Genomic DNA, 144,179 nt, shown 5'->3' on the forward strand with positions numbered 1-144,179 from the left:
GCTGAGGAGAGCACGTTGCCTTCTCGAGTAAGTGTTTGGTGGGATAAAGCGGCCCTAAGCTGGGAAGTTGCACCTGCTGTTCATGGTGGAAAATGAAGCATCAGAGTTTAAAATAAAATAAAATAAAATAAAATGAGGCTATAACCCAAGCACAGTGGAAGAAAAGAACAATTACCTTCATAAACACAGGCTGAGCTGTATTCAAAGAGCATTTTTCTTTTCATGTGCTTCAGTTCACATACATTTGATAAAACAAAACTACATGCTCAATATCTCACTGGAGTCAAACAAGCTTGCTGTTCTTCCAAAAAAGAGTTTTGCTTTCACAGTTGCTTAACTGGTGTCTTACTAGCTTTAGTACTTTACACATTACATACCTTTTTCCAAAGTCTTTCCTAAGATCCACCTTCTCTATTTCCACAAGCCTCACATCCCTCAGCATGTTACACCATGATCAGTGTCACTAAACATCCAATGGCCTCTGCACTTCTTGGATGCTGCCCTGCTCAGGCAACAGGTTTATTTCGCTGAAATGTGGCAGCTCTTGGCAAAGATGCCTTTTAAAACATTTCCCCACATTAAGATAAATTCTGAGCTGGCATTAATTGTTGGAAGTCAGTTCAGTATAAAGAGTGCTCTGGTAATTCTTTTCTCCTCTTTCCGATATAGACTTGGTATTTTAGCTCTACCATTTATGGTAGAGATCTAATTGATCTTATCTCCCTTATCTAAGAGACCTTATCTCTCTTATCTGTCAGCTAAGAGACCTTCTCTCTCACACAGATCTATCAACAATGCTGTGATTTAACATTTGGAAAAGAAAAAGCACTTTAGAACCGTATGTACAATTGGTCATTAACGGACAGTTAATTGCTGCCTAAAAATCTTGCAAATTAAGCAACGTGCAATGCAATACAGTAACACATTTCCTTTAAAAACCTTCATGTTCTCCAAAAACAATTTCCTGTTCCTAGGATAAACAATATTACTACTAATTTTATTCACCAGGACTTACTTCAGCCTCAAAATACAACCCTTGTAAATGCAACTGGATGTTTTCAAGTGATGTCTAACTTTCTTGCTGGTTTTCTTCCTGAACGGGTTCATTCTCGTGACCAAAGCTTTAACGGGTGAATAGGTTTTCTTAGTTTCCTCTCCCCAAACCATTTAAATGTACTGTATAAAACCGAATTTTGGTCACACCAATATGTTCAGGGGCCTACAATTACTGCTGATCCATCTGTGATGAGCCTGTGAATTTGGTGCAACCAACCATTACAGCTGGAAAAGGACCGTGCCACCGCCCGGACCCGCTACTCACTTGTGCCCTGCTCTCTCCTAAGCCTGGATGACACTGCGTGACACAGGGAACACATCCCAGCTCCTTTTTCAGCTAATATTAGCCAAACTACAACTGGACTACCACTGTGCTAAGGATTTCCCTTCTCCCAGACCTTCTTCTGTACCTCTAAATCCTCGGAATTAAAAGTCCTTTCTTTCCGATACCTTAACTCCGTGCAAAACCTTCCACCTTCTGAGCCTGCCTTTGCTACAGCTCAGTACAAACACACCGCGTGCCCACTCAACTGTCACTTTGACTTCAGGTTTCTGTAAGAACAGCCCACCTGGTAATTGTAAAGTCTCTTAATTACGGTTTGAACACCATAATCGTCACTTTAGCCAGTTAGCACCGGGAAATTGTCCCTCATCCTTTCTTCAGATTGGCTCCTTCCACAAACATCTCCTACCTGTAGAGGTTACTCTGCTTCTCCGGTTTTCCTAGAAAGCTGGAGGTTTTTGATTTGTTTTGTAAATCACTTGAGCTGTATTATGGGAAGAGACATGCCTCAGAAATTCAGGCTCTCTGGTTTTGCTCTTTTTTTTTTTTTTTTTTTATGAAAGTTGCTGCCTTTGTTGAATGATGGAGCAGGTTTTGGCACACTTTTCATTTTGCAGCTCATGCTCAGCACTAAGTAACTGAGCTTAAATATTGTCTGATGGACTCAAGACATTCTTCTAAGGAACATATTCCAAGTTCTTTGTCAAGAAATAAGAATCATAGGAGACATGCTGAAAGCTTCTATTTTCAGAAGTGACCTGGAGGGCTGGAATGTTTAGGGTTCCTCTGGTGAAGAGACTGAGCTGTGTATAAGGAGTGTAATGTAGTCAGAGAGGGGCTAAAGTCTTTTACTGACCTAGCGGCCTGTGGAAAGGATGCAACCTTAGAAGCTCCCCTGAGACACCCCTTCCTGAGACACCTCTCCATGTGGACAGGTTCTCTCTCTTCACTTACCTTGCTTCTTTACACAGAAAGGGTAATGGATGGGAGCAGCGTGCAGCACGGAGCAGCGTGGTCCACCACAGAGAGCACACTTAAAACCTCTTTGCTTAAGACACAGGAAGGAATGAAGAAAAAGCATTTTGCCCATTTCTAACCCAAAATGAGAGTAGTTGATATTACGAGTCGTGCACAAGCAGTGCTGTTTGTAGCATCACAGGAAGAACCTGAAGATACAATGAAGCCCCGAACTCCTGACCAGAGCCTCGGCCTTGCTTCTGCACATTCTTGCCACTATCCCAATGGTAAACCAACGGAGAAGCCGCTATGTTCGCACACAAACTACTTTATGGTTATATAGCATTCAGTATTTGAGGGCAGGAACTGATATGACCTAACAAGAGAGCTTAATAGTTACTACCAAAGATAAGATTATCTTAGAGATAAAGAGATCTGCAAAACACTGTGTGATTATAAAGATGTATGAAGATCACAGACTGTGTTGAACTGAAAGACAGACCCAAAAAAACCGACAGCAGATGGAAATCAACCAGGTAAAAGATGCAGATGGACAGAGATTAGGACAGCAGGCTGAAAAGAAAGATAATGAGGGCACTGAAAGGCAATGCTAAATTTAGCAAGAGACCTAACTTTCAAACCCTGAACAGATGATCAAAGTTACTCTGCCCTCTGCAGATTTTCAGTCAAAGTACAGCAAGAAGACTTTCCATTCTCACAGACAATATAGTCTTAAAATATATCTCAAAACACGCTATAGGATACTGTGCCTAAGATCTTCCCACACAGAAACACACTGCTAACTCTTGATCTAAATGAGGGCTGACATTTCCAAGGTGCATTTTCAATGTAGAACGAACCTAGCTTAGAAGTATATCAGGAGCTTTCATTTCTTATCTCTCTTTTTTAAAAAAAGTTCAATTTATTGTGATTACAAATCCTGATATTGCAACTTGTGTGATCGCTACAAAAAACATTTTCCATTTTACGTTCCTCCTCACCACAAAATCCATGCCTGAGCTTCTCACACAAGCTGCCATACTGCTGTTCACACCGCTTCAGCGCATAAGGGATCCTAATCGCTGAGACCCGTTGCTCTGACCTCCAGCAGTTCCCGGCTGACTCATTCTGTTAAGAACCAACTGCAAAAGTAGCATCCATTTTTCAGCACCAAAAATTACAGAAAGAAAAAAAGAAAAAAAAATCAACTTCTATAGAAATCACCAGTATTCAGTTATATGTTACTATCACACAACAAATTGAAGTTTTAATAAAAAAGCAATTACCAAAAGACAAGATACTTTCTAAATATGTTGTGCGGAAAATGATTACAGAAATAAGCTTCTAATATTCTATATCGATAGAGATAACACACACATACAGACTAAGGGACAGAAAGACAATATACAGTACAAAAGTTTTATTGACATGAGTTTGGGATGACTGTTTTACGTACAAAGGTGAAGCGTTAGGAAACAGGTAATCCTTTCCTTTTCCAGGCTGAATTTGAGAAAAACACTACGTTGGAAAGTATAGGCATGACCATGTTACTGTTCATAGCTCTCAAAACCATCTCCTGGCAGTTTGATCTCAAGAAAACTCCGCTCTTTGCTCGGCCAGCCAGCTGAGGTGTCTGGGCAGGGAGCGTTTCCACGTTACTACAATTCACAAGCGTGTAACTGCCGCTACTGCAGAGACCGGGGACATAATCCCTCTGTAGAAACTCTCCCTCTATGTGTGAACGTGCTCTACCTCTGTAGTAGGGGGTGTGGGGGGGAATTATAAAGAATTTTAGCTGCAGCTCAAATATCATTTCACAGCAATTACATCTTAAATCCACAATAGAAATTGATAATTACATAGGAACTCACGTTATCGCTACTACATTATCTCTGATAATACTGTAGTTCAGCTTGTGCTCAAATTCCTTTTCAGTAAAATCTGTTTCTGTAAAACACTATTATTTCTCAGATCCTTTTAAAACACTAATGAAGTATATAAAAGTTTTTACAGTATACAAGAAAAACGAAGTTAATAAATGATCACATTTTCTTCAATTCTATCAAAGAATAAGAGTCTGAGAAAAATAACTTTTATTGCATTTTAATTTCTCAATCTCTTTCCTTTTTTAAAAGATAGAAGTTATAACGAAAATTCATGACATTTTAGATGAAGAGAAGCTTGAGAGAAACAAGATCAAAATTCAGCAGGCAGATGATGGGGAAATCAAAGTATTTAATATGGCTTGTAGCTGAAAGTAATTGATCTGCATTTCCAATCATTTTAGTTATTGCCACATTCCATTAATTTTTCGTTAAGTGAAGATAAAAACATGTCTTTAAAATGCACGAACAATAGCTTGAAGCCATTGCTGTACATATTGTGCAACTCATCTGAATGCAGTTTAACATGTGAACTTGATAGAATATATTTATGTACAGTATATACACAAACAGAATCCTGTGGTAACACCCCTGAATATTATCATTTAAACAAGTAATTTTCATAATAAAAGAAGAAAAAAAAAAAAAACCAAACCACCTACGAAGGTGGCAAAACTGCCCATTTCTGAAGTTTAAGTCAATATAATTTCCAGCTGATTTACATAGAAATAAACGTGGTCCTGTACAAACTTTACATTACAGGGAAACAGTTTATTTTCAAAAAATATTTACATATTTGAGTACTTGGTTCTTTGCAATAGAAATTATAAGATCATCAAAAATTTTATGGTAGGCAGGTTTATTTATTAGATTTTTCTATTTGTTCTTTTTTGTGCAAATTCCAAATCTCTCTTTTTGCCTTATTATCTGCCTCTATTTGCCTTGTATTACTGCTGCTGCTTTTTTTAGTATTCTGAGAAGGCTGGGTGACTTTACTTCTAGGAACTGGAAGAAAAGATTTAACTCTTGAAACACCCAACTCTGTCTTTGATTTACTGTTGCTGCTTTCCACAGTTCGACTGCTGCTGAGCGGACGCATTCCATCCTATGAATAAAAAAAAAAAGCATTTTCTGTATAAGTAATTGTTGCCATTTGACCTGGAAAACAACCAACCAACCCTACCAGCCTCATGGAAACTCTTGGTATTTACAATCTTTTGCCATTTAGTATGACAGCTTCTTACTACTTGGTGAACTATGGCTCTTTTTTTTGCTTCTTTGACTGAAAAGACATATCAACATCTTCGAATACTTAAATAAGACAATGGGGGTTTTCCACTGCCATTGAAAAAGCCTTAAATTTGATTCTTGCATGTCTCCATTTCAGAGAGAACATTTCATGTTCTTTCTTTCGTTACTGTGGAAAAATGACAGCTGTAGCCACAGCTCAAAGGGAAAAATGGAAATTTAGGTCTTGCAGGCACAAAATTCAGCTTTAAAGCTTGAATAAAGATACACACTTTTTTTGTACCATCAAGGCCATAAATAAGAACAAAATAATCACAACAAAAATAATACTTCAAGAACAGAAGTTGAAAGGCTAGTTACATTTTAATATAACAGAAGTTGAAATATTTAATATAACAGAATAAAAAGATTTAATATAACAGAAGTTGAAAGGCTAGTTACATAATCTTACAGATTGTTTTCTTATAAACCAGATTTTAGCCTCTCAAATTATTTATGCTAAGAAGCTACATTCTTAAAAACTGGACCGTATTCACCCCGCCCAAATTTAGACAGTGGAAGTGCCGAAGTGAGGTGTGTTGTCACTTTTTGTTCCTTTGTAGACGAGGAGAAAAATGTTAGCTAAGCCAGTTTATGACGGTCGCTAACACATCTCTTTCATGAGAGGTGCCTACCTTTCCTCTGACAGGAAAGGAGAATTAGGAACTTAACTGTTGGCATCAGCTGAATCCAGGTCACCCCTCTGGGCAGCAATATTAAAAAGTTCATTTTCACCAGCAGCTGCTGCTCTTCAAGTAAAGGTTGGTGGCATGCAAGTAAACTATTCATCACTGTCTGTTCCTTATTAATCCTTGATTTCATCAATTTGTTTGGATCCTGAATCAAAGATTTTGCGTGTCTTATCAGTTTTCTCTTTCTCGTTCACATACTTGAAAGCATTTTTTCTTCCAGCCAATTAAAAAAAAAATTAATTATGGGTATGTTGCCCTTGTAAGTAATTTGTCTCATTACTGTTGATAAGATCTCCTCTGCTCGTGCAGTATTGCTTTTGTTACCCACAGAATTCTATTTACTTTCAGAAAAGGATGCTTTTCTCATCTCGAACTCTTTTTCAGACACCAGTTCTTGCAGCTGCATAGGTTCATCATCATTAGAATTGCTTCTAAAAGTTTGACTTCTGCTTCCAACCTAAGACTGTGCTCTTCTAGATTTTTGATAGATTTGTTGTAGTAACGATTAAATCTAGAAACAAAGCTTGTCATTCTATTAGATCTCTTTCCCCTCTAGCAAAAGGTTGGGTTGTATTTCCTTCATTTTGGCCAACATTTCCTCACAAGGTATGGAAAATCAATTTTTTTAACCTGTATGAAATCTTTTGACCAAGTTCTTAAAAAACCTCAAAGGTAGCTAAGCTTGTTGTAATGGTTTCAGCTGGGATAGAGTTGATTTTCTTTTCAGTAGCTGGTGCAGGGCTGTGTTTCGGATTTGGTATGAGAATTATGTTGATAGCACACTGATGGTTTTAGCTGCTGCTAAGTAATGTTTATACATAGTCAAGGAGTTTTCAGTTTCCTAGGCTCTGCCAGCGAGAGGGCTGGAGGGGCATGGGAAACTGGGAGGGGACACAGCCAGGGCAGCTGACCCAAACTGGCCAAAGGGGTATTCAATACCATAGAATGTCACACCCAGTATATAAGCTGGGGGGTTGGCTGGGGCCTGTGAATTGCTGCTTCTTGCGCACTGGCCGGGCATCGGTAAGTGGGTTGTGAGCAGCTCTATCGTGCACCACTTGGGGTTTTTTGTTTTGGATTTTATTCCTCTCTCCCTTGCTCTCCTTTTCATTACACTTGTTATTATTATATTTGATTTTATTTCAATTATTAAATTGTTCTTATCTCAACCCTTGAGTTTTACCTTTTGCCCTGATTCTCCTCTCCATCCCACTGCTGTGGTGGGGGATAAGTGAGTGGCCGCGTGGTACTTAGCTGCTGGCTGCCGTTAAACCATGACACTCGTCTACCTCCAAAGTCAATGCAGCTATGCCTTAAATTGTTAGCAGGAATTTTAAAAGTAAAAAAATTAACTAGGAAAAATTTACATTAGAACAGGTAGGTCACCTGACTTACAAAATTATCCAGGCATCGCCACTATGTGGAGATTTGATTTGTAATGTCTGAAATTACGAATTTTAAATCTGAATAGCATGGCCAGCAGGACAGGGGCAGTGATTGTCCCCCTGCACTCAGCACTGGTGATGCCGCACCTCGGATACTGTGTTCAGCTCCGGGCCCCTCACTGCAAGAGGGAGCAGAGGGGCTGGAGCGTGTCCAGAGACGGGCAACGGGGCTGGGGAAGGGTCTGGAGCACAAGTCTTGTGAGGAGTGGCTGAGGGAACTGGGGCTGTTTAGTCTGGAGAGGAGGAGGCTCAGGGGGACCTTATCGCTCTCTACAACTACCTGACAGGAGGCTGCAGGCAGGTGGGGGTCGGTCTCTTCTCCCAAATTACAAGCGACAGGACAAGAGAAATGGCCTCAAGTTGCACCAGAGGAGGTTTAGACTGCATAGTAGGAAAAATTTCTTCACTGAAAGGGTGGTCAAGCATTGGAACGGGCTGCCCAGGGAGGTGGTGGAATCACCATCCCTGGAGGTATTTAAAAGCCAGACAGACGTGGTGCTTAGGGACGTGCGTTAGTGATGGACTTGGCAGCACTGGGTTAACGGTTGGACTTGATGATCTCAAAGGTCTTTTCCAACCTAAATGATCTGATGATTCTAAAATAATATGTTTAGAGAAATATCCAAAAGCAGTATACCCAAATGCGGATCTGGAATGTTAAAAAAATTGTTTCTTAGTGGACACTGTTCTCTGGATTTTAAATAAAGTTATGGAAAATATTCTAACATTTTGAATATTTGGATATGAAAAAATACGGTAAGCGTGGTAAGTGATTTCATTCAACTGTAGTTTTTTTAATGCTTAGGTGTGCAAAGTTAAGCTATTTTCAGGGCTACTTCATTGTAACTACAGAAAATAGACAGAGTGTCTCTAGGAAAAAAATGATCATGGTCAGGTAAAAGTGTCTGGACTGGACTTTAGAGGATCCCTGTTAAGGGAACACAGGAGCCCAGTGAGGGAACACAGACAGATTCTGTGCTGGCTAAGGTTAATTGAGCCATGTGCTCAGAAGCCCTCTTGATGTTCAAAACCACAAGGAGCAAGAAAGAAAAGGGAAAAAGAGAAAGCGCAATTTTAACTTTACTATCCAAAGAATGAAAACTAAGCAAGATACAACTCCATCTTCATATTTAATAGGGATGTTAGCACTCACAAACAATTATTTCAGTTTCTGAAAAGATGATGATAGTGGACCTATTATATCTTCCAGTAGTATTTAGCTTATCATCCCACTCTGAAACTGCTCTGAAATTAGTAAAGTTCGTTTACATTTAGACTATCTTTTCCCATAATCACCAAACTTCTAACACAGGGTTTCTTTTAATTTCTCATAAATAATCTGGCAATACTGAAAACCCTTTTAAAAAATCCATGCTATTTTTCACAAACTCTGATAATATCATGTCTTACAATTTCTACCACTGGAAAGCTTTGACACCAGAGCAGCTCAGTTCTACTTAAATAATAACACTTAGGAAAACAGTGGTTTGGAATTGTATATATTTGGGTAGTCACTACAAAAAAAAATAGTAGAAAAATAAACCATAAGCTGGGAATTATATATCAAGAATTTAAAAAACTTTTGTGCCTTTGCAAAGTTACTGAATAACATTAACTAGGGTGGGGGGTGGGGGCAGGGGAATGAACCCAGGGTTTTTATTTCATCTGATGCAAGTAACTTATAATGTCAAAGAAATGTCAACAGTACTTGGCTTAAGGAGATGGCTTTATGTAAACATGAAAACGGAAGCAAATACATCCATTGTTTAATAAATCTTAAGTTTCCATTAAAACACATGGAAGAAATTTGGCATGGTATGTCTAGCAAGTTTCCTAAGAATCATGACAGTTTATTCTTGTAATAAACAGGGCACTGGAACGCTAATTCTATGGATCCAATCAGGAATTCAGATTTTGGAGAAACTCAAGACATCTTCCCTATCCTACTACAAAACTCATTTCACCTACCTTTTGTGCTGTTGTTTTACTTGGGTTAGTACCACTTGCTGAAAATACAGGATTCTTCTGAGAGTTATTGAACATCAATAGCTCATCCTTAGAATCTGCTATCTAAAAAAGATAAGAAAATGGTGATTTTTTTTTTTTTTAGTTATTCACAGATTATGTTTCACTTTGCCAAATTTTGGGAGTCTTGATTTCATTTTCATATAGTTTCTGTGCAATGTAATGCATAAATATCCAAAGAACAATTAAAATACATTTCCTTTACTATAGAGTGCATTTGCGGGAGGTGGGTGATGAAGAGAGAGATATTTCACATGGACCATAACCAGAAGACGATTAACCATACATTTCCAGAGCAATACTATTCAGCGGAACTTCAGGGCAGTTTCTCGTTAAATTTTATTCAGCCCCAGAAACATCACAAAAAGGAATAATCCTTTTCTCTTCCTTCTGCCATGTTTCTCCCCTACTATTTTCCTCCAAACCTTGTGACCATGCAATAGCAGACAGAGTCTAATCAGCCCTGTGTCCTCGCTGAAAACTAGGTATTTTGTTCTGGGGCAAGCTGATCCAATTCCCTGCAACTGCAAAAGTACTCAATCCCAACCTAACAGAGGCACATATTCAAGTGAAAAGGCAAATTAGAGAGCAGAAGTACTTATTTTTATGGCAGCCTGAAATTACATCACACGGAGAAAACATGCAACAGCACCCTTACTTCTGTAAGGCTCAACTAGGCAGCTCGGGAATTAACAACAGAAATTCCAGCCATGGATGGTTCCACCCATGGTGAGGAAACTGAACAAAAGACAGTGACATCTATCTCCTTCCTTATCTAACCCATATTTCCTTGAATTGTCAACAACGAGCAATTACATTTTACATGTTATTAAACACAATTTTAAATTGGTTACCATTTCTTTAAGCACATCCCATTCTTTCAAAGATAGATATGGTAAATCTCTGCTAAGTGACTGGCGATTAGCTTGCCAGCTTGGCTCCTGTGACTCATGCAAGGACTGTAAATACTTTAAAAAAACAAACCAAAACAACCAACCCAAAACAAAAGACTCTAATAAAGGATTTCATTAAATAGGTTGAAAAATTTTCCTGCACACAGTATTTCTTTCTTTAATAAAAACTTTGTTGACTTCTAAGACTAAACAGAGTACTTAATAAAGGAAAACGAATGGACCTGCTGTTCAGGGAGATCCTAGAGGATGTAACACACTGCCTAACGGGATAATAGCTTAAGACTAACTCTGTCTGTTTCAAATGGTACAGAACAGCTGCTCCAGTGTGAACACAGCCTGTTGTCACAGCCATCCTACTTCAGCTGTGCTAGGAGGCAAGAAGGAAAAGAATAAATAGCTACAGCTACAGGGAGAGCCTGGATGCTTTTGGCGTAGAAGGACAAAAGAGAAAGATCCACAGCTCCACCCTCTGCAGCACAGAACTTAGCCCCAAACCTGTAAGCCTTGCAAGCATCCTTCACCCTCTGCTGCCGCTGTTAGAGAACTAGGCCAATCCATTCTTTCTTGCTCGGGGCAGCAAAACTGCATTTTGCCTACACAGCAGAGGAGCTTTGAGACAGTTCAGTAATGGCTGATGGGATTACGTTAAATAAACAAAATGTGCTATGCATATTAGGAAAAACTTCCCATGTCTAAAATTACAAAACAGTTTCCCAGTGGAAGCGATGACAGCATGAAAGATAACATGGGGAACAATAATGCAGAGGAGGTTATTGTTGCTAGCATTTACGAACTTATAAATTGCAGCCTCTCCAGCCTCCACTGCAAAAATCTCTACCAGATAAAATAGTGAAGGTGTAATTTAAAACCAGAACACTTACACTCCAATTATAACTTATTAGTTGACTTTGGCTTATTTCCAAACAATTTTATAATTTTCTTCAAGCAGTGCTTGTAAATTAAAAATTCATTTTAAACACATCACAAACAACTGCATATGGCAAAGTAGTAAATTATTTAAAAGCCTTGTGTTTACCTTGCTTATATCAGGCTCAGATTTGCTGGAACACATACTTTGAAGTTCCTGCACAAGATCTACCTCATCATCAGAACCAAGGGACAGCCTTTGCTCCAGATTTAACGTTCCCAACTGATCCTTCTCTGAAGATCTTGTTTAAAAAAACCCACAAACAAACAAAGAGAACAATTAAAATGAAGCTATGACACAGAATTTTAAAATATTATACACACCTGAAAAATAGTAGTTTTTTTCCAAGTGACCTTTACTACCATGAACAAAAAGAAAATAGCATCTAATTAAGTGGCAGCAATAGTTGTTACATCATAAGGTATCTTCTTTCTATTCAAATTATTCTCTCCATTCTGAAATTCTAACAAAGGATTCTTCTGCCTACTACCTTCAAAGATTCTCCTCTTTTTAAGATGGACCAAATGAAATTTATTCCACTCCTTTTTGGGGGGGATTTGACTCCTAACACTTACAAAAACCCTGGCATACCAAGAAGCATAAACATTCTGTGCTCTCTGTGCCTGTGAATGTGGCAGAACCAAGGTTTCAAATTGAAGTCAAGTCTCAAATGCAGTTCCCTCTGGCTAACTGTACACTTTCCTAGGGGAACTCTGTAGCGTTTAGACTAAAGCACATATACTACACGCTTTTGAATTGCCATTCAGTAAGCTAAAAGAGCCAAAAGAGTTTTGAAAATATAATGCCAGGTGAGAAAAGCATACGGTTGGCTTTTCGTGGCAGGGTAAATGTTACATAATAGTCTTAAGTAATAGACTGTTACATAAAAAGGCATGTAGTGCTGCAAGGTTTAAAATACAGAAATGGATTCTAAAATTACCTTGAAGTATATAAAATTTTCTCTCAGAACCGAGAATTAAAAAGGTTTCCTTTCTTTAGATGTAGAACCAAAACATTACCAAATAGAAACTCTTAATCTATTAATTATAATGTGCTGGTTTACAACACAATTTTATTATCTTTACTGTTTGCTAAGTATTACAAATACCAGAAATTAAAACTTACTTTGTGGTGAGAGAAGCTCTTTTCTTACAGTTTGGCTGCAACACAGTCCTAGATTTTATAACTGCACAAAAGACAGATGGACTTATTAGTGTGTTACCATGTGTGTTTGTTTCTTTATTCTAAAATCTGTGATAAACAAGGAAAATGTGTTTCTATGTACTGGTTAATCATATCAATAGACTCTGTCAAAGGTCAGAATGCATCCCTTGAAACCGTTCAGAACAGCAGTAGGAACTGCTAAAATGGCAAATGGGGCGTGACTTGCCCAAGCTTTTGTGGATATAGAACACGAGGTTTCTGTGCAAGGCACCTGAACCACCCTTACTGCTTCTCTCAAAGAGAAATCACTTGTCAACAGGAAAAGATTTAAGCTTTCTTCATTTAAGTAAAATCAAACAACTTACCCTTGGAATCGGGAACCGCATTGGATTCTGATAGTCAGAAATGGAAGCCTATTTAAATTCACCATCCCATTTTTTACTTACATTCACAAATATTAACTGGAGTCTAAGAATATTTTCAGGTGCAAGACACAGTATAAACCATCCTCCTTCAGGTTACATTCATTTGATTTCTTAAATCCTCTTAGTGGAATTAGGTAAATTCACAATTCAAACACAGAACTCACAAGCAAAATCAGGACATTAGAGCTGGAGTTCAGAAAAAGCAGATCTCTTTCTGAACAAGAGCTGAAGAAATGAATAGCTCAATTTAATGTTACAAAGTACCAGGCATCAAGTATTTCAGTCTTTTATATATGAGGTAATTGAGGCTAGAATCTTACTGTTTCCAAAGAGAGAGAGTGTGTGTGTGTGTGTGTGTAAGCCTCTTTCTCTCTGCATCCCTTCCTAACTCCTCTCTCTGAAGGAGTTACCTGCATTTTCTAAAAGCAAAATAATTTGATTTTGTCCTCTAGAAGTTTTCCTGTTCAATACTGTATTCAGTTATGGTATTCCCAAGTTTTCTTTCTAGACAGATGTGTAATTTTACAAGAATGAAATGTTGCTTCTGCACATACCCAGATGTTATCCCTGTGTAGTAAACAGCTTGTTAGACGGCTTGTGATCTTGAGGTAAAAAGACAATTCAGAAGTGTCAGCTACTAACACGATTTTCACATACACACACACAGACTGTGACATAAAGCCTTCTTTATCAAGCAGCCTGCTAAAAATGATGTGGAAACTTCATGAAAACCTTATAGTATCTGTGACTACACAGAGGTTTTTACATTTAGTTTTTGCAATTAGAATGAAAATCAAACAAAAATCTTCAATTTAAAACCAGAGACCTCTTGCTTCCGCTACAGGGCTTCTAGATTATTCTACTCAATTTATTTAACAAGACTGAACAAGGGATGCATGATCTTTTTATTATTATTTATTTATTATATTTTATTATTGTAGCGAAGCTACAAAGTATGTGTAAAAAAAAAAAGCAAAAAAAGAAATACTGTCAATCAGGTGCAGCTCTAAAGAGTACCAACCAAGTAATGAAGTCTTTCCCTCATCTGGTGCTGAGGCAGGGAATGATAAAGCATCATTCCATGCAATATGAGGTGGAACCACTGCTGAATCTTCCACCACCTGAACTAAAGCCTACCTCATTATCAGGACAACAGGAAAGGCATTAGAACAAACAAACAAAAAATCAATAATTAATCAGGATACCTCACAGTCACAACAAAATTATTTGAGGGGAAAAAAAGTAAACGATTTTTTACTGATGAACATAACCATGAGCGTCATTTCATTGAGAATGTTTAATTCATGACGTAGAAGAAAACTGAGATTCCTGTCGACACAGGTTAAACACCCACACCTTCTTTCAGAACTGAAAACGGAAAGCTTTACCTTCAGCGTTTGTCTCCTGCTTATTCCATGACTGGGGGGACAAATGGCCTGACTTTTTGCGAGGACTTGTGCTCACTTTTCTCCAAGAAGCGTTCTCACCTCTTTTCTTACTACAATTTTTGTAGCTCGAAACCACAGATAAAGGAAAGTTTCCTCCCTTAAAATCTGCTATGTAATTATCTAGCTCTGAAACAAAAGTAGAACAATGTTAAGAAGAATTGACTCTGGCAAATGATTCCTCTTTGACTACCTTATACAACTACTTAGTTTAGTGACTGTAAATGCTTTTAACCACACACCTCCCATCATAACTATAGTTACGTTTTGTGAAAGTTTTAAAAAAGGAATCCAAGAGTTAAAAGCCCCACTCTGGCAACGTACAACTACTTGCCTTTCAGACTGTTCAGTTACCTGGTCTGGGGAGAGGACAGCCATGCAAAACAGCTTTATTTAGCAAGATACTGAGAGCAGCTTTAACGACAGCCTGTTGGCCTTGGCTAGGATTTTTTTTGGCTATGGCTTGTCCTGGTACAGATGGTCTTTTCACAGAGGCTCTGGAGAGTATTGCTTCTTGAACTCTGGGAGCTATCACAGCATTCCATAACCTGGACATCCACCTGTAGGCACACAAAGAATCCCTTAACTTCAGAGACAATTATAAACAACCCAAGATTTTATAGTTCAGGTAACATATCCAGTTCTGCATTTTCAGGAAGCACATATATTTTGGACTTTGTATTGTACCCCATTTCAGAGAGGAACTGATTTTATTTAAGGTGGGGTATATTTGTTTGTTTTATATTAAATTATTTGACCTAACTTTCTTCAGGCTGCTTTGGCAAACTATTTACCATCTGATGGTTTCCTTCTTCAGGTAAGGACCATAAAACATCTTTTCCTTTTTAAGGCTAAAAGAAAGAATGTCCCAGAAAGATGCACCTTCATGTGTGTACAACAAAAGCCCCTTTAGAAGGTTCCATGCCTGTAGGTGTTCATTCATTGCCCACTGGCTGCCAGCATGGGAAAAAGGAGGTATTTAGTTATGATTGCACCCTTTCCAGTATTCTTCCACTTCCAAACTTGTCCAGTTCACAAGACCCTTCTATTCATACAGCTGCCTTGCTCTCACTCTCCTTTTGTCTATTTGATCTATGGTGAACTGCGTTTCCAGGATGCTGTGAATTTTCCAGATTGTCTGGTTTTGAGACTGGGTCTGATCATAAAAAATTGGTTCAAAGGGACGTGGCTTTTCTGGGACTTTTGCTTTTCTAAAGAGAGAAATATTACATTGTTTTTAGCCCAGAAGTGACAAATTTGTGTTAGGAAATAAATAAATGCTATTTCTTACAGCTTATAGTTCTCAAGGGATAAAAGCTAGGAGTTTCAGGCTTAGGGCTCAGCTCACATCTATAACAGACACTGAGACAATCTTTATTTAGATCAAATCCATCTCTTTTTTTTTTTTTTTCTTATACCCTCTTATAAGAGGAAGATGGTAAGACTGAGAGTCAAAGGGTTTATATTGAAGATCTATAAGAAATTATAGGTTATAATGCTGTGTTTCAGCTTCACAGAAATCCATTCAGAAAAACTGAGAGCTAAAATGTGTTTGACTTAAATGAACCATTTTGTTGGATATGTTGATACATAGAAATCATCCTATTACCCCAAAGATTATGACAACATTTTTGGCTTTATTTTTGTTTGTTTGTATTGTTGTTTGTTTGGGTTTTAAAGTTTGATTGTACAAATCGTTTGATAGATGTATTTTTGGTTAGTTATGAAGCACAAAATAGAATTTTTATGATATATAACCATGCTACAAAGTGCTGGTATAACCTTGAGAAAAGGTACATTAATTAGAAAAATAATTAGTAGAGTTGTTAAAATAAGATGTAAAATGCATATTGGTGATGTTCCTTCAAGCTTTCTTAGCATAATGTTGTAGATACCATTACATATAGATACAGTCTACTTCTGCTAGCTGAGTTAAGCTACCAAAATAAACAATTGCTTTCATTTTAGCAATAAAGAACTCTACCTCTCCATTTCTGCCTACGTAAGCTTTTGGCGTTTTGCAATACTGCTAGCATAAATGGTGCGAAATGAATGCTGAAGAAATAAAATTAATTGAGCCCATTCTAATCAAACAGTTAGCAACTGATGGGCTGTACAATGCCATCCTCTCTAAGTAAAAAATCCAACCTGGTGCTTAAATTCAGTCTTATGTTTGTGCTCATCCTGATCAAGTCCCCAGTTCCTTGATATAGCGGATACTCAGGAAAGGTACAGCACCTCCCTGCCCCTGAAAAGAGCTGGAAAGTGAAACTCTTTCTTGTTGGAACATCATCTTTAACGCATAGATCAAAATCAAGAAAAAAAACGTAACTAAAATTGTCCTAATTTATTCACCCTACTATCCAAAATGTGAAGCTACACGAAACACCACACAGCAGGAAACAATTGCCTGTCTCGCCTTCTCTCTCCCTCCCCAGCTGCCTGCTGCTGCCACTTGCCTCATGTTAACATCAACCCAGAACAAACCCAGTTCGTAGGTAGCTGCCTACTGTCTCAATGAATTGAACTGACTCAGTGAAGCTTTAATAAATGTAAAAAGCAGAACAGCACAGCGGAGAGGAGGGACAAGAAGACAGGAGCGGTTAATTAGATTGAAATAACAGCAACAGCTGCTAATTAAAACTATTTATTGCTAGTTATATGACCACACTGTTAGCCACCACGCTGCTAAACCAAAAGCGTGCAGTAAGTGCTCATTGGAGCTGTGCTTTTTAATCATTTATTAGTGGACAAAACCTACATTAAAATGAGGAGTCAGATGGCATATCGATACTATGAAAGACATTTTGGGGTTGAGCTCACAATAAGCATTGTGAATCCAGTCAAAGTTACACTTAGGAGAAATCCAAACTCAGAAACGCAAGGTATCTAAAGAACAGTTTTCTGTCCTCTAATACCATTGCAATAAATAAATGATTAAGACATTTCAGAAGACATGATTCAAGAGGGAGACAGGAGATAGATGCATGGTATAATTTATTACTTTTTTATTTCACAGCACCCATAAGATTTCAACTCAATGCTACATACACATTTAGAGTTTGATAATAACACTGGATACTAGATAATCTGTCCTTTTAGAAAAAAAAAAAAGAAAATGAACAAGTGAAATGTACCTAGATCTGCAGACAGAATGAAAGAAGAGAAAGGCAGTGAACATAGCAAGGAAAGGACCCTGGAAGATGGGTCAGCAGAAACCATTACGAGAAAAAAGTCAGAGGGAGCAGAAAATGGCAATTCAGGAGTGCTGTGAAACAAGGTGATAAAGGTAACGTTGCATCTCCAGAAATCAACATTATTATTTGCATTCTGAACATCCTTGAATCTTAATTAGGGGCTCATAACGTTTTCTACAGTAGCCAAGAAACATCTTGGCATGAAATTAATATATTTTAAAATCCTATAATTATTTCTTGTTTCACCTGCTAGCATTTGCAGAGAAGTTGGAATGTAAGCACACGTTCATGCAATTGTAGGCAAGAAAAGACAACATTTTCATCATTCTTTTATGTTACTGGACAAATGGTTATACATATACATATGGTTAGATGTATAGCTAAAGGTATATTTCTGCCCTATTTGCTAAGCTAATACATCTGTGAAATTATGTGTATGTTTAAAAATGATACCAGATATTAAATAGTGAGAAATCATTCTCCAAATTTCCCTTGTATACAACTTCAAAAGGAACCTTTACCAACTTTTCAAGCTCAGAATTCTTGAATCTTATTTTGATCTGTTCACTAATGAACAGCTTTCTTTACTGGGGTGTCTCAAAATGAAGAACAAAACCTTTAAAGGGTTGAGCATTATTATCCAGTACGAGTAATATTTTGCAACCTCTGTGTCAGAAAATAACTGCAAGATCAGAACAAGACTGACTTTCAGCCAGTGTTAGACACCCAGTTCCCACTTGTGTCCTTCAGAATTGCCCTTCTAGTACTTAAATATCAAACAAAAGTTTAAAACTTTCAACAACTTCCACTAAAATACTTTCAAAGTTGCTGGGTCAGTTGGGTTTTTGGAGAAACATAGCTACTATGTTTGCAATAGTTGGCACTGAACAGTGGCAAACAAGAAATGGAAATCTTACTTCACTGTCACCTGGCCATGCCCTGGCACCACAGGACAAGAGAAGAAATGTTTTGGCCCCATAAGTGCTTCAGGTGCTCCTAGACGTGATAAGCAAGAGTTCAGCTGGTGCCAAACAGCAAGAATCCAGTCTATGATCTTGCACACGGGATCACATGGAGGGGGCGCTTTGCCTCTGAACTGCAGAGAGAAAAGATGTTTGACATAAGACCTCTGCTGCACACACTTTCCTTGACACCCCAAGGCGGCTTTTTCCTGGCATTACAAAATCAGCAACAGTCAAAAACTGGTCAAACCTTTTTATGGAGTATATTGAAGTCTTGTTGTATTAAAACTTATTTCTTCACTATATTTTAAAAGATACCTCCGTACCAATAAATTGACGTGCCTGTACTTTCTTGTGGGAAACAGACACAAATTTGGCAGCAGTGCTTTTTCTATGATGTTTATGGTTAGGATTACAAGAGATACCTACCATATCCTACACAATATACATGATATAAGTAAGGCATATAAAGAACATACGATCACACTGAACAGGAACGTTCTCAGTGGATTTCTCTACTGATTTTAGATTTAGTAGCAAGGAAGGTAAGATGCCTTCCTCTAAGACTTACATTTTTTTAGTATGTCTTGTTGAAGGCAAATCATTTGGTGCCAGAAATATCTATTTAATCTGACTCCAGATTACAGCCTTCATCATCCTAATCCTAGGATTATCCTCTGGAGCCGTCTGAATTAGAGGAAGCATTAAAAGATGCACTAGGGATAGTGTTTGCCAGCACTGAAGACAGAGCTTCTTGACAGAATCTACAGGTGAACAGAAAGTTAATGTAGAAAAACATTTAAACTGTTCCCATATATCATAAGAGTCCAAAATATGGGGAAAAGAGCTTTTCATCTGAAAACATGAATATTAAGGCACAAACAAGGTATCAGAATACAGAGCAAGGATCTTTGAAATAGTCTGTTGTTCAAACAATAAATGTGCTTTTGCTTTCCGTTAAGATTGTTATAACAGATTAATCCTTTTGTTTTTAACTTTGGAATCCACTATTTTAAGCCCCATACCAATGGCATTTGAATTTGCACATGGCACATGTATGTATCAAAACAATAAGAAAGTACTAGCACACTGGGCATTTTTATTCATTATTTAGTTAGGGAAGGTACAGGAAGACACACGGCTTTTTTCCTCCAAAAAGCCACCATCTGCATATATGCTTTAGAGAAAATAATGAGATTACTACAGAAATTCTGTTCAAATTCAGTCAGAGGTAGGAACCTACTACATTGCTAAACTCTAACCTATGAGCCTAAGGATTGCTTTTAAGCTTAAACAAAATAACCTAAAAATGACATCTGTTACGCAACGCTGCAAGATCTGGTAGCCAAAGCAGTTTGGCAGAGTAAGCTTGATTCAGCTTTGTCTGCAAACAAGTCAGAATACCACTGCTTTGGCAACTGCCTGCATTGCTGTGTTTCCTGGCCTTGTGCTCAGTCGAAGACAGTCCTTCTCATTGATGTTGAATGATTTATGATCAAAGCGCTTCCGTCCTTTTATAAAGGGGCTTAGATCACTAGATATCCTCCAGTGCAGACTTGAGAATGCTGACTCGCTCCTCAAGAGGATGGAGGTGGATTCTGCTACATACTTCCATTGCACTGTCCTCTGGCCTATACTTCATTCCAGTGCCGTACCGTATCTGCAAGATAACAGCTTCAACCAGCCCACTTACTTGCCTACAGACAATTGCTACCCTCCCCATCCTTTGCCAGGATTTTGGAACCCATTCATACCTTCAACCAGACAATGACTCATAATGGTTCCGGCTTACTATGTCTGTAGGGACTCAAAAGATTTAAAGCGCATAGGGAAAAAAGGAAATGTTTCACATAGAAAAAAGTACTTATAAATAACTATGCACCTGAAAAAAGTAACAGAATCATTTAGGTGGGAAAAGACCTTCGAGATCATCAAGTCCAACTGTTAACCCAGCACTGCCAAGTCTACCAGTAAGTGATGTCCCTAAGCACCGCAACTACGCGTTTTTTAAACACCTCCAGGGATGATGATTCCACCACCTCCCTGGGCAGCCTGTTCCAATGCTTGACCACCATTTCGGTGAAGAAATTTTTCCTACTATGCAGCCTAAACCTCCTCTGGTGCAACTTAAGACTGTTTCCTCTTCTCCCATTACTTGTAGCCTGGGAGGAAAGCCCAACATCCACCTGCCTACAACCTCCCTTCAGGCAGCTGTAGAGAGCAATAAGTTCCCCCCTGAGCCTCCTCTTCTCCAGACTAACAGGGTGGTCAACCAGCACCCCCAGGCCCTTCCCCACCGGCCCTTTCCAGCCGCTCTGCCCCAGCCTGTAGCGCTGTGTGGGGTTGGTGTGACCCAAGTGCAGGAGCCGGTACTTTTACTTTTCTTCGTTGAACCTCCAACAATTGGCCTTGGCCCATCGATCCAGCCTGAGCAGATCCCTCTGCAGAGCCTTCCTGCCCTCAAGGAGATCAATGCTTCCCCCCCCCCCCCCCCATCTTGGCGTCACCTGCAAATTTACTGAGGGTGCACTCGATCTCCTTGTCCACAGCGTTGATAAAGACATTAAACAGACCTGGCCCCGGTACTGAGCCCTGGGGAACACCACTGTGACCAGCCACCAGCTGGAAGTAACTCCATTCACCACCACTCTTTGGGCTTGGCCACCCAGCCAGCTTTTTATCCAGTGTAGAGAAGTAATCTCTTTTAAGAGTTTCATTGATACATTTCACATGATTCTTTTTTTATATTCTGTATTTCTGTTCTTGCTATTAAAGAATACCTACAAATGTTTTTAAATTTCCTCATTATAGTAACTGAAGCGTTCAGTTACCACACATTTCCTCTTTAGGATCTCTTTGAATCAGTAAGCTTTTATAGATGAGAACTGTGGCACAGGGTACAGGAGATGACATCCCCAGGGATAACCAAGATACATACAGCTGAACACTCAGAAATGACAGTGGGTCTGTTGTTCCAGACCAGGACTCTTTACTACTGACAGTTTTTTGCTATTCCTAGAACAATCTCCCTTTTTAAGCCTGTTCAAAATTCTGCTGCCAAGATTATTTCCCTTTGCAGCTGTTTCGATCAAACTCCCCCTCCCAACATCTAACACTCCCTGACGTCTGCAATAGCTGCTATCACACTGGAGTGTTCTTCTTCCAAATAACTTTCAAAATTCCACAATTCTGCTTTTGCCCACATCTTTCATTTCATTTCCAATCCTCCATTTATTTATTCAAATTAAAACAGACTTCCCATCCTTACTCTCTTTTGGACTTTTTTTTTGCAGCTTCAGCAGGCATACTGGCTCAAAACAACTTCCCGACTGATATATTTTCACCCCTCTTTCCTCTTCAAGTTGAAAATCATGAAAACTCTTTTTGCTGCTTAAAACATAAGACATTACTCACGGGATATATAACTATTTCATTTCGGATATATAGAATAAATTCCTCAAGAAAGGGATTTTACGTTCGCTGAACAGATTTTTACTATCACACTCACACAGAAGATAAAATAAATTATTGAAGGACGTTTTCATACAGTGGATAAGCAGGTATCCACAGTATCATTATTTGCAGCCATCCTGTGTGTTTATGCTGACCAGCCACGGCTGCACACCTTCCTGTAAGAGGCCAAGCACAACATTTACAGATACGGAGCTCCCAGAAACGAAAGCTTTTTTCCTGAAACAACCTAGTTATCTGCTCAGCTTTTGACATTACCATCATATGTATTTGACAGATGTGGTGAAGAACAAAATCACTGAAGCCAATTCAAGTTCTTACCTTGTTTATAACTTTTCTTCTTAAAAACCTTTGAAGCAAGCCACGCATTGGTTCCCCATCCCACCTAAGTTGAACCCAACGGAAATGCTGCTGAACCAGCAGGTCAGAGCCATGAAGATGACACTTTGCAATTGTCCCCAGCAAAAAGCAGTTCTCATGAAAGTAAAAGGCACCAGAAACTCCATTTGCTAAAAATGAACCATAAAACTTTTTACTGAAATAACCAAAGCTCTGACACAATTTCATATAAAAGCAAGCAGTGACATAATTAGAAAGAAAAAAACACCATCAATTAGCCTCAAAACACACTGTACTTTGTTAAGAACAACTCTTCGTAATAAAATACAAAACAATTTTAATTGTAAATGTACAAACATTACATTATTCTACTGTTCCCTGTCTGCCATGCATTATAATACAACTGTACTGTAGTAAAAACATTTCTCCATCCCAAATTCTTTAAATACCTCTTTGAATAGTGCAAGGATTTTCCGAACTCCGATTCTCAAGAGGTGCCAGAAAATCTCCTAGTAATTCAGATAAAGAAGCTCTCTCCAGATTTTCTAAAATCACAATGGTTGTCTTGCTTACAGGAGGCTGTTTAACTGGGACCAGACAAGCTGAAAGATAAAAATCCCATTAACGTCTACTTATGAAAATTTACTTTTACTTATGTATACAGCTTGTACTGCTACTAATGCAATAAAGGGTTTTTTACAATTTTTTTTTAATTTTTCCTTTTAACTTGCTCACAGAAGCAGACAGACTGTATAGTATGGTCAAAACTGTAAGCATAAAAATCAAATGATGGGAAGAATATCATACTGTACAATAAGAAAAAAAAAAGCTATTATCAAAATAAATTCCTGAAACGGCTATAATAGTATCTTCGTATATAGGAAGGATTTCAGCACACTGAAAATAAATGCAACAGGAAAGATAGCAAAGACCTCTGAAAACATTTCTTTCATTTGCTGTAATACATTTTAAACTTCTAACATGTATTCTTTATACCATGTAGTGAAAAAAGGATTCAGAATATTTCATGTTTATAAAAAACTAATTATTTGTTTGCTACTATCCTCTCTTCAAAACTTCCTCCAACATCTTTAAGAATCACTCAAACAATCAGAGCTAGTTTGAGGCACAAACAGTAGCATCTGAACCTAACAGGCATTAAAATAATATATATCTTTATCTCCTATTTTCACATTTCATATCTTTTCCTTCATTTTTCCTGATTTTAACATCTTCTTGCCTAAAAAAGATACAGCCTTTGGAAGGGTTCCTCTAACACTAAATCCCAGATGAATGCTTCTGTAATACAAATATTCAACAAAACACTTGTCTTGAGTATATTGTGCCTTGCATTGTTTCAGAACTTTTTGAAGGTGGTGCTAAAGATGGTCATTAAGGAATATGAGGAGTGATAGAGCAAAACTTAGAGCAACTGACTGTAGGGGGTGATGGCTATTTATTTCCGATTTCCTGAATATTGCTGCCCTGTTCTACTAAGAGGATATAGCTGGACAGCAGGGAGGACAGGTACCTCCTCCGTGTCTGATGGAACCATTCAGAGAGAGGAGGAGAGTGCCCTCCTAAGAGAGGACACGTGGCAGAGCAATGGGGCAAGAAGCAGGCAGAAAAATGAGACGCAACCAGCAGCATGATGCTGAAATGCAAGCACAAACTGTTAAGAGCGTGTGGCTGACAGAGTAAAGCATCCAAAAGAAGCAGCTTTCCTAAGAGACAGTGGCTAGTAAACAAACCAGACTATGAATGACTCTCGCCTGCAGGTCAAACACCAAAGCCTAGCTGACTTGTGACTAAATGGTCTCTTCTTCTCCCCCAGCAGTGTGATGGCACTGAAAATGACATGTGGGAATAATCACTGACACCAGCTGTCCTCCGAACTGTGAGCAGGATTTCCTGGGAGAAGAAAAACCAACCTGACATAGACGAAAATACACCGGAAAGTATGCTAACAAACAGAACGGAGCACCCTTCTGCACACCACTGTACGAGCCTGTGGGGTGGCTCTGCTTTTGTTCATGAGCATGGATGTTGTCAGAGGGCACTGTGCAGTTTACTGCAATCAAGAAAGCCAATGAAAGCGACAGGACGAAAGCATACTTGAAGAGTAGGATCCACACTGCAAGCGCACAGCAGGTAGTAAGACTGAATGCTGTCTTCTAACTGAACTGTAGTTTTTCTATTAATAAGTTAGTAATTCTAGTTTGTTTGAATAAAACATTTGCTTAGGAGATTCAAATTCCTCTTGGTGTTTCTGATCTGACCATACTGAGAAGGAAAAAGGCAGGGGCTGATCCTCTCAAAGCTCTGTCTGTCTCAAAGTTTCATCATGGCAGCACATGAAAATGTATCCAGAGGCACTGCATTGGTAAAATTGAAACTGATGAAGTTTCAAACGCCTAAAGCCCAGCTTCTTTCAGTACGGAAAGTGAAATGTGAAAATCAAAGCTCCTGAAACACAAGGTTATTCCAAGCAGTAATGACATTTATCACATTTATTTTTAATGCGAATCACCATATTGAATGAGAGGTAAACTTAAAATCCTACAGCTGGAGAAGAGACCATGATAATAAAAGAGAAAAGCCCAACATTTTTGGATGCAAACAAGGTCTTGCTACCAAGGTTAGATTCAAGCTATATTGCCAGTTGTCATCAACAGAAAAACCCCAAAACCTAAACACTCATGAAACAGAAATGGAAAAAAAAAATAGAAGAAAGCTGCAAAGGGGTGAAAGCAGCTACCTGAGAACTGCCTGCAAAGGACAAAACTTGTATCTGAGCCAAAATTAATTTGAACAGTACCAAAAAGAAGGAAGCACCATATCACCCTTCAGGCTCTTATATTATTACTGTATGTGTAATAGTAATATGTGTAATAGTATATACTATTATTGCTATTTTATTTTATATATTGTATAGCAATATTATGTACTATATTATTACTCTATGTTTAACACTACGGCAAAATAAAAGAAATCAGAGTCTGAATGCGTGAATATGGGCAAAACACAGCCCAACCTGCCCAAGAAGAAGCCCTCCACAGAAAACACCACTTTTTCCTTCACTTTTAGCACTATTCTATTTGTTGCTTTTTATGACTGCCTTCACTTCTGACTGACTCATGTGGCCCCATTCTTCTGCTTTTGTACTTAATTTGCCCATTTTTACCATCATTCATCTTTGGCTACTTTGTCCTTTTTTCACTCTTACCAACTAGTCATCGTGAATTTGCACAATACAGCCTGCTGACCACTTTGAGAATACTTCATTGTGGAGCACCCAAGTAACAGGACTTTAAGCCACCTACAGTTATTCACCTCGATGAAAAATTTGTTCTGCACACACCGACACACACACGCACACATGCACACACACACATGCACTCGCGTGCCTGCCCAGGTGATAAAATATGGCTCAGACCCACACATAAGTATCTAGCAAACAAGCATATGTCAAAAGCAAGTGGTCTGACTTTTAAAGAACTCTTTTACTGCTCCTTTTATTCCCAGAAATGAAATAGTTATAGCTTCCCTTCTCCTGTATTTGTTAAAAACCCACAACCATTACAATAGCTACAATAAAGCAACAATAGACGTTCATTTCTGATGTGCTAGATCTGAAGCACAACAATCAACTTTTAAAGGCTCACAAACAAAGGGAAAAAGAAATGAGACAGAAAAAAATATTAAGAACTATTAATTTTACTTAAATGGCATGAACTTTTGATAGAGCTCCCTATTGGACTGTCACACACAGTTCTACCACAGTGTAGACTCTTACCATTATTTCCGAAGCACCTGGAAAACTATGTCTTCTGTCAAAACATGCCACCCACTATGCAAAATTTTTTAATGTATTTCTTTACTTTGTACCATTAAAACATTTCCTACAAATCATCAAAATCAGTCCTGCTGAAATAACCTTACCACTACTGATGAACAGTTCTGCAAGCTGCTCCTTGGAGAAATCAGCATCCACTTCAACTTTAATGATTTCACATGTGGATCCTGCAGCAACTTGCTTTTGCTGTGTTGAAAATTTATAGATTTGGTGAAATAGTGCAAACTCTAATTTCTGAACTAATTTACTTTATACGTTTGTGTTAATACCTTCATGCAGGCCGCTATCTGATATGCTATATAGTCTTGCAAACTTCCTTCTGGACCATGGAAAATGACATTACGGTACTGTTCAACCTACAGACAGACAATAAATGATTCTTGAAAGTTCAGACTTGTATTATTTTTTTTAACCTAGATGAGACAATCAGCACCTAACAGACAAAGTTATTTGTTTTGCACTACAGGAGCTGAATAATCCTTACTATAGCAGTTTCACAATAGGCGATATTTGCATACAGTATCTTGGAATTATGTTGATAAATTTATATCCTACCTTGTAAAACTACATGAAAAAATATTTTGTCATTATAACAATCACTAAAAAATGAAAAAGTAATGTAGGAAGGATGAGTTGAGGAGTCACAAATATTTTCTTGATTTTGAATTAAAACTGAAAAACCAGAATGATTTTAAAATCATCAGACTAGTTTAAATCACTGCTAAGGATGTAGTTTAAGGACTTTATTTCCAGTTGAAATGGGATCATGTTCTCAATACAGCAGAATAAAAATCATCTGTCTTAACTGTAAAATTACATTAGCACTAAAAAGTCAGTAAGAGAACACACTCATATCGTTGTGCACTATTGTTGAATACAGCAGAAACCTATGGCATGTAGCTGTTCTTATAACAACACAAAACATGTTATAAAAACATAAAACAAAACCACAACAGCAAGGACACAGCAGAAATTATGCAATTTTAAACTAATGCTGATTTGATTAGTAATGTTAAAACAAATTATGTATGAAAGTTAACTCATATTACCCAACTATCCTTACATTACGAGGTATTAAATAAATTGTAAGAGTTACAGCACAGATAGAGATATATAAGCTAATAATAAAAATCATACCTCAAATAATTCTGATTTACTTTCCCCTCAAAAAGTGGAATGAAATAACTTTAGAAAGAAATTTGGAAAGAACTAAGACATAACAGAGCTTTTAATATATTTTCTTAAGCAGTTCAGTTAATCAGGTGGCAGCTTTTTAAAGAAGGAAGTTAATGCCCTCATGTGACTTAAATTCTTGGGATACGATCTAGTGGGAACTTTATCTTTAAAATAACAGCTTTCATCCTGTTCCATTTTTTAGAAGTCTTGACATTCTTTCACAGCGTAGAAGATAATTTTTTTTAGTCAATGCTATTACAGAAGTATTTTCATCTATAAACAGCATGCAGAGAGAAAGTAGCTTAGTACCTACCAGGCGGAGGTAATTCTGAAGTGTCTGAAGATGTATCATAGATGCGTAAGTCACACTATTTAGGCAGCCTTCTTGAGGTCCTTTAAAAAAAGATACACAAATAACTTTTCTAAATCTCTCATGTTTATAAGCATGTATGATGGATACATATGCTTTTCATGCAATATCCTACAGCGATCTCCTAAAATTACAGGCTATGCCAATTAAAATGGTGAAGAAATGAAAGGCGTTTATCTACCAACACAGATTCACAGGTATCCATGACATAAGTAAAATGGATACTACTATTTAATTGGAAAAGGTAGTAGGGCTTTTATGTGCCAGCATATTTTCTAAATGTTGTAGACCCTTTCAAATCTAGTTAAAAAAAATAACTGGATATATTAATTTGATATGATCTGAGGATGAAGCAACACTGAAGAACAAAACCAGTAGCAAATGATTCTCAAATTATGTGTTATATATACATGGTGCGACTTAACATTCAAACCTAAAAAATATAAATTGAAAATTACCAAACAAAAACACTGTGATATGCTCAGCTCTGTTGTTCTTCAAAAAGTCCCATGGTGGCTGGGAAAAAATCTGACCTGTTGACCACGAAATGTTTCCTGTTAAGAAGAAAAAATGAGAGAGATGGTTCCTGTATATATATATTGTGTCCTATGCTCAAGCATATTCACTTGCTTACAAAGATTTTGTGCATATACTGACAAATTTGACAAACAGACCAGTCCCATGTACTAAATCGTACTATTATTTGATACATGACTGAGGATACTAATGCTTCCTGCCAACTGAGACACAGATTTAATAGCTAGCCTGTCTTTACATCTTTACATGTAAAATAAAGTAAAATAAGGTTACTTGCCCACTCTGATTTGAATAGGGCTTTTTTGGGGTGGTGGACAGGTGGAAGGGGATTTAAGATGAAGCACATGAATTTTCAGAATCCTATGCAACTGTTACTACCACCACTGCATTTTGGCCAATTTCTCATCATTTTTGATAAGTGAAGTTACATAAAACAGGAGCAGTTCTGTTCTACCTATGCTAATGATTTATGGTCTGGATTTACTGTACATTCTGGATGTCTGTAAAGACATAGTGTGGGCTTTAAATTGTTTTGTTTCACCTGTAATACAGATGTCTCCTCTGGAGTACTAAATTGAGTAAAAGACTAATTAACATAGGGCCTCATGGTCCCCAATATGATATTACAGTGCTTAATGAATTGTACCATACACATAGCTAAAAGTAAAGAATGCTTTCATGCCAGCGCTGTTCAGAGTTTCATAGCTAGTACTGGTCTTTCTTAGTCTAAGCTTTAAAAGATCCAGAAATCTAAAGATATTTTTAATCTCACTTACAAGATTTCAGCAATTCAAGAAAACCCCAAATTTTTGCTTTTCTTATTACACCAATATTGATACCTAGTTTGACAGATAATATACTGCTTGCACTGAGGCCAATGTTGGATTCTGCAGCACTATTAAATGACAGCTCTTCTAGGCTCCTCCATCCATCAGAAGCAATTGCTTGGAAGTGGTTTGTCACTGCCTGACTCACTGCTTTTGAAAAATCATCCCATGATGTTTGTTTGCGGATATTTAAAGCACATATTGTGTTTTCTGTATCAAATTCCTCTGTACCACAGTGGGCTGGTTCAATGCCACTGACTGAAATCCTTACAGGTACATTGAGAGCATCTGTTGAAAAACAGAAATAAAGAATGAGAAAATCTGTAAAACTCAATTAAAAAAAATCCATTTATTAAAGACCAATAACATTCAATATTGCAAAGGAAAGCTACAAAATAACTCCCACTACAGAAAAGCAAATGTTAAAAAGCAGCACAGACCACTAAAAAAATCAAAGCTGTGATGAAAAACAAATAACAACATTTCTTTTTTTACTTTACAAAAAAATTATTATTACGCTTAAATAACAGGAAACAAGAGAAAACTTACTTAATCTTTTATTTCCTCTTTACAGACTAATTTTTTATAAATTAAGACAGATGGTAGGTTGTGTCTTAATGATTTAGATTATTGTGGTTGTGCACATTTTTATTGTCAATGCAGAAAGGAATTTTCTGGCTTTTGTGCACAAATGGAAAACACAGTTAGCTGAATCAAATGTCTTTAAGTAAAAACCTAAGAGCCAAGACAGAAAAGTCACTTGGAAGTCTATCTTTGATTTGCTATAGAATAAACTGACAAAATATATAAAAAAGAAAGTAGGAAATTTCTATGCATATTCTAGAAACAAAATTAATTTAATGATTATATTTTAAATCTTGCTCTGAAAAATGGAATACAACTCAACAGAAGCAGCAGTCTAATATAAAACATTTAGATGACTCAAGGTGAAAATGAAACTGCCTTCTAACTAATGCCAAAACAATACTTTTTGGAAATTATCCCTGAAATTAAAAATAAGTGCACCACAAAAAAAAATAAAAATCAGATTATGAAATCTTGCAACATGATTTTAGTTTTGCTTTTGAGTTCAGAAGCTAAATCTTAAGCTGATAGAAACCAATGAATCTTTTCTAATGTCAGAAAAAAGGCTGTTTTAAATCCAGTAGCCTACCATAGGGAAAAGATTACTCAAAGGCATCCTTCAGATGTGGGATTGTGAGCAATGTATCAGAGGCTTGCCCTTCTGAAGGCTGGACCTCAGGGAAATGAGCAATGACTGTAAGAAATACAGAGTTCTCTACACGGAATCAGGCCCCTAGGACAGAGGTACAGCATATGCCTCAGTTTCAGCGCATGTGACCTCTACAGCACAGCTGGCAGTCATGGCTCAGATCTGCTGGAGGACATCCTCCTGTCCTACATGCATGGAACACCCTACAGCAGAAACCTTCCTGGACTGTGAGGAAGGTAGAGGATAGTACATACGCAGCTTACCCCAGCGCAGCCTTGCCTTGTTACGGTGTATACCCAGATCAAACTCTTGTTTCCAAGCTTCCACAGATCAGATATTGGCGGGGGTGAAGAATTAATTATGATGGCATTGATGTTATCTACAGGCTTAACAAATGAAACAGAAGAGAAAAGGAGTCCAAAGGCTCTGACCTGACCTGACAAAAGCAGCCGAATTCATGATAAGCCTGATCAGAGAAACAAGGTACAAAGACTGATGAAAATACTACAAGCATCAATTTAACAGGCTACAGATTCAGCCATCAGTAACTGGCTTCAGTCTGATAAAGAAGTAGACCCCAGAGGAATTTCTAATAGAAAGTGAGTTGTGTTCCTCTCTGCACCAACAGTAAAATGATAAGAACATAGATACCCTGCTAGCTGAAGAGGAAAATCAGAAGCAGCACACACAAAGCTTCCCTAATTTGTTGATAATCAATGACCTTGACTACCCGCAACACAAACACCAAAAAAAGTGAATAAATATGAAGCGTCCAAATCTACAAAGAAATACTTCTGAGTATGCAGAGAAACAGAAAGCACAGAACTTGCAAGTTCTAACTCAAGAAATACACAGTTCAGCCTGGTTTACTGATTTTTGAGAAAACTTAGAGAAGGAAGATGGCAGGTTCCAACAGAAGAACAACCTTCTAACAGAAGTTATAAATGTTGGAAAAAAGAAGTTCTTTCATGTTGTCTGTAAGACTTTTTTTGAAGAATAAAAAAAGCAATTCCCTCAACAAGAAACAAATTACAAATAAAACTATGCTCTAAAAAGAGATTCAGACAGGAATAGATGATTGCCTTGGCCTAAGGAAATTTGACAACTATCCACCATCAAGTGATTGTTCTGCAAGAATTTGAAGAAAAGATAAGAGGAGGATTATAGCTCTGGAAAAAGTAATTACTAATATTAAACTCAGAAATTTTAGGAGAATATAGATGTTTTCACATGTACAATATACACCATCTTTTCAAATGGTTTAAAAAGAAAGACCTAAGTCATTTAATAACCTCCAACAAAATTTTGTCATACACTCTTACAAAATCTGGAGAGTAGAAACTTGTTTGGCTTTTGTGGTGCCAAAAAAGTGACGACTGCCATTTTCATATTTCTCACTTTTGTCCCATAAGCTCTTTACTAAAAGCATTTTGATATAGTGCTGATAGCATTTACTTACTTAAGTTTTCTAGGAGATGTTTGCAATCATCAGTAGCAACATCATGCAATGTTCGATTACACTTATCTTTTCTCTCAGCCTCTAGTCCACCATGGCTACAAAGGATTTCTAGACAGTTCTGCAAAGTAAGAACTGCATTATTTACTTGTACATTTGCTGCATTAAAGTGTTCTATCAATATGCAGTTAGACTACTAAATGAAATTCTTACACATGTATTTCCAAAGATAGTCAGCTATGGAGTTTTCATATATAAGCATCCAAATGATGTTCCTCACAGAGTTGAAAACCAGAAGTAAAAATGTTTTATAGCACACTTGAAAGTCTCAAATCAAGATTCTGAAAAAGCAGAACATATGCTGCCAGGCTTCTACAGTCTTCAAGCCTCAAGTGCTGATCAGTTGAATTGAGAAATTCTTAACATCTGCCCACTAGTTTAGGTATTCATGTAAGGAAACATGCCCAGCTACGCATCCTGTTTTGAACATCTTGGCTTCAATGTTCAGTCAACACTAGAAAAGCAATTCTAAAACTTAACACAGACTCATTAATGAATCTATTCAGATGGCAATCCATAAAATCAATTTTAACTTTGCAATTCACCAAGTACAAGTTCCCATTGTGCCTGACATCTGAATGGGACACAGCAAAAGAAAAACACTAATTTCAAAATCACCTTGCAAGCCTCTTCTTTGGCAGGTAAATCTGAATTTGTGCAAGCATAGTAACAATGCATAGAAATAAAAATGCTTTTCTATTAAACTCAGAAGACAAACATTTTGTGGATGCCAACATGATGTCCTCTTAAAATTCAAAGACTTTAAAAAAGTCAACAAAAGCTCAAGAAAAGCAAAAAATCATTAAAATTCATTAAAAAGAAGCTACTAGCAGATACATTTGTATTGGTACAATCATACTGTAACATAAAAAAATCCAATTTTATAGATCCTTCCAAACTAGCAGGGGAAAAAAAAATGCCCTCACAAAATTACATTCAAACATTGATTGATCAGTGATCAGAAGACCGATGGAGCAACAATACAGGTGGCCTTCACGAAACCTTTGTCATCCTCAAACATGCCTTTCAAGGACAGATAGCCATATTAGAATTAGACACCACCAAAAATTACATTAGTTAATACTGTATTGAAAACCTCTGAGGTTTAGATAGTAGAGAAACGAAACCCTGAAAACACAGAGAAGCAGCTATTAAGTATTTGGACTCAGCACAGTGGCTTGTTGCAGGTTTGGCTACTGGTTTCAATTTTGTAGCTGTTCTAACAGAAAAACTTTTGTCAGTATATCTGATACTCTTTTAACGCCTTTCATAAACATATCAGTCATTCAAGCTGTATTTCCCTGCGAGATGAAATTTTACCAGATTGTGGCTCCAGCACTTGTAAGAAACTCTTAAAAATCAATTAGCTCACTAACTTTGCCAGAAGAAAATAGACCAGAAAAAAAAAAGGAGCATAGTTTCTTGCCAGGTTAGTAAGTTAACTCTTGTCTCTCAAATGGGTGCAATGAATGGCAAAGCCAGCAGAAGGCAAAGGACCGAACCGTGAGGCTGAAAGTGAGAAGAGGGAAGAAACAAGTAGAAGAGAACAAAGAAATGAGGCTTATTCCCTTAGCAAAATGGGAAGTTTTGTTGGTTCTGTTGCCTATGAAACAGCAGCCAAGATGCCACAGCTTAATTCATGTGTAAAGAATGGCACCTACCAATCTCAGAGAAGGGTGAAAGTGCCAGCACTGTTTATATGTGACTATTATATAGTGTCATGAATGACATGCAGTGCAGATAAAGGATTAGAGAATGAAGTATTAACAGTACTTGAAGATGGCTATTAAGCTTTCTTTAGCTTTTTCATATCTCAAACATCTCAAGTCAATAAATGCATCTTAATCAAATACAATTGTATAAAATCTCTGCAGCACTGAAACCAGGAATCTGACTGCCAGCTGTATATTGCCTTCATCACCTAAAAGAATAACTTCAACCCTCGACAGAGACATTATTGAACAGTTGACTTGGAATGTGCTCAGAGACTCAAAACTGAGCTATTCACGATAGGTATGTCTGAAGACTTCCAGCGTCAGAGCCTTCAGAGAGAACAACTAGCTGAAGCCCCTCTTAGTAAATAAAAGCTAGCTTCCAATGTCCTGAGGATTATATTATTGCAGAAAGAATCAACATACTGCATGCTATTTAGGTATTTGCAGACTATAACAAATACCTTAAACTCCATCTCAAATTAGATGAGTGGATACTGAAATAAGAGTCTATTCCTGCCTAACAGACATTGGTCATGGAATCCTGACTCTGTAATGCAAAATGCTGAGTGATCGGTGGCTAGTCTCTAAAAAACATAGTTTAATAAACTGAATCTTAAATTTGTGTATATTTTGAATTTATCATAGTAAATTTATCAGGAAAAAAAGCAAATATAATAATAGATATTGAATTAAGCATGCAATCACAAGCTGATTTTCATAGTCTTGGACTATATTTTCCTAGAATTCACTCTCTTCTGGGTTTAGTATCCCCTATTTTCTCCCCGGGTAAAAGTTTCACAGTTAAGATGTGACTGACAGCTGTCATTAAAAAAATAATAATCCTTTAAACAGTCAGTGTTAGAAGTTTAAAGCTCCTGATATCAAATACTTCAAGTAACATTCATTTTCCAGAAATCTTCATGTTTATTATCAGTAAGACCTGTCAGGTCATTCACCATGTCATCAGTTATCCCACCCCCCAAAAAACTTACTTGCTGCCTCTAAAAAGGCTGCCCAAAACAACAAATCGAACAATGTGTTATGGCACAAATCTAATCCTTAAATTTCTTTCTCTTCCCTCCTTCCCTCTGGAAAAATCGTTTATAGCTAAATCGTCTCTAACTGTAACAAGAAACTATATTCCACTAATAAGTACATGACACCCAATGAATTGGCATTTAGGATAGGATTCACCTTGCCTTAACTTTGAAAAACTGAATCTCAGGTAATCATGTTTTGTCTTTTTATTGTTATCCCAAAAGAAATAGACACCTAAATATGACACTTCACTCCATTTGACACCTAACTTCTAGGGTGAATCGTCCACTAGAAATACCTCTCTCTCTCTGTTAAATCAATTGTGACAATAAACTAGATAACAAACTTATATTTGACATCTAAGTTTTAGTTCTTCAAAGATAAGAAAGGATTATCTTGCCTAAATTCTATCAGGTTACTGTAACTTGTTCACACAGACTGACCTTAAAGCCTTTTGATGCTGCTATGTGGGCAGCAGTCCAACCCTCTTTGTCAGCATGGTTGATGAGATCTGCAGAAATAACAGGCTTTATGCTACTGCCATAGTTGTCTTCTCGCTTCTCCAAATCAAAGTAGTCTAAATTAGTCTCTGCATCAGTCAAAGGGTTCCCATTGTTTGGCTTTCCATAGTACATAAGGAGCTTGAGACTGTCAACATTACCAGAATCCACTGCTGCGTGAATTGGTGACCAGCCATCCTAAAAAAAAAAAAAATCAGAAAGCAAACTCCAACCAAATGCATAGAAAAATGTTTGCAGAACTTACATCAGCAATGAATCTGAATGGAAAGCTTTGCCTGGAAATTAAAAAGTTAAGCAAGAGTGATATAATAATCCTTTGGGAAAACAGAGTTGCTCATATGTGTCTGAGGTGGAAGAAAGAGAGGGAAGAAAATGTAACAGAAAGAAAATTTTACAGCTTGCTCCAAGGACAGTCCAACAGAGACTTCAATAATTTTTGGGAGAGTCTAAGTGATATAGAACTTACATGCTGTTAATAAACCGTTTTCTTATCATGCACCAAACTACCATGGATTCTATCAATAATTTGTTTCATGTTGCATTAATCGATTTAGCAGTCAGGTATTTTCATGGTTTTGACATCATAACTTTCTCTCATTTAAGTCAAATATATTTACGTTCCAAATCCAAAATAAATGAATCAAAAAATTTCACTATAAGAGAGGAGCAGAATGTACTGTGAAGCTAATAGTCATTGTGCTGTGTTTCTGGAAAGCCTACAACCAACAGTTATTGTCATATTTGCATCAAAGTCTTAAGAAAAACTTCAGGAAAGCACCTGAAAAAGGCAACGCCTAGATGTTCATTTTGAGGCAGTCCTCCTCCTTTTCTCCTGTAGATAATTTTTCTGCCCCATATTCTCCCATTTATGATATGCGAGACTTTAAAATACTGGCTGACAAATTTGGGGGTGGGGATCCACTCAAGGACAACAATAAAGCACCCTAACATTCCCTATCTCCACTTCTCCACCTTAAAAATAAGTCAAAACAGAAGAGTCCTGCTTTGCAAATCCAGTGCTGAAGAAAAGTCTGCAGCAAACTGCAGGTGGAATCTGAAATATTTAAAATTATATCAAAGTCACATAATTTCAGAGATTTTTAGACAATACACAGCTTTAAAAAAACCAGAAACTATAATGAAAAGAACAAAATATTATTTCAAATTACATGGTTTATTGCAGCTTTGAAGAAAACTTTAAATAAATGTTTAATGTAAATATCTCCTACCTGTTTGCAGTTATTCAGTACTACACAAGGCACTTTAACTTTACAAATTATTTTAACTTACACTGGTTTTGACTGTTCGATCTGCTCCACCTTCCAACAATAGCTTAATACAATTGCTATTTCCATTTTTACAGGCCAGGTACAAAGGTGTCTGTCCTCTTTCAGCAGCATGGTTAATATCAGCCTGATACATGATTAATAATTCTGCACACCTACAGCAAACAATAAGGTAGTAAAATCACCTTCTGTTAAACATCCAAAACCTCTTTATAACTTACACCATTTAAATGTATTTTTTTTTATAAAGTACTGATTTGATAGACACAGATCTACCTGTGATTTTATCCATGCCATAGTATAAGGTATAATTTCACACACAGGTATAACCACAGAAAATCAGGTTACTTTAAACCCATAAGACTTAAACTACCATAGCTGCATTTAAAAACTGTGAATGTAAAAAATTTAATTTCAGAAGGCTAATAAAAACCTGATGGCAGCTGCTTAAGAAAAACCTTCAGCTGAGAAAAAAAGGAACATTGATTTTCAATGACTGATCATTGATTTTTCTGATATTTAAAATAGTTTTAAAAAGAAAAGGGAAAAAAAAGGACGAAAGCTAGCTTTAGATATCAACAAAAGGGACACCGGTCTAGGGGAGTAACCTGGTGGGGACAGCAAACCAGCTATGCCACTACCTACCGCTCACATCCCTGAACGGAGGCTGCTCCAGAAGGATGGCTTGGGTTGTGCTGGTAACAGCTGCTGCATTAGGGAGGACAGAAGATGAGGCAGAGCGCTGCAGAGTGACTCACTAGAGACCGGCATTTATTGGATCCATTACATGGATCCAAGATCCTGTACTTCCTGCAGTAGATCCAGTTTTCTTTCCAGTTCTTGTGCCAGGGTTGGCCCCCTCTCCCTTCCCAAACCTGGCTTTTCAACGACTCTAAAGACTTTAGAAAAATCTTGATGCCAGTCTATTACCTCTGCAGTTCAAACAAGTGCTGCAAAGATAATTCCTTATCTCTCTGGCTCAATATTTATCAGCCCATAAAAATAGAAGGATATCAACAAGGAAGCCTCAAAGCAATTAATGTAATGCCAAATAACTACTGGTTAGGAGATCATACTATAACAAAGAGGATGACTAAATATTTAAAACAATGTAAAGGTATATGTAAGTATATAAGAAATCACAAATTAAAAAAATCACAAGTATTTTTTTTAAAAAAAAATATTCGGTAAGCTTTTTTTTTGTTAGACAATCAATGAAGTTCAAGATAAAATGCAGTTTTAGAAGACAGTAAAACAGATAACACTAATATGAATTACTCAGCTGTGCTTTCTGAAAATGATCAAATCAACAGAAAAAATACGAATAAAAGTAATGCTCTACCTTATCAAATGTCGAACATGTACCCTAACCATACAGTCACAAAAATCATCTTAAGATGGGCTCATAACAAGACAACTCCATAGAGCAAGTCAGACTGAGTTTTAAGTCCGCTATGTTAAAAATACCTGCTTTGTTGTTTTGCATTGTATTTAATGATCCCCGAAATACTATATTGACTTTCGACCTCAAGATCAGGTAAGGTCAACCCAGCCTGGCCTTTTTTGCTTTGAAAGTTTCTCCTAAGAGCATTTTCTGAATTGGTGGTATTACTGAAGAGTCTCAAAAAACTATACTTTTTTTTTTTTTTTCCTTCTGACTATGTAACTAGGGCTGGAACAACAGTATTGTCTCAGATCAGGAATAAAATTAATGAACACGTCACAGGGGACTGGCTAGCAAATCTAGTGCATACAAGTACTGGGTAATTGATAGTTTAGTGCTCATTAACGCCAGATTCTCAGTGCTGTAGTACAACACAGACTACGCCACACAATGCTTGAAAGGGGACAGACTGTACTACTGCCCAAATTCTGCCTATAAGAAATTTTCTGAGCCAGAACTTTGAAGTGATCAAGAAATCAAAGATCCTGAAGCATTCGTTGTATCCTACCTATTTTTTGTCGACCTCGCTATTATTCCATGCTCCCTTTTAAAATTCAGGTTTTGTTTAGTAGCTAAAAAAAGTGAAAGCATGAAAAGTGTTTAAGGATATCATACTACATAAGTAACTCTAAGGGAAAAAGAATATAAAGTCTGCAACATCATAACACAGCAGATGATATATAGCAAAGTACCGTGAGGGTAAGTCAGAGAAATAAACAGCTGCCTATTTAAACAAAGTCCAAGATACTTATGTTAGCAGAAGAATATGAAGAGTATGTTTTTGGTTTGCCTTGTCAAGTCACATGTACTTTTTACAGATTTTAGGTAAAACAGCAAAACATTTGACTTATATGTTTATTTTTGTGCTGAAAACACTTAGTGGGAATCTGCTACCTCTGGATTAAGACTTCCAGTAAAAGATGCCCGTTGGCTGATAAGCTTGAAGTCTTCCAAGAAGTGGCAAAAATTTTTGATGATCCTTATATACTCATGGAAGACCATGAGAAGGACAGGGATCCCGCTCTTCCTCATTGGGTCAGGGCCTATCACAGTATGATAACATTCAAAGACTGAGCCCTATATGTTACTGTATCAGAGTAAAAATACTAAAATGCAGCATTAAAAGAATAAAAAAATTAAAAGATAATCAAACCCAAAGATAACATAAAATAAAGGTAAAGTCTGTAGTACAGATTCCTAGTCATGCTGTTGAAGACTTTCTGCATTTGCAAAATCATTTTATCTAGGTAAGGATGCTCTGGAAGAGGTTATCTAATGGTTGTTGCCAACTTTCAGCTCTGTTTCCTATGGTTTTACGGTACACAGCAAAGCTGCAGAGCAGAAACACATCATCAGCCTTCAGCTCTTCTGACGAAAAGAGGAAAAGGGAGGAAAAAAATCAATCATCTAGGTGAACTGTTCTGTACTGGTTCTCAGAATAAAAAAGAATAAAGTATTTTCTAATCATGCTGTCAAAAACCACCAATCTTTATAATGTTAGAAGCTTCAAAAGTAAAAGGAAATTACTTTAACTACATTTTGAGAAAATGTTCTAGAAATATCCTTTGACTCATAATTTTCTGTTTTTCAAATCTACTTAAACCTTAAAAAATGTTTTGTTGTTTAAAGTATCCCATTCTATATCACTCAGGAGAATGTTCAGACAAATGTTCTTTTGTCACTGAACATGATAGTTTTCTATGCTTCAAAAAAATCAGTGCAAAAAAAATTTTTCCTCCTTCCTCTGTTAATCCTGTATCATGGTTGATAATATGAAGAAAATTAAGAAATTCAAAGGTATGATGCCCACATAGACCAGTATCATACTGTGATTACTAAGAATACATGTGTGTTCAGCAACCTGAAGAGCTGCAATGGGAAACAAAACAAATGAAAAAAATTAAAACCAGAATGGCATATGAATATGAGTTTTAGTAGCTGCTTTCAATAAATGACAGCTAAATGCATTTGGACCTAAGAATGCAAAAGTAATGTAATGAAAAAAGTATATAATATAATGTAAAGAGAATATAAAATTCTGTAATAGTTGACAGGCAAAATCTTAAGACTTCACTTACTTGACATGTCCCTGAGCAACTGCTGAACACAAGGGTGTAAAGCCATTTTTATCAGCAGCATCCACTTGCGCTTCTGCAGTCAGCAGCAATCTCACACAATCTATAAATTCAGCAAAAACATAGACTGATACAACAAAAACAAGTGCTTAAAACTACCAGAAGTTAAAAACTTCTCAAGGGGTAACAGCAGCCAGTCTTTTTCGCTATACACCATACACCTTGGGGAACCAAAGCAGAAGGTCCGGGAGTAGTTTGCAGGAGAGAGGTGAGAACAGACTCCCTGGGGCACCACCACTCCTGCAAAAAGGGCTTGGGTTGGGTTCTACCGGGATCCAAATATGTGCCCATCACTGGCAACTCCCACAGGGTTAGGTAACATACCTACGAAGTGGGGTATTCAAAGTATCCAGCAGCCTCTAAAGGCAGCACAGTCCCACTGGCAGTCATGTGACGCATCCCAAATACGATGGCCACAGGAGAGATGCTCACAAGCTACACGTAACTCAGGCAGCACACTGGCCAGTCTTCTTTTTAGGACACTTTGACTTAGGATTGCAATGACAAATAAGATAAGCTGACAAACTCAAACCTCCCCAAACCATTCCCATTCATATATTTCCAAAACGACACGCTAAAAATAGTACCAGTTTGATTCCATCATCCTACAGCTAAATTAAGATCATTAATTACACAGTAATTAGACTGCTTTTCATCCACAAATTGGAATATCGTTTGATGCAATTAAGTTTGAAGAAATACCTAATCTGCTTTATATTCTTGAAATTCAAACCAAAATAAAACAAGCCTTTTGTAGCTGAAACTACTGCTTTGAAAATAAGCTCAGCTGGGGCACCAGGTATAAACTCCCGAGTTGATTTCTGAGCACGCTTAACGCACTCTGTTCCAGCCCTGTGTAACGTCCTGGAGCCCAGCTTTGCTACTGAAGCTTATTTCTAGATATCAGAAACATTTATTTAGAATTACTGAGAAACCTGACTAACCTGAACCATTCCTGAATGTATTTACTCCTGTTACAATTCTTTCAAATATTAATACAGATGTTGTGGAGTTGATCAAATAAATGATTTAACATTAAGAAAGAAGATTTTAAAACACTATAAATTATTACAATGTAAATTAAGAGTCTTAAATTTTTAAGTAAGTAATCTGATCTGAAATGTCTTTTTTAAAAAAAATAATAAAAAATCGGTTGTCAGTATAAGCTACCAGAACTCCATCTGTAATAATTTTTTTAAAATCATAGAGAAGCTCTCAGTTAACTAACTAACCTAGTATTTCCACTTGTAAGATAATACCAATTAAAATCAAATTATATTTTCAATCACTTTGTAACAGAAAAAATACTCTGCTAACAGTGACATTTTTTTCCCTCTTTCCATTGTCAATCCCAGTCTTATATTAGACAATTAACTTGAAAGTACAGATTCCTGTTTGACAACCTGGAATACTTTTACAGTTTATGAAGGATGTTGAAAAAAAACTTCTTCTAGCAGTTTCAAGTATTTGACTAGAATACTCTTTGGTTTCTTTATAAAGCATATGTTAGCCATGCAAAAGCCATGAAGAACACACAGAACAAGACCACCTTTCTAGAAAGGTATGGTTAACTCATAATTATTGATTGGCAGATCATTCAGGTGGTAGCTTATCTATGTGGAAATACTGTTTCTGATGAAGATCACTGTAAAGAGCTGTTTATTCTCAGGGACAGGTGCAAGCATGAGGAAATACAGCTACTTTCACAAGGCGTACCACGTGAGCGAGTAAGCTCTACATGGCCTGTTCTGGTGGCGTACCAAGTAAAAAAAGCAATTATCTCCAAGAAGCCTGGGTCCTCTGGATGGACTTTTGAATGGGATTTGGAGAAGGGCAATTTGGGTCAGTCCAGACTCATTAACTCTGGTTCACTGCTGTCTGCCACAGAAGTGATCAGCAGTGGAGAGGACTGGGCGAAAGGGCAGGCACAAGACAGACATTGATGCTGTCACTCAGTTCAACGTTTTGGTCAAAGCAAAAGCAAAACATGGAAGCGTTATTAGCACAAACACCTGGAGACTTTACTGCTCTCGACCACAGCTGGGTAGTTAGTTCTTCCAGAGTGCTGGCAAACACCATGCAGATACATCCAGTGGCTCGGCAGAGCTGACTCCATGTAGCTGTATGTCTCTGCACCTCACTCCTTTCTACTTCCCACATCATTCCAGTTTTTCCTATCAATCAGGGCGCCACAGCCTCCAAATACTCAGGACAGAAGAGAATTGATTATACCATAAATGCATATGATTAGCACATAGCTGAGTCCAAAAGATATTACTATTCTCTTCACATCTCAGTTTCAGGAATTCTTATTATTTCACTCTGTCAGCCACCTCGTGTGTGGCAGAGAATGGTCAGGATCACCAACACAATACAGACAAGCAGATATATTAGCTACGTGAACTACTCTACATGTTACCAAGTGCATAACAGGCTGAAGCGGCTCCTGCTTTGTTAATGGATCAAATCAAGGCGGCCTGACAAAATGATCTGTTCAGCTATCCCAATCTAGTAGTTAGAACAGAAAATGAACAGCTTCCTCATGTCCATTCAAACACGACAAAAGTATTTAGCATATATTTTTAGGGTTGAAGTTCTCCGTTTCAGACATGCAGAACTGGGGATTGTGCGTGCAGGAAACAAAGCAGCTGCTATGAGCTTCACACGCTCGAAAAACCCTCAGCTGCAGCTCTCAAAAGGCAACTGTTGAGGAACAGGAAGGCTGCGTGTTTTGCAAATAGGACAGAATAGGAAAGAATATTTGAGTGCTCTCTTCTCTTGTGTAACTCAATTTTCTCTATAGACTGGGCTGAAAGCATGTAACAGCTGCTGCCACCAGGCTGGTTACAATGTGCTCTACCATTCTCTAGTTACCTATACATCTAAAATACTGTATTTCTTCACTGAAAATGTGTGGAGATCATTCATTTTCCACTCTTTCCAGACTCTCTGCAAAATGCTGTTTGTTTCTGAAGGGAGGTACTCATTATGCTGACTCTTAACGAGTCTAGATCTACTCTTTTCTTCTGGCCAACTGTTTCCCAGGAGAAATCAGAAAATCTGGTTAGTTGACTTAGAAGAAAAAAGGGTTCTTGAAATCTCCAAATCTATTTACTCACTAACTCCAGGTTGAAAGTATTCTCAATAAATTAAATCATGATGCAATCACCCACCAGGGTAGGCTTATGTGTTAAGTCTTAAGGTTGGACTTGATGATCTTAAGAGTCTTTTCCAACCTAAATGATTCTATGATTCCATGGGGAAAAAAGCCCACCCAGCTAAAAGACAGTAACTTACCATTGACAATCCTACTCAATGGAATGAAAAATTTGTACAATAAATTATTTTATCCTTCCTCAAATTACGTCATTTCTCTCCACCTGGTTAATTAAAAAAATTTTAAAATTCGTTTTTAATAGCTTAAGAGATTTATTCTTATACTTCCTCTCTTAAAGCTACATATTTTTACATAAATCTGTTTTTAAAAGTCTTCACTTTGAACAGCTGCATCTGTCCATGCACTTGGAAGCAAACTGCAGGTAACAAAGAAAGGATTACATATTAAATTTAAGCACAAAAACCTTTCTCCAAAAATATTATAAATCTACTACTCTCCTTTTTCATATAATGTACTAAAGAGACATCAATACTGCTGCTGTGTGATTCCCTTATTCAGAATTCATACAACCCATTTAGTCACTATAATGCAATGATTTGTACAACAAAGTGTTTTTCACATCCTGTCAACTCTTAAATAGAAGAGCAACACTAAAACTTTGTAATATATTTTTTGTTTTAAAAAGTAGAAGATACTAAACAATTACAGGATGCATATGCATGTACTTGGTTTTATTATTGTGTTTTCATATTTCTGTCAAGTTCTTCTTATTTGAAATTTTTGACAATAAAACAAGAAACCAAATTGCCTTTGCTGTCAGTAAGAGCTTCTCAGTAACTGTAACTGAAAATCATGGCAATTGCTTCGAAGCATTTTAGGAATACAAGATGAGTAAAGAATTGGGTCAGTTACAGTTTCCCACAAACACCAGCAATGATAAATGGATGTAAGCCTAAAAGAATCCACAGAACATACATCCAGTGAGGGGGAAGAAATAAATCCACACAATATAATAAACATCGATGTTTAATACTAAAGATAAAATTTGCAAGAAAAAAAAAAAGGAAGAAAATAAAGGACCTTTCCAATATTTAAGGGTCTTGGCAACAGCAACGAATCTGTCAGATGAAAAGCCCCAGATGTTCCTACAAAGTAAACCATAGCACCTAGGAAGCAAAGAGAAAATATACCATTCCGAACAGAGGGAAAATTCTTCCTATCCCTGTGGCTGGTAGCAAAATTAACCCTGAACATGTCAGAAAAATGTACAGTATCTGCCTAGCTATGGATTTTGGATTCTAACTTTACTTTGATTTCTGAAATACTTCAGAAAAAAAAAATTAGAGTAGTCTCTCTAAATAGTATTTTGAACACTGGATCGGGGTTTTACAATTATGTCACTGACATACACATAAATAAATAAAATCACAAAGTACTCCTGAAAGTACTAGCTTTGAAGGTACTATGTTCTATTGTAAAATAAAATCCTGACTTTATTAAAACTTAATGGAATTTTTGTCATTGGTATTTGTCATTTTCACCTTCAGTGTCCAAAACAGCATAATGATATTATTTGCAATATAAGAATTTAGGAGATTTTTACATAGGTAGAAAAAAACTATAGTAACGTGTACTGGAATTTAAAGAAAGCTGCTGTTCAAAAGCCTTATGTTAACAGCCTGAAAGTTATCGCTTGCAGTTTGTATCCATGAAATTTGTATCTGTTATTAACATATGTGCCTCATTTTGTAAAAAACATTCATAAAATACGAAGACTGACTGTTGAAAGTTTCAGAAATGCTAACTCCTTGAGACTGACCACTAAGGTAGTGTGGAAAAGGAAAAGAAGAATGTTAACTATCTCAAGTAGAGCCCACAGAAAAAACTAAGGCCATTTCATCTAGTTCAAAAAGAAAGACTATTCATTTTATGTCCAACTAACACACTACTCTGAAATGATCTTCCATAATTTTCACCACTGCTGCAGAAGATCAAAACCCTGGTGATGACCTATTCTTTCCTGCTTAGTTCCTGTAGAGAAAAGTTGTTTCTTTCAAGTTGCCTTTGCTATAAAAAAATCTTTAGTTTGTCACAGAGCATGGGGTGATGGGTGATGATATCTGCCGTTTTCTTATAGGAAAGGAGTGGAGAAGTAGAATGGGTGTTCCTGCAGAATGTTACCACAAGCAAGACTGCTTTCTGTGTTCCATAAGTCTGCCTCCAGAAGCACAGCTTATATATACAATATAGTATGACTTTTGTCATATAATCTGTATGTCAGTTTCAATTTCACATTTTTAAAAAACCATGCATTTGACCTAATATTAAAAACTTATGAAATAAGCTTTCGCAATTTCACATGAATATTGTAACAAAACTTAGTGTCACTTACCTGTATGTCCGTTCGTAGCAGCAGAATACAAGGCAGAATAGCCATCTTCACAAGAGTAATTAATGTCCAGTCCTTCTTCATTAAGCAGCATTGATAATAAAGTGACATTTCCCTGGGCAGCAGCTTGGTGAAGAAGGGTGGGCCTGCCACCCAGGGGGACAGGACCACCACTTGTTAACAAAGGGGTTAGGGAGGAAGACCAGCCTGTGAGTTAAAGCAACAGAAGTTAGATGGAAGACACATAAATAAAGCTCTGCATTTTCTGTGTTCTTTTAAAAATTAAAAAGGATCTTCAAAATGACAGGATTTGTGTAGTATAGCACACAAGGTTTGTGATGATGCTTTGTCTATACATTAGAAGGTGCTCTGAAGAATAAAAACTGCATATAGGGTAACAGTTGTTAATGCAAATGAACAGGATTGTGTTACAAAAGGTTAATGTGAAACTTGTTATGAACTGTAGTAGCAGCTGGTTGTCTCAAAATACTTTATATTACTAAAATTCAGAAACTACCAAAAAGTTTATACAAGTTTTAGTGTAATTTCTGATATGCCAGGAAAGCTTTTTTAAGTATGTACAGAAAGTTTCCAAGAGAAAACACTTTTCATATGAAATTTCATTCTCTTTTACAGCCTTGGTGCAAACTTTAGTATTTATATCTCACCTGCAGTTACACAGACAAACTGCAGAGCCCTTATTAACTTTAAGCATCTTCCAATAAGTTTGCAACAAAATGTAAAAATCATTTACACAAATACAGAAATAAATATATTTATCATTGAACTGTACCTTAAGGTAATGTTCCTTTTACTCAGCAATACTTAAACAATTTATTATAAAATAGTCCGATGTGAATCAATAAGGGGTTATATAAAATTTATGAGCGAAAGCTTTCAAGTCACCCTGTTAAAAAATAATATTCAATTCAAAGCTCTGAAAGCTTAGGAGTTATCTTGGTTAAACGTTCATTACTTATCAGCTTTATTAGGGAGTTTGTTAAGAATATGAAACTTGCTGCATAAGGCATAGAAAATTTTGTGCATTCTTCTTTGATTAAGGACTGCAAAAAAAAAAAAAGGAGAAAGATTTTTTTTCTTATTTTCACTATTACCAAATTCTACTTTATATATTTCTCTTGAATAAATTACTTTTTATTCTGTGGCCACATATAAGCTATTATATGAGGCTGAATTCTGACAATACAAAGCAAGTTTACACAGCTTTTACTGTGGTTCTGCAACACCCAAGACAGAAAAGGAGCTGCAGGGCATTACCTCCAGCTCCATCAAGCTGATAAACGTGCTATCCAACCTCCAGCATCTAGCACTAGAAAAAGCATGTAGTAGTAGCTCTACCATGCTGGGATGATCTGCTCTATTATTCTGGAAAACCAAAATTATAAAATGGAAGTTCCCAACAGAATTCTATAGGAAAGATAGAATTGGGAACCTTGCAAGATCCGGACAAATTTTAACTAAGGTCCAGACTTAGACAACAATCCATCATTTGAGCAGCCCCAATGAGGAACACGTAGTTTGATCAAATCAATAAAAATAAATGCTTGGAGTATTTTCATATTTGATTCTAAAGTAAGCTACATTTGTCTCAAATTAAGTTTACTAGTTTTTTATGTAAAGGAAATGTATTTGCAGTATTTTCATAACATTAGCTTATTATTCAACTAATTTATTTGATATTGACTACAAGAAGTCATCACTACAGCTATGAAGTTACCCTATAAATCCCACTTTAAACCAATGATAAACTGTAAAGTTAACTCCATCCATCTTTATGTAACTTCAGTTCTGAAGCTACCTCCTGACTATTAATACACTTACTAATATTTATTTCTCCAATATTTTTTATCAGAGGATTTTGAGTGTTTTCTGAAGTTTGTAAAAAAACCCAAGCAATATACAAAGTAAACTACATCCTTCAGGTGGTAAAAAAATATATTTCCACTTCCAATATTCGAGAACAGTTAACTTTTATGAAATCCCCAAAGGTCTGAAGATTATTTTTTGTTCTTCCTTTCCATTATAAAAATGTGTTTATTTTTCCAAACTTATGTTATTCTTTGAAACTAACTGTGCAGCAGCTGTTACTATATATAAAAATATAAATATACATGTTTTTAAAATAGTATTCCTGTATTTTTTACTGTCTTGCCATGGTAGTTAACTGATAGTGGACATTGCTTGCGTGGCACTCCAGATGCTAACACTCTTTGTTCAAGTTATATTGGAATTATCTGGGGGAATCTGTGGAGCCTGACACTAAGATTTAGATATGAAGTTCACTTTGCCACGCAGTTTTGTAATGTAAATAGTATTTCTGAGTTCTCTTCCTTATTGAAAATAGTTTAGGTTTTTTGGTATTTTTTTTTGGTTTTTTTAAAGCATCATTAACAGAAATGCCAAAATAAAAGGATTTTGTGTGTGTGTGCCATATGTGGTATCTTAAATTTCATTTCAGCTCCCTGAAATGAAGAATATGTTGTTGCAATTCAGCGATGAAATCCATTATCATGATGATGATGATGCTGTCCCATCCCTGGAAGTGTTCCAGGCCAGGCTGGATGGGGTTTTGAGCAGCCTGGTCTAGTGGAAGGTGTCCCTGCCTGTGGCAGGGAGGTTGGAACTACATGAAATTTAAGGTGCTTCCAACCCAAACCACTCTATGATTCTATGAGGTTATCATTGATGAAAACCTTCTACTGAAAAAGATACAAACTCCAGGTAGTAACATAAACATAACTTTAGCTTCTATTATCAATGTAAAACAATACAATAAAGCTGAATTAATCCAACTAAATACACCAACATTAGAAAATACCAATAAATAAGGTATGCCATTACAGATGCAAAAAGTTAGAAAATATGAATCATCTGTGAAAGCTTGTAGGGCATGCAGTGATGAAGGGCAGAGGGATAGACAAAAACAGCTTCTGGCATCAGCTTCAGAATGTGAGATGGTTAATTTCAGAGCCTAGATCAGTCCCATACACCCCCCACCCCCCCACCCCCCTGCTTTTATCTTTGAAGCCAATTGTATAGAGAATAAATCAATCATTATAGAAACGAGCAAAATAAAAAACATACTTCATTGAAGAGTGACACAGAAAGCGCAAAACCAAGAAGAAAGTGAAAGCAGAAATCCCAGGGGTATGAAAATCCAACTGCCTAGAATCGTTTCCATTTTGAAGTCTTACAGCCATTGAAATGTAGAAATCCAAACAGAGCAGAAGCATTTTGGCACTAGTTCAAAGGCTGAAGTTAAAGAAAACACTGTTGCAGATTTTTGAATCAGGGCATAAATGTTCATTGTAATTTCTCTATGTACATTCTGTTCAACATTAATCACAAAAGCTCATGTCTTTTTGTACCAGGGATGAAAAAAGCAACATGCAGTACAATGCCCGATCTCTAAAACAAGGTACTGTCACATTAATTTAGCAGAATGCGTAACTGAAAGAATTGCTGCTGTGATTTTAAGTTTGCTCTTAATAGTTGCTCTTTCCAGAACCAAGACACAACAGCTGCTATGTTCTTAAAGCTAGGAAAGTTTTAAAATTAATAGATAAAATACTTTAGTGATTAGGCTATTATCGAGTCTGACTCCACAGTAAGAAGAAAGAAACATGGATGTATTGACAAAAAAAAAAATATCTTTCAATGTGTTTTTTCATGTTAAATTTGTTTTGCACTGTTTAAAAAATGAACAAATTCTGATTGAAGCTCACTACTTCCTATACAATAAAATACGGATAAGATTTCACCATGCTCTGCTTTAACTGAAAGCAAAATTGAAATTCTAAACATTTTTCTGAAAAAAGTAAATAAGACAGATTAAAATATACCAGAATATTGATAAAATAACTGAACCTGTGCCTAGAGGGCATGAAAATGCAGATATGGTAAAGAGGTTTCAGTAGCATTTATAGCTTGTTAGATGTTGCTCACTTCAAGAAAAGTCATACTTAAAAAAGCAACTGAAAAAAAGAAAGTGAATAAGTGACATGAATTCAGGCATTACTGACCCCATTATCTTAATGAAAATGGTGTTATTAAATTTGGTTTATCTTTTCTAAGACATACATATTTATAAAATCTATTTTTTTCTCTCTTCTCAGCACAGAATTTTGAAGGAAATATCTTTCCATGCTTGCATAACATCTGTTGCTCAAAGTTTATTTAGTTCTGAAGTTCGCCAGAACACTTGGACAAAACAGATTAATATTCCTTAAAACCTAAATAAAATTGGATTGGAGAATATGTGCAATAAAATGTAAGCATTAGTTTGGGTAAAAGACAAAGAAGCTCCTGAATATTTACTTGAATATGGCAGATAAAAGATATTAAACTTCTTTGAGCCTGTTTGTGGTCAGTCAAGAAGGGATATTACAATAACATATCATAACAAGAAGGGATATTAAAATAATGTTATTAACAAAATAAAACAGCAGACCACTAACTAGAGTTTAAGCAATCTTTCCTTGCAGACTTCTGATTATGGGATACGTTTCCCATTTGTAATTGCAAAAATTCAGAAAAAGCACCACCACTTACAAAATACTAACAGAATCAAATGTTCAGAGCAAGGATTATAAGGGGATTAAATGAACCCAAATGTTTCCATCCCTCCCCAAAACAAGCAAATGGACTCTAAATGAAGAAAGGCAACCTGAACACATAAACCAGCACAATTAAAAAACCACCAAAACAGTTTTTGACAAAAAATTCCTGTCTTTGAGAATTACCTCTGAGAACTGTCACAAATTTCATAAGAAACACAAATTGACTATTTGGTGGAGGAGCCCTGTTTAAAAGGCTGTTCTCCAAAGGAAAAAAAAAAAACAAACAACAAAATTTGAAGCACAAACTAAAGCAATAACAATACATGGAGTTATGAAGTCAAGTGGTGGTAATTTCATTTTTAACATAGAAGATTTATTTTTTAAAATATTCAAAAACTATCTCAGATGAATACCAAACATCATCTACTTAATGTAATACTAACTGAAATAATACAGCCTGATTCATGCTAATAGTATTTGTGGAAGACAGCCTCTTGCCTACAAAAACTATTCACTTTGAAGCTGAATCTGTCAATAATTTGTTGTATGTAATAAAATCTTAAGATTTTTTTTTTTGATGAAATTTTAATTCCATTATGGAGCATAACAGCCGCTGAAGGTAAATGAGGTTTGGGGAATATCTGGAATACTGGCATACCAATGATTTATCTGACATGGCACTCAGACTCAGCAAGGAATAGAATTTAAGATGAAAATTCAGGACATCCATATGAAAAACAGCCAACTAATGGGCAGCCATCAAATCCCATGGCTGTTAACTCTGAGACACAGTAGACAAATGGAATATAAGATTTCTGAGCTCATATTTTCATGGCACAGTTCAGAAAGGAGAGAGGATTCTGACAGCATGGTACACAGCCAAGCACTAAAAACATGACTAGGTTACACCAGAAACATGAAGAAAGTCTTCAGTGAAGTGGAAAGGGAATAAAAATTCCTGAAGAATGTGAACTGTAAGTTTGCCACACGCTGCTTTTGGAACAGCTTCCCCAAGACTGGTGAGTGAGTTCAGCTGCCTTATCAGACAGCACTGCAGCTACCAACAGAAAGTCATTGGTTGTGTGATGGAAACAGACCAGCTGTGCACAGGTTTTATACCCTATAGATGATGATGATACAGGGACTAAAGTTATGAGGGACAGAAGTATCACAGCTGAACTGAGAATAACTGTTGAAAATTTGAGACCATTCATTCTTCAATGCTGATGAAGGTCCGAAGTGTTCCATAACTGTGTGTCTGTCTTCCTCACTGCAGTGCCAAGTCAGGCTAAAGGGCTTCTACTAATGTTCTGGTGATATTGATTGCAGGAGGGAAATCTGTTGACAGAAAGTTTTATCGGAGATCTACAATTAGCCGAAAGGTAGATCAGGGCTGCCTTTGTTCACTTAACTGCATCAAGAAGATACCCTTAAGTTGGCAGCACATTAATCACACAAAGTCCCCACTGCAATGCAAAATAAATAGCAGATAGCCCCATTGACTACAGACTTCGACCTATCAATATTTAAACTCTCCAACAGCAACCCTTTGCTGAGATCTGTTGAAGTAAACCTGTGAGATGCCATACACAAGTATTAACAAAGCCTACAACTAAAATCAGAAGAACTACAGAAAAACTGAAACGAAAATAAAAGATATTCTATAGATACGAAGTGATATATTTGAAACTGCACTGTTATCCAGGCAATTACATACCTTAACGTGCAACCATCTAATGCCAGAGGAGAATACAGTAGCCCCAGCCATGACCTATTTTCTAACAGATTCACGAAGCACTGAAATATATATTCCATGTAAGATACTACTGGCAGAGGTAGTTTTCAAAACATTATTTCAGACTGAGAAAGCATTTTGAAGTCCAAAAATAATAGCATTCACCAAAAAAATCCCCAAACCAAACTAAAAACCAAACAAAAGAAGGAGTTTCTTTAGTATACCATAATCTGCAGCCCACTTACTTTAAACATTACTCGTCTTTACCTTTAAGAAAAAAAAGCCTTCAATTTGGAGACCTCCTTCAGCAAGCAAACTAATTTATAATGTTACTAAATCAGCAAAAGAATTCCCATACCCCTGGAATGTGGAAAAATATAAATGAAATTTTCAGCTTTTAGAAAGTAAAAAAAAAAAAAAAAAAAAAAAAAAAAAAAAAAGAGAAAGGTATAAAAAGATAAAGCAAATGAGAAACATATAGGAAAACCAAAACATTTTAGAGGGAGACGGTTTGTAGCATATCAATCCCTTTACCTGATGCTGTTACCAGGAGGCTGTCTGAATCACATGGTCTACAGGATGAAGCACTAACAGGGTTTATGGAGGAGCTACAGGCAATGGTGGTGGGAATGACAAAGGAATTTTCTGAACATGCAGGTTGGTTCAGTCCAGGGAAGTGGGAAGGCCAGGCACCCACCTGAGATGAGGCTATGGCTGGTATGGCACAGCCTGCAGGTGCCACAGATAAATCTATAGCAGGTTTTGGTGGCAGCTGAGGTGAGGACTTAGAAATAAATTCCTCATTTATTACCCTGATTCCTTGTGGTGAACTTGAAAGAGGTGAGGTCACGGTTTTGCTGTCAGTTTTTGTACCTGTATTTGGGGATCGACTACTATCCATTAAAACTTTAAGCTGTGGGTGTGGTGGAGAAGGAGTTTGCGAAAGCCCTGGTTTTTTGGGAGGAATAGGTGGAGGATTTCCTCTGTCAATCCTTGATACGCTGGGAGTCTTTAAACTCATTCTACCAACGGGGGGGTAAGTGCCAACTTCCATTGAATGTGATGTCCCCGGCCGTGATGGAGCACCACTCTGAGGGCTTGTAAATCTTGAAAGGACTTGGGTAACAGTATTCCGAGCTACCTGTTTGGAAACTAGGTTATCACGGCTCGTAGGGGATACGTCCCTTGAGGGAGGGCTTTGGGTTGTGTTTCCATTTTGGTCTTGATCATTTGCATTCGCTTGAAATCTAAATCTAGCTGCTTGGATGCGTGGATTTAGGCCTAGATGCCCAGTAGTGTTGGCAGACGGTGAATGCAAACTGTGCATAGATGAAGTGAGTGAGGAATTCTGAGCTGCGGCAGTGGGTGCTGCAGGGGCGCAAAGGGAAGTACTGTTTGAAAAAGGGGGAGTGCTACTTGGTAAATCAGGTGATGAGCCTGTACTTGGTCCGTTTTCCTCAATTCTGTTTTGATTCTGTGTAAGAACAGGAGTCGTGGGAGGGACAAGTTCACTAGATGAAGATTGTCTATCAATGACAGGCTTCACAAATGCTGCGTTGGCACACACATTCATTTTTGTATTGCCAGACACTAGTGGGTTCACTGTAGACGGCTTTACAGGTACAGTCAAAGGCAACTTCTTAACATTTTCTGTGCTACTGTCCATCACCACAGTATCTGTTTGGCAGGCAACAGTTCTTGAACTTGGCTCTTCTGTTTCAACAGAAACAGAAACCAGACTCCTATCTTTATTCTTATCTTTATTTTTAAGAGAAAGATTAGCTTTACTTTCATTCTCTTTTTTTAATTGCTCAATCATTTTGACCATTTTATCTCTCTCTTCTCTGAGGTCACTGGTGTGTGCTTCCTCTCTATGAAGTTTGGCACGCAACTGCTCTCTCTCTGTGTCAAACTCAGACAGCTGCTTTTCCATTTGAGCTTCCATTTGTGTGCTCCTTTGTTTCTCAGCTGCAAGCGACTCCTCCAGCTCGGTAGCTTTTTTCTTTTCCTCTTCAAATTTTGACATCACTTCTTCCAGTTTCTGGGCTTCCTCTACAATTCGGCCAGACAACTGCTTACACTCTTTCACTAGCATCAATACTACATGCTTGTTCTTTCCTCGTTCTTCTTCAAGACGAGTGGATAGCTTTTTATGCTCCAGCTCAAGATTCTGTAACTGAGATTTTTCCATTTCCAACTGTAAGAAATCATAAAGAAAAATTCTCATTAACAAGATAAAGACTTTCAACATAACCTCATATTAACCTGACATCGATATTTTAACCTTTGAGAGTATGCCTGAAATAACCTGTCTGCCCCAGGGAAGTGATTTGTGATATCTAACACAAGTGCTATAATTTTACACAAGCAAAAGAAACAGATCAGCATCTCTAAAGAGCAATTCAGAGACCAACTAAGTCCAGCTATTTTCCTCTGTTAAAAACAGAGAGACTCTCCAAAGTTATTACATGCTTTTGATTCCTGAGTGAGGAGCTATCTGTTCTCCAGAAATTAGATATAAGACAGCACAGAAAGTCTTCTTCTCAGTAAAGGAACCAGACACAAGCAAGAGATGAGCTTTGCAAAAAACCTTTGAGCCCAGAAATGAAAGGTTTAGGTTTTAGGTCTTCATCAGATTAAAGAAGATTAGGGTTGAAATACACAGTCCATCATGCCCATAAGACATTCATTTCTGAGACTTTTTGGCACAGGCACAAATACCTTCCTGTACTTCTCAACAGCAGAAGGTCTCACTGACATAGTGATGTATAAACTATGTTATAAGCTAGAATCAAAAATCTACCTACTATGGGCAGCTAATGGATAAGAGTAATTTTTCCCCTCATTCATACAGTCATCACCTCTAATTCATCTTGTTTGCTGATTATGCTTTCATTCAAAGACCCTGTTCTAGAAAAGTGCTGGAAAAATAAGTTAATGCACCATTTTATAAAATGCCTACTAGTAATAATGTAACCTAAATTGCTTTGTATTTCCCAAGCAAACTTTTACACGGGTCAAACCACAACAAAAGAAAACCTGATTTCTTTCTTCCTGCTCCTCCCTTCACATACTGATGCAGTAGCTTCCTATATGGCTTAGCAATAGCCATGTTTAGGGCATTAGCAATAGCTATGGCATATCTCCTCTCAGTCAGTGCTTAAAATACTTTCTTGGTTGCTAGATGAAACCAGACAGACACACAGGCACAAAACCACCCAGGCACTACAATAAAATAGTTTTTCAGAAGCCTGTTGCTACAGCACGCTATTCCCTGCCCTCTCCAATAGCAGATGAAATTTCTTAGCTCTGGAAGCTTTTTCCACTGTACGTGTGTCTACAATTCATTTTTAACTAAACAGCAGTTAAACAACAGCTAATACAAATACCATTTTTAAGTAACAGTTTTGTTACTCTCCAGTTACACCAGAGAGTAGGGTTGACACTCATGCCACCAAGAGGTGAGCACAAGAGACAGAGAGTTTGCAGTTGTAATAGCAATAAATCCCACCTGCTATAGGTCATTGTCCTCAGGATAATTTTTTCGCACATAATAAGTAAAACCTCATATGCAAGAAAACACTTGAAAATTAAGGCAAGTGAAATGACATAGAGAGAACAAACAATATATCCTGCATGAATTTACACTTACAGATAAACACGAGTCTCAGTCTCCTGACATTTCTAACCATATTACCTGACTGTAAATTTCTCTCCCATTTTCTTCAGAAGAATGGGAAAAAGCATAAAGAGGTGATGGCAATATCGATGTGATTTATCTTATAGTAATAGTAAAATTTGTTCCTGAAATCATACCATTATCATAAGAAACAGTGAACTACGAGCAAGAGATCACTATGGGAAATTATACCTATATTATAAATGACACCTTAGCTTCAGATATCTCAAAAACTGTTTTGCAGTGGAGGGGCTCCACTGGGGTTTTAGAGCTTCATCCCAGGTTAACCAATACACTCTGTACAATGCATTTCACAAAACCAAGTTCACTCTTTCTTAAAAACAGTGTTACATATATAAAAAATAAGATATGGCATTATTAGCCATTGCTAAACAAACAGTATCAGTAACAACTCTTCAGTTACGTTAATGACAGTACAGCTGCAAACTAAACTAACAAGCTATGATGACGACACTGTATTAAGAACATTCATAGTTCTTCACTTGTAGAAAAACTGTTTTTTTTCCCAAGCATTTCATTGTTTTTTTTCAAAGCATCCAACAGCATTTGGATGCTTCACAAGTATTTCAAAGCAAGTGGAGCACCCAGCAGTAACAGCAAAGCATTCAACAGTTTCTTTTTTGTTAAAACAGATACAGAAATCATGAGAAATATATATGATTTCTAAAGCTTGACCCTGCAGTAAGATTATAGTGAAAATATTTTTTATCAAGATTTTCTACACTTTGTTATTCCTCCATTTTGCTTTCAGATGAGGGACTAGTTCTATAAATTAACTGTTGTGAAATTACATTACTTTCAAATAATCACAAGCAGATTGTAACATATAACTGGGATGAAATCAGCTTTGGAACTAGCTGTAATTATTTATGAGTTTATGAACTAACTATGACCTAATTTTTGCAGTGTACTAACTATATGCATATACTAAATCAGTAATGTAAACATGTGGAACTGTGTCCAAGAAGGATTTAAAAGGGGTGTAAAAAAAAGGATACTGAGAAAAATGCTAGTGTCCCACAAATAACTAACCAGCAAAGGCCCTTCAAAGGTGAGAGACTGAGTGCATGCCTTGTGAAAAAACGCTGAGGGAGTTTGGCTTGCTTCGTCTAGTGAAAAAGCCTGAGGATGATCTAATAGCAACATACCACTCCTTTTGAAGGGTCCTTACAGTGATGACAGAGTCAAGTTCTTGGTAGTGGCAGATGGGGCCCCGTAACAAGACGTTAACATGAAAAATTGTCCTTTAAGGGGCTTAGTATTGGAAAAAAGTTCTTCACAAGGATAGTAGTGCAGAAAGGCTGCAGTATTGCCATTCCTGGGGGTCTTCAGCATTCAGAAAGACAAAGTCACAGATAAACAGATGTATTGCTGGTGACAATTTGCTTTAAGCACAAAGTTAGATGAAATCACATCAACTGGCCTCTTTCAACCAACATGTTTGTCTGTCTTTGAATGTGCATCCCAATATTAACTTCTCTGCAAACTATTGACAAAAATCAGGAACTGTCATTTTGATTACCTGGTTTTGAGTTCCCAGGAAATTAATTCAAAATTAAGTTTGATAACAGCTCCAGAAAAAGCATTCAATGGAAGAGGATAGAGACTTAACACAAAGCAGATGACATCTGGGGATTAGGCTTTTGGTATATGGTAAACTTATGACTGACAGTCATTTTGTGCGTGCCCCTTTTTTTCTACATTCTGGGACATTGTTATGACTTGTCTTTTACGATCAAATAAAAATTTTATTCAACTAATGTTTTTAAGGTTACTACATTCACAGTTAACAAGTCCCCAGGAATAAAAGTTCGGTCTGAGCCTGTTTAATGTCCAGTAATTTCCAAAGACGACAAACACAGCTGTACACCTACTTCATTACTTAGTGTAAGAGCGAGACCGTGAGGCAATTCCAAACACAAAGATAGAGGCATCACACATTTAGAGAAGGAGGAATCACTCTTGGAGGGAGGAGGTGCAGCTGGCTCTGTATTTTGGTCACATTTGTCTAGGCTTAACTGTGTTTTTTTTTCTTACATTGGGTCACTTTACCTTGTCAAACATTTCTAGAAATCCCTCAAAATACCTTCACTACTCTTTTCCACACAGGGATATGAGACATGAAGAATAGACTGGAAAATGTGGAACTAAGGGAAGGTAAAACACTGGACAAATGGTTTGTGAATGAACTGAGATGGTTGAGAGATGTGTTATCTGTCACCACAAACCCAAGATGTTTAAAAGAGTTCCCTGTCCAAATAGCATTTGTCTTTAAAAGAGGAAGATGAAAGTTCTGCAGACAGTCGTGCACATGGCTGCTCAGCACCGTGTAGCTTGTTTTCAAATCCTGTGTTATTTAAATTTCCTATTTGTTACGAGGAGTAAAATGGTAGAATTATAATGATACATTTTCAAAGAACATTAGTTTCTTTCAAGTGTAACACTTTCAAGTTTAGCTTGAAAGTTATAGGTTTGAGTGTACTAGGGGTTTAGGTACTTCTCAAAGTAAGAATCAAACTGCAAAATAAATTAAGATCAAACTATTTAAAATAGTGATTAAAAAAAATTATCTCATGTATTCTTCTAGGAAACAAAAGACAAGCATACAGATACCGACTTCGGTAATAAACCTGGGCTAAAAAAAGGACAAAACAGAATTTACATATCAATACCCAGACTTTGAGACACGTTCTCAATATTGTAAGCTCATCTTACAGGCATGTATCTGTCCATATACTAAAAGCCAGAGATAGATGAAGAATTTAGGAGCAAGAGACTTGTTGCCATGCACTGAAACAAGAAACTAACCCAATTGTCCAGGCAGATGTGTCAGTGTCTCTCCCAATATCATTCTTCAGTCAGAATTAGGAAGCTTACTCGCTCACTTTTACGCTGAGACAATCCCTTCTCCAAAATCTCAATTTACTTACAAAGCATATAAAAAAGAAAACTAACATTTAAGAGCCGTCAAAAAGAAGTGCTAGGTGAGTAAAAGTAACAGTTCACTACACAGGCCATTGCACTGTTTCAAGACTCATGTATCATACATACAGTCTAGTATTATTCATGCTTTTTGTTTTTCTGAAGTTTTAACAGAGAAGGGATGCTTAAACTTAACTTAATACAGCTAAAATAACAAGAAAATGTTTGCTGAATTAATTTAAGCATGTATTTCCAGTATACTTCCAGTACTTTTGTGTGTATGTTATTTCCCAAAGAACAATTACTACCAAAATCAATTTTATGTCGCTTGTCTTAGCATTGTTGGGTTTTTTTTAAACATCAATATGAAACTGTCACCAAAAAGGTATTTCACAGCTACTGAAGACATTCTACCCATCTTATACCCAGTGAGGCCAATTCAATGCCTACTCTTTTATACTTATTCCAAAATGCCTGGTCTAGATTAGCCCATTAAGTTACTGTTCCCCTCTTCTCTCTCAGAAACCCCTCTCCAACATATGCATATTTAGCTATGCCTTAGGAATGTATGACTTACGTATTAGTGAAATACATGCAACCAACCATTCCCTTTCAAAATGACATTGTTTTATCTTCAATATGAGCCTTTTTTTTGCAACATACTTGTTCCAAAGTATATTTTTCTTTACAGCAATTTTCTAAATATATAAAAAAGTATTTTTTAGAGTTATAATTTATTTTTACTGATTTATGACACAGAGCCACCTAGTATAAAATGCAAATAAATTATTTATTTTATACTATTTAGGTTAGAACAAAAATAACAGTAGCTTCTCTAGGCTTCAATGGTGTTGGTTTAAAAATGTATTGTGATGATGCTTTCTCAGCTCATGCTGAGTTATCCACTTGTATACTGCATCGACTTGTACCAGTTATACTTCATTATTCCAGAAGTAGAGCTAAATTCACGGAACAAATGAGATGTGTGCACACAAAATATCACCAGAAAATCAGCACCTCACTATATATGACAATTAAGGATAAAATTTTAACACTTGCAATGATAACCAAGTTGGACAAAGATGCAAATTAAAAAAGGGGCACGAAAGAACAAGTCAGGACAGGGAAAAGGAAAAAAAGTTAGTAGCAGGATACCTTCTTTTGTCTGTTTTCAGCAGCAGCCAACTGAGCTGACATTCTTTCTTGCATTTTCCTGCAGTGAGCCATAACAGCTTCTAAAATGGACAGAGGGTTCATGCATATTGGCTTCTTTTCTTTATCACCAGCACCTGCCTCAAAGTCTCTCTGAAGAGCCAGAAATGGGTCACTCAGATTAAATCTTCCATATCGCTCCTGGATAAAAACCTCTTTGCGCCGGGCCTAACAAAAAACACAAACAGACAAAAATAAAACTAAATGCATGCTTTGGAGTTCATCCACACATAGAAGAGATCTAAACCACAGGGAAAGTTATGTTACTTATTTATGCTTTTTTAATATTTCCTTTAGGTATTCATTTACAAGCTCTAAAAGAAATAGATACGCTGCACACAGATTTCATTATAGTCAATACAACTCACTACATAAAAAACATGCCCCTTTCTCAATTCAACACAGAAATACCAATCTGGATCATTGTCAAAAGTATCGTGAAAATAACAACTTGTGAATTGGCTGATACACAGAGAGGAAAAGGAAGAAAAACATTCTAAAATAAAGTTTTCTATTTCTGTATATTAAAATGATGCTAGTAAAAGATATGAAAACATGCTTTGGGTGTTTACTGCAGTACCAAAATAAATATTTTTGAAATAAAAAAATCTGACAGTATGTTTATACATACAGAGATTTTGGTAAGTAATAGCAGACAAGCAGAGAGCAAAAATACCACCACGACTTATCTGAAATTAAGACATTTCCCATATCTCTGTTGAGGAAGAAATTAATGATCATGTTTCTCCATACCTTTATTTTAAAACATAATTATATTTCCAAACTACAGTACAACACATCATTGTCATAACAAAAAATAATTAAAGATCACAGGTAGTTTTGCTTGACAAATTTTTGGTTCTTCAGCCCAACAAGAAAACAAGATCAGTTTCAGAGAAGGTATTTTTATACATTTAATACACAGTGCACAGGACGGCCACAGATAAGTACTGACTTCTAACAATATTAATAGAAAATATTGTTCCAAAATCTCAGGCTTAAGACCCATCTAATTTGTGGGGGTAAAAGAAAACCAAACCAACCAACCAAAAAAAGCCCAAACCAAAACCAAAAAAACACCAGAAAGATCCAATTATTTCTAAAATTTTGTTGTGGTGGTTTTGTGCTTGCACATATAACAGAAAGCAGAATGTAGACAGCCAAACCATTATAGCACAGATTTTGGAAGAAAATTAAGATTTGTTTCTTTAAAAATTAAAAGAGTCACCAGAAGAGCTCTTTGAAGAAGTAAGTCTCAAAAAATCGGAAAAAAACCCAAACAAAACAGTGCATAGAAACACCATCAGAAAAAGGAATCTCTCAATAAATGGATACAACATTTATTTGTGATTAGGTTCAAATTCAGTTTTGAATAAGCAAAAAAGAGGATGAATAAGCCATTTCTGAGATACAAAACAGGAGATACAGGCCTAATGGTTACCAAATAGATTCATAAATCATTTGGAAAGCTTGAAGAAGCTAAAACTGAAACATACGTAAAGATCATAAACGGTAACACACATTTCAGGGCATGAAAAACCAAAACAGAACATAAGAACTATGTTAGAAAAACTGTCCAGAGACTAACTACAAATAACATAGCTTAGTGAATGCCCAACTTTTCCCTATATATTGTCTGCAAAATTGAAATGTTGTGGGAAATCAAAAGGTAAAAGAGCATTTGACTGCAACAGAAATGAGTCTGCCTACATATTCTGATGCTTGAAATACTTTTAGTCTATTTTTTAATTTGATAGTATAAATAGAGCTTGAAAATATTTATAAAAAACCCAGGCCTTTGGGGCATAACTTTAGAAAAAGCTCACAGAGTTCATTCAGACTGAAAGTATAGCTAGGCTTACAGAGTCAGGTAATAATTGGTTGAAGAGACAAAAATAAGCTGATAGAACCTTGGGTTTTTTATAAATTACCTTGCAAGTAACCCCTAATTAGTCTAATATTTTAATCCCTTAATTTTTAACTTAGATTTTTAAATTAAAATAAAATAAAATAGATGGTTTCAAAGGTAATATTACAAAGCCAGGTGGGGAGGGGCTATATTTGTAGCTCCTGGTTCCATAGACTGAAGTTACAGGACAGTATGCAGCTTAGGAATTCAACCTTCATGTAAAAGAAACAATCAAAACCAAAAACCTGACCCTAAATGGATTAGAGTGCTAAGCAGCCAAACAAGATGACAAACCCAAGCAGGTTAAGAATATTAATGGAGATGGAGGCACAATCTATATATAAATTATCAGCAGTGTAAAAGCCACTTAGTTTATATAAAGAAAGTGAGCCATGAAAGTAAAGGAAAAACCACTGATGTAGCAGCTCAGCTGTAAACAACAAAAAAAGACCACCAAAGCCCCCATCCTTCAATCCAGAGGCCAACAGCAAAAAAAGAAGCCAAGCAGATTAACTGATCTCACAGGCAAAGGCAACCACTCATGCTTTTAAGGAAACACAGTTAGACAACCAGTGAAATAATGTGTATTTTCCAATTTTTCTATGACCAGCACATGCTGTACGCATGCAATATGAATGTATTTGATATGTTCTCTAACATGCATAGCTATTAACAGAACAAGCAAGGAAAAGAAAGGTTCAGCGTCCACCTGCCAAAATAGTAACAGGATGGGGTGCCCAGATTCATTAAATAAGGAAAAGATGAAACTACATAGAAGAGTTGAGCTTCATCCCAATGAAAACCAAAACAATCTGCTGGCATTAAGAATTAAATGGCTACAGGAAAATCTGAAAGCTTAAGACTGTCAAAAAACCAATAGGTCTTGAACAGCACGTGGTTTGGGATGACAGACCCTGTAGGGCTGAAGGCATAACTATATACCCTCAAGCACAGGATAAAACAGACTGGCGACTCTCAAACCATTAACAGCCAAGTTGTGTCAGGATGCTTCCAACTCAAAAGGGAGCTAAATGCAAAATATTAAAACAATGTTTACATGTTTCTATACAAGAACTAAACATATAAAATAAAATTATGGGATGAAGATGCATGATTTCAAATGAAGATACCAGAATAAAAGATAAAGCAGAAGCTTGGTAGAAGGGAATCAAAGAGTAGTTTCTCAAAACTTAGGCACTAAGTGGCAGAAAGAAAAGCTAGGCTTGGGTTGTTTTTTTTTACACGATTCCTCCAGCCCCTAAATAATACTTATGTTCCTTTGCATGTCACTAAAGTACATCAGATGAGAGAAATAGAAATATTAGAATGAGAAAATTTTCTGTTATACCACCTTTCAGCACTGAATTTCCAGTCATAAGAGCTAGTAGCAATATCAAGATATCTGTTTTTTATGGCACTTATTATCTGGGGAATGTACAGTCTAATGTCATACGGGTAATTAATCCTCTAAAATAGGCTCTGCATAATCTGGTGGTTGTGCTAAAACAGCATTAGTACTGTCTCGTGTATTAACTTCAATTGCACAACTATATATACAGAAAATAACATTCAAAAAGTTCATCAGTGAATAATTCACTGAATGCATTTTCAAACAGAAAATTTTCAAAACCAAACAGAATATGCACCCATAGGGGTAAGCAGGACTGCTGCACTGTGAAAGGTGCTATATGAATTTATAAACGCCGAGCTATATTTTTCTGTACGTACCCACTTGCACAGCGACTAGCCTTTTAATGGAAAGACTGAGATTGAAAGTACTTAAAGGTATAAAAAATGGCCATGGAAAACTATTCTTTTTGCACCCTATGCCAGCTGTACACAAAATTATGACTTAAGCTAAATCCTCCAACAGGTAACTGCTAATGAAAAGTGATAGCAAACACACACAAAGGGAAAAGATCTAAAATTGAAGAAAAAAACCCCCTTTAAATAGTTAATTAACTAAATTCACTACTGCAATAGAGTAAAAACTTAAGCTTAATTACAACAGCTTTTTAATTAAGTCCAGAAGGAACACCACATTTATACAGAGCTTTTAAATCCTTACACAGGAACTGAAACATTAAACAAGTAGACCAAAATCAGGATGCAACTACTACTTAAAAAGAATGAAAACTCCAAGGTTTTTTATGGACAGGCTGGTCTATAGCATTATGTTGGATCAAGAGTGGACTATAAATTTATACTAAAAAAATACAATAGAACTGGAAAACATCTTCAGAGAGGAGTGAAAGAAGATCAAAAGGTACAACATGGCTTCTCTTCAAGGAAGAGCTAAGTAGAAAAAGGACTTTTCAGTGTGAAACAGACAACCAGGGAGAAACTGAACGCTGGACAGGACAGGTAGCAATTGTCCCATGATCTAATTGAGGGAAACTGCAGTTGGACACACATTCTTCTCACTGAGAGCAGATAAGAACTGGAACGTGTTGCGCTGGGAAAACATACAACCTCTGTCACTAGGAGATTTCCAAAACTAAACTGGATAAGGCCACAAGCAACCCAATCCATGTTTGACATTAGTCCTGCGTTATGCAGAAGATGGAACCGAACAATCTCTAAAGGTGCCTGCAAGCTAAATTACTCTATGATTAGTGATTTCTTCTAGGACGGTTAACTTTTGTCGTGTAGATGCTAACCATCTTCTCAAGTAACAAATGACAGAAAGGTAGTCTCAGAGGAAGGAAAAACAACCAAATACTTAATGGTGGAACAAGTCTTATGTCTTGCTTTGGATCATGAAAACAGACTTAAGACTTAGAAGACAGAACTTTTAGTCTGTGATATATATTCAAAAATAAAAAATCAGTACTGAACAATCCCAGGGCTTACACAGCTGTGTGACACAAGGTGAAGTTTTACTCTCAATTTTTCTCTCCTACGTCTGCGGCCAACAAGAATCTGGAGGATCAGGCTGTAAGATAACCTGCTTCTTACTCTCTCAGGGAGCCTGTCTCGTACCACATACAGCAAGACACCTCATTCACCCCTACACCAACTTTTTTCACACAAAGTCATACAAGTCATGTCTATGCATCTATCCAGCTCCCTCCTGGACACTTCCATCTCTCAAGCTGACCCTTTACAATCCCTGACCCCATTCATTTACAGGCAGATGAGGACTGGCAGAGGCACGTGCTGGGAGAGGAACAAAACGAGTGGAGGCATGTGGATGATGGGTTGTGCAAAAAGCTGCAAATCCAGTATAAGAACTGGCCTGCAGTCACTTGCTTCTGACGTTCCACTTCAGAAGGAACAAAAAAAAAAATATTTTCAGTGACCAAACGGAGGATTATGAAGTCTAATTAGATTCTTCCCCCTTGTTATTGAAACAAGAATGCAAGGGGGTAAGGAGGCCTTCACATAGTATCCAGCTGTCGACTTAAAGCTAAAAGCATTAAAAAAGCAAGGAAAACCAAATACGGCCAATAGATAGTAAATAAATATAAAATAATAGTAAATAATAAGATCAATAATGAAACCTGAAAAATCACATAAAGGAAACTATAAAAGTAATATTCAGTAATAATCTACATTGATCTTAGTTGCACACATTTGCTGATATGAGTTTTCAGCTTGCATAACCAGTAACAGAATATATAAGCAACAGTATTTTGAAGGTTAACACTGCATTTTTCCCCCAACATATCTCAAGAGTTTCCTCTTCGTTTACCTGCCAAGTTAAGAGTTCAGCAAGTCCAAGTCTTCAATGAAGCAAGTGATGATAAACATCAAAAATAGGACTGCATGTCCTACACTGCTGTGAAACAATAGAACTGAATTAAAGCTGCCCCAGAACCCTTAAACAAAATTTCCTTCCTTTCAGGAACGTTTGTTCCTCTGATTAATTTCCCTTTCCACATATACTGAAATCGTTTCAACAGATGTTGATAGGTTCATATTAATATTTTCTTTTGACATATGTATTAGGCACTGGTAAAACATTTTCTAAAACTAACCAGCACAGAAGAGGAGGCAGTAAAAGCTTATGTGTTATGTTAAAGACAGGGGTGAGCCCTTGACTGTAAATAAAATTGGAAGGGTAATAGATTATTGAAAAGAGGAAGGTGGCTGAAAGAGAACATGTTTATAAATCTTATTTAGTGGAATTATAGTCTCTTGAAATGATTTGCTGGAGCTATTCACTTCAGCAAAAGAGAATTATTAATGAATCTATATATCTCATTGATATAGTATATATATACACTATACATATATACAATATAGGATTATATATATAATTTTTATATATTATGTATTGTATGTATAACCCCCTCATCCAGATCGCTGATAGAAAGTTATATACACGCTATATATGCACACACACACATAAATATATATATATATGTATCATTATTGGCAATCTGGACGAGGGGACTGAGCACACCCTCAGTAAGTTTGCAGATGACACCAAGCTAGCGGGGAGTGTTGATCTCCTTGAGGGCAGGAAGGCTCTGCAGAGGGATCTGCTCAGGCTGGACCGATGGGCCAAGGCCAATTGTCGGAGGTTCAACAAGGCTCAGTGCCGGGTCCTGCCCTTGGGTCACACCAGCCCCACACAACAATACAAGACCTGGGGGTGCTGGTTGACAGCCGGCTGAACATGAGCCAGCAGGGTGCCCAGGTGGCCAGGAAGGCCAGAAGGCAAAGAGCATCCTGGCTTGTATCAGAAACAGTGTGGCCAGCAGGACAAGGGAGGTGATCATTCCCCTGTACTGGGCACTGGTGATGCCGCACCTCAAACCCTGTGTTCAGCTCTGGGCCCCTCACTGCAAGAGGGAGCAGAGGGGCTGCAGCGTGTCCAGAGACGGGCAACGGGGCTGGGGAAGGGTCTGGAGCACAAGTGTTATGGGGAGCAGCTGAGGGAACTGGGGGTGTTTAGTCTGGAGAGGACGAGGCTCAGGGGGGACCTTATCGCTCTCTACAACTACCTGACAGGAGGCTGTAGGCAGGTGGGGGTCGGTCTCTTCTCCTAAATTACAAGCGACAGGACAAGAGAAATGGCCTCAAGTTGCACCAGAGGAGGTTTAGACTGCATAGTAGGAAAAATTTCTTCACTGAAAGGGTGGTCAAGCATTGGAACGGGCTGCCCAGGGAGGTGGTGGAATCACCATCCATGAAGGTATTTAAAAATTTGTAGATGTGGTACTCAGGGACATGGGTTAGTGATGGACTTGGCAGTCCTGGGTTAACGGTTGGACTTGATGATCTCAAAGATCTTTTCCAACCTAAATGATTCTATGATTCTATATACTCATAATAAAAGCAGTACTTTCAGAGAGATACCTGCAAAATACAGGGGTGGGGGATATGATGTGTTACTATGATTAATTAAGAATCATATGATCAGTGACTTTAAGAGTTATTAAGAATGCGTCTTTAAAGAATGCTAGCAATTCCGTTTCACAATACTGTTTGGAGTCTTTGGTGGCAGGTTTTTTTTTAAAGCAGATGTAAATGAATGTTTTCAAAGTATCATATCGGATGTTATTTCCATATAAAACTTTACAGAACAAACTAAACATGGAAATGTAAACATCAATCACAGATGAAGAAATTGTATCCTGCAGCATGATTTCTGTCAATACACATGATACTCAATGTCTTTCTTAATTACAGTCTAAATACCTTTCTTCAGCACTGTGACAGTGCATACCTATGCAAAGTCTACAAGTGATTTAGATTTTAATGAACTCAATATTATATGAAAAACATTTGGCCAATGTATTTGAACTGTCATTTCCATGTTAAGTGTCATGTATCATAAGACAAAAATTTGTACATACACTTTAAGGATGAAAAGAATGGAAATTCTCTGAAGAAAACTGATGATCTTAACAGGCTGCTAGTTCAAAACCAGTAAAAACAGTAGAAAGAATTGAGAAATGGTAGGATGCAATCAGCAAAGGAAACAAAACCAACATACAGGTTATATAGGTCTCTCGGAGCATAATTAATTGTTTAATACTATAAAAAAATGTTCTTTACATATGACTGATCAGGATCATGAAAGAATTCAAGTCTTTTGGTAGAGCTACTAAGAAAATAAAACATACCTGTTGAGTAATTTTTAATGTAAGGCACACATACTCAGAAAAAACATTCAAAACTATCTTGGAGCAGTCTCTCGTAACAGTCATAAGCTATATAAATAAACTCATTACAGTTGAAGTAGGCTGCATGAAAGTGGAGATAAAATCAGTTTTTCTAGAAAAGTTATCCCAAGTGTGAATCATTAAAATAAGAGTAACAACAAAACACTGCATTATTCTTTTATACACAACAACCCACAGAACTTTTCCAAAACTTTCTAATTCACAAAGTACCCCTTCCTCTCAGAATCACATAGCTTTAAATCCCAGCTTTTTAAAAAAACACTTTTTAAGGTAAAAAGAAAGCTCTGAAATAAGACGGTATGTTGTTTTAAAAGGCTATCCTCACTAACCTCCACTTAAGAAGATATACAAAACCATCAATATAAGGCACAAAAGGTCAGATCTTACCTAGCGTTGATAAAAACAACAAACCAGATTATTTCATGCCAAGCAGCCAAATATTAAAGTGGTTTGCGAAAAGCTGTTCAGTTTCCTCTTCTCTGCACTAAAAAGCAGACTTAACGAAAGCACAACATGCCTAATGACTAATTGAAATCTCTCTGTGTATAGGAGGACAAACATTTAATTAATTAACACTTAAACAGTCCTGACTTACAATATAACAGAAAGCACTGAAGAAGAATTATACAACCAAGGTAATGATCAACCCCAAACTTCCTTAGGGGTCTGACTCCAAGAGAATATCACCCAATAGTACCTGTTTACTGCTACCCTAACATTGCTAAGGAGCACAACCTCCCTCCCTTTCTCCCTGCTACCTCACAAAAACCTCCATGAAAGAGAGATACAGACAGGACAGACATACACATGCTTCCAACTCTTCATTACAAATTTTTGCCCTTAGAGTGATGAAAATCCACTATTTTGAGGATGCAGATTTAAAAATGAAAAGGCCATATAACAAAGCTAAGATCAGTTACTAACAGAGCAGTACCAACAAGAAAAAACAATACAGTCAATATAAAATATTCTTCACTTGTTACAGATGCAAGAGTTGAAACTCAGGCCTTGCACTAAGTTTCTAAATGATGGAGAAAAAGCTCAAGCCAAGTTTTTAACTAACGAGAACCATCCAGATGTTCTATATAAAAATGACATTAGACCTATTTTATGACAGCCTTCTTGTCTGATGCCTAAATATTTGAAAATTATAGGACAGTATTTTGTAAGAAAGTATCACTATTCGATGCTCTGATTATCTAACCACCCAGACATTTATCTCTGAAAATAACACAGATTTTCATCCTGATAGTGAATCCCAAATGATAGAAGAGACTTGAGCTTTCTGGATACTTTAAGTATCCATTTGTCATCTAAAGTTTTTTGCACATTCAGATCTATAGTTCAAATTCATGCAAATCAATTCATAATTCTTTGCATGGAAATGTCAGCCATTCTTCTGAAATATTGAAGGAAATATGACTTCACCTCTGATCAAAAAAGAGCACTTTAACCTCCATGCTTAGCAGTTTAAAAGTTTCTTCACCTCAGTAAGAAAGAAAACATAATGAAGGCATAACAGAAAAACTTCAACTAAATCAATTGGTGCTTCTTTTTTAATTTACAGCATTTGGATTTTTGTGTTTTCAAGCTCTCAAAATCTCAGCTAAAATATTGTCCCATATTACTGTATGGCAATTACATGGTAACCAAACTTTAATTAGCTTAATGCAATTGTATGCAAATTATGAGTGGCAATCATCAGCTATAGTCAACATCAGTTCACAAAGGGAAAGTCCTGTTTAACTAACTTGATATTCTTCTGTGACCCACCTAGTGGAAGTAAAGGCAGTGGAGGTAGTTTTTCTGGATTCCAGAAAGGCTTTTGACACTGTCCTTCATAGCATCCTTCCGGACAAGTTGTCCGGCTTTGAGATGAGTGGGTTCATAGCTCCCTGGGTGAAAGACTGGCTGAAGGGCAGAGCTCAAAGCATTGCACTGAATGGAGCCACACCTGGCTGGAGACCGGCCTCCAGCGGTGTTCCTCGGGCTCCAAGTCTAGGGCCAGTTCTGTTCAATCTACCAATGATCTGGATGCATGGGGTGAATGCACCGTCAAGCAAGGTTGGTGCCGATACCAAACTAGGAGATGCTGTTGACTCTCTCGTGGGACAGGAGGCCTTGCAGAATGATCTAGATAGATTGGAGCATTAAGCAATGATTAACAGGATGAAATTTAACAAGTAAAAATGCTGGATTCTGCTCCTAGGACGGAGTAACACCAGGCAAAAATACAAACAGGGTCAGGAGCAGCTGGAGAAGAGCCCCGCAGAAGGGAAACTGGGGGTGCTGGTGGGGAGCAGGCTCAGCACGAGTCAGCTGTGTGCCCTGGAGCCAAGAGACAACCCGCACCCTGGGGTGCCCCAAGCACGGCGTAACCAGCCGCTCGCAAGAGGCGATTATCCCCTGCATTCAGCACCGGTGCGGCCTCACCGGGAGCACTGTGTGCGCTGCTGGGCCCCACAGCTCAAGGACGTGAAGGTCCTTGAATGGGTCCAGAGGAGGCCAGCACAGCTGGTGAAAGGGCTGGGAGGAATGTCCTGTGAGGAGCAGCTAAGGACGTTGGGCCTGTCTAGTTTGGGGGAAAGGAGGCGGAGGGGTGACCTCATTGCTCCTTGCAGCTTCCCGAGGAGGGGGAGTGGAGAGGGAGATGCTGAGCTCTTCTCCCTGTATCCAGCGATAGGGCGTGTGGAAATGGCTCAAAGCTGCACCAGGGTAGGCTCAGGCTGGACACGAGGAAGCATTTCTTTAGCGAGGGGGTGGTCAGTCAAGCACTGGAACAGGATTCCCAGAGAGACAATTGATGTCCCAAGCTTGTCAGTGATTAAGAGGCATTTGGACAATGTCCTTAATAACATGCTCTAACTTGGCCAGCCCTGAATGGATCAGTGAGAGTTGGACTAGATGATCATTGTAGGTCCCTTCCAACTGAAATAGTCATTCTATTAACAATATAGATTAAATTGAGGTATAGTAAGTGAATTCAGTATTTTCTAATTATTTCTGGTATTCACGGAAGATAAATTGTGAGAGTGATATGTATTACCTACAAGAACAATTTTATTCTTGCTACTACAACTACTGAAGAAGCTGAACGAACAAATGGATTTAACTAAATAAATTTGATTTCTAGAATGGAACATTTTAAAGTAAACAGAATAGTGATCTGCATTGTATATCTTGGCTTTTATGCCCTTTAATACAACTGTAAAGCAATTTTCCAGCTAGTACTCTCTTTATAGATACCATTACTTAAAAGTTACCAGTTTTAAAATTCCCATCTAACAGCTTATATTTCCACAATATCTAGCTAAAATTTTATTCTGCTATTTCAGAGAGAACTCACTATAATCACTGTTGCTCTATATTCTCAAACTTTCTATTTATTTGTACAAATGGAATGCTGGCGTTTATAAGAGACCTAGTGCTAAGTACTTTTAGTACACTGCCAGACATTCCAAGACACATGCCTCTCTCTGGAAGAACTGCAGGTGGAAAGACCTATCCATCAGTCAGAACAGCATCAAAACTGAGCGGGAGAGAGAAAAGCACAGGAACACATACATCCAAGCATAACAAAAGTAATTGCTGCTATGTGAGTATTTTCACAAGTGTTGAATTTCTAAAGGACCCCAATCAAATCTCTTATCTTATTAATAATTAGTTCTTATAAATTACTATCATAATTTATTTGGAAGAACAGAGAATAAACCTTTCACAGTTTTTCTTCAGCAAGATGAAGACACACAAACAAAAGGAAGAAGCGTTGTTACTGGTTGCATTTTAATGTTACCATCAACAAAATTAACTGTACCACTTATTGGCATAGAGAAAATATCCTGTGTATGTTCCCCTAACTAAAAATGGAAAATTTCAGTTAACATAATAATACAGATAGGATGACCCAGTTGCATTTCTCATTGTCAGCAACATGAGTAATGATGGCAAACAGATAAAGCATTTTAAATAAGTCACTCTAACAATGAAGTCACAGCTGTATTATTCATAAAGATCACAGAAACCGAGAAACAGTTACATCAACGTGATGTTGGAATTTTTTATTGTTTTTACAAATAGCGTGTGCATCTCTACTCACTAGTTTATGTTGGATTATGCAGAAAGATCAAACAAGGGTAGGAGGAATCAAGTGGAAAAGGCAATTATCCAAATAATAAACCAGCAGAATATTTTCAGCTAGATCAGTAATTACATGCCTCGCAACAATAAAGATATTCAGATCTTATGTGAAAAACAAAGAGAGACTATTATCAGTTTAACAGTCACTGCTCTAAACGACAGAGTGAAAAGGATGTTTGCAATGCAAGGCCATAGAGTTTTCATAATAGAAAACTAGTCTCCTAGTTTCATACTTACAGTCCCCAATTTTATGAGAGCTTGGAATAAGGTTATTTACCTGCATAGTGAAGCTTAAGCTTAGTAAAACATCACATATACAGGAGTGTTTTAATACAGTTTACCAAAAATTTTGCTTTGCTCAGTGTTTATTATCTCCCTTTGGCACATAGCAAATAACTACCACAAGAAGTGATGTAATGCAACTGAAAACTTGTTTTGTCAGTGGCTTCTAGAAGAGGCCTTTATGTGTCAAATAACAGGATCCCTCAGATCAACAAAGTTAATCAGTTCAGTGACTGCCGCTGCTACATCTCCAGCATCTATTGGAAAAGGTGAGACTCTGTTCCATTCATAATAAAGTGCAAGAAATAAAAGATGCTACTTGAAGGAAAGTCTAAATACAGTTCATGTGATACCTTCCATCATGCAAAGAAAAGTATTTTTTGTTAGTTATCCACACTTACAGAACTATTACTACAAAAACCACTGAACATAAGGAAAGTAAATACTTTCACAGATACCTGAAATGATCCTTTATATAAGATGCTATATAGAAAGCCAATCCACCAATACTATAAAGAGTATTTCCAAATTTTTGCAACATGGATGCTGGTAATATTAAGGATAAAGGTATAAGGCTGTCCTTCAATTAACACTGAACTTCAGGAAATGTTGTGAAGTCTATGCTGTCTTCAGCAGCCTTGGTCATTTTGTTGTCATACAACAAAAGCTATTTTCTTACATTCTAACCAGTCATGCAATTCTCAAAAACTGAGGTCCACACAGGTATTTCAGGTATTTACTGGAACAGTGTTAGGTTCTTGAATTGTTTGGCAATAAAGCAGTGTATCAAAACATGTCAAGTAATTTAATAAAAACTAAATTTAGCTGACATAATATAAACTAACAAAACAAAATTACAATACATTAAAATACATAAACCATGGGGGGGGGGGCGATCAAAATTTGAACATTCTTTAAGGTCATGTCTAACAACACTTTTTCAATTAGGTGAACAAAAAGCATGTTGCATTACTTTACAAAATTAAATGAAATGCAGATAAAGAAATCAGTCCAAACTATGCACTGAAAAATCATTTACTCTAACCTGTCTGAGGTTTCTTCATATTTCATAGTTTCCTTGTAATTGATTTAAAATGGTTTGTGATAGTGAAATAATACTCTGTCAGCCATATTCACAAAATTACAATAAACTAATGTTAAGAAAGTAAAAGCTTTAATCATAACCAGAATCATTGGACAGGTAAAAACAAACTATTGGTAAGAGCAAAGAAAATGCATATGCACTATAATTGAAGTCAATAAATCAAAAGTAGCAATCAGATGAGCAAGGACATAAACTGCAGATCATTACCTCCCAAAAATTTAGTAAAAGTTAATTTTTTGCAAAGAAATTGCAACATGCAAAAATGACAATGCAAACAAAGCATTGTCTGACTTCTATTTCATGGTTCACTTCTGCCACCAAGGCCAACAACTGCCATCATACTGTCTACAACAATAACCTTCTGTTACTACAGTTTAACATCTTCTGCTCCTCCTTCTACCTAATCACCATTTCCAAAGCCACCTGCTACAAAATAGGCTGTCTTACTGGCTGCCAAAAACCTCTAAAGCTGCCTTCTGTGTGCTCTTAGCTCCATTCTTTGGCACGAGCGTGCCATGGGATTCATACATATAGGAGAAGTTCAGATTTGCATTTTAAATTCACAACAGCTAAACAGAATGACTACAGGTAAGGGTCTTCATAGTTTATAGGTGGTGTAGCTTCCTTTGACAGATTACTCTTAATATACATGTAATTTTTTTACCTATCAGTCAATGTGGTAACTAAACTATATGGATGTGTTCCCTTTTTCCTGATGGCTACCAGGTTTCTTCCCCTCTAACTCCAAAGTTCATCCTAGAAGTACTGTCTTATAGTACAAGCTGACTTTGTTACTAAAACAAGTTTGTAGAGCAACAAACTCTGCAATCTTCTTGACTTTGTGTAGTAGTTCAGGATAAAAAATTTATCCATATACAACTGATAATTGTTGTGTGGGTAATATTTTGTTCTAATGTATTACTTACAGAGTACACGCAAAACAAAGTATCATCCCATCAAAAGATGCAGAAGACAATAAATAACACTAAAAGGACACTAAAATTCAAACTATCTAAATGAAATTTTCATAACTAAAATTTCAACCTATGGTAGGCAAAAGTGTGCCTTGGCCAGGTGAAGGAATCTCCTTTGCTAGACAGAACTCACTGGGAAGCAGACAAGTCAAATTAGGCCAGTATAGCTTGCAAGTATCTGCAGCTCTCCTTCCAAATATTTTATTTAATATTTACCCCCTTCCCCACCCCACCCCAGGGAACAGCTAATTCATTACTGAAAATGCAGAACCAGGCCTGAAGGGCTCCACATTTTGCAGAGTTATTCCAGTATCGCTCTCTGTTACCCACCAAAAACCTAACATTGTTACATAGTATGCTGTTATGACAAACTATGATACACTCAGGGTTTTTTTAATATTGCTTGATCTTCACACACATTTCAAAAATTGCAAAATTAGTACAGAAATATATATACATGACTTATCAAAATAGTTCATGTTTTCAATGAGATCAAAATAAAACTATACTGTTCACTGCTTAATCATTGTTGGCTGAAATGGAAAGTTAAGTTTACTAATAATAGCCTTCCACAATGCACAGCTCAGGGCTTGAAATCAAACTAGCTTGAGCAGAAAATGCATTCTGCCCTTTGGGGAGAAAGAGTCATTTTACAATGACCCATCTGGCAATTTCACAAGCAAGGTCCATCTCTCTTCAATTCAAGAATGACTGCAACTGTAGAAAGCACTGGGGAATTTCTGGTTTTAAAAAGTGAACATGGGGATATAAAGTTAATTTTTAAGAAAATCTAGACCAAAACAACTCAGATTTCCTACTGTATTTACACAAACAACCCTGGAAAATGGCATTTATAGGTATACATGATTATGTCAACATTAGCAGGTAGTGTAGCACAACAGAAACAAGTATGTAGAGCAACAAACTTTGTAGTCTTGTCGACTTTGTGTAGTAGCTGAGGATAAAAACTTGTATATATCCATATACAACTGACAATTCTGGTGTTGGTAATGATTCTGTTTTAACGTGTAACTTATCGATACTGGGGATGTGCCTATAGTCCTACCATTTTGAAGGAGATGTTAGGACTAGCTCTGCTCTCCGTTCAGTTTACACTGCCTGACAGTAGTCTGTGAGGCAAATCAAAGTGAGGTGGAGACCATGGGGAGAATTTCTTCAGAACTGCGCTCTTGGTCTGAATGCTAAGGTAGTTCACCCAAGCAGTTCATTCACACACACATATACTTCCAGAAAAAACGGAGTTGTGAAGTAATGTTGGATTGTACCACTATAACCTTGGAAATTGAGTGTCTTTTCATTGCAGCTAGTTATTTAAGAAATTTCTGAAACCACCCCATCATTTCAAAACAAATGATCCACCTAAAAAGTATTAAAACTTTTTTTTTTTTTTAAACTTGCTTTAAAATACTGAATTGCTCATGGAATTGAATACTGATAACCTAGTAGTTCTAAAATGATTAATGAGAGTTGGAACCGGAAAACTGGTATTCAACATACTATGCATTATCAAATTTAAAGACATGTTGCAGATTCTACACAGTAATTACTATACTTTCTAAAGGCTGTTTAACCTTATTTTTAAATCTTGTCTTTTTAAACTGGAAGCTTTATAAGGTAAAGCTAATAGAATGGGTTATGTTATGAAACTTAAATGTATCTATGAGGTATTATTACACGATACATTAATTTCTGTCTTTTGATCTACTTATTTCATTACATTAATATCCACACTTCATCACAAAACTCAACCGCGGCTCTTCAAGAACTCACATGACTTGCTAGGGGCAGTCAGAAATCACCTTATATGGCTTTGCTACTCAGACATAATATAAAAAGTGTGAGTCATTTCCAGCTGTATTGATTAGCCTGCAGGCCTGTCAAAATGCTTACATTCAGGGAGATATACTGTACTCACAATGCAGACAGAACTAACTCCCACAGCAGAGATTATTTTTTTTTTCCTCCCTCATATTTTTGTAAACTTACATAGTCTAACTTAAATTCTCTGAGCAGTACAATAACAGTCTGATTTTCCCTAACTCTGTGTTCTAGAGTTCATATACATTGCTCAATAAATGACACCACAAATCCCTGCCCTTCTTCAACTAAGGCCCTAACAACAGTATGACTTTTCTTACCCAGCTGCCTTGTTTTATGACTACCGATTTCTGAAATGCTTAGCATTTCTTTCAGATTTTGTGGAAACTGGCTAAAAGATTCAACAGACATTAGTACAAACACATACAGAGAAGATCAAGTTTCCTGCCGGAGGAAGCTGCAGCCACATTTTAATACAGTAGGGCTTTACAACACCGAAGAAACACCTACAACCAAATTCACCTTGCCATTCTCATACCATCCTCCTGACTCCGCCATCACAACACAGAACCTATTGATGTGGAGCTCACTTAAGCTCGGAGAAAAGACATTGCTCCACAGCAATGTCATTGATAGCGTAGTCAATTTCAACCAAACAAAAATGTATCTGTTGTTGGTACTGACAATTCTTTTAGCCATTTTTGTTTATTTCATTGGAGATTTTTCCCAACAATCCAAAGATGTTGTTCTAAATCTATAGTGTGGTATATTAATGAATCTAGTATGGTAAGAATTTGCATTTTTTGTTCACATTAATTAATGCACACCAAAGAAGCAAGTATAATATTAATTTTAATTTTACCATTGACCACCTAATGAAATTTACATAGGTAATTACAATTATTTTTAAAATAAACAAAAATCCCAACTAAATTGGTCTTTAAAATTTTAGATGAAAAATAACCTACTAATGATTTAAATTTATGAAAGAGTCACGGCTAAAAGCAGCGTTTAGTGTTTGTAATTCCATGCTTGACAACTAACGCTAGCACTTCAATTCATCACATGAGGGTCAACGCACTTTAAAAAAATCCTCTAGAAAGTAGGCAGATATAGCAACCACTTTACAGCTAGGAGAGAAAAAAAACAACAAAAAACCAAAAACGCCACAATGAAATAAATGCTGTATTGAAATCACAGTTGTGGGAGGCCAGACCTGTGCTTTGATTATGTGGACACATTACCTCCACATTAGGCATATATTATCCCCTTATTATAGGCAGACAGTTCATTTGGATAATTGAGACAGATGGAAGCAGCAGCTATAGTTAAGTCTCCCTCCTTTTTTAACTATATGCATTCCCAAAAGCAATTAGACAGCATGTTATTTCTCATTAACGAAATAACTTTAATGATTTAATGTTAATCTGAATTTCATTTTAATTGCAGTGCGACCCTAATTATGGAGCTACTAAAATAAAGACGTTCCAGACTGAAAAAGAACCATCTCAATTCATTTGGTGTAGTAGTTCTACAAAATCAGAGTGCTAATAAGAAAGGATTTACACAAAGATCATCTCTGAGGTGAATCCTGGTGCTGTTCTCCAGCAAATTAACTGTTCACTTTGAGAATAGATCTGGAAATCTGACCCTCAGCATGACAAAGTTCTGCTCTTCCAAGACTGTTGATCCTCATAGGGCTGAACTTGTCCAGCAATTTAAATTGCTGTGGTTGATAATTACTGTAACTTTTTCAAATCTGAATTTCTCCAACTTCCAAATTCCAGACATCCAATATTCCCGCAAAAAAAGAAATAGTCTTCAGACAGAGATTTGTTAGCAAAATACTGAGAGTTCAGTATTGTACAAATCAGAGTATACTATAAAAAATTTATACATGCTAAGGGCAAAAAAAACCCTCAGCTTTCTCTGTTTATATCAAAGCACCAAACTACTTTTACAGCAATAGTAGGAGACATCGATCCAGTTAGATAAAGTTTCAATTGCTGAAGCAGGAAACAACAGTCCTTTTTTAGAAATAGGGATGCTGCGCATCCTTGTGTATCTGCACTTGTGCATATTATAAAGGAACAACAATGTACTGTAAAAACGTGGAAGTACACAGATGTCATCTGCATACTTCTTACAAACACATTTTGGATTTGAGTTTCGTTTTTATTGCAAAAGCAGAATTCAAGGTATAAAAACGTTATATAAATACAATGGAAACTCTACAATACATTATGCACAAAGATGCAATAAAAAGAATTGTTATATGTGACACCTTGGGTTTGGTTCTCTCCGATTTGTTATGTGGCAAAAATTCAAGTGCCTTAGTGAAAATCTATTACACCAACACCATTAATTTACTAACTAAACTTATCTTCTCCCCTAGTCCCACTCCCTGGGATGACTAGTTAATTTCACAAGATTTCTTGCTATAATCCCAAACTACTGGCCTGGCTTTTCTCAATTCTTTTTTTTTAAAAAAACAAAACAAAAAACCACCACAGAATAGACAGAATAAATACTCTGCACTAGAACAACACCCAGTGAACAGACTTAAAATTCCCTAGCTCAATCTTTTCCAAGCAGAGTAACAAACTCTTTCTTCTTTTTGAAACTAAGCTTTACGTAAGCAGAAAAAGTTACACAGCATCTTAAAAGTGTTAAATGAGGAGTTAGTAGCCATCTTCTCTGATGGCTGCTAGCACTAAGAGAAATTAAACCCGAAGTCATAAATTACAAATTCATTTTATGATACAATGAATACATTGTAAATAAACAGCCAGAAGACAAGCACCTGAGACAATACAATTCTGAAATCCAAGGGCATTGTCTCCCTGTCAGAAAAACAGTATTGCAGCAGTACTAACTGATATAGGGTATAATTTTTGAGTTTCATTTCTTTCACCGACACTTCAAACTGTGCATAATTTTATAGCTATTTTTTAAATGAGAACAAAAAAAACACCACACCCCAGGAGTCACAAAACCACAACACAGTCAGAAGATCATTATTTTAAGTTTCTATGAGATATTAAGCAGTAATTTGTGTAGGACTGAGGCTCAAACCACAAAAACAAAGATGTCATAAGTGTTTTCTGCTTAATCCATCAGAACCCACACAGGTAAATCAAACTTTTACGATATTATCACGAAGCATTAAAATGTAATCCTGAAAAGCAAATTTCTAAAATAAACAAAAAGATTTATTTTAAAGCATGATTTAAAAAGTGATTTAACTGCGAAGTCCATCATACATATACATGATAAACATGGCATAGGAAAAAAAAAAAAAAAAAACAAACCAAAACCAGTAAGGCAGAAGTTCCAATTCCGTATCTTATTCAAAAATACTGTTCCTGCTCCCTAGTTCTTGCCACTGAATTCTCTGTCAGAATTTTCTCTTCCATTCCACCAGGGAATACTGTGGATAAGGTGTGGATTGTGATGGTATGACATGTGTACCAACAGAAAAAAAGATTTGGCATTATGAGATATCACGGTCCTATAAGAGTCAGCCTGAAAAGAAATCCTACCTAATTATGTTGAAGGTAGGTGTGATTTCTTTACATCACTGGCTTTACAGACAGGGAAAAACCAGTTCTGTCTCAGATCTTCAGTAAAGCACATGATGTGGCTTCACACAAAATTCATGAAGTGGGAAACAAGAGGAGTGCGTAAGAATTTACACAATGGGAAAAGGACAAACTAACAGATGCATCAAAAAGGTCTTGTTAAAACAAGAAACTTCATGCTACATGCAGATTGAGTAGTGCCATGTGAGTCAGTCTTCAATTATATTCAGCATTATCAGTTCTTTTGTGATCAGTCAAGACTGATTCACGCCAGAACTTCCCAGAAGTATTTCCAATAGATACATAAGTACTGTTTACTGTACAAATTTTACAAATGCTCAGTAAAACCCTGCAAAAAGAGTACAGATAAGGGCACATACATTTATTATAGGTGTAGTTTAACTTCAATGATTATAGAGAAAAATCTGAGATGACAGCTGCAAGAATGAACAGTCACTTTCTAAGACAAGATTAAAAGATCTAGTTCTATAGTCTTACAAAAAGACCAAGAACATGTAAGACGGCTTAACAAATGTATATACCACAGTGACTGAAAACTGACAGAAAGATCACTTGAGAGGAAAAGACAACACACATATTATCTAGTATAGGGCTGGAAATTATCAGGCTTTGATCAGTCAGAGAAATTAGGTTTTGAAACAGCTCTGCAGTACTAGTAGGATTAAAAGAAACAAACAAACAAACCTGCCCAAACACACACAAATTTTCCTAATTTTGAAACAGCTTGATCAGCTTTTGAAACAGTAACATAAGAAGTCTTTTCCCTTATACGAAAGCCATTTCCTTCTTGCTTTAAGGATACATGAAGTATATATGCCAATTTGTTGAAACAAATCTAAATATCAAATTTTCAATGGAATTCTCTTGTTAATATTTGGCTATCTAGGAGCTTATTTTGCATGTTGCTTGGAGACTCTAGCTGTTAATACTGCTGACTTGTGGCTTCCCAAGTAAGAAGCCAGATTATCCGAAAGTATATTCCAAGGTATCAGGCTACAGTTCTTCAGTAAGTATAACTTCCAAGTTGTCCAGTACTAGCATAGCTAACCAGGCAAACTGCCTGGAAGATTTGAGTTACATATGGATTTTGTTTAGAGGCTTTTACTACAAAATACAGGAACTGGAAATTGAGATGCAGGAGAAGAAAAAAACAAAAAACCAAACCAAACACAATTTTCAACTTTGATATACCTTATGTGAAATTGAGTTCTTTTTATATTGATCTATACTAGTCATCAAAAACCACTGGGTACACACTACCCATTTCAGCAGGTGCATGGGAATCTGACACAGACCTTTTCTCTCCTGGGACTGCACTATCCTGAATGTTTAAGTGTACTATTATTAAATTTGTACTGTATTTATTTTTTTTTAATTTTGGTCAATTTCAATACATCCATCATTTGGTATGTAGTGTAGTAGCTTGTTCATGAATAGGCATTAGAGAAAATTGTCAGAGTATTCTATTTGCATTCCTCCAGAGTTAGAAGAGTCAAAAAAAAGAGATTCTGGATCTGGTGTGCACATTGTTTCCCTTTTTACAAAACCTTAACTGGCAGTCAGGGGAAATAAAAAGGCATAGTCCAAGCAAATGAGATGTGAAATTATAAAACAGCTAGATGAAAAGGCAGTACATTTCAACACATGCATATACCTGAAGGCCAACCACCAAATATCTTCAAAGTGCAGTAATCCCCCAGAAACGCATTGCTTCCAGTGTCTTATTGTCATTACAAAATGAACATAGGATTTTAAAAAGAGGTTTATACCTGTAAAGTCTTTTAGTTATTAATGCAGGTACATCAATGACAACTACTTTAAAGCTCCATTGGCACCAAGTGATCTGAAGACATCACAAAACAAATCAAAATTGAATAAAAAAACGCATTTACAATTGTTACTGTGACATTACAAGTGGAAAATGTTCCCACACTACTTGATAATCATTACACATACTACTAAAAACTAGTATTAGATATACTTTATTTTACTGAGGTTTTGCTTTAAGAGACCTTAAAGGGCATGATTTCCCTCTATTCAACTGTGAAGCTATAAATATTTTCAAACCATGTAAGGTTTCCCCCCCCCCCCCAAACCTGTAGTCTGTTTGGCATCTCTGTTAAATTTTATTCTGTTCCAGATCAATTTTTAAGTCATAAAAATTTATCATTTTTTATTAAAATACAGTTTTGTTTGTACATTTCCAGTCAACTAAGCTGCCTTTCAGACTACAACCTTCAGAAAACCAACCTTCAAATGTGCCTAGCACAGCAAAAATCTAATCAAGTACTTGTCAGTGCTGTTCAGAGTGCATACTCAATATTTCACCGTTTAAATAAATAAAAAAAGGGAAAACAAAAACCACCACAAAAACTTTTTCCTAAGTGCATATGACCATCCAATTTTGTCCTTCATTCCATCTCACAGAAAATTAATGCACTGAATAGACTAGACGCACAAATACATAGACCATTGGAACAAATGGTGAATGGACTGAATTTTCCTTTGAAGTTACTCCTCCCTTTCACAAATAGCAGGCTCTACAATATGAAAGAATTTAAAGAGGAAGTAATTTTACAGTTTTCGCACTTATTTCTCTGAAATTTTGCTGGGTTTTTATACCAAAATTACATAGAATTACTGAATAGCAACAATTAAACAAGAACATATTTTATGATTTTGAGATTTAGTCAACCTAAAACTTTAAAAGTCACAATTTACTCTTCCACTAATAATATTCTACACACAGCATAAAGGAAGTGGTAAAAGAGAATTAAAAAAAACAAAGCAAACCACAACAACCCAGGAACTCACCCGCAAGGCTTCAATTACAAGGTCTCGTGCTTCTAGTTCTCCTTCCATTATACTCAAAAGCATTCGCAGTTCTGGCTTGCTCAAATTATCCACATCAAACTCTCTCTTCTGTAAGAAACAAAACACTGATGAACACACTGACTGACTGCACCAGTTACTATAAATCTGAAACATAAACATATCAGCATCCTAATTGTGGGTTCCTCAAACATCTATAACTGTCAAAAGTTGAGGTGGCTTTATTTGTAGCATATAAAGTCAAAATTAATAGCAAATACTCTGATTCTTTTTATTTATAGTGAAGGAATTAAAAGCCCTCTAGTATGAGCATGACACTGTTCCAAATCCTACAATGTTACAAGGAATTAATTCGGCAAAGTCTTGTAAACGGTAAGGGTGAAATGGTAAAGAAAATAACTTGGTGACTAACAGCAGCCTCAAGAGACCAAAACAATTCAGCAGACCTGAAATAGCACATCAGTGATGCAGGCAAGAGAAGATGAAAGAACCTAAACCATAGCATACCTAATCCAGTGTAACCTGTGCCTCACTTGCAAACAACTACCAAAGTCATCCCAGTATACCAAGCTGAATGTGAATTTCTGAAGCACAACTCATGAAAAGACATAAAATCTTATCTGTATGCTTTATTTGCCGTCCCATTTGTTTGGCCGAAGGGTACGGTTCAGGTTAAGAGGCACTGACAAACAACAGTTCATAGCAACAATATCTTCTCATGCCACGCTTACCAAGGTCAGTGTAAGTCTGACTTACACGCCTAGAAAGACAGGAGAACAAGTTTATACTGACAAATAAGATCACTGCACATATGCATAAACATGGTTTGCTGTGAATATCAGTATGGCTTCTGTAAAACCAAATCCTCTCCACAAACTGCCACGGTTCTGTAACAACGCCAATAGACACATGGGTAAAGAGGATCCACTAGACACTAATATACTTAGATTTTCCAGAAGTTTTGGACAAGGTTCTGTATCAAGCATTATTACAGAAACTCCTATCCAACAGTATTGGATGACACTTCATGGATAGGAAGCAAACACTGTGGGTAACAATTGCTTTTCAAGATGGAGACAGGTAAGCAGTGGGACAATTCTGGGACCGGCTTTATTCAACTTCTTCAACAATAACCTGGAAAAAGGACACAGAAGTGGCAGGAACATCTACCTCATGTGGGTGTTGGTACATAATTCCTCACTGACAAGGTTCATTTCCTCATTTTGCCACTATATAAAACCCTGGTAAACCCGCATCTCAAGTACTGCATTAAGTCCTCATCTAAAAGTATAGAATTGGCCAAATAAAAGGATGAACAGAGGAGTAACTACTATTTAAGGAAAGACTACAAGGCTGGAAGTCTTGATTTTGGAGGTGGGGCAGCAGGAATGTTATTAATATTTACAAAATCACAAAGGTAGTAGATAAGATTAATATGATTCTCTTGTTCACCAATATCCACAATGGTAACACAAGTAGACAGTGAAACTAGAAGGGGATAATTTTAACGGAGAGAAAAATATGTATCTTCTATGTGCAAGATTCAGCTGACCAGCTTGATTTCCAATACGCTTAAGAGAAATACTAGAGTCCTTGCTATGATGTAGATGTGTCCATCCTAGTAAAGCCCTGAGATGCAGACACTCATCTATCTTCAGTATGAAGTAATCAGTTGCCAAATTATCTGAACTGTGTATCTGGATATACTGTCTGTTTTCCCTGAAGGTTGTAAAAATCTAAGAGTTCAGCTACCCAGGAGCTTAACTTCCATCACAGGAAAATCCAAGAAAAAATAAAGCAAGTACCACTTTTGTTTTCTCAAGGCAAGAAGAGGGCAAAACAGTTGTTCTTCCCTCAGGCTAGAAGACCATAGATCAAAACTACCCAAAAGCTGTAACTGTATTATATTTACTCTGTGTTCCATTTCTTCTTCGCAATTAAAACACACAAGGGTGCACAAATGGCTAGTGAGAACTGTATGCCAGAACTGTAGCTATTTGCAGTCAACGTGCATTGGATTGAGTTTCTTCGTTAATGTGTACAATATGGATCAACAAGAGGAGCAATAATTTCTACTAAGTCTAACTGTTCCACGGACAGGGCTATCCACTCTAACTAGTATTTCTAGACTGAACAACAGTTATCCTCTATTTTTGCTGCCTGTGTCAGCTGTTTCTGTAGTCCAAAAGATACTTCTTACCCTCCATGCCAATGGATCAAGAAAAGCAAGATTCTCTGAAGGCTTTTTCCCAAATTATGCTGCAGCAGCCTCTCACAGCACTCTTCACAATTCTAAACAGTGCTCACCAGTCTACAGACACATATAAAGTTACTAAATGTATACAGTTCCTCATGTAAATTAATATCTGTAGAATAATTTTACCTTATAGGTTGCAGCAGATTTCACTCTCGGCACTTCTAACTACTAAATTCAATTCAGATAGCAGGATCCACTTACCCACCCTCGCTCTTCTATGAATCACTTTATACTACTTAATAGCTCAAGGACAGCAATGGATATATTCCTGTAACTTCCTTTGTAACAGAGAAAAACTGTCTCCATTTTTCAGATGTAAAACTGATGCAGAGGTATTTTTTTTCCAAACAACACAGAAAGCAAGTATTCAGTAACAGTCTTTTAAGTCTCTATTCGGTGGTTTGACCATTATATATATATATATAACCATAACATTATCTTCCCTTTCTAAAATATTTTTACATCTGACAGAAAAGGCACCCAAGGTTCCTGATAGAGGGACAAAGTTAAGAGTGGCAGTGTACTTCTGTGGATGCAAGAAATGTGATCCTACTCTTTTCTCCAAGTCAGTAAATTCAGCTTATCAGGAGGTATAACAAAGGGCAGCTCTCTGTCAAAAGACTGACTGAACATGACAGGTGAAACTTTACATTTCCGCAGTCTTCCACAAGTCATAAATGAAAACATTCTTTTACATTCTTTACAAACCAGAGGCATTCTTCAACATATGTGATGCAGTGATGAGCTTTTCTAACTAAGCATCTGATCAAGCAATTAAAGTTAATTTTGCTCAAGTACACACCCTGAACTAGAACATATGAAGACAGCAACAAAAATTACTCAAAAGTGTGCTCTGTTAATTTATAGATATAAATACACAAAAATGTTAATAGAAAGACATACCAACAAGATATGTAACTTAGTTGTTGCATTTTTAATTTTAAAAGCTTAAAATAAGAACTAGCAAAACCACTTCATATATGAACAGTTCTGGCATATCAGACTAAAAAGCCACTGAGCTGAGCATCCTGTCTCCAAAAGCAGCAATAATGGGTGCCTCAAAACCAGTACCAGAGCAAGATAAGCACATAATGATACTTCCCAGAAATACTCCCCCAGCTTCCAGCAATTTTCAGCTTATGCACCTTCTGAGCCAGAAATCGTGATCTGGCACGTAGTAGCCTTTGGCTAATGTACCTGTTGTGAATTTGCCCCATTGCTTTTTGAATCTCTATGTAATTTTAGCATCCACAACATTCTACAGCACAACTACATAGTCTATGAAGAACCACCACCTTTGCAGTCAGTCTGCCATCAGCCACTTTTGCTTGATGCCTTCTAATTTATTAAGCACAGAAGACATGATCTATTATTACCCACACTCTCCATGCTACACAATTTCAGACAAGTCCTCACATACATAGAAAGAACAAACTGATGTCCAAAATCAACCAGAAAAGACACACAAACAGAAAAAGGTAAATAAAGAATTTAAGAGCTTTCCAGGATGGAAGAAAAGGTCAACATTTTTAAGGGTTTTTTTCACCAATAATTTTATGCCTACTGAGGTTTTCTTATCACAACTTTCTCCGATAAACTCCGAAACTGGAATGACCATATTTTTCCAGTACTTTAAGGACATCTTAGAATTCTTCATTATGGATAAGCAACCTTGAATCCCTGCACACAGGGTAGTTGAAAAAGCTACCACACCTTCTCTGCATGCACATCTCTTAATCAGCACTTACGGAGCTGCAACGTAGCTTAGCCTAACTGGACCAAAATACATAGTTAAAAGTTTCAATATATTCTCAAAAAAAGTCGTAAAAATATTTTTAAGATTTCAGTAAATAAAGCACATGGTAATATAAAACTATCCTTCCTCTTAAACACTCCCTGCCATCTCCTGGTGATCAAAATGTCAGTCATGGCAGGCAAACAGTGCTCCATCTGAACAAGTCAGAGAAAACTGTTGTTTAGATCTAGAAAAGTAATCCTCCTAACATCTTGCAGGGGAGCTCTAAGTCTTCGATCTCCAGAAAATAAAGACTGCATTAGTAGCTCATGGCTTATATGTCATCTGGGGTTTAGCTACAATACCTGTGGTAAAGTGCCAAGCTGTAACAATTTAACCAACAATTTAACAACTATGTAACCAAGCCATCCATTATATTGGTTTTATAACAGAGACACAGGAATATGATGCCCCAGGGTGACATCTGGCATACACAACCAAAACACAAGAGAATTTTTTTCTCTACCTCTTTTGGATTTTAAAATGTCTGGTTTATTTGATTTATAAGAATAAAGTGCCTGAAAAAGACTACTGCTTCAGTCCTCTGTGTCTCTAAAACTCCACGTTATTTTTCAGATCGGTTTTGTAAGCAGTGTGTGTTGCCTGGCAGCAAGTGCACTGACAATAGAGCAAACAGCTAATTAGCCAAAACTCATTCAACTACCTGCGTATGCATCACAAAAAGATAACCTGCATTGCTAAAGGTTAGAGGAAGCTCTGTGGTGAACCAAAGAGAAGACAAAAGCTTGTTTTCTGAACAAGGGAAGAACAACTTAGGACAGCAGTCATCAAACTGGACAGGCGTTCTCCCACCTCCATTGTCTCTGGAAAAGATGGAAAGAGGATGAAACTGGAAGGTCACCAAGAGGCATATGAACAGAAGGAGTTCTTTCCCACATCCATAGCTATTTAAAGCAGAGATGGTAAAAGTCTTTAGAGTTAGATTTATCCCATCACCCCAACCACCACAAAAATTGTTGCAGGGGATTGGCAGTGCCAATAGTTTGGTTTTGCTGACCTAGCCTAGTTGATAGTACTGGCAACTTCAGGAGCTAAAAGTGCTAAAAGCAGCTGTTACAAACTCTGCTGCCTTCAGCAGAAGCCTGAATAGGTAAAGCATAAAAGCTACAGCTTTGTACTTCCCCTAAGCAGAACAGAAGCAAAAAACGAGTTAGCTGTGGATTAATCACAAATGATCATGGGAAACAAGCCCCTTGCTGCTCAGAAAACAGCTACATGGCCTTTTTAAAGGTGGAACTGGGTAATAACCCAGCACTTGGGAAAGAAACCTGTGGAGCATAACTGAGGGCTGAAGTGGAAAGACAAGGAGGGAGACGTACAAAAATGTTGGGCAGGAAAACACATAGGGAAAAGCTGTCAAAAAAAAAAAAAAGAATCCTTTCAGAAGACAATGGAAATGTACATGTCTACATTTGTTACATATTTTGTATTGAAATCTAGCAAATACACACAAGAATCCTATTGAGGATTCACAAAGAAGACTTCCAAGATGAGGTTCTAAAAATTTTTTTTATTTTTTACTTATTAGGCTATACAAAGAAATCTTTTAATATCATGATGGCCTCACATCTGTCAGACCCATGAAACAACTGCACCAGGGAAACACAACCCTGATTCATACATTTTACAACATCATTATGTCCCTCCAGGTACAACTCATCTAACCAAGTAGAAAGATCTGTTTTGACTGTATTTAGTTGCTTACATAGAAGTATCTAGTGCGAATTGAAACGTCTGGGGGATCAGAGGCATCTTTTGGGGAAAGGTAGATATGATACACGACTTAGATGAATCATCCATGCTATCTGGACTGGTAACAGAAGGCCAGCTGGAATAACCCAGAGTATCACATACGGACCACTAAAGGAAGCCCTCAAGATTAAGACACCTATAGGTAGGTGTGAGCTAGGTATGCTAGGTACCCTTTATTTTCAACAAAGAACTGATTAGCCTAGGTGAAACAGCCAAGAAAACTAAGATTCAGCTAATCAGCCACCAGAACTATTTGATTGTGGCTCCACTGACTGTAATAGAATATTAAACACTGTGCATACCTGTAGATACCCAAATGTGTCTCGAACCCCATCCATACCTCCAAGAGTCAGTGGCCTAAGTCATTTCACTCAGAAACAGAAAAGCCCACAAACCTGTTTCTAAAACAGGTTATTCCTTCTAACTACTTACTTCAACTATAAAAGGAAGTTCCAAGACCTAGTTCAACATAAACATGGGTATGCAGTCAAATCCTAACCCTTTTCTAATAAAGAAAGTTCTGCAAACGGACAGAGTAATACAAGCAGTGGTTACTTCACCATACAGTATTCATGAATACTTTAGGGAACATGAAAATTTATTGCTTTGGCTGTGGAAGGCTTGTTCTTTACTCTAAAACCAGGGTAAGAGTCTGTGACTTCATGCTTCTCCAGAAATTATCTGATGCAAAAATACATGTCTGTCTCCCAACCCATCCAAGATGAAATTAAGAAGTAAGATGTGACCTATAGGAATGTTTTTAGCAACAGAAACAAATATGAAGGCAGAAAAGTATCATTCAAGGAAAATCAATGCTGTGGAACTTGCTCCTCAACTAAGACGAAGTATCTTGCTGAAGAGAGTACCATCCAGGACTTACATAACATTCCACACAATCATATCTGAGGGATCATGAGGAGACTGTACACACATTTAATTATGCCTATCCATTAGCTCAATTACTCTTACTAGATTGTTCACATGAAGTTACCTACTTATTCTGCCCTCTTTCCCAAGCACAGCTCCCTTGCTTTCTGGATTTTTCAAAGGTTTTCTTTAAAAGGTATAGGGGAGGTTTTGTTTAGTTGCTGTGGCGTTGGTTTTTTTTTTGCTTGAGCTAACTGCAAAAACTTTTAACAGCTTCAACATTAACCATAAATATACTTCAAAATTGGGAAATGTATTTTGGAAACAAGAAAACCAGCCCCCAACCCCTCCAAAATTAGCAAGACACTGACCTTTACACATACCCAGATATTGTCATAGCTGTTAAAACATGTTTGCAATCTATTAACAGCCACAAAGGTACTTAGTCATTTTTTATTTCAGTGCAAGTTAGGTAACTAAGTCTTATTTTTATGGATCTAGGCCCACAACCCTTCAATGTTTAAACTCTTAATTAAATTTAACAGGTAATTTCTATTCAGAAAGTTACTTTCAGATAAGTCACTTCTAAGGCAAATAGTATAGGATTAGAACCAGATACAGGCAGGCATTGCTGAAGCTATCTTTAGAAGTTTTCCAGAAGCTATCTTTTAAGTCTTCCAGAATTTTACACCTTACCCTGTGCTACAATAGAACCAAAAATCAATGCCCAGGAGACAGTACCTCTTCCCTAAGCCTACCCCACACCCTCCCATCTACATATTTAAGGATTACACAGGTATTGTAAAACAACTGATCCTTTTCTTGGGTAGGAATGGGTGCAGAAGCAGACCTCAAACTGTTGTCTTCCTAACTACTTTCCCTCCCATCCCAATTTCCATCTCTATTCCTGTCTTTGTATATCACCTCTGAGGCCAAAGCAATGCCTAAACAGATGAAGTCAAAGTGGTTGGAAAAACAACAGGACAGGACGTACTGCATCCTACAGATTTGCACCTCCATGCCACTTTCACACATCCAGCTTATAGCCTTGCCCCTCTGCACTTCACCCTCAATGACAGCGTGACAAGTCCACACTTGGAAGAAAAAGGAACATTTAAAAAGCAAAATACATTCTGTAGCCACCTTTTCTCACCCACCAGCGCCTTCATGGAGTAGAAGGCACAGAAAAGGCAATGCTGTAGTTTGAGCAGGAGGAAAAGAAGCAGCAAGGTTTGAAGCACATCACTGCAAGATGGATCAAGACCACTCTCACCACAGAGGTGCAGCAGGACTAAAACAGACAAAACTGTCCTGTCTCTCCATCTCACCTCCATGTTGGAACACCACAACAGCATCACGTATCTGACTAGATGAAAACAATTCCTCTGAACAATCACACTCCATGGAGAACTCGTATTCAGATGAGGACAGTGCTTGTTAATCTAAGTCCTTTTGCAAGTGGCCATTCCCAGGATGTAATCCCTAATAAGATATATAGTCTTTGCTTTTCAAGGGTTATGGTCTCATTTTCTGCTACTTGCAATATTTTTCAGATAAGAATAACTCCAACTGATCTAAATCAGCCTCTGTAATTGATCTGATCAAAACATTATTTAGCATTTCACTATATTGACCAGAATGGCAGTCCTACTACAAGCATTCTTGCAGATCAATAGATAGCGAGTATACCAAGCTGAGCATAAAATCGTACACAATGTCACCACAAAGTGTCATGGAATTTCTCTCCATTTATCAATTTTTTTTCAATATTGACTTTTTCCTGTAGTGTAACTTTTTTGTACTGTTACGTGACCCACAGCAACACAGACTGATCCTTTTGGTTACGCACACATAATTCTCAATGAAATTTTGACCAATGAACACAGCAGCAAAATCTCTTCTCACTTCAGAGGAGTCAAGGTTCCACTTCCCATTTTACCAACATCTTCTACATTTACAGCTTTACAGACAGCGGAAGGTACTGTCTTTCAGAGAAAAATAACGTTTATGCTTTTGATCACTGGTCAAGCAAAATCAAACCGAGAAAATGTACTGAGTAATTTTAACAGACTTCGTGTTTGATATAACAGGCTTTTCATAGGCTTTGTTAAAGCTACACTGAAGCTGTACTGTGTGACAAGCCAGCCCTCTATGCACAGCAGGCTGATGTTCAGTGTTTCAACAAAAAGACTGTTAAATTGGATTATTTCTTGCTATTATATAACCATTATTGGTAGACATTATGCAGATGGAAGTCATTCAAAGATGTTTTAAAATACACACATATGTTTTCTCTCAATTCTAGTCCAAATTGCACCAATACAATTTCACTGGCTTCAGTGCAATCAAGCTGTGCAGGTATGAAAAAGGACCAGAACCACTCCCCTGCCATTCTTCCTTGTCATCCTTACCATGATAAAAATACCAACATTTTGTGGGAAAGAAGTGGTGGGCTTACCAAATGCTGTGCTTCGTCCAAGAAAAATCAGAATGACAAGATTATCAGCTTTGCTTCTTACTGTAACATACTATAAAGCAGTCTAGGCTTTTTTTCAGTCAAATTCCCTGGTAAATGTAAAAAACAGGAGGGAGGGGGGCACTTTTAATCCTTTTCTATAGTGCTTCTAAAAGCAGCAAAAACCAGTCCTTTTTTTCCAGTGATTTTACTGAAAGGTACCAAGATGCAATAACAGCATTTAGTATCAAGAAACCCTACTGTGCTGTCTTGTGTATTATATCCCCTGCTTACACCACAAAATCTATACATTAACATATTACTATTACAAATACTGTTCCTACAGTTTTTTACTGCAACATTTGTGCAATAAGAATTCTGAGACCTGAATAAAAAACACCCTCAAACCAAAAATCACAAACTAAAACTGTACTGAAAACAGTACTTAATTATAAGTTGACATTTAGCATGACTTACAAGTTAGTCACCTGGACATTTACTGTCATCCTAAAAGTAAGCAAGGCAATCCAATTCATAATTATGTATCTTGACTTTGAAGACAGAAAACAAGCTATTCACACTAACCCTTCAAAAGGAATACTGGAGTATTATATAAACATTTTTTTAAATCTTTTCATTGCACAGAGGAGTTCCTTTTGCTTTCCTCTACAAGAGATAAAATGAAATCAACAATACCGTGTTTGCATTGGCAAAGCAAAACAAGATGAAAAGGAGTAATAAATATTTAATGACTGAAGGCAAATTAAAAGCAATAATTTAAAAAACATTTTGTTATTGCTTCAGTATGGCTATTATTTTTGTAAGGGAGCAACACACAGGTTACTTCCTAGCATCTCTTCAGCTTTAAAAAAATGTTTTAAAAGCAGTGTGCAGTATAACGCTATTACTCCTGCCTTCCACAATGAGAACATCAAATTGCACGAGTGGCTTACATTGCACTACCTAGCAGGACAATACTGGAGTGCTCCTTGATTGCGAGCTACTCGTTTGAGTTTTTAAAACTCAAACTCAAGAGAATAATTACATGACTGTACTAAATAATTTAGTGGTTGGTTTGTTGTTTTTTTTTTTTTTAACTCAAAACTAGGGCTTTAAAGTATTTAATAGTCTGCTTTTGTGAACTCTTACCTTAACATTCATTTATGTCATGGTTATGTCATTGTTTTAAAAGACAGTGACGTTATAAAAATTCACTGTGTAAGGTTTACTTTTTATAAGTAAAACTCAATTTCCACAACACTGCAGTAGTTAATACACGCAAGGATGATTAAGTGCACAGTTGGAACAGGATTTCAGATAAGAATTAGTGCCTGTTTGAAAGAAAACAAAATAATAATAAAAAATGCCGGCAATAATTACACAGAAACTAGTGACCCTATCGCTAGTGATAGGTGATCCCCTCCAGAGACGACCCCAAGCAAAAGGGGCGGCACAGGGGTTTTACTGCCTCAACCTGGGCATGTCACGACGAGGCCGAGCACTTGCAGCCCGGTTTCGGACCCGGCCACCCCGCTCCGCTGCCGGCCAGGCCGCCGCCACGGGCAGCGGAGCCTCGGTGGGCGCCCAGGCAGGTTTGAGCACGCCGGGTCTGGGACGCGCCGCGGGAGGGAGCGCAGCCCGCTGAGCGGGGTCTGCCGCTGCGGGTGAGGAGCCGGGGAAGCAGCACAGGCGCAGACCGCCCGAGAGGCGAGCCCCTGCTCCCCTGCCAGGGCGTCGGGCCGGCGAGCCCGAGCAGCCCCCCGCTCGCCAAGGGGAGCGCAGCCTCCATCCGACACCGTTTTAACCGACCGGCAGCACACCGCCGCCCCAGGCGCCTCACCCACCCGCGGATAAGGCACGCCGGGAGCGGGGGGGATCTGCCCGGCTTCTGGGATATTTTAAGCGGGGAGACGGATCCTGCACCCGGGGCGCAGGCCCGGGGAGCGGAGACTGCTCCACACACCGGCGCTCGGGGCGGGGACGGGGGGGGAAAGGACGCTGCCCCGGCGCCGCAAACGCCGCACGGGGGGATGGAAGGAGAGAGCAAGCTCCTCGCCGCCCGGCAAAGGGTTAAAGACCCACATTTCTCCCCCTCCCCGATCTGACAGGTCCCACCGCCCCGGCCGCTGTCACCACCTCAGCCCGCCTGGAGACGGGGCGCAGCCGCCCTGGCTGTGGCAAGCGGCTGGGAAAGGCGGGTGGGTGAGCGGGTGGGTGCCCGAGGCGAGACCGGGGAGCGCACCCCCCCGCACCGTGCACCCTCACGGGTGCCGCACGCCGACCCCACGCCGGGGCAGCGGGAAGGAACAATGCGGGAGAGAGCCCGCCGCCCCTGCAGAGGGGGAGAAGGAAGCCGGCAGGGAGGGAGACCCCGCGCCCTTCTCTCTGCTCCCCCGGGGCGGGACGGGGCTCGGCTGCGGGAACCGCCGCAGCCGAGCCCCGTCCCGCCCCGGGGGAGAAGGAGGGCGGAGGGACAGAGCGGGGGAGGCAGGTCTCCAAGCGCCGCTTCGTCCCATCCCCACAGGGAGCCCTCCTGGCCCCGGCTGGTCCGAACCCCCCTCTCCCGCCAAGCCGGTTACCGCTGCCGTGGCCGCCGAGTCCTCCCGTCTGCCAGAGCCCGGCTCGCCGCTCGCGCCCTCCGTCGCCATCTTCCCACTGTAACGGCTCCGGCGCGGAGAGCGGCGCGGAGCCGAGTGGCGGCAGCCGCCGCCGCCAGGCGCTTAACCCCCTCCCCGCCGGCAGCGAGCCCACCGGGAGCGGGGGCGCTTAACCCCTCCGGCGCCGCGCAGGCGGGGCTGCCGAAGCCGAGCCGCCCCCTTAGCCGGCCGAGGCGAGCGACTCCCGCCGGCGGGCACTCGGGTTTCCCCACCCACCCCCTCCACCGGCCGCCATAAGGCGGCCCGGAGCCATGCGGAGGAGGGGGAGCGGGACCCCGCCGCGGGCTACCGGCGCGCCATGGTGGCTGAGGGGAGTGCCTCCGCCACCGCACTGCCCGGGCCCCACGCAGGCACGGCTCTCCTCCCTTCCCTCACCCGTGGCTTGGGAGCTAGGAGAACGAAAGGAAAGGTTGTGGATGGGGCTAAAAAAAAAAAAAAAAAAAAAAAATTTTTACGGTGGGTTTGTCTCACCTGATCGATGAGATCCTTAAACCCGCTGAAGCCTTTAAGGGAAGGGCATCGCTTTGCCTCTTTCTCTCTGGGGGTGCTGGCAGGAGTCACCTCTCCCTCCCTGTCCTCCGTGGAGGGGCTGGGGGAGGACATTTCTGCCGCACAAGGGTGGCTTCAGAGCCGTCTGTGGGCGGACGGGCACATAGGCCCGGTGCTTCTATGCGCCTCAGCCCCAGGCCTGGAGCCCCCACCCTGGCCTGGGGCTGCCCGTTGCAGTAACAGGCTGGTACCAAAGCTAAAGCCTGTTCCGACTCTTCTGGAGTTCCGACTCTTCGGGCGGCTGAGCTGAACTTGCTACCAGACAGGCTAAATGTTCCCCCCAGGAGCACCCTTCCCATCTGTGCTGCCTGTCTGCCTCCAGGGGTTGTTTCTCAAGGTCTTGCCCCACTGCTTTCCCCTGCGATGGGAACCTACCCGGTGAGGTATAGACCAAAACGAAATCCAAATGTACCCTCCTCTGGAACCAACTCAGATCCATTATAAGCTGAATTTGCAACCTGTTTACTCAGTAGCCGCATACAACTTCCACCAACAGCAGGCTCCTCTGTGCCTTGCCAGTCTCCTTTCATAAATATGCTTCAGGTCTAAGTTCATGCTGAACTCCCTTGGCACCGCAACCAGACAGAAATGGGCCAATGCCTTCCCTTGATCAAAGACAGCAAATGTTCTTTTAAGCATGCAGTACCTAAGGATGTAAGTAAAAACATGCATGAACTTTCCCCTTTACATTACTGGAAGGGAAACTGATGAGTGATTAGTAGAATCAACTCCCAGCCGTAACGTAAATGTACACTGAACAGAGTGAGCAGAAGGCAGTGTATAGGATCCATTATAGGGCACGTAAAATCCAGTCAAACATGCCTTCTCTGTTCAGGGTTTGTTTTTCTTTTTCCTTAAAAATCATCTAGCTGTCCTCCTACTCAAGCTTTACACTTTTTGTAACTGTAGTGAGTGCTTGCATCCTTTTCACCACTGAAACTGAGAAACTCCATTGATGACACAGAGCCTAAAACAACTTGCTTTTCTTGGCTCCCAGAACTCTAACACCATTTAATTGGTGTTAGGATACATCATTGCTTGCTTACTTTATTGAAAGCAAAGTACCACACATTACTCATAATTAAGTTATATACATTTTGAAGAGCATGTGGTGTTTTGCCATTGAGAAACTTAATAAGAAGTCATTTGTTTCCTATGGACTTTGTCATACTTACTCCTCTCCAAAATGGTTTTAAGCATTGAAGCTTTAAAACTAGTTTGAGAATATCTTTTACTGATTTCTGCCTACCATTATAATTTCCAGTATTTCACTCTTGTGTTAGAATCATCTGCTGGCCATCACAGTTACTTATGTGTCTTTCTAACCACGTTGGTACAAACATGCATGCAACATGCTGTGTAAATACTATCTTTTTTAACTATCCACTTCTCAGCAATGATGTAGCAAAGATGACACCATTATTTATCTCTTGCTCTGCTCAGGTCATAAGCTCTGGTTTAGCTGATATTTTATCAATTACCAAATGTACATTTATCAAAATAACAATGAATATTAGGTTAGCCATAACTTTCTGTCTCAGACTGGAGAACTGATCTCTCTTTCCTCATCCAAAGATAAATTTAAAATGATTTCTGAGAGAGATGGGGGTGTTCAGATCTCAGCCAGCAAAAAATTAATGGGATAGATGGACCAGCAACATTTCAGTTAAAAGCCCACCTCCAGACAACTAATATCCAGCACATCATCCAACTGCTGGAATCACTTTGAGGTTGTTGGAAGCTGTTGTGGTCAAAAGACGGCAAGTATGCTTTTAAAGGAGGAATGATTTGTATTTCTTCTTTATGCCATGAAATGAATTGTCACATTTTGAAAAAATTACTGATTTTTGAGTTGTATGAGCCTATACTACATGTTTGTGTGTCTTCTCTCTTTCCCCTAATGACAGCAACGGGGATTCCTGTTGATGTGAGAGTGCTAAAATCCATATTAGATATCACCATTCACTACTGGGAGTAGATTCTCATGCTGCATAGCCATTGTTGCTGCATCTTCAGTGATATGCTGGTAGGGCCTAAATATCTTTGAGGTTTTGCTGCATGAAGAACATTTTTGGACTTTGGATCATCTTAGAAGTAGGAAGTGTTTTTTTCCCTGATTCTTAGTACTGCATCACTGAACAATGTCTTACTTATTCTCTAGTTGCTCTGTTTATGCTGCTGACATCCTCCTTCAGAACTGGCTTTAAAACCTCAGTAATATAGCAACTATGCACATCATAAGTTGTGCATAAGAGAGGGACAGCATGGCTTCGTGATTGTTCCCATAGTTCACTGTCATTGCCTGTATCATACAGGGTAAAACACCTCTTTAACACATGGCTAAGCCAGAGCCCCTCCAGGAGAAGAAACTGCCTGTGCTTTTACAAATAATTTTATCACTACAGTGAGGCAAAAAAGTTGCTTTTCACAAAGAAAGTTGCTCACTGTTTTACTACTAGCACATAGCTGGCAAGCTGAATGCAATTAACTCTTTTTCTGCTGTTCCAGTTTTATTTGGCTTGAGTGACATAAAGGCAATGCCAAGCCTAGAGCAGGCCTTACAACCGAGCTTTAAATATATTTCTTTCCTATGACTAGAGCTGGCGTGCAGCGGTGGAATGTCCACACCTTACAGGATACAGCTGCTGGACTGAACGGTGCTCCCTCCATTAGCACACAACTGATGTGGTGGAGTAGAAAATGCATGCCTTGGCTTTACGTTGGCAGGGAAGCAAACTGCTATGTATCTAAATCATAAAGTGTGTTGAGGCATTATCGCCTTGCTACCAACCATTTAAATGAACAAAAAATGTAAAATGGTGTTTTATTCACTCTTTTCCAAAAAATAAGCCTGTGTCTGAATTTAAACCAAGCAGGAGACACTGAAGTCCCAAGCTAATTTTTTACAGAATATTGGATATCTAAGAAGAAGTAATGTATCATTGTATCATCGCAATATTTTCAAAGGTCACCTCAGTGCTAACTTAAGACACTTCTGCCATCACCCTCATCTAGAACTCATCAAGCCAAGCCAAACAACATAATTCAAATACTGCACTGATTACCTCTTCAGGAAACTTTCGTCTTGGAGACCTGTAAGCAATTCAGCAATTCAAAGCACTGATAACTGAACCATTACCTTGGGTTTTTGTGAAGAAGGGCTTACTTTCTCTGGAAGATGGTGTACCACTGTCTGGGTGAAATTCAATAGAAAAAGAATCAGTATTCTAGAAGGCCTGTTGGCTCCTTCAGAGGATGTTAAAGCAACAACAAAAAGAAAGGTGAAAAGGAGATAAAAATCAAAGCTTGGTGAACAAAATGTAATCTCCAGTAGGCATCAACAAAAGAGATGCTTTAATTGACTATGTATGGACAAAGAACATATCTAATAAATAAAGTATTGGAATTGTTGTTTTATAAGCATAAATTCAACAGTGCTGCATATTTGTATAAGCTAGTGACGTGATACACATGACTGGAATGTTGAAAACTGGCTACGATCTGCTTAGAAAGGCACAAGTGGACAAAAGGAAGGGGAAACTATCAAAATAGAATGTTTTGTCTGTTAGCATTACTGATGTCTCAGGAAAGGTTACTTGAATGTTTATGAACTGTGGTTTAGTGTTTAAAACATAAAATGAAGTGTTAGTGCCTACTGCAAACCTTACATCATACTAAAGAGCAAAATGGCAAGATACTTAACTATCTTTTGCACAGAAAGAGAAAACTGGTATCACTGAGGCCTCACCTTGAATGACATCATTCTGCCAGTACTGTGACATCTTGGAAATGTCTAAAAATTACAGGTGACAATTCAGAAGGTTAACCTTGAGCAGGAGGATTCTAAATGAGACCTCATTTTAACACATGAGGAGGAAAAGATAAACTGGAATCTAAAGTCTGTGCATTTGCTGTGCCTAAATTTTAGAAATTTGAGCACAGAATGGAATCCAGGAACTAAAAATGGGTACAACCCATGAATTTGAAAAATTTATTTTAAAGAAGTCTTGCAGTTTATGTTGTGCATAAAGAAAAGATCACACACTGATCTCCCCAGCATTGAAATCCATAAGCTGCTACTAGACTATCAATGTATTTCAAGCCTATGCTGTCATACCTGAAAAAGTTGAATATTTGTTTTGCATGTGTTTCCCTATGAGGAAGAGAATGATAAGTCATTTACTGTCAAGGCAAAAAAGACTGTACTGCTTTTCAAATACTGGAAAGGTACAGTGAAAATTATTAGACTGAAAATCTATGAAAATATTCAGAAAAACTTCTAGCCTTATCTTATTTCTTTCTTTCATTCATCTTCTCATAGGTACCAGTAAGGAATGTGAAGTAGATCCACAAGAGACTGCTAACTAAAGCAGTAAAGATGCAGGAATCAAGAAGTCTCAGAAACAGTTTCCCTGAGCAGGCATGATGACTAATGTAATTTTACAGGCATCAGCACTTCCAAGCAAAAAAACACGTTTTTTTCTGGACATAGGAGAAATGCCTGCTGCTGTGATCATATCGGCTGTAGTGGCAAGAGGCAGGGGATTTCATGCTGCAACTGCCAGACGTGGAAGAGTTTGTTCCTTCACTGGCAGGAGTTATGCAGTGATCTGCAGTGCTGGGAAGTGCACTACCTCATTTTGGAATTTAACTCTTAGCCCGCAAATCACCACACTGTGAAATTAATTTTTTTCAGTGATTGTTAAATCACTTTATTGCAGAATCTGGTGGGTTTGGTTTTTTTTTGTTTGGGTTTTGTTTTTTTGTTTTTTTTTTTTTTGGTTGGTGTTTGGTTTTGTTTTGGGGGTGGGTGTTGTTTGTTTGTTTGTTTTTTGAGAAAGAATCCATTGATTGTTAACCTCGCTGTTTTGGCGTTTCCCCCTTTTGATTATACAAAAGGTTAATTTTGAAATTTTCTTATACTGCTGACATCCTAGGAACAATATTGGATCGCTAAATGCCCCTCTGTAGGGATGAAGCTGTACCACTGCCAATATGGACCGCTGTATCTTAGAAGAAACTTGTCTGGAATCGAAATGACAGTGCACAGAGTGGCGGCTGTCCTCTCTGCCAAAGCTCAACTATTGCTCTGAGAGCTGACTGTGCAAGTGCAGCACTGTATGTGGGCATTCAGCACATGAAACAGCTTTGAGTGGACCTTTACTGTGTAATTGTAGAAATAAAATCTCAAGGGAGGTTAATCAATTCATTGCCAAGAAGGATCAGTCTCTGTAAGGCGTAACTACCTTAGCACTTGAACTTCTATATGGGGACCAGGTAATGAAATGTTGTTTGTATTGAAATGCTGCACTAGGGAGAAATTCCCTTGCTAATGAAACAAAACTGCTTCAATAGGTTGTTAGCTACACCACTGACGCTGTAGAACCATAGCCCAAGAGAATCAGCTCCTGCGCTGCTGACACAGAACAGAAAGCATTGTGCTGAGAAGTTAACTCCCTCCTGGAAAACAAGCATTTGCTAGAGTAAATGAACTAATTTGCTTGCCTGTAGGAGAACGATGCACTTACTGATGCAATTCAGCTTTTGCAATGGAACTTTATTTATACTCTCAAAGTTGAAAAATAATTCTGTGAAATGACAACAGTGACAATGTGTGTTCCTTAAACTGAACTAACGTGATCATGTTGCCAAACTCATAGTGACCTAAACTAAAGACAGGCAACTCACATGTAAACCTGTGGTTCAAGTTTATGACCATCAAGTGCTGATGAATGTTTTAATCAGAAAAAAAATAATCAGTAGGAGACTTTCATTGTGAAATCACAACTAAAAAAGTCAAAATTATAATTCATGTGGGATTCAGTATGTGTGCAAAATTCACTTATTTACATGTAAATGAGGCAGACAGAGGAAAAGCAATGCGCAGGAGAGAGATAACCCTGTCTAGTCTTTCCTGTCATGCACAAACATCTTCCAGTGTACAGCTGCACTGAAATCTTTAAGCCAGGGATTAACGATTCTGCTTTTACTGTACCATTTAAATTCTGGATCAAGACTGAGATGGTTTACACTGTCACTTAGATTGTATGGGATTTTGGTACTCAAGGTGTCATTTGCCTACCTCACTGTGAATTAAATGGAAATGAAATTAAAAAAACTAGCTCTGTTGCAAAAATGAAAAGAGTGTTTAGGTTCCCGAGTTTCATCAGCTCTCAGTGGATGCTGGGAACTCTCCTGCCTTCTGTGCCTTGACAATTTTCTTTGAGATTTCAAGTCTGGGCAGGAATAAACACCCAAAGCTCTACAGAAGGTGTGTTGCAAAAAGAAATCTGTATGAATATAATGACTTTATAAAACATCTCAAAAAACTGAATAATCTAGCAAGACAAAGGCAGAAAAAAAGGAATGTCAGTGGATTTGGAATGAGGAATATTTACATAATAGTTTATCTTTGTTATTTTAAAACAACTCCAAAATACGATTCATAGAAACACAGGACTGGATTATGAATCAGTCAGTTTAACCTCTTCCAGATCCTAGCATACATATTACATTGTCCTGTCAATAAAATTATTACTTTAAAATCAGAATGTTTGCTGTATCTTTTCTATTCAAATAGTGCTGAATGTGTTAGCTTAAAACTATATAAATTCTGCATTATTTATAACAAAATTAAATACGTCCCGATACTGGTGACTTTTCCTTAAGGGCTATCAAATAAGATAGTAGCTACTAATTAAGCACCACGATATCATTCTGAGTCTGAAGATATTTCAGCAGTTATTTCAATGTAAAAACAAAGATAAAGGAAAGCTGAGTGACTTCCTAGGGACCGCAGAACAGTTCAGAAACCGTACCTGAGAAAGGAAACCCTGGAATACAGGTTTCCAGACTCTTGCTCTTATTGAAGTGACCATCTGAGAAAATATATATTTAATGAGAAGAGATTTAGATGTCCCTGTGCCAAGATAAAGAGCTTGCACTGGAAATGAACTGGTACTTAAAAAAATGGCACTATGAAAAAGGAATGCTTTCACAGCTGGGAAAGACTGCATTTCGGTAAAGGTTGTTCTACTCTCCACTGTATATACCACTGAAAGGCAACAGTATTTCTATAAAAATGCTTCACAGCCCAAGTCCTTTTTTAAATTTAACGTATGAATTCTCTAAGAACCCAGTTTCCTTTGGAAACAAGGCTGTGTCGCTGGAGGGTAACAAGAGGATAGTGGTTGTGTTTCTGATTGTAAAAGGTATCCCAAAATATAAAAAAAATCAGCATGTGCAGCATTTGGCTTCTGTTTAGCCTTTGAAAAGCCTCTTCAGACATGCAACCTCATAAAGGAGATTTGTTTCACAGAGATCATTCTAGAAAAAATGAGAACAGAGCACGAGCCTAGAACAAAGCAGCTTCTCACCCATAATGGTACAAAAGGATTGCACTCCTGCCTTTATTTGAGGCCCCTTAGGAAGCCTACGGGATGCTGGTTGCTAGGCAACACTCAAAGCAATGGTGTTTATAGCATTAGGTATTAATTATTGTCATGGGCCTTTTCCATGGAAGATCCTGGAAATACGCAATTAGACACATCGCAGGATAAGTCATTTCGCATTCTGATGGACAAGCATTATTAATCTGCAGAAAATTCAGAATCTGACAAATTGTTCAAAGGTGACTTGACTGTGCCAATCCTAATAGTTTCTTTTTGTCATGCTGGTTTTTTGTAACTGCAGCAAGGGGATTTGAACAACAATATAGTTACAGTAAGCTGTTTAAAGGTTCTGAACTTGAGTGTAATATTGCTTCATTTGTTTCCCCGATCAAAGTGCCTAGCCCTAAACTGATCTTTACCAGCACTTTGTTTTGAGTAGTTCAGGTCAGTAGTTGAGAAAAAAAGAAAAAGAAAAAAAAAAAAGACACCTTAGAATATGAATAGGAAAGCTATAAAATACTTAATGGCAGCTGCATGTTGCAACACCGAATCAACAAATTAAATCTTGTGAAAAGAGGCAACATTTAGTCTGGTAGTGTCATCCTTGAGATAAGTTTCTTCATATAATTCATGACACTGGCTTGTATTTATGAGAAAGTAGTGCTGCTCTTCCCTTTCTGGCATTGCCTACCTTACTAATCATCACTAGCATAATGGGACATATACATGGTACATCCCACTTTTCAGGAGATGGTTATGCATTGAATGAGGCAGGTTATACCCTCTGAAATGAATTGGGGCAGTCAAGAAGAGACTCCAGTTAGTGCAAAGAAGAATGGAATTCACACTAAAGCAAGTTATTACCAAAGGTGAAAACAGAACCAGCAGTGTATTGGAAACTCCTGCGAAGTGACAGTGATAAAATGTAACCAACACCAAAGCAAATAAATTACTGTCTCAGCACATGAACTGAGTAAGAAGAAAATTAGAGAAATAAATTATTAGACTTTTATCAATTACTGCAAGAGAAAAAGTACTGACTGTTTCCCGGTTGAAGAAAGAAGTTGACACTGTGGGTGGGAGAGGTTCAAGGAGACACCACTAAGAGGTTATGTGGCTGAAAATCTTTGCACATGCAAGGATGCCTTCTCCCACATCTTGAGTACACTAATATTTGTGCAGAGGGAGAGTGAAATGCAGCAAAGGGGAACAGGAAGCACTTTGATATGTCCACCTGTACATGAGGCACATGATAGCGGGTAAAGCTCCCGTTCTGTTTCCTGAGTCACATCTTTAGATGGATATGTGGCAGAAAACTGTCATGAATATTGACGTCCCATCAGGTGACTCGGCATGCTTCAGAAATTGGAACACTAAGTCAGACTGGTACTGCGCTGCTTCAAATGCCCATAGAGCATGCTAGTGAGCAAAATTATCAGGCAGGCAACAAAAAATGACAGAACCAGAAAAATTCTAAACCTATCCTATTCCAGTAGGCAGTGACGAGTCTGGGCATTCAGTTTTGATCAAATGGGGGCAGAAGGCATGGAAATCTCACAGCTGTCTCCATAGCAGTTCTCAACTCCAAAACATGACTTCCCAGTTGAGGCTGTCGCCTGTTTTTATTGTCATGGCTTCCAACTGGAAGAATATGAGGAGCAGTCATTTCATTCACCATTTTGTTGGACACACAAACAAGACAAAATTACTATCCTTTGGCCATTCATACCGATAAATATTCTTCCATGAAAGCTAGGAGAACATTATTTTGAATATTTTTTTCAAGCGTAGCATCTTACCAATGGTATTGTATACTTTCTAATGAAGTGGAATGTTAGGGAAATCAGTTATTTAAAAAAAAATGAAAAGTTTGTTCCACAAAGACATGCTACAGGCAAAGAAATGTAGAAATTAAATTAGCCGTCTTGGAAAAGAAAACTAACATACTGTAATTTTATAAATAATGTGAATGCATATGTTGTTAATATCATATTGCTCAAACATTTGTCATACGGAATATTTTTCTATCAGCTAGCAGAGATTTTCCTTTGGTAGCACTTCCAAAGCAGGTGGATTTGCTCAGCCTAGTTCTGCGTGATGCCAGGATGTACTGCGTGATGGCAACCGCAAATTTCAATCTGGCTTAGGATATGTGTCCGTACTAGAGCCTGACCAATACAATTTGTTTACGTGACCGAACTCACACAACAACCTACAAATAAGTGTGACTCACATCCTGCCTTATTTGTAACACTGATTTTTGACTACCTGCTTAGAATCTTATGAATCTTCATTAAAACCTCCTCTTTTCCTGATATTTGTTTGATCAACGTGTTTTGTCTTTTCTGTCACTTGTCTGATTTGAAAGCATTAGATGAAAATGGAAATTAACTCTGTATTGATAGTCTTTATTTTTCTTACTTTTTGGGGAGTAGCTATATTACTTTGAATTATTCTGCAGCATTTCTGTAGTCATTTGACACAGTGAACCATGGGCCTCAAGTTATTTATTTACTTTTGTATATCTTAGAATCATGGAATCATAGAATCATGTAGGTTGGAAAAGACCTTTAAGATCATCAAGTCCAGCCACTAACCCAGGACTGCCAACCTCTTCTCTACTTCCTTCATTTTTCTCATTAGAAATAGCTTAGATTTGGTTTATGATTCTTTGATCAGAAGTTTTCCTCAGTCATCTGTTGTATTTAGTTACAGCCTCTAACTAAAACTTCAATCTCATTTCCATTTCAGTGGAATCTGTGAGTCTGTTATGTGTCTGTCTGTGAGATTGTTATGCTTAATCCAGTTGTCTCCAGCAATGTTTTCTCTCTGGCGCAGATCCACAAAGCAACCTGGGTCTCATTGACCAGCAAGCTAGTAGCTAGCTTTGGAGGTGCCTGAATCCAACAGCAAAATCACCTTGGGTTAGGAATTTACACTTCTGAAACTGGTTATTTTTGCAGAAAAGGCAGCAGTAGCAGGGCTTTTTAAGATTCTGAAGTCTCAGTCCCACTTTGTGGATATGGAGTTTAGAGAGTCTGAACATGAGCTGTTTGTTTTAGTTATAGAACAATTTCACCTTCTTTTGTATCCTGGAACTTTGTCAGAGTTAACATAATAAAATGCCCTATTTATTGGAGACCAGATTCTTGGCTGTTCTATGAAAAGAACAGTCAAAAGAACAAAACAATACCAATGCACATCAGCTGCAGACCTGAGCCCAGCCTGCAATTTTCTTAGGCCCAGTGCAGTATTTTTCAGTGACCTATTAAAAAAAAAAAAAAAAAAAAAAAAAAAAGCATATAAAAAATTTCAATTCAGTGTTCCAGTGCTGCAAAATAAGAACTTAAACACTTGTCCCACCTAGTTCACTTTTTCTTACAGCTTTGCTGAAGGTTATACCATTACTTGACAAAAAGAACTGTTCTTGCACAGTTTAGCCAGCAAGATTACAACAGCAATGAAAACACTTGTTCCAAGAGCTGAAACACAAATGCAAACGATAACTGGTCTCTACCCTGAAATTCTTAAAGTAAACCTTTTTCGTCTCATCAGAGATGTTGCTTTGGGAAGAGGCTTTGTAAAGTCCTTAATTCTGTTTCTAATGTATGTGTCTTTAATAAACCAGATATCAACATTTGTGGCAGGGCTAGAGATGGTCGCAGGTTCAAAGTCAAACAACCTTCTCTAGGGTTTCAAGTTGATTTCACAGGCTCATATTAACTGAAGTGATATAAACATAACATTCAGTAGCTGTACCTCCATTCCTATCCCTGCAAACTCATTCTCAGCCCTTTTTTTTCACCAGGCGTGTTACTGAAGACTAGAGCACAGTGATCATTAAGGAACACACTTTCATTCTTATCTACCCATCCTTGCTACAAAACTTCACATTTTCTAGATGTCTCCCATTGAAATAGAAACATTTTTTTACTTGCTTTAATTTCCTTTGTAAAAGTTTACCTCAATGTAATGTAGAATTCCAATACTTTTATTGAAAACACGATCTTAAATCAGAGAAAGTCAAGCATACTAAAATTAACTGTCTGAACAACATCCCTGTTTTCATAGTCTGTCATAGCTAAACTACATCAGTACATTTTGTATTACTTGTGCTGGAAGAAGAATAAATAATTTCTAGGGAAGGTTTTGTCTTTATCTACTAGCTGTCCCATTCAGTGAGAAATTCTTCCTGAATTCCCTTGTTTGAAAACAGAGGCCTCCATCATACACACTCATAATCCAAAAGAACAGAAAATCATTATAGTGGCTACTGAAGGTGAAAAAGACGGATCGGTGTAGACAATTATGAAGTGTTTTCAGTACATAGAATTAGAAAAGCTCATTTATCTGATTTACAGGTGCCTTCTTAAAAGGTAGACCAGAACACGAGATCTGCCCTGTGCTATACACATGTTATGGTAAATAATAGCTAGAACTTCAACTAAGCAGAAACAACAATAATGGATTTTCTGAAGACTTTCTTAGCCACCTTTTTTATTGTTGTTGTTCTTGCTAAAGCCCCTGGTGTAGGTTTTAGGACTCAATACTTCTCCTTCTGTAAAACTAACGTATTCCGACATTTTAACTTCTATATCTTTTAGGTTTTTGTTTCTGAGTGCTGTACTGACATACTCTGGGTTTTTCCTACCTATTTTCCTAATTAGTGTTTACTTATGCTCTGTTTTCCTAACATAATGGCACATTAATAGGCAGAAACATAGTACAGTTTGTCAGACTGTTCTCAATATTCTGGCAATTTTAGAAACTTGTTGGTCTCATTGGCTGCATTTAAATATAATGACCTAGATGATGCAGGAATGAAAGAAACGCAGTTGAAAATAATGCGCTCATTGACGTAAGTAAACCATGACTGATAGGAAATGAGCCTACACTAGTGGTGCCAAGATCACTATAGAAACAGAATGATCTTGTGGCAAAATTCAAAATGCTAATCAACTGAAGAGTGGCACAAAGTGTGTGAGTGCAACAGAGGAGAAGGAAAGCAGCTACCAATGCCCCTTCTGATAAGACAGTAAGGAATCCCACCACTGAAAATGCCATACCAATGTTTGTGGTTCCCATTGTTCCACATGGGTGGAACCAAAGAAGATAAACCTTTTCATGTTGGATTTATAGTCACTCACCGTTCTATATTTGTTCCAACTCTACTGCCACAAAGCAGGTTGGAAACCTCATGTGATCTGGAGAATTTTGGGTAGTTCCTCTGCGTACATCTGTGTTAAACCATTGGTCCCACTTTATGGAACTTATCCTCCTATGATTCCCTGTCACATGAAGTAATGGGAAAAATCCTGTATCCTGCATGGAGGTGAAAAGATGCAGTCTGAACTTCTGTGATGATCCATTCAAATAGGATACCCTCGAGTAAAAGGAATGGTCATTACTCGAGGAAGATTTTTCAAATCTGAACAGACCAATGGATTTTTCCCAAGAGCTTTGATCATATACTCTGGCCAATTAAAAAATCACCTGACATAGAGGTTTAGCAAATGTACAAGGTACTTTTTCAACAGATTGCTTCAGAGGAAGCTTATCAGGATGACATAGAGGGAAGTGGATGTAATGGCTAGAGGTGAAGCCATCTATTAGAAACAGAAATGGAATCTGATAGAAGCTTAGAGAGTGCTTACCCTGAGGAAGAAACTGAGGAACAGAAATACATGCTAGTATTTTATTGTTTTAAGTGCCAAGTAAATGTTAATTGTAAACTGGTGTCCCAGTGAGAAGACACTTTTAGAAGGGGAAAGCAACTGGTGATAACCACGAATAGCTTTGGAGCCCTAGGGCTTGTGGACCAAAATTACTTTATAAGAAGCTTTAGCAAGCACAAAGGAATTGTTTTAGAGAGGCTAAGGAAACACTGTGCTAGACCATACTTGCTCAGAGATGACCTAGATATTTTCCACTTAAATTTCCATTGTAAGCACCTTGATTTCTTAAGTAATGGCATACTGGAAAATTAGGAATTAATGCTAGAAAACCATCATTCATTTCCAATGAAATAAAATCTATTGATATGTTGAGAAACTCTAATATTCACCATCTTCTAACAGTAACCTCCATTAACTGGTAAAATTGCATATTCAAATACAAAGCAAGACCCTCCTTCAGCAAAGACCCCTTCTTGGTTCGACACAGCGGAGACGGTGCAGGGACCATCATCAGTCGTTATGCCAACGGCCTTGTAAGCACAGAGAGTGGTGTATAAGGTAGAAGCATACTTCTGCTTTCATCTTATTCTTCCCTTCTCTCCTATGCTCATCTGGGTTCCAGATTTAGGGAGAGTTAGGCCTTTTCAAAAGGAGAGCACACTGATGTACCTGGAGCATTCATTTGTGGCTAAAGCTTTCTAGGTGGTCATCAGTGGTTTGCAGAGGTTCACCGAGGTTTGAGCAAATAATTGGAGATTCAGCTGCTCTGCTCTTCCTTCACCATGCAATAAAGGTGGATCTCAGCCAAGTTCTAGCCAAATGTGATGTGGGTACTGGTAGAGAAAAAAGAATCCCTTTATATCATCTAATTTGGTGTAACAACAGTATGACAAAATTGCTAAGGCACTACGTAGAATATTGTCATTTTAGAGATAAAGTGTGATTATTTCATTATAGCCTGAGTTCTCGTTCAGTGGAGACAGAGTAATCTTTTAACATAGGTAGTCTGTACAATTAGCTTTCTTTTTATTCCTTGTGTAGAAAAGTCATACCTATATATCTGCCTGATGGCCATTACCAAGGAATAAGAAGTCAGCAATGGCCACTTGTCTGATCAGCTGCTATGTTGCTTTATTGATCTATGTACTTTTCAAGTGAATTGTTGGTGAATAAAGAGTGCCTGTTGAAAGGCAGATAACAGAAATGCTTCTCAGCACTAAGATATCATGTATGCACAGCGCCAAGAGCAAAATATTTCAACGTGGAAAAAACCATAATGACAAGAAGTAATATGACTTGACTTCAAATTACACAGCATGAAGCCCATCACTTGAATTGCGTCAGGAAAGATGCTGGCTGCCCACATCATCCTGTGATACTATTAAATCTAATAAGAGTAATTGCAAGTCTAGGAATGCTTCCAAGTAAATTTGCTTAACGATCTTAAACTCTAAGGAAGAGATGTCCACCTATTGCTTAATTATTAAATGTACTAAAGGGCATGTGCATAATGCAGCAGCTTATCTGCTCATCAGTACAACTCAGCAGGAATATATCTCTCTCTAATTGTTCTGTGCTGCTTTTCCTTTTGGCTGACAAATCCAACCAAGTGCTGTTACAGTCTGCTAGAGCAGTGGACCTGCTTGGAGAGGCAATCACCATCTCATCCTGTAATTCAGCTACCCAGACAGATTACCTTCAGTGGCAAAACAAAATAAAAAAACCAAAAAAAGCACCTTAACTGCACGGGGCTAGAATTACTCCAGTCCTGCGGCTTCACTGATGGCGGAGGTGAACTGGTATACAACCTCACTGCACTGGGAGCTGCATGCAAAAGTGCTCATTTTGACTTAGATGTTCTGTAATCATACTTGCAAGCATGACACTGCTTTCAGATTTTTGTATATTCACGTATCCGTATTTATGTATGTACCCACACCTAAATGTGCAAGTAATGTGGGCACACATAAAAAATCTGAAAATTCAAAAAGCTTGCTTTTGATGGCAGGGCTGGGAAGACAGTTTCTGCAGATTTTTCTGTACATATCATAATAAGTGATGATAATAAGATAAGTGATCCATAGATATGTTTGTGCATTTTGTATGTTTGTAAGCACACGCTATATATTAAAGATCAAGCATTCATAAACTGTTGTAAGCTTGGATCTGAATCCCTTTAACCCCTCTGGATGTTTAGGTGGTGAAGCAGATCCTGTGTGAATACCCACATCATGGGGCTATTCCAGCATGAAGGTGTAGGTTTTGACTTGTTTCCTCTGATGTTTTTGAAAAAATTCAGTTTTGGTCAGATAAGGTGTGGGGGGAAGGCTGAGGATCCTGCAAGACTGGAAAATAATTTTCTATTCTGCTGTTCCATGTTCTCAGTTCAAATCCATGGAAATTAAGAAGCAATGTAGTTACAGAAATTAAGATAGCAGAGAATCAAGCCATGAAATTGAAATGGAAAAGCAATGAGCCAGGTAAAATTCAGTCACACAACATAAAAAGTACACAATCTAGTCCCATATTGACTCATCTGGACACGGAAAATAAAAAGTGATTGTTTTATTTGAGGTTTCTGGAAAGCCTTGGAATCAGAATGGTTGGGGCTGCTCCTGAAGTTGTTAGTGGGCTTTCTTGGTCCTGCCTGCTTCCCAGGAGGACGGCCCATACTGCAAATTCAATTCCTTGAGTTTTGTCGGGATCTGGTGAGGTAACTATGCCAAAGCAGTTAATCCACAGCCAGCGGAGTTGGCGAAGCTGGGTTTCTTACGGGTCTGTGTAGTATATCCTTTAAAATACCCTTAGCACAGTACACTCAGCTCACCCTTATGTTGCTTCGCCTTGCTACCATGCTACCTCTTGTCCTCCTCGCTTCCCCTGCAGTACGTGCAGCCTCCTCCCAAAGCCCCATGCCCTCTCTTCACACCACGGTAGTCCTCCAGCCTGCTGGTGTTAATCTACCTCTCCCCTCAGCAACACTTTTTATGAATCCAAGCTATTTTTTTGGCTTAGCTGTATAACCTGGTGAAACGTGTTTGCTAACTGGCCAGTCAGGGCACGCCTGCTGATTGACCAGCTAGATGCTGCTAAAGAGATCACAGTGAATTCGTTCTGCTGTTGCTTCAGAGGAAGCACCAGTAGGGTCTCTTTTCTTTAATCAGCATCTAGATTTCAGTGTAGATGTTTGTTGTATTTGAGAACTCTAACCGTCTGCTATACAGGGCTGGAATTGGTCAAGGAGTACCAAAAATAATGAGGATGGAGCGGGGTGGGGGGTGGGGGTGGGGAGGAGGGGGGAGAGCTGCCTGCCAGCCAGCTCAAAGAAGAAACAGAGGTTGTAATTTTGTGAACGTCATGTCCTTGGAAAGATAGGCTAGAAAATAAAGTGGAGATGCCTTAAAACAAACAAAACTGAGTCTACTGTATGTTCAGAGTTGCTTAGGAATGATTCTTTGGCTTCGTTCCAGGAGCCCTGCAGTAGAAAACACAAATCTAGGGAGCCAATAGCTTATTCCCAAATGAAGGAGAGGGCTGAGAGCAGACCCCCTCTATTCTTTTATATTTATGGAAGGACAGTGAAGTGGTAGCCTGCTGCCAAGAGTGCTATTCACCAGCGTGCGATATTATTTGAAGCGTCTCATTAAAGCAACTGATGTTTTCTGTAAGTTTGAAAAAGGAAAGCCTAACTGCTGCAGGAGCCCAAAAGCCAGAGGCTGTGCCTTCGGTGGTAGCTCTGGGCAAACTGTGCAGGGTAACCTGCTCCTTCCAGGAGCAGCTCTCGGAGGCAGCATGGATCTGACACCTCTTGCTCTCCTTTTCCCCCTTGAATATGGGAATATTGTGAACATCTGTACCTAGTAGCTGCTCTGGTCTCTCCCATGTGGGGCAGGAATGAGGTAAGGAGATCTTCCTCTTGCCCAGCAGCTGGAGCCCAAGCTGAGAAATGCTTCTAAGGTTGGAAAGAAGTCTTTTCCCATTGGTGTGGACAAGAGCTAGGACAAGTTTGGTCAAAACAGTATATAACACATGGTAATGAAGATGTTCTACAATGTCTCATATTACATTCATGTTTTCATCTGAAACTAAAGAATTTAATTTTCCAGTATGTGACCCCCAAGAATCATCTCACTATTTTTACTGCTGAATAGCTGCATCTCCTTTTTCATTGTTTTGCTTTCACTTTTTTGTGTATTTTGCTTCCCGCTGTCTATTCATGATCCGAGCAGAATGCTGCCGTGTGGATTTAAGCTATGATCCTCTCTGTTCCTTGTTCTTATATATTCTCCTAGAGCTGAGACACTATATTTTAGAATTTAGACATTTAGAAACTAGAGTTTGCCTTTGACTGCGACTGCATAGCATAAACCTGGCATTCCAGACAATGATTGCTTTCAGTTTTGCTGTGACCAAAGAAATTTTTTGCACTTACTGTGAACCTCATATGTGTTAAGGAAATTCTTTAGTACTCCTTTTTTAAATGTCTTCTGTGGTAAGTGGAAATAGTCAATCAGTCAGCAAAATATTATTCTAAGATTTACTGCAATATACAAAAAGAAGAAAACATTTCAAAAATAAAAACCATCTCTTGACCTGCAGAGAAACAGATGGGCATGAATTACACAACTAGCTAGAATGAAAAATAGACCCAAAGTGAATTAAATGCTGGTGGGATGAAAATTAAGCATTTTTTTTCTGCTGAAGTGAGAAAACAGTCCTACTTATAATGGAAAATTATTCACTCTGTACTGTAGTGTAAGACAAAACCTATCACACAGGAAGAAGATATTACTAGGCTGTAGAAATACATGAGACTGGATTGTCTCACTGAAGGGAGAACTACAAATATCGTTTAAAATGCAGCAGTTCTGGACAAAAAAAAATGCTTTCAGTACTCACATATTTAAAACTTTTGCTGAACGTGTAGAACAAACAAAACAAATGCTTTTTACATGTGCTCATGTTGCAAATCTTTTTTTGAATTGTAAACTTGCTGTGAGATTTCATCACATTTTTGTTGCTGTTATCATTAATTACAGTTGTGTTTCCACAAGCATCGAATGTTCCTATAGAATCTATCACTTCATCTTCGGCTTTCAAAGGATAAGTGCTGTAATAAAACTGAAATTGCGAATATCAGTTAATTCCCACAGTAATTATTCAAGTATTATTTATATCACTGTAACCCAGAGAGATCTCAGCTGAGACTGAGGGCCTTTGTGCTAGATATTATCTAAGAGTAAGTTTAATATTCTTAACCACATTAATCTAGCTCAATTGAGAATGGCCACTTTATAAGCATCCGCTGTGCTGCAATGATCAGACTTTTGTGAGAGCAGTTTATAGAGAATGATCTAATTGTTCTACACGCTTGGGGCAGCTGAGCTGCTCTAAGTTCCCAGTGAACTGCAGGAAAAGATACTTGGTCTTTCTGGGTGTCTGGTGTAGCATTGACCATGAAGGTGTGGGAAAAGCACTAACCACAGGACAGGACTGCTTGCACGCCACAGTATGATCATGTAAACCTCTGACAATTTGTTAGCTGTAGTTTTCTACCCATTGGTGCGCATGCTTGATTTTTAGAAATCTATGGTACTGCTGTTTGGGCTGTCACATGCTTATGTTGCTTGACTTGGGGATGACACAGGATATTACTGACATCAATTTTACAGAAAAGCCAAAATTAGCAAGAGTCTTTGTCCAAAGGGATTACAGTCTAAATAAAGAAAAAATAGACAGATGTACTAAGAGAAACAGAATATCTTCTTTGTTTACTAGATGAGGAACATGAAGATTAAGAATTAAAATATCTCTCTGTGCAGGTCAGTGGGAATTTTGCCAGTGACAGCAACAGGATTAGGCCTTTACCCACAAGGATGATACTGCAGTGGTACAGGCAGTATATAGAGAGACAGGAAGTGAACGCAATTTTTTTTTAATTCTCAACCAGAAAAGGGACCGTAGAAACACTTGTCTTGATTGAAGTTTGCTCGGCATGTGACCTCTGTACTCTACTGTACACCACCAATATAATTACATTTAAACAGTAGTGTGGCCAACTGCCACCATTTCCATCCTAATACTGACATCTGGAACTTGGACCACACCAGAAAGTGCCTTAGAGAATGTGTGTATGCTTCAGGAGGACCGGTCTACCATTTTAATAATCACTCCAGCAAGCCCATCAGGGTGCCAGTTGCCATGCATTTTTTACCATCTGGTTCTAATCAATCTTCTTGTGGCACCATGCCTACCATACACAGGTCCCCTGCTGTAAAATGACATGTTACTGCACAGTGGCTACCCATTATTTCAGTCGCTGTGTCCTCACAATGTCATACAGTGCCTGGGGGGTGTCTCGTAAATGTATGTGCTGCAGCGAGGATTGTGGTGTGGAAGAAATATTTCTAATGTCCTTCACTTCATTACAGATAACTGCAGTGGTTTTAGACATATTGCCCACATTTTAACAATATTTGAGCGTTACAGGGGACATTTCTTAGCAGAAGAATGACCACCACCCTGCTGCAGAGTTAAGTACATGGAATGAAGAGCAGCAGGATGCAGTACTGATCAAGGGAGGGATGATGCCAATGGAGTTACACGATTCACTTTTCCTGTACAGACCTTTTGTTTTAAAAGACCGTGTTGCTAATGCAAAAAGTTGAAGGAAAAGAAGTTCCCCATAAAGATGCGTAGTACACACTGTGTTTGTCCACGAATGCTACAAAGCTAAGCATGACAGAGGTTAGGATTTCACTTTGGAGCCCCTTAGTTAAGATTCTGATAAAATATGCAACAACTAATCTCGGCTGAATGTCACATATTGTGGACTGAGAAATTAATAGAGAAAAATCTCAAAACTGTAGATTACTGACCTACACATTAGACAAAAGACTAAATGTAATGCATGCTTTGTGAGAAGGGGCATGCATAAATAGGAAAACAAGGTAATCTGAAGAGAACAAACTTTTTTGCTAGTGGAGTTGTACATCTAATGAATCCCTGAATGGTGAATCTCACAAATATTTGAAGTTTTCAGCATAGTGATTTCAATCTTTGATTTCCACAGAGGCAGTTTATGGTCCCTTATACACAACATTTAAAATGTGTACAAAAAATCACGGTCTGAATATTACCAGTAAAAATTTTTATGCCACAAGACGAAAGATACCCTCCAAGACCACAATATTTAAAGTCTTCTTGTAAAGGACCCACTCTGACCTCAGATGTTATGGCATAAAATGTCTGCTGAAATAACTGGGATTACAACAGTAGAAAACAGAGGTAAGTGACATCATGTGTAAAGCAATACTAGAGGTTTGGTTCATGCAAGTGAGTTTCAGATGCACTAAATGTTCATAGGTTTTCCTCTCTCCCCAGATAAAATTATTTTAATAAGATAAATTAACTGAGCACTGATTATACATAGGTCTTGAAGGTCCACGCACAAAGCTGTTTATTCAATTCAGAGAGGGGCAGGACATTTTGGTACTCTGGACAGGTTTCTTTATTCCCCCCAGTGCTCTGTTCTCTGGAGCTCTCTCCCACCTGGTCTCACTGCCCTCTGTGCTCCTCTCAGCTGCCAGATGCTTCTTCCAGAGTCTGCCCTGGACCTGCGGAGCACCCTGAGGTGGTGGCCCTCACATCTGTCACCATCTGGTGCCTCTCTTCCCACTGTGGTCATGACTCTGTAGCATATATCGCATGTGCTTTTAGCTGACAATTCATGTGGAGATGGGTGTTCTGGACAAAAAATATCCTCTCTCCAAATCATGTTTGTCTTAACCTTTTACAGCCCTTCACTTTATCAAGGTAGCTTCACAGTGAGAATCAGTTTTAATCCTGAGTAAATACATAGGAAATATTTTACAAAATCAGTTCTTGCATGTGCCCCTACAGAGGAGATGATTTCACAGCAATTATGCCTGTGTCTGAGATTAGCACCAGACTTCGAGTGCCATTAAGGCATCGGTACGAGATATATTTTCTATTTTATTATCAGCAAAGTGGTCAGCTGCAAGGGGGGTATTACCCTTCATCTTCTGGCTTACCTTTCCAGTAAGGACAGAACCTTGCTCAGAAGAAGGAGGAGCCTCTTGTTTCAGTATCTTCTGCATTTACAATAGTTACAATAATAATTTACAAAGTCTGCAAAAATCTTTAAATTGTGCTCCAAATGTAGTGCTGTCTTCAGATGCAAATCAGGGACTTCTGGGGTAAGTATCGAATGCCAGGAACAACTACCCTCGTCCTGGAGCATTTAGGTCATTTGCACTACGTCATTCTGTTGCTGTTACTACACTGGGTGGCACTTTGTTCTGGAAAAAACCCTCCTTTGATTTATACAGGGCTTCTTGCAGAATAAAGTGCCTAGAAATATATGGTTGTCTGAATAAATTTCTTAAGATTATGAAAGTCGTTTGCAGATGTCAAACACCATGTAAATATTGCGACAAAAAATATGAATCCTCAGAAAGATTTTGCATGTATGGAGGTAGGCAGTGACAGTTCATGGTGGGAAGAGTAAAATCCTTCCCATTTAGAAAGCAGAGCCATTGGGAACATCTGAGCAGGGCATCTGTGCAGTCACTGAATACGCTGTTCTATAATCCTCTGAAAGTGAAACTCCAGGGAAACTTAAGTGCACAGCACCCACTTCGCAGGCTTCCTAGGCGCTGTCACATTATATAACAAACCACTTTGGTTCCTCTGGGTTCTTGTCTTACTGCAACCTTTCTCTGGGCCATACAGTTGCATCTGAAGTATTGTAGAAAGAGCAGAACTCAGGTAGGCATCATCTCCAACCCATGGAACCGAGGAGGAGGGCAAGTGTTGTTATGGAGGTACCTCTCAGAGTCTAGTCTATTAACGAAAGCCTGAAATTCAAATTTCCTGTTAACATTCCAGCAGAATCTGAATATGAAAGATAGCTATATATCAGCTGAGAAAATGCTATTTCCATCCTTATTGCTTCCTAATGTTAAACTCATGTAGCCAGGTTAATTTAAATAAATCTGCTACCAGCAGTTCAGTTACTCTTGTTAAAAATGTAGTTACATTTGCTGTTCACACTATATATGCATACACAAACGTATTTCTCACATTTTATGTGTTCAGCTCATCCATATACTTTGCTTTTCACTATATAATTAGGTCACAAAATATTCCAAACGTGTGAGTTTGTAAATGTAAGCATAAAGAAAAAGTACACGCACGCCTATTACATTTCCAGTTTGCAGAGAAAGTTGAATTTCAAAGCACCAACGAGGAGAAAAACTCTTACATCCGCTGACAGTCACAGGAGTTGTGCAGACAAATGAAGGCTAAATTTCAAGTTAAACGCTTTCCCTTCCCTCCTAAGTTGTCCTAGGTAAAGATCTAGTTGCAATGTTATCCGTGTTGCAGTCACAGATAACCCCCAGTGCTCAAAGTTCTCATTCTGGCTTCACATCTGAGAACGCTGAGCTCTCAGAACTGAGCTGCGGTGATTTCAGAACAGACTTTGTCACCCACAGTCACGTGGGATGGCATCAAAGAGCTGCACGTGTGAAGCCCTTGAGAATCCAAACGGCGCCGTTCTTGGTGGGCATCCTCAGAGAACTGTCAAAGAGGCAACTCTTCAACAGCTGGACCTCCTTTCTGCCACCAGTGCCGGTGCAGAAGTGGCTCTGGTCGGTGTTCACCAGTAACATTTTCAAAGGAAAGAAACTCAAGATTCCCAGTCTGCTTTCTCTTATTTAGGGAGGTAAAAAAAACCAGAAAAAAACCCAGACACCAACAAATCTAGGAAATAGAAACAACAGCCGTTCTTTAAATCAGACTACAATTTATATTAATTAGGAATTTTGTTCGGAAACAGCACTAATTAAGTACATATATTCTGAGTTCTTATTTCCTTTTCTGAGCCCAGAGCAGACAACCCCAAATATATTCTCTGCTGACAATTACAAGTGCATAAAAAGGCTTCCACTGTACCCTCTTCTGTCTTATAGAACCTAGTGCAGAAATATGGAATTAATTAAAAAGCACAAAGTACAGTAAGATGCCATCCTCTCCCATTTGTCCTCAGCAGTCAGCAGGTGGTGTGTTGTGTACTCAGCACTGTGGCACGGAGGCAGACAAACCCAAAACTCGTCCCCAGACTGTAGGGTGCCGCAGCACCATTTCTCAGGGGCACCTGTGCAAATCAAGACTTACACAAGGAAGACCCCTGACTTATGGGTGCCTGAGTCCAGAGCAAGTCTAGGAGTTACAGTCCTTTAAAGGAGTTTCCAATCAATTTCTATTAAGATAAGATTTACAAATGTTTGTAGGGTTTGGGACCCCTTCCTTGCTGGCAGTGCCCAGAACAGCTTGTGGTCTGTGTTCTGTGGCAGGGCAGGAACGCCTGCATCGCCCCGCATACACCCAGCCCATGGCAGCTGCATCCCTGCTGTGCAGATTCATCACTTGCCTTTTCTTGGCACTGGTTTGTGGTGAATGATGTTCATATTCTATTCAGGTTCTCATAACTTGTCCATCACATCGCTTTCTGTAAGCCCATTACAGCAAAGCTTATTTTACAGTCTGTGTCAGATGCTGGGTTTTTTGCATATGTTATGGAAATGTATTTTTTGGTTTGCTCAGTATGTGTGTGAATGATCCCATGCGCAATAAAAGGTTCCTGTTGCATGCTCTACTTGTAACCACATTAAAGAGCCACATGTGTCTGCAGCAGTCTGGATGTGTGTTGTGGTTGTTCTCTCTTCTGAGGTTTTTGTGGTTTGGGTTTCAGTGAATTGCTCAAGGTTTTGCTCTGAGGTTTTTATTTTGTTGCCCATTTTGCGTATGAAGGAATTTTTAATTCTTGACACCTTTCGTCAATACGAAAGTCTTATTGTGGAATAAAATTTTACTGTACTGACCAGAATTTCCTTGCTGAATGCAAGAAGATGGGTTAGATGGTTTCCTGAGACCCTTGCAGCTTTTCATTTCTGTAGCTCTGTGCTTTTACTGTTGTTGGGGTGTGGGAGCCATACGGGAGGTGTTGATCTGTGCTGAATGCTCACGTGTGAATTATAGTTTGTATTTTGCCATCTGGTTTCCTGATAATTAGTCCATCTTTTTATCAAATGAATGGCACATGTCTTCCTTTCCTCAATACATATGCAAAACTATATATTTTGGAAAGGATTGTTTTCAACTTCAAAAAACAGCCAGAAAGCAGTGTCTTTCTGCAGTCACGTGTATGTCCTCAGACAAACTTCACCCACGTTTGCACCTAGATTAGCCCCTGAATCATTCTGTGGTATTATGCACTCCAAGTATTGAATTACTTATTACGTGATGTTTTGAATTCGCTACATACTTATATAAGCAGAGGTCTGGATGATATTGTTCTATATAGCTGCAATATGTAGCTATATTTTCCTATATTCAATAAAAAAAAGAAACCCTGAGTTTGATGGCATGTTTATTCTGCTATATCCTCATCACTGCTCCAAGCATATTTCTGTAAGATCCATTCCTGATGGGACTCCATGGGTGAGGGCCCTCAGGAGAAGCAGGCTGAGCAGCAGGATAGCTTAAAGTGGACCAGGGGAGCATGAAGTACCTGTTGGTACTACTTCTAGAGAAATCTGTGGTTCATTATGGCATGTGAAATCAGGAAATCAAGAATTCAGTGAAAATCTACCCATAGCCCCTGGGAAGAAACATGTTCTCTGAAACCTTTTTCTTCTCATTTATCAGGAAACCCTTGGAAAAGGTTGTCCAGAAGGAGATGGAAGGCATTTTATCACTCAGTGGCTTGCTTCTTCCCTGTTTTGGGATGTTGGCTATCCAAGTTGGTCCTTAAGAGCTATAATTCATGAGTCACTAGCTATGTATTAATGCACAGGGAAAATCTATTTTATTGATATATATTTGGGGGAAGATATTTTCAATTCATAAAATTGAAGAAGCTGTCTATTTTTTTGAGAAGTTAAAAGTATTTTTTTTTTGTTTCCAAGAATGCAATATATTAAAAATTATAGGTGTGTTAGCTTGTTAATTACGGCAAATTATTTTTTCCTATCTAGAAAGAATTTTTACCACAAAATATATTCACTTCTGCAACTTTCAACAGGTTGGCAACTGCCAAACTGCCTAAAAAGACAACCTAAGGGACCACTTCAGCTCAGTCATTGTGATTTTTATAGTGTGAAAATCATCTGCTAGAAAGTGGTTTGAGGCAGCAATATCTGCCATCGAAAGGAAATGAATAAAAACATACCATAAAGTCAACATTTCTCACATATCTCATGCACTGAATGAGACTTTTAGCTATAACTGGTCTAAGCTGTATTCATGTTAACAGTATTAAATATGTATAAAGAAAATTACCATTTTCCTGAAATATCTAGTCCTATCCAGTGGAAATAAACACGTATTAATTTTTTAGCAAGTCTGACTGTACAACCCCTTTCCTTTGGAATACCTTTGCTTTTCTGCTGCCATTCGCATCGCCATATTTTGAAACCTAAAAGAGTATTTATACAGGAAGGCTCCATTTTCATTGGCTTTAAATTATCATGATCGTGTGGATCAGGGTGAACCTTTCTCTTTGTAATATGTTCATACTAAAGTAGTTCTTCTTTTTGTCATTGATATCACTGACAACAAATGATGACCAGAAAAGGAAATGACCTTTCTGAAAGGATTTCCTTCCACACAGCACGAAACAGGGGTGTGTGAAGATAACGGAACCCTTTGCCTTGAGTAAATACTGCAAGGTCAGTCTTCGGCTCATTTCAGGCTGTTGCCTATTACGCTGATTAAACTACGTCTCTATTTCTTCATGCTGCTCTGGCCTATTGTATCCCCTTATCTCCCATTGCCATGCAGATGGTGAGGTTTTGGGGTAGGCCATGCTTTTTGTTCTAGGTGCATGCAGCACACGCCAATAGGGGCCCTCACCTCTGGTTGGATTTGTAGGCACTCCTGCACACAAACAATATCCTTGAAAGAAATTTTAACTCCAATAAGAATAATGGTTATTTTCTTCCCAAGTTAGAAGAAATAAAACCAACTGGTTCTTTCTTTTTTTCTGCCTGCAAATTCATGCACAAATACACTAGTCTAGATGAGGGTAATGTCTTCATCTTCCATAGGTTCTATATTTGATTAACCTGTGTAATCAGATAGGAAAGAATAACCTTAATAAACCATAAAAGCGAAGTAAATATATTAGAAAAAGGTGCTCAGATGATACAGAAATAAAGTAAAACTTGCATGTCCCCAAATACATATAGAACACATTTTGCTATGATCCCACTACCACCACTACAACTTTATCTTTCTCCTTACGTAAAATGCCTGTTACTATAGAATTTATGTGCGGTGCCTAGAACATGAAATGAGACTTCCTAGAAAGCCAGTCAAATACCCAGTCCTAGTCATACATCTTCTTGTGTCCTGGTCTTCTGAGTAATAGCATGTCAAAATGATGGATCTTAATATGTGATATGGAGACAGAGCGCACGAAGCTTTTGTGGAAGGCTTTTACAGAGCACGCTGCTTCCAGTTCCTTTGCCCACACCTCTACTCTCCAACACCGTTTCCCAGATGACCAGCCAGCAGCAGGTTCTGGGCACAGGGTACTTATTTTGCCAGGTTTTGAAATGTCTCTTTAGATCAGTATTTAGTTCTGCAGAGATAAAAGCTTCTCCTTCTTCCAGAGTGAGAAGTTATACTTGCAGAAAACTGTTTTGAAAGCTGTGCCTTCCAATACCCAGTGCAGCTTTGGACAGACGTGAATCTTTGGGTCCAAGTCTCCAAGTAGTTTTGAAAGGAAGTTGGATCACTGTTTGCTCGTGACATATATCATATTATATTAATCCTGTGCTTCAGGGTATTCACTGGCTGCCTTTGGTCCAAGAGGGATTATTTTTTTCCTTTTCTCCTCTCTTGATGTAGAAATTGGCTCTTGGTTTTTTTGGTTTGACTTTTGTTCTGTTTCTCTAATGACCCGCCAACTGGAAATAGGCCATGTGTCTAGACAGGATTCAAAAGCACAGTGCTGCCACTGCTCCTGGTGCCACTTGAAGTAAGCCTACAGTTAAACTGGTAGCTAGATTTAGGATCAGGAACAATTTTCCCCCTAATCTAACTGGAATGGTTAGGGAGGTTTTTGCTCATTTTTTTTGCATTCCTCTACACTGAAGGGCAGTCTTTGTCCTGTATCTCCTGTGAATTGCCCCCGCCCCCGCAAAAAAAAAAAAAAACCAAAAACAAAAAACAAACAAAAAAAAACCCAACCCAAAACCCCAAACCAACCAAACAAAAAATGCTGCTATGCTGGAACTCACTATATTAGCAATATCTTTGATTTATCCTGCTTCCTTTCTGTAGGTCATTTTAGACATTTTTTTATTGCAGTTGTTGTTTGTTCCAAATAAAAACTTGGGCAGTATTAGCAGGAAGCAGGTATTTTTTTTAGCCCATCCAGAACTCTGCAGCTGCCTGCCAGTACAGGGTAATAGATTTGTTGACCTAGGTTGCCATTTCAGACTGATGTTCCTATAGAAGTTAAATTCCACTTGCAGCACTGTCATCACAATTCACCTTAGATCCATTTATTACAAAAGCACGCGGCAGAGCAGAATTCAGGCTCTCCATACAGAGATGCAAAATGGCAATTGCTTTTTAAAGGCATGAGAGTGCAACTCCAATAGCCAAGCTGATCACCTTTCTATCAGTTTATTACTCAAAGTGACTGAAGGACATTTCTCTAAACAAATGATCACGAACACTATCTCAGACAAGACATCCAAGCAGTTAAAGAAGTGGTTTAAGACATGTTAAGGTTTGATGAGACCTAACATTTAATCCAGGCAATTTTTCTAAAGTGTGTTTTCTGGATTGCATAAAATATGTCTAGCAAATAGAATGGACTTTTATAATTTGCTATGGGAAAAAAAAAAAAAAAAGCATGTGAGAACCTTGTCCTTTTCAAAACAAACTTATCTGGTTTGTAATCTTTTTGGCCATACACTTACAGCTCTGTACTGTGTGTTTTCAGCTTAAGGATGATTTCTCCCTTGGAAATTCAGTACAACGGATATGGCAGCATAGCTGCTTAAAAGATACTTAGTACGCGTGAATTTCTGATATGAGAACACCCCAATTTTGAATGCATAAAGTAACAGCTACAATCAATCTGAAAATAAGTTCTTTCTATTATATTTTTGCTCCATAAACATATCTATTTTTCATTCGCAATCTTATTCTGAATTTCTGACAAATCTGGAAATATTTCAAATAAATTCACCTAAACAAAAAACCCCACTCTTTTTATTTTAAAAAACAGATTTCTGCTAATATCAATCCTGTGTAGTCTCTGGCTGGGACACCACTCATTGCGTCGATTTTCTGCAGCTCATATCCATACAAATTCCTGGCAATTGGGTAAAGGTATTGTACTTTAAAAGTCTTTTGACAGAGGATTTGAATGATTAAGATCACTTCAAAATACATGTTTCCTGTTATTTCATTGGAGTTGCAGATGATCTCAAACAGAACCCAGAACATTAAGTGGTCAGACATGTTTAGTAAAAGCTAGAAGTCCATGGCACTTTTGAACTTAATCGAGGTATGAATTTTTTACTGTTCAGGTTTTAACTACTTTTATTCTCATTTTTTATGAATGCTGTAAAAATACAAGGCTTTTTTTGATTTCATGAAGAAAGGTGTGGATCCCTGTTGTAAAATTGCTCTCTTGCTGTAGAAAAGAAAAAAAAAATGAAAAAGCAAACTTATGCATACTAGCAGCAGCACTACCTTAGTTTTGCTTCAGCCGTGATATGGGATATAAAAGCAGTCTCACTTGGTCGCTTAATACTGCAGTGCAGAAAGGCACCGTTAGAACAGGGGTCTGAACCTTTGACACTATGATCGACTTGACATCAACAGAAATGGTTAATAGTAACAGCAATGAGCCATATGCTTTTAGAAATATGCTTTAGATCAGAAACCCCAAAAGAATTCCCTTAGATCAGGGAATGGGAACCTCCACCCACTTTCTTATGAGGTCAGTGCAGAAAAAACCTGAAGATGTTTTTTTCCTCCTTTAGGCGCTGCGACATTCCCATCCCCAGCTTTGCTACAGCAGAAGTCTGCCTTTCAGAATACTATTTGCCACAACCCATCACCTTTCAGTAAACCTCACTACCTGCAATGCATCTCCTCTTCAGTTCCCAAGTTTTCTGAAACGGATGGCAAGCCTGGCACTGTCTCTGCTGCAGCATGTACAGAGTTTGTGGTGCACCACACTGTGCAAATACAGGGCTATAAATCTGCATTTGCCGGGTAAATCCACGCCTGGCTGATGGTAGATATTATCCAAAATATTTTAGGATGCCTATTATCATGACTAGTTTCTGGCCTCTTAATGGCTGCTAGGAATACTATTTATGGAAATATGTCATTAGCCCTAAAAGTGTTTATCAGAAGTGATTAATAGGAATAATTGCCTGTTAGGTAAACAAGAAGTTACAGCAGTTTATGAACTGATTTCTAATGATTCACAGCTCCTGCACATTCAGAAACAAAGCCAGAGATCAGACTAATTTGGTGGCAACAACAACCTTTACATTTTTGTGATGTTCTAATTTAATTAATATAATATAATAATAATAATAGTAGTAGTAGTAATAAATGAAATAGGTACATCCTTCCTTACTTCCCTGCTCCAACCTGAATCAGGTCACAGAGCTCCAGAAGCGGCACAGCAGGACCGAGTGCCGAATATCACTGTCTGTGACCTGCTTCAGACCGTGCACCGAACTATGGCTTTCAGCGCAAGGAGTCTCAGGATGACCTGCATTGCTCCCAGGCCAGGATCATTCAGAAACTGGAGACCCACGTGCCTAGGTAGCCCAGATACAAGGTAGCCCACCTGATGCCCTCCCTGCAACTTCTGCTGAATCCTTTCACAGCTACTTTTCCAAACTTTGCTGCGTCAAGCTGCTCCCCACTTGGAGACCATCCTAGTGACCATCATGCCGGAGTTCAGCCTTCAAATGGCCAAATGGCAGGTGACTATCCCTGGCCTTCCCTTGCAAGCACCGTCCAGTGCATAGCTAATCTGTATTTAGTACCAAAGGGCATCCAGAGTTCACATATATAAAATATTTAGTTTTGTTACCTTAAAAAAATCACTTAATATCCAGAATTGTGACAAGGATGAACAAGGGTCAATATAATGTCTCACATGTTATCATGACTTTGTTTATACTTAAAACATCTGAAGTTGGATCTCCAGGTAACATTTTAGTCTCGTAAAATTCTGAAATCTAGCTAAAGGAAATTAGAAATGTCATCTTAAATTATGTATTTATCTCCACACTATCTAAGCTGTTGTTTCAGAACTGCCTAGGGCAAACGCCTTAGAAAAAACAGACTGGCAAATGACCAGGGTTTCTTTTTGTTCTGACTGAAGTCAAGTTTGAAAAAAGTGTTGCATTCTACTTTATTAAGAGCAGGAGCTAGATATTAGGGTGTACATTCATCAGGGACAGCTATATGTCCAGCCACTTTAAAGGACATTGTTCTAATCCCTGTGATGCAACACTCAGGGTTTCCTGACACTCTGTATTTATGATGAGCACGTTATTCATCGCATAAAGCAGGGAAAACAAAGAGACAGATCCTGATTTCTCTTGCAGTGACATAAATCCACAAAGACTAATGGAATTATTGTAGATTTATGCTCTGGTGAGTGAAGGATTTGGCCTAGAAGCTCTATAAATTCTCTAGTTTCAGCATAGCAGGACAGTTATACACACCATGCAAGTTCTGAACCATCTGGTTTCCCTGAAAGCCCAGGAGCATTTTAAGGACTTCTTTCTGGCTCTAATTGAATATGGCTAGCTATTTCTTTCCCCATTCCTGCCATTGACTACAATGATCCCTTTCTTACAAATTCTAATTACTTTGTGAGCTGTACAGCACTTGACTGGATGTTACTTCATTAAATTGAGGAGACTATATAAAGTGCTGAACTGACTGCAGCTCATGTGAAAAGAAAGGAGCAAAGCCACGAGATCATCATTCAGAACTGGAGAAAGATTTGTGGCAGCCAGGGAATGCTAGCAAAGGAAGGTCTTTGGAAGTAAAGGTGAAACAAGCTGAGATTGAAATTTTTGATTGTAAACCATCAGGGGAGCAATAGAGTGTAGCAGCAACGATTGCTGATAATAGGCACTCCCTTTTTTGAAACAAACACAGCTGTATAGATCACATATAACCTAAATTATAAATGCTATTCTCTTTTGCACAAACATATAACCAAGACTGCACAACTGGCAGGAAGAAGAGAAAGAAAAAAAATTTTAAAAAGACTGTTTACAACAGATGTTATTTCACAGGCACGTGGACTTTCCAGAGGTTCTTTGGGAAAGCAAAGAGACATTTTTCCAGATAGTTTAGTAGTCTTAGAAAGTGTTTTTTTGTCAGCTTGAGGAAGTGCTAAGGTTTAAAGGGCACTGAGCAGTATTTCAGAAATATTTGCCTTGTTTGCAGTTAGAAGTGTAGCAGAGCTCCTGATGTGTGTTGTTCTTTCATGGTTACAGTAATGCAGTGGAGGCTGGAGGGTTTGACAGGTTCTGGAAAGTCAATAGAGCACCATACGTGTTAGCCAATGTTCAGTCAACCAGACTCTTCGATTAGCTCAGCCTGCCAGTGTATTTTTTCCAGGATAAATTATTTGATGGCTCTGAACAGCTTTGACCTTACTTTACCTTTAGTATAACTTTACCATGTGTATCTTCTTTTACATTTTAAAAATAACTTTTTTGTTTTTTAACAAAAAGAACAAAAAATGCTCTTTTTCAGAAAGGAGACTTGCTTTGTGGAGTAATAGCCACGGAGTATCTGGCACAAACTTTCTCAGTCCATTTAGGAAGGTACGTGATGTTTTACAAGAGACTGGTTTGAGTGACAAAACTAACACATCAAACACATCAATCTTTATTAAGGAAAATCCTTTGTGTCAAAGGCAGTGTTCATGGGATCACTGTAGTATTTGTAATATGTGAAAGAAATATTCTTTCCAGCACGAGCATTTCACACAGCATGAAGCAAAGAAACTATATGTTGATCTTGGTTAGCCTTGTGAAACATCACAAACCGTACAAGTATGATATAAAAATAGGAGTGATTAGCCTAAAGTCTTTGGCATATCTCACACAACAGTTTATGAAACTAGTCGTTTTCCTTTATATAGCAACTTTCGTGAGTCTTTCATAGCAGCTGTACAATAGTGGAGCTGTTTAGCCTCATTTTATGGAGACAGAGAGAGAGAATGGCAAAACCAAGGTAAAGCATTCTAAAGAACCCACCTTACTGAGGAGAAAAGTAGCATATAGCAGAGCTCAGAGCTACCGTTTCTTCCCTTAATCTTTTATCATTACAACATATTCTAAATCTCACAAATACAAGTCACTCTTTTGAAGGTATACTTCAGTGATCTCCAGCAGTGCTACCTGTCCCAGCCAGTGCCGGACCTTCCTTTCAGGTCAGCTGTACCATTTGGGAGCCCAGCTGCTGAGACATCTGGAAGTCAGCAGCCTGAATATGAGACTCCCTTGCTTTCTCCCTGCCACGTGTCCTTCCAACACTCCCCATCAGCCCACAGGACTGACATAATCCAACTGTCTTTGGCTTTGTCCTCTCATTTTGCTTTGCAACAGAAACGTGTTGGCAGCAAGTCACTGCTGGTTTTGTATAATTTTTAACTGAGTGTGCATTAAAGAGTTTGAAGGAAGTCCACTGTTCCAGTACACTGAATTAGGCCAGAGTATATGAACGTTTTTCACATTGGTATTCATTGGTAGACTAGAAATACGCAACAGAGACTGTGCTGGGTTGTATTAGGAAGTATGTTGATGACATGGCAGTGTAACTTTGTCTTTCAAGTGAAACATAGATCCTTATCTGTTTAAAAACATCATGTGGCAACCAATGTACGGTTCTCGGCTGCTTGTGGGCAGATGACACTGTTGCTAATTGAACACCTTGTGCCTTTCCTTAGTTACCCTTTTTCTCTCCACCAGAAGAAGGACAATGCCACACTTCCCAGTTTTTGACAAAACTGGAGTACATGCTGCCCACACAAAGCCACAGTCTGCCCACTACTGCTTAAAGTTTCATCTCTTGTCTTCAGAGACCTATATACACATTTTTCTAAAGTAAATACATGACATATGCTGCTATAGCTTGATCTGTACTTCTAGATGATCCATACCTTTGCTGAACACCGGTTTTCTCCTCTGCTGCTCCCTTACACTGGACAATTGATGTGTAGCCACTGCTCACTTGTGGTAGATACACACTTGGTGTCTCGGTGAGCAGTAGTGTCTCAGGGAGCAAACAGGCCTGTACGGAATCAGCATAAAGAGGGAGGCCACCAGGACGGCCTATGCTTCTTCACCTGGAGGCACTTGCCCAAGGTCCCATCTTTCTGGTCTCTGGAAAGCTGTAGCACAGACTAGCCATGGCACATAGAAGACTTCAGCCCCTAGTTTCATGGAGGTACATTTTTACTCATTTGTAAATGTTATATATCGAGTGATGCTTCAGAGGACTGTTTGAAAGCAATCCAAAAAAGGTGCTGGCAAATTATGAGCTATGCTTTTTATTGCTTAGCTGTTTTGAAAACATCCAGAGCTTCTTGTTTCTCATTTCAGAAAGGTAATATTGTTTTATGTTTATTATCTTGGCTCTTCCAAAACACTTTACTGCTTTATCTTCCTTTTGCTAGGATTTAAAATTTCATAGACTTGTTTATATGTTGTATTTGTGCCATTGAATGTAAACCTTATTCTGTCCCTCCCAAGATACTTTCAGATCAGATTTTATGCAAAACAGTTTTTATCCTCTGATTTACTTTTTGCAGATAAGATGAGCCCAGGTAAAAGTTAGAAATATTTTGAAACCAGGACAGAAATATTTTCCTTTGCTAGGACCTTCGCTTTGGGAAGGTATGTTGAACTGACTGCAGCTGATCAAGGTATCACCTCTCCTCTCACACACTCACAGATGCTCAGCTCTGATCTGTTGGCGTTATGTCACAGACAGTTGCACCCAAACCTGGTTCTGTCAGCATGACTTGGGTTAGGGGAAACACTACATTTAAGCACTTTTTTTTTTTTTCTTTTTTAAACCTGCATCATCCAGATAGACTGCATCAGAGAGCAAGGGAGCAACTACTGCATAATTATGTCATTAACAGTTTAATCCAAGTGTGCTACAGACGGAATCATTCAAGCAGCTAGGCTTATTGAGCCAATGTGAGTTGCTCTAGCCCCTGCAATAGGCAATCTGTTGGAAGCAAGAAGATAAAAAGCTGAGAAAACTGAAGTGCTCAGCTGTGATCTGGATGGGTTACAAATAGTTTTGCTCCACAGGGAAGTATCAAGAACACATCTGATCTCATAACGCTAAACACATTTTTGCAGAGTTTTGTTTTTATTTTTTTTCCAAATTTCTGTATGAATAGATAAATTAATCTCACAGAAACTGGTGGAAAGAGATCTGAAGAGGAGTTATGCTCCCCCTCTACCTCAATAATCCTGTATGACAATCCTGTATTGTAACAGTATTTAGTGACAGCTTCTAATATGGAAAAATTACTTCTGTTTCTTAAGAGGCAGAGCTTGAAATACTGTTATCTGCATTAACACATTTATTCAGATCAATAAGTTTTTGTGTTAGTGCTTTCTACCTAAGACTGAGGGGGTTTTATGACTATGCCAATATGTTTTCCACCTGGAGAAAGTAATCTCACACAACAAACGAACAAACTAATAGAAAGCACATTCTGAATATCCTAGTATCCTGAAACTTATTGCTCTGTTCATTAGATGTTTTGTCTGTGCTTTATGTTCTTGTTAAATCTCTCTTTATTGAATCTCTCTCTACATAAATCCTTGTTGTATTAAGTAATTATAAATAGTGCAATGGGTTAGTGGCTAATTAGGAGAGCAAAACACTCGGTGATGCATGAACTACAGGTTAATGTAGAGCAGTCTGTAAGTCACTGCCCAGGGTTCAGCAGATTATATTATACTCCTTAGGCAATGGCTTAAGAAAGCCTGTGTAACCTAATGAAACCAGTGTATCATTACAAGTATATTTGTCATTGATAAAAACAAAACAAACATTCACTGAGCAAATCAGTGATGTGCTGTTAAAACCCCACATGCCTGAGGTTTAGAATTTTTTTTACAATACTGAATATTTAGTGTGTAAATGAACATGCAAAAGAGCTGAAAACAGCAAAGAAACAAAAGATTTCTAACTTTAATATCTCCCATTGTATAAAGACAAGATAATGTAACTTACATAATAATTCCTGGGGAATAGCTACTTCATTATCTCACCAATTAATTGAATCTTATCAAGGAAGAAATAATTGCATGTTAAAAGAAAGCAGCAAAGGCTGCACATTAATGTTACATCTTAAATGAGTGAAATACCTCATTTAACTTCTACTCTCTAAAAAGCTAAACCAAGAACCCTGAACGTATGGCCATAATTTGGGGTAGAAATTAATAAAAACCATTTGCATTTGTGTGGGATCCTGCTCCTGGTAATGCCTGAGATGAGTTCACGTAGGAGTGGATTTTACGCACCAATCTGGCAATGGTTGAACCAGGTGGTGGGCTGTAGGCTTTGTTTTGTCTTTCAGGATTATGATTTTGTTTTGCTTTTGTTTAATTCTAGTCCATTTGATGGGTATCATGCCCTCCATATGTTTGGTTGTTGTTTTTTGGTTGTTTTTTTTTTGTTAAGAATCCTCTCTTTACAAATCAAGGAATTACTTTGGTGCCTCAGTTTCCCTTTCCTTAATAATTTTCCTCATTTTGAGATTTACAGCCAGAGCCAAGTATTGTTACCACTGACTCCGTTCCTGTGCCGGCTTTACAGAGGTGGGGCTTGTCCAGCCAGCTGGTGAGGTATCCAGTGAACAGAAAGCAGCTGGGGGGAAATTACTCACGACCTTTGAAAAGAACGTTTGTTGGCCCTGATAATTCCTTACTTGGTTTTCCCCTCTGCCAGAGTTGTGATGGTGCCTTGTTTGCTATAACTGTTGATGTTTTCATCATTCATTTACCATAAGATTAAGTCTTTTTCTTTTTTTTTTTTCTTTGTCTTGTTCTTAATGACTGGCGGTGATGATTTCTACTAGTGTTTGTGGTGTCACTGACCCAGTTTTGAACCCTTCTTCTTCCTGTTTATATCTCTGCTGAGGCAAGCTGAGCAGAACTGAACACAGCATTCAGGAAAGATTAATTTGCACAATATTAGATTACTTTCAGTTGTATTTTCTACTCTGTTACTTCAATATTCTAACTTTGCTTTTAGGACCTCCCACTGGATAGTAATGACTCCACTGACCTGTCCTCCATGGTGCCAAATGCTTTTTTCAGTGCTGATACAATTTATTGTTCAGCCACACTGTGCGAATAGTTAAGTACCTTTCTTTCAACATATATTGCATTCCACTTCTTAGCTTTTTAAAAATATTATGGTTCCAAACTGTTTTTTTTTTTTCTAATATCAGCTAATCTTAAAAGACAAGTTTTCTTTTTTCTGAAAAAGGAAATTTGTTAACTGTTTCATCTTGTGCCTCTTATCTGATTTCTATTCAGGATAATACTTTTCCTCTTGCTTCAAACCATAGTGTAATGACCATATGGCTTATTTAACAGGGATTTCATTAGAGAATATGCGAATCCCCATGCTGATTATAAATGACAGGGTTTTTAGCCATTATTTCAGAGTCTGCACACAGGGAATTCTACTGTATTAGAAAGGTACGTTTTTTGTATGCGCCAGCTTTTCCTCTATTGGGCATTTATAATGCCAGTACTGAAACATATTACAGACATTCAATAATTCGCAGCTTGAAATATTTTATTCAGTTCACCTGGCACTGAAGCAAAGCTTATCCCCAGATAATCTATTATGCTTTCTTTCAAATGTTTCCTACACCCCAGCCTTCCATATCATTGAACTACCACAGTAGTTGATTCTACTGTAAGTTCAACATTCATTTTAAATTCCTGGCAGTACTCCCAGTGGAGCTATGTTAATTTGCAGCAGCTAAAAATATGGCCCAATAGTGCTGTTTTGCTGCATATCCCCTCCTTCCCAAACAAAACAAAGCATTTCAATGCTTAGAGAACACATTTGTCATGTATACAATGCTATTTAATAGCACATTGACAGAGAATAGCATGATATCTAGTATGCTGTGATGAGTGCCTTTAATCTGTTTCAGTAACAGCTTACAGTGCACTGAAATACCTGGTTGATTTTATATAAAAGCATATCAATAACACTTCCTGAACTAAATTTAATAGTGTTCCATTACTCCTGCCTTTTTTTCCTCTGCTTCAGAGGCAATAGTAGAAGCGTCAGGTATACCATCACAGCATATCCTACTTATCGGTTTTCCAAAGTGGAAATAATGTTAATAAAGTGGGAAGTTTCACCTACTGGAAATCACCTTGGCAGGAATGGTTCATCGTTGTGGTAGGAGCAAAGCAGCACCCTAATATATGACAAAGGAAACCTGGGTCAGAAAGCAAAAGAAGACCTCATTAGCTGTCTCTTCTCACATCAGCCCTCAGCTCTGCAAAGACTCACTATGTTGAACAGATGCCACCTGTGGGGGGGTACCTAGCTAGTCAGAGGATACATATTTAAGAACCTTTGAATCCATAGACAAGTACAAAACTCATGAGCAGAAATAAAAAATATTGATGGGAACGAGGAAGATAATGAAGACATAAACTTCACAATTCAAAGCTATATATACACTCTTGTTTTTAAAAATAGACAGGAAGAAGAATAATAAATCTATTATTTTGGGGAGTAACCTATTCCTGGTGTGGTCATTTCATTATTTAAACCTTTGCACATTCTTCCCATTGATGGTCTTGTGATTCAAACAGATGCCCGAGTTCCCTCCTGAACTGAACAGTGTTCTTGAACGGGGCCTGAGTAAATGTCATGTCAAAATGAAGTGAGATTTTTCATGGACAAGATGAAGCAGTATTTAGCTTAAACATATTGAATTTTGAAGTAGGATGATTCTCTGTTAAATATCAGAAGATGCACTATTGTGGAAAAATAGCACAAATATAAAAAAATAGACTCTGCGTGCATTTCTGGCACTTGATTCAAAATCACCCTGAAATTAACTCTACCTGGGTCTTGGTGGTGAGCACGGGAAATTCCCAAAGCTGAATAAGAATCAGAAGGCCTGAATGCCTTTATGTAACAGTTTTGCCGTTGGAAACAGCATCAGAGAGCAAAATGAATCATTCATCCTGCATGGAGAGAGAAGCAGAGGTAAATTCAGGTTTTCAGGCTAAGAACTTTAGGCATCTGTGTGATTAGACGTAGAAGAGGAAAATGCCTCACAGTCTTCCATGTTGGTGGTAAATCTTCTGTATTAAAGGGAATAGAAGCCAATTCTGCATTTCTGGCTGAAAAATCGCTGCCTCAAGGACAACATCTTGTCTAAATCCTGCCCTTTGGTCAATCCGTGTAGCACAAAGTATTAGAAAGAGAGGGTTTAGCCTATGCAGTACATGTGAAGAATAACCTAAACCACACATTACTAAAACAGACTGGAGAGGAAGCATTCATACTGGTTTCTTGCTCACATTTTCTTTCTCACCACCCATCATGCACTTATTTTCTTTGGCTGTTTGATAAGTCAGTGCACTTTCTTACAGCAGCACTCCACAGTCTTCACCCCATAAGAGATTTGCCTGATTACTGATACGACCTGCAACATGGAGAACTGATAGCTAGAGGAAACATCATTATTCTAAATCTAGTCAATTATGGCAGGACAGTGCACAGCTTTTTGCAAAACATGCATCTTGACTTAGCAAGGGTCTGAAGTTCAACAGTAGTGTACTCCATGCACAACAAATTGCAATGCTCCTCGTGTCTCTTGGACTTTCCCACAGCATTGTGGGATAACTACTGTGCGTACTAAGCACTCTCTGCATGCTCTGCTCACCCTCACAGAAGTTGATACTGCTGTTTGTATTCGGTGACTGTCCTTATCCCACTCTCCAAGCAATACTCCATCTTTTTCTGCAGATTTTTACAAAACTTTTCCCAACAAAATTCATTCTCTGTTCTTCAGGAGGCTGAGTTTTCAGCTGTTCTTATAGTTTCACCTTATTCCTCTACCCTCATACACAATGGCTTGTGAAAGTGCCCTACCTGATTCTTATGCTTCTTTATGGTACCACAGACAAGATAAACCCATCTGCATTTTGTAAGAGTGGACAACAAATATCACAGTTTTAACCTTAACTCTTCTACAGTCTTCATAGTATATAAGGCCCTAACAGACATTAAAAAAAATCATTGCAAATATGTAAATACAGTGTGAAAATATTCAGTTGTGTCTCTTGTAGTATTTGGAGATGCTGTGAATGAGATAAAGGTAGCTGGGACATGGTGCCACTCCCTGGACTTTTGCTCACATATTTTCCTCCAGGTGCAAGGGCTGTATTGCTGAAACTTGCATTCAAGTAAGGTTTTAAACAATTAAGCCTTCTGTAGTATATATCATTACTTGAAAATATCTAAGCCACCTAATTAAGGTGGGTTCACAGATTCAACCTGTCACCTTTATGTGGATAAGTCAAGAGGAAGCCAAAATTTATTTCAAAAACTTCTACAAATGCTGACAGATGCAATAAGAGCTGATAGAGAGGTAAAAAGCTGATGTCCATTCCGGACTGCGTATTAAGATACTTAAGAAATAGTTTCACCTCATACTTAGTCCTATATCCAGCACACGCAGAATGTCCTAAAACCTCCTAGAAGAGATGTTTTGATGTTTTTGTCAACAAACCATAGAACATAGGGCTCATATCTGTAGAATAAAGATGCCACCAAGATGGTGAAGCAGTAAATAATGAGATTAGGGACAAGTTCTTGATCACAGTCCAGCAAAATGTACTCTAATACAGGCAAGTGCTGTGTAGCGTATTTCAGCACAAAAATCCTCAGCTGTGCTTACAGGGCAAGAGACTCATTGAAGCAGCCACTAGAAAAACTCAAGTGCCTCCTCACTGACCTATTTCAATGTTGTGGCCATGACATTTCATAAGATGCGTGCATATGCACCAAGGGTAACACTGGAAGAAGCTGGGAAGGCACTTTGCCTCTGAACACAGCATTGCTAGGACCACTACTAGAACCCTGTTTCTGAGTCTTGACAATCACATTCGAATAATGATTGGAAGTGCAGAGCATACAAATAATTCAAGGCCCACAAATAATTCAGGTCACAAAAGACACAATTTGGGATGTGGAGACTGATGAGTACTACTGGATTATTATTTTTTTAATAACTGATCCATGAGCAAAACTTTTGTTCACATAGTAGTAGGTTTTCCAGTCTTGCAGGCAAAGGCACTGGAACATCCAATAACTGGAACTGCAGATAAAGGGAAAAAAACTCAACATTAAACCCTAAGATGAGGTGTAATTTCATAGCTGTGAAGGTAGCTGAACATTGGATCAGCTTATCAGGAGGCTGTAAGTTCATCACAACCCTAGATCTTCAAGAAAATATTATGTGTATTCCTATAACATGTACTTTAATCCAGCTTTGGAGCAAAAGTCTGTGGACAGAGAAGGTCAGACAAACTGATTACGCTTGTCCCTACTGGTCATCACCTCCATGAAAGAAGTCTGTGAAGAACAGAGCTGAGATGTAATTAATCACTTTTTAAGCTAAAAGCTTTTTATTCACATTGAGTTTTTCTTCTTTCTTTTGTTCATGAGAGTGATTATCAATTCCATAGAGAAGAGTTTACAGTAAATATGAATAAGAGCTCAGAAATAATAGATTAAAGCTGAAGTATCATTTTACCATAAATACTTAGTGCAGAGCCTGTAGTGGAATTATGTCATTTGGAACAAGTAATGCCTATAATCCACTTACTTCATTTTTTGTTCCTTTTAGTATTAATTCAAATTTTAATAGTATTGGAAAAACACAGCTGCTTCTTGTTGGAAAGATAGTTATTTTCTCTATATTTACAGGAATAATTGATTCAGTAAGATGTAATCTATAAATCTGTTTTGTAAAAATGAAATGATATAGTGAACCATGTTTGTCCAAGCTGTTCCCAGGGAAGATGTGTCATTAACCCTTTTTCTCATCCTGTAGATTGTTTTGTTTCAAATGTGATTAAAAGGCTACTGTCAAGATTTAGACACAAGTATTAATCTTCATACAGATTGCTCAATTCCATTCTGGATGTTTCCCACATTGTGTTCTGTGTGATCTGGAGCAGAACTTTTACTGATAGATGTTTATGCAGTGACTATCGAGGGACATTTGGGAATGAAATTAAAGCCTAAAACGAAAGAAACACATGCATATGTATTTATACTTCATAGTTATTTTTTTAAGAAGGTGAGGACTTTATAGTTCAATATAAAATTATCTGATGACACATAGAAGCAATATCAGCAGGATTTTGGACAGTTATCTACATGTAGGTGGTAAACCATGAATCAGTTACATAATTCATACAAAACTTACGTACTCAAAATTCTCACACCCCCTGCAGAACATATGATGTTGGGAGATGTCACATATATTACAGCGGGGGGGGAGCACTATGTTTAAGGGGATTTTTAGAAATGCTACTGTAGCTACTTTTCATACCCTTCTCTTTATAAATCAATATATCTGTAACAGTACTGCATAAAATATCTGAAGGCTCTCCGAGTGCACTATCTTGACACCTAGGTAGGCAACTAACTATGGGTTCCATTGGTAGGCTGCGGATTTATTGTACTGAAAAGGATAATGCTTCTACTTCTGGGCTTGTAATGTCATGAGATATTACACTATTCATGGAAAAACTACTATAATTTTATGTACAGTAAAGCTGCTACTAAGATTATGATGTTTGTGGAGTATCTTTTATGTGCATTTGCAGGGAAAAGCATTTGCTCTGGAAAGAGGTGTTCTTAGCTAATACCAGAAAAACTAAAATATGTGGCTATACGTTTCATTCTTATGTTTAGTAAGTCCGCAATGTAAGCAGATATGATTTACATTTACAGGCACGCATTTTTGGAATGACACCACTAAAGAAACTTATTCCCACATGTAGACCCACCTACATCCACTCTAAACAGAATAAACTCAAAGACGACACATCTGTTTAATGGAATTTACTGGAGTTTTACTCCTTAGTTCCACTACACTGTAGAATGAAACTAGAACCTTTCAGAGATTCATTAAAGCATAATTGAGTAAAAATATTAACAATTCCAGCCAGAATATGGATGTCTAAATGGTTAGGACATGGCCCAGAATATGAGAGAAAACTTCAAATCTAGATCTACTAGTGAGTGAATAATCTTGAAGTAATTAAAAGGCCTTGGCTGGGCACCTCCCACTTCCTAGGGCCAGTACTTTAGTGACCACACTGCTAAAATCTTTTCCTTTTCTATTTAAAATTGTTTCTATATCCTTGCAAAACATTTGCATTTGATAAATTCTCATTTATTCAAAAATGTCCCAGTCAGTTCTAATGCAAATATGCTTCATAAACTCTATCAAAAGCAATGAAGAAATTTCTCTGTGCTGCATTAAATATCTCCCATCCACACTTAACTTACATACATGCTGTGTTCCAAGACTTGCACTAACATTAGTGATACTTGCCTAGGACCATGAAGATTTTGCAGTACCCATCTACTTTGAAGACAAAACAGACTTTTCACTCCTTGTTACAAAATGCAGGGAACTAAATTAACCAATGTCTGTCAAATAAAAAAATGAGGAGCTTGGAGAATGAAAATAAAACTTTCACTTCTGTGATTTTTTTTTTTTAAGTTACATCACAGCAGTATTTTAGAAGTATCTCATATATAAGACATCCAAATAATGGTTGAAAACTATATCCCCATCTTCTCCATCACAATGGAACATTATGTGAAATCATGGTGATCACCATTAATTAATACAACCCCACTGCACAAAAACATACAAAGCACGGTAGTGTTACAAAAAAATAATACAAAACGCCTGTAGAGGCACTCCAAAGACAAAATAAAAAAACCTGTAAAATCTAAGCAACTTTTGCCAGTCTAGTTCAATGGCTGACTTAGTAGGTACTTCACACAGGTCTTGCAGGGATGCTCCAGAATGTTCTAAAGCAAGTCCTGCTTGATGAGCCTGATCTCCTTCTATGACAAGATGACCTGCCTAGTGGATGAGGGAAAGGATATGAATGTTGTCTACTCAGACCTTAGTAAAGGCTATGACACCATCTCCCACAGCATTCTCCTGGAGAAACTGGCTGCTCAGGGCTTGGAAGGGTGTACTCTACGTTGGGTAAAAAGCTGGCTGGATGGCTGAGCCCAAAGAGTGGTAGTGAATGGAGTTACTTCCAGCTGGTGGCCAGTTACAGGTGATGTTCCCCAGGGCTCAGTACTGGGGCCAGTTCTGTTTAATACCTTTATCAATGCTGTGGACAAGGAGATCAAGTGCACCCTCAGTAAATTTGCAGGCAACACCAAGATGGGGGAGGAGGGGATGCGTTGATTTCCTTGAGGGCAGGAAGGCTCTGCAGAGGGATCTGCTCAGGCTGGATCGATGGGCCAAGGCCAATTGTTGGAGATTCAACGAGGAAAAGTGCTGGGTCCTTCACTTGTGTCACACCAACCCCACACAGCACTACAGGCTTGGGGAAGAGCGGCTGGAAAGCTGCCTGGTGGGAAAGGACCTGGGGGTGCTGGTTGACAGCCAGATGAACATGAGCCAGCAGGGTGCCCAGGTGGCCAAGAAGGCCAATGGTGTCCTGATGAGTATCTAAAATAGTGTTGCCAGTAGGACAAGGGAGGTGATCTTCCCCCTGCACTTAGCACTGGTGAGGCCACACTTCAAACCCTGTGTTCAGTTTTGGACCACTCACTAAGGATGCAGAGGGGCTGGAGCATGTCCAGAGAAGAGCAATGAAGCTGGTGAAGGGTCTAGAGGACAAATACTATGAGAAATGGCTGAGGGAGCTGGGGGTTGTTTAGTCTAAAGAAGAGGCTCAGGGGGCTCTTATCACTCTCTGACAGGAGGCTGTAAGCAGGTGAGTGTCAGTCTCTTCTCCCAGACTACAAGTGACAGGGTGAGAGAAAGGGCTTCAAGTTGCACCAGTGGAGGTTTAGATTGGACATTAGGAAAAAAATTCTATGATGAAAGGGCATTGAAACATTGGAACAGGCTTCCCAGGGAGGTGGTAGAATCATCATCCTCAGAAGTTGTAATTTAAGTTAAGATGAACAACAAATATTGCAATACACCTGTATCAATTAGCTGTCAACAGCTCACCTCTCACAGTGTCTGTTATGGGTTGCAGGTTCTCCCGCTTGCCACAGCTACATCAAGCACCGGTTGTTGTAGTCAGAGTCCAACTCAGTTGGCCTCACACAGGGCACCAATTGTTGCAGCACAAATAAGCTATCAGGCTGCAACAAGACTTACCATCAGTCAGATCCTACTGTTCATGCTGTTTCTCCTTCCTCCAGAAGCCAGACCACACTGCCACCCTTCCTCCAACTGAAACCCCCTTCCCACAGTCCTCAGGGCTATTTAACTACTTAGATGGAACGAGCTACACCTGCACATTATCCATGTCAATCAACCCACTGCCTTCGAGGCAAGGCCACAGCTGCATGTTATCAGTGCTAATCAACCCACTGCCTTCATTCCTCTACAAGTGGAGGTGTTTAAAAAATGGGTAGATGTGTTGTTTAGTGACATGGTGTAGTGATGGACTTGGCAGTGGTGGGTTAATTGTTAGACTTGATGATCTCAAAGGTCTTTTCCAACTAAAATGATTCTATGATTCCCCTCCCTCCCCCCATGCCTCCCATGTGTCTCCCTGTGCTCTCAGCAATTGCAGCAGCAGTGCTGGAGATTTTGGAAAGCAAGAGCAGCCCCATGGCTACTGTATTGAAAATGAGAAGCAGATCACCATACAGCTGGTCTAGGACCAAGCAGTACTGACAGAGCTTACAGCCACCACTGCAAATTGATTCTGAATTACACTTTTGTCCTACAAGCACCAGAAGAGGATTTGGGCCGTTATCTCCCGTTTGAAATAATCACGCTGGTTAATAGGTAAACTTCCCAGTTTCAGACATCAGAACTCTTAAAAATATTGTTTTAAAGACACATTTGAAAGCAACAGTTTCTACACAAATGATGTGCATGATTTCCTTCCACTAAGACATTGAAGTACCTTTACATGTACTTTAGAGTGATGAAAACTATCTGTTGATAATATTAAATGCTATACAAAGAGCTAAACTGCAGTACATACAGCTATTCCTAATATGGTAAGATCTGTCAGCTTTAAGTAGCCTTCTTTGCATCTTTGCAGTACTGTAACTCCCAGTGCTGGCCTAATAGCAAGTGTATTAGATCTGGTTAAATGCCACAATGTCTTCAGTGGAAAAGACAGCATAACCTCACAGTGCCTAAGGGATGAACCGTTTATGCAAGTGGGCTATCATTTTGCCCTTGAGTAAATCATTACATTCTTTCAGTGTGCTACATATGTATAGATGCAAAGTTATGTCTGGAGAGTGTTGTAAAATACCCTCCTTTAAACTTCAAACACTGCAAAAGCTGCAACTACATCATTTCTCCTTTGGGAGAGTCTGTCCGTTGTGCCGTGTGTGCTAATGTGTGGATCCCGGACCACCAGTTTCTCCACTTCCTTTCAACTCCCATCTGACTCGAATATGAACGTGCCGGTATGGCTCAGTTCTGTATTATCCAATATCTACACAGAATCAGTTCTGATGGATTTTCAACTGAAAGCTCCTCAGAAAACTTAGCAGCTGTGCACTCTCAATCTGGTAAGTGGTAGGCACTGAATACCGTCCACTGTGGATCATGTATGGACTGCAGTGGATCATATTCTGATGGAGTACTGTAGAAATGAATGATAGACCACTCATCCTAAAAGTGGAGATCCAGCCTGAATTAATGTTGCAATCTCCCTAAGAAATCACTGCAGAGAGATAGGCGGTTGCAGAGGCAGATTCAGATCACACTAAAACGGGTATCTGAGATAGATGGGTACCGATTCCTGGAGGTACATATATGCTATCCCTGCACACAGAGAGAACTGAAATGATTAGTCAGGACCAAGCATCTATCTTCCAGATGGTCTAACGTGGGTGAGATGACTCCAACCCTTGCCTTCCAATTCAGATGTTGGAATGATTAAAAGACAAACACTTCAGTGCAACAAACAGAGAGGTACCTCAGATGACATCTTTATCTCCTTCTAACTCTGTAGGGTGCTGAGGGACTTGCATGACAGAGTGATCCTGAATGTTGTGCAGGACGATGCCAATGACTAACCCACAGGAAACCCCAGGCACAGACGGTGTCTAAACAGGCTCTTCTCTGATCTCTTGGGGGAATAGTTGCCAAACTAGGAATAAATTAGGGGATAGAAGGCGGCAGCAATCACCCAGCCTGGTAGCATAAATATTTGGTCTGGAGAGAGCTCTATTCTAAGCATTCCTCAACCTAAATAATTTCTAATCCACCTCCTGACTGTGGGTGGTGGCTCTAATGATGTGATGGTGGTGGGGTTATTTTCTAGCTCCATTTTTAAGCTGGGCCACTGAGCAGATAGGAATGCAAGATGTAAAGGGGTAAAAAGCCTTATTTAAGAGGAGTGCTGACTTAATCATGTTTAAGCCTCAGTCCCATTGGTTAAGACCCAATCCCATCCCTGCTCCCAGGAGTCCTCATGCATTTTCTATTTAAGTCACTGGATGATATAAAGGCACTGAACGGGGAGCTTGGGTTTGAACTGATAGTCCTGATGTCTAAGATCAGAAACAAACCAAAAGCCCTCTCAGACCTTTACACAGCTATGATATATCAAAAAGACCAATTCTATGACAATTATCATAAATCTAGTAAAATTTAAATGGAACTGATATAAATATTTTTTCTTGTTATTCTTTTGTGTTAAGGACTCACTTTGGCTCCAGTAGCTGGGCTGACAATAGCTCTAATAATGACAAGTTTGTGAAACAGGGATATCAGCTGCTTCCTGACATTGTTAGACGTGTATGCTTTTGGCATACAAATCCATACAGTAATCTGGGAAGCACCCAGATTCGGTAGTAAATCTTTCCCAGCTGCATTTGCCTGAGCCTTCTCCCACCCCACCACTTTTCATCCCATCTTTCCTCCAGGCCCAGCCCTGGGAGCGCACAAGTGCTGTAACATCTGTTTCTGCAGAGAGAGGCAATAGTGCCAGTGATGTGAGAGCACCGATGGTCTCCTCATTCTCCTCATGGCCTTGTATGCTGGCAAAGCAGAATTTTTCAAAACAACTTTTAGAATAACAGAGGAACCAGGAAAGGATTTTGCTTTAAATAATGTCCTGGAACATTTCAGAACAGAAATAACTTAACCCAGCAACACAGCATTATACATGACAGCCTGTCAGATAAGTAAAATGATCCAAAAGATACTAATAAAACAAACAAAAAAAACCCAATACAATGAAAACAGAGTCCCAAGAAAACCAATAACTGGAGCTTAAAGCCCAACTCCTCGGGTGCCTTTGAGTATCTCCCACAACGCCTGTTTAGCAGTGTGAGGAGGTGGCTGTTCATGGATCAACCCTAAGCTTCTTCATCAAATTCCCCAAAAGAACACTGTGGAGCACTAGTGACAGTAAGATGGTGTTTTCAGTGAAATACCATGAAGCTTGTGCTTCAGGGTGTTTATCTTACACCCTTAACTTTCCGTTAAGGGACTTAGAGCAGACAAGGTCTTCAGGGCAAGATGGTAACTGGATGTGTGTTTTATCACACCCATTGCCCCAGGGCCTTAAAGATGATACAGATCTCTAAAAAATACTGCACCATAGATCATCTTTATAATTTTCTTCCCACCGTGATCCTCACCGCCCCCTTATAACAGATTATTAGTAGTCTGTTATAAAGTAGCTGCCCATGTCAAGCATTCATCTTCCTCTGTTGATGGGTTGCAGAGCTGGTATCCAGAACAGGGCCCCACTGTGAACCAGCCCACCCAAGGTAACGTGGCCCATTTGAACCCATCTTACCAAACATTACAAATCTAGCCAAAGAACCGGCTCAGATGGAATTATATTCTCAAAACCTAAATACTGCTCGTTTTACTCCTTGCCAGCAGAACCAACAGAGACTTGCTCTGATTCTGTAGCCCTTTGAAAAGCTAATCTGTGGGGTAAGCTCAGGTGACAACATTTCTTTCAGACCTCATATCACCTTATCCAGAATAAGAAGTACACTTTGGTCTGAAGGACAGAGAAGGTTTCCAGGCACAGGGAGAAAACAACTAGAATGGAACAGTGGGCTTTTAAGTCACGTTGTGCTTGAGCAGGATTATAGTGCTCTCAGGATTGTGTCCTGAATCCCTTCTTCAAACACTTCAGCATAATCAGCTTCTTAGGCCTTTCAGTTCCATGCCAAAAGGCAATCATGCCAACTCTGCCCACATGAGCTGAATCACCTCCAAGTAAGACATAACAGTATTGTTCATCACACCGCTCCAGTAACACCATGTGGCAATAAAGAATATCAGGTTTCTTCATCCTGCATTGCAAGAGAGTCTACCAGAAGCAGAGTTATCAAAGCCAGAAGGTGAAAAAACAAAACCGGGAAATAAGCCTTTCATGTTGTCAAAGATCAACACCCTGTAATAGGAGATCCGGATGGTTCTGGATACAGCAGTATTACCAGAAGATTACCGTGTGGCATTACAACACTCTGGAACGTGCTGTTCTTGCTGGCGATTGTTCACACAAGGAATGGGCAGAGGCTTTATCCTGAAGACCTCAGTACAGAGATAACCTAGAAAACTTCTCTGTGATTGCTTCCTCACATGCAGCTATTGTTTATGTTGATGCTTCCAGTCCCTCCAGGGTAATGTTAAACAGTTCAGTGGACACCATGGCAGTGTAAGCTGAGCTGGTAGACTTTTCCCTGGAGTATTCACAGGTAGCTAAGAGGTGAAGAGATAAGAAACGGGTTTCTCAGCTATAACTAGGA

The 144,179-nt window shown here is 38.2% G+C and overlaps 1 protein-coding gene across 2 annotated transcripts; it reads right to left on the reverse strand.

The window, feature by feature from the left end:
* Positions 1 to 1,868: 1,868 nt before the first annotated feature.
* On the reverse strand, positions 1,869 to 95,012 carry CTTNBP2 (cortactin binding protein 2). Of its 2 annotated transcripts, XM_080390993.1 has the most exons (23): positions 94,328 to 95,012; positions 82,584 to 82,691; positions 59,728 to 59,952; positions 52,485 to 54,147; positions 45,639 to 45,842; positions 40,072 to 40,171; positions 36,554 to 36,704; positions 35,186 to 35,440; positions 31,933 to 32,050; positions 29,252 to 29,527; positions 28,334 to 28,429; positions 27,819 to 27,898; positions 26,599 to 26,685; positions 26,416 to 26,515; positions 22,923 to 23,075; positions 22,456 to 22,643; positions 18,619 to 18,797; positions 14,859 to 15,064; positions 14,448 to 14,633; positions 12,596 to 12,656; positions 11,579 to 11,711; positions 9,572 to 9,673; positions 1,869 to 5,284 (listed from the first exon to the last, which is right to left on the reverse strand). In XM_080390993.1, the coding sequence occupies exons 1-23, from the start codon at positions 94,394 to 94,396 to the stop codon at positions 5,039 to 5,041; spliced, it is 4,986 nt and encodes a 1,661-aa protein (XP_080247119.1). In that variant the 5' UTR covers positions 94,397 to 95,012; the 3' UTR covers positions 1,869 to 5,038. The 2 variants fall into 2 exon arrangements, 1 of the variants encoding a protein (XP_080247119.1); XR_013928717.1 differs by lacking the exons at positions 1,869 to 5,284; positions 9,572 to 9,673 and having other exon boundaries at positions 11,623 to 11,711; positions 12,596 to 13,661.
* Between the last annotated feature and the right edge of the window lie 49,167 nt (positions 95,013 to 144,179).

The sequence above is a fragment of the Falco punctatus genome (assembly GCF_963210335.1).
Source record: "Falco punctatus genome assembly, chromosome: 6".
Lineage (NCBI taxonomy): Eukaryota > Metazoa > Chordata > Aves > Falconiformes > Falconidae > Falco > Falco punctatus.

Coding starts and splice junctions, on each gene's coding strand:
- CTTNBP2 (XM_080390993.1), bottom strand. CDS start 94,396: ATGGCGACGGAGGGCGCGAGCGGCGAGCCGGGCTCTGGCAGACGGGAG. Junction 36,705..40,071: donor GTTGCTCAGGGACATGTCAA/GTAAGTGAAGTC, acceptor TGTTTGCTGTAG/GTGTGCAGAATTATTAATCA. Junction 23,076..26,415: donor AGAACTGTTCATCAGTAGTG/GTAAGGTTATTT, acceptor TTTATCTTTCAG/CTTGTCTGGTCCCAGTTAAA.